Source organism: Amia ocellicauda, chromosome 19 (assembly GCF_036373705.1).
Source record: "Amia ocellicauda isolate fAmiCal2 chromosome 19, fAmiCal2.hap1, whole genome shotgun sequence".
NCBI lineage: Eukaryota > Metazoa > Chordata > Actinopteri > Amiiformes > Amiidae > Amia > Amia ocellicauda.
In genome coordinates, this window is record NC_089868.1 from 19,475,636 (window position 1) to 19,596,475 (window position 120,840).

At 38.3% G+C, this 120,840-nt stretch overlaps 8 protein-coding genes across 16 annotated transcripts; 4 read left to right on the forward strand and 4 right to left on the reverse strand.

Moving 5' to 3' along the window:
- Positions 1–3,032: 3,032 nt before the first annotated feature.
- On the forward strand, positions 3,033–11,136 carry scyl3 (SCY1-like, kinase-like 3). Of its 5 annotated transcripts, none has more exons than XM_066691944.1 (15): positions 3,033–3,276; positions 4,203–4,440; positions 4,939–4,962; positions 5,557–5,742; positions 6,232–6,345; positions 6,592–6,648; positions 6,830–6,932; positions 7,067–7,178; positions 7,478–7,555; positions 7,704–7,843; positions 7,993–8,180; positions 8,527–8,698; positions 8,836–8,997; positions 9,235–9,956; positions 10,263–11,136. In XM_066691944.1, the coding sequence occupies exons 2-15, from the start codon at positions 4,276–4,278 to the stop codon at positions 10,317–10,319; spliced, it is 2,280 nt and encodes a 759-aa protein (XP_066548041.1). In that variant the 5' UTR covers positions 3,033–3,276; positions 4,203–4,275; the 3' UTR covers positions 10,320–11,136. The 5 variants fall into 5 exon arrangements, with proteins under 5 accessions (XP_066548041.1, XP_066548040.1, XP_066548042.1 ...); XM_066691943.1 differs by having other exon boundaries at positions 4,239–4,440; XM_066691945.1 differs by having other exon boundaries at positions 4,239–4,440; positions 7,996–8,180.
- Positions 11,137–11,348: 212 nt separating this feature from the next.
- firrm (fignl1 interacting regulator of recombination and mitosis) lies at positions 11,349–19,702 on the reverse strand. The gene is made up of 25 exons (XM_066691942.1): positions 19,536–19,702; positions 19,262–19,361; positions 18,800–18,839; positions 18,503–18,591; positions 18,205–18,309; positions 17,931–18,071; positions 17,575–17,737; positions 17,218–17,302; positions 16,944–17,082; positions 16,633–16,722; positions 16,480–16,544; positions 16,121–16,269; positions 15,643–15,772; positions 15,336–15,522; positions 14,877–14,959; positions 14,464–14,515; positions 13,798–13,887; positions 13,517–13,702; positions 13,214–13,336; positions 12,935–13,030; positions 12,690–12,803; positions 12,322–12,426; positions 12,100–12,180; positions 11,888–12,010; positions 11,349–11,645 (listed from the first exon to the last, which is right to left on the reverse strand). Exons 2-25 carry the CDS (start codon positions 19,349–19,351, stop codon positions 11,448–11,450), a joined length of 2,724 nt encoding a protein of 907 aa, XP_066548039.1. The 5' UTR covers positions 19,352–19,361; positions 19,536–19,702; the 3' UTR covers positions 11,349–11,447.
- Positions 19,703–26,853: 7,151 nt separating this feature from the next.
- sele (selectin E) lies at positions 26,854–48,573 on the forward strand. Its single transcript, XM_066692705.1, has 21 exons — positions 26,854–27,004; positions 27,317–27,395; positions 27,597–27,983; positions 28,154–28,261; positions 28,366–28,551; positions 28,662–28,847; positions 28,974–29,159; positions 29,331–29,516; positions 29,856–30,079; positions 43,846–43,924; positions 44,126–44,512; positions 44,683–44,790; positions 44,895–45,080; positions 45,199–45,384; positions 45,511–45,696; positions 45,868–46,053; positions 46,491–46,670; positions 46,803–46,916; positions 47,314–47,335; positions 47,584–47,658; positions 47,750–48,573. The coding sequence occupies exons 1-20, from the start codon at positions 26,996–26,998 to the stop codon at positions 47,636–47,638; spliced, it is 3,240 nt and encodes a 1,079-aa protein (XP_066548802.1). The 5' UTR covers positions 26,854–26,995; the 3' UTR covers positions 47,639–47,658; positions 47,750–48,573.
- LOC136714443 (14 kDa phosphohistidine phosphatase) lies at positions 35,434–36,964 on the reverse strand. Its single transcript, XM_066691949.1, has 3 exons — positions 36,771–36,964; positions 36,311–36,435; positions 35,434–36,015 (listed from the first exon to the last, which is right to left on the reverse strand). The coding sequence occupies exons 1-3, from the start codon at positions 36,910–36,912 to the stop codon at positions 35,923–35,925; spliced, it is 360 nt and encodes a 119-aa protein (XP_066548046.1). The 5' UTR covers positions 36,913–36,964; the 3' UTR covers positions 35,434–35,922.
- Positions 48,574–51,741: 3,168 nt separating the features above from the next.
- On the forward strand, positions 51,742–57,805 carry LOC136714442 (E-selectin). Its single transcript, XM_066691948.1, has 10 exons — positions 51,742–51,842; positions 52,121–52,208; positions 52,311–52,694; positions 53,407–53,514; positions 53,864–54,055; positions 54,252–54,437; positions 55,271–55,456; positions 56,053–56,142; positions 56,491–56,512; positions 56,849–57,805. The coding sequence occupies exons 1-10, from the start codon at positions 51,819–51,821 to the stop codon at positions 56,895–56,897; spliced, it is 1,329 nt and encodes a 442-aa protein (XP_066548045.1). The 5' UTR covers positions 51,742–51,818; the 3' UTR covers positions 56,898–57,805.
- A 601-nt stretch (positions 57,806–58,406) lies between these two features.
- selp (selectin P) lies at positions 58,407–84,749 on the forward strand. The gene is made up of 23 exons (XM_066691941.1): positions 58,407–58,809; positions 59,129–59,198; positions 59,831–60,223; positions 60,950–61,057; positions 61,423–61,608; positions 63,235–63,420; positions 65,177–65,362; positions 65,842–66,027; positions 67,391–67,576; positions 67,762–67,947; positions 72,669–72,854; positions 73,040–73,225; positions 75,499–75,684; positions 75,870–76,055; positions 78,329–78,514; positions 78,700–78,885; positions 81,219–81,404; positions 81,590–81,775; positions 82,118–82,303; positions 82,490–82,612; positions 82,812–82,842; positions 82,979–83,032; positions 83,123–84,749. Exons 1-22 carry the CDS (start codon positions 58,807–58,809, stop codon positions 83,025–83,027), a joined length of 3,567 nt encoding a protein of 1,188 aa, XP_066548038.1. The 5' UTR covers positions 58,407–58,806; the 3' UTR covers positions 83,028–83,032; positions 83,123–84,749.
- A 1,558-nt stretch (positions 84,750–86,307) lies between these two features.
- On the reverse strand, positions 86,308–94,390 carry lmx1a (LIM homeobox transcription factor 1, alpha). Its single transcript, XM_066691938.1, has 8 exons — positions 94,312–94,390; positions 93,129–93,309; positions 88,084–88,316; positions 87,788–87,939; positions 87,571–87,648; positions 87,182–87,254; positions 86,889–87,029; positions 86,308–86,793 (listed from the first exon to the last, which is right to left on the reverse strand). The coding sequence occupies exons 1-8, from the start codon at positions 94,388–94,390 to the stop codon at positions 86,645–86,647; spliced, it is 1,086 nt and encodes a 361-aa protein (XP_066548035.1). The 3' UTR covers positions 86,308–86,644.
- Positions 94,391–98,151: 3,761 nt separating this feature from the next.
- rxrgb (retinoid X receptor, gamma b) lies at positions 98,152–119,536 on the reverse strand. 5 transcript variants are annotated; one of them, XM_066692257.1, is made up of 10 exons: positions 119,396–119,536; positions 105,619–105,864; positions 103,475–103,622; positions 102,958–103,137; positions 101,585–101,745; positions 101,211–101,340; positions 100,806–100,938; positions 100,464–100,555; positions 99,153–99,258; positions 98,152–98,562 (listed from the first exon to the last, which is right to left on the reverse strand). In XM_066692257.1, exons 1-10 carry the CDS (start codon positions 119,414–119,416, stop codon positions 98,415–98,417), a joined length of 1,365 nt encoding a protein of 454 aa, XP_066548354.1. In that variant the 5' UTR covers positions 119,417–119,536; the 3' UTR covers positions 98,152–98,414. The 5 variants fall into 5 exon arrangements, with proteins under 5 accessions (XP_066548354.1, XP_066548353.1, XP_066548351.1 ...); XM_066692256.1 differs by having other exon boundaries at positions 105,619–105,878; XM_066692254.1 differs by lacking the exon at positions 119,396–119,536 and adding an exon at positions 114,478–114,588 and having other exon boundaries at positions 105,619–105,878.
- Between the last annotated feature and the right edge of the window lie 1,304 nt (positions 119,537–120,840).

Genomic DNA, 120,840 nt, shown 5'->3' on the forward strand with positions numbered 1-120,840 from the left:
AAATGTAATATTCATGTGCATTTTGTTATAATTTTGTATCTCATTGGTTGTATATCTTCTTAACTTTGCTTTCATTAATTTAATTATAATGTTATTTATTATGTACATTTTTCTGATCCTTGTAAGTTTATAATACGAAATATACTACTACTACTACTACTACTACTACTACTACTACTACTACTACTACTAATAATAATAATAATAATAATAATAATAATAATAATTATTATTATTATAAATACTAATCGTTCTGTGTATGTATTATGTAGAACAATCCAAATATACATATATTAAATCATAATATCTGGAAATCATACTTTAAAGGCTGTGAGAACTTTATTAAACATTTTGTTTTTTTTGTTTTTTTGAGGAAGGCCACATTAATATACACAGTAAAGGAAATACAGTCTTACACAGTATAAAACAAACCAGAAAAGACAACAATAGAACCCACTTAATGCAAATACAGAAAAACATTCAATAATAAGCGTTAAATGCAGTTTAACGATACTTTGAGATCAGTAAGCCATGACTTTTTGTTTTTTTGGTATCTTCCTCTGCTCTTCATTCATCACTAATATGAAAAGCACCTGGCATCATAAGCTGCCCACCAGATGACATAATGGCATAAGTGACAAGGAACAGCTATTAATTATTTTATTGATAAAAACATGTAGACCAAAATATCGTAATACCCATTTCCCAGGGAGGAAATTAGTTGCTGAGTTTTGGTCAACGTTTTTGTACTGAGGTAATGTCTCTCAAGAACAACCAAGACCCCACCTAGTACATATGTTAACAGAGTTGATTTGAAACATCCTTAAATGGCTCTGGATATGACTCCTCAAAAAAACAAGAAACATACGTTTTTCCTTTTATAGTTTTTGACTCAATTTAAGTCAGATGGATAACTCAGGAGCAATGTGAACTCCTACAAAAGCTCCAATAAGTCAACCAACAGTGACACCCAATATATAAATAATACAGACAGTCATAACACCAACACCAATGCAATAGGGCTAGTGCTGATGTTATCTTAGAACATAATGTCACATATAAATTCTTCATGGTAAATGATCAAAATGGCAAAACGCCAACAATCCTGTTCAATTTGTGGTAAGGATAATCTCCGCTCTGTTCAATTTAAGAGTTTCATTTCCAGTGTTCTGTATTTTAGAATTTAAAATATACTCCCAAGAACAAATAACGTTCGAGAATAGTGAATTGTGTTATTGTTATATGAATTTCAGAACATTTAGGCTATACACTCACCTAAAGGATTATTAGGAACACCTGTTCAATTTCTCATTAATGCAATTATCTAACCAACCAATCACATGGCAGTTGCTTCAATGCATTTAGGGGTGTGGTCCTGGTCAAGACAATCTCCTGAACTCCAAACTGAATGTCTGAATGGGAAAGAAAGGTGATTTAAGCAATTTTGAGCGTGGCATGGTTGTTGGTGCCAGACGGGCCGGTCTGAGTATTTCACAATCTGCTCAGTTACTGGGAATTTCACGCACAACCATTTCTAGGGTTTACAAAGAATGGTGTGAAAAGGGAAAAACATCCAGTATGCGGCAGTCCTGTGGGCGAAAATGCCTTGTTGATGCTAGAGGTCAGAGGAGAATGGGCCGACTGATTCAAGCTGATAGAAGAGCAACTTTGACTGAAATAACCACTCGTTACAACCGAGGTATGCAGCAAAGCATTTGTGAAGCCACAACACGTACAACCTTGAGGCGGATGGGCTACAACAGCAGAAGACCCCACCGGGTACCACTCATCTCCACTACTAATAGGAAAAAGAGGCTACAATTTGCACAAGCTCACCAAAATTGGACAGTTGAAGACTGGAAAAATGTTGCCTGGTCTGATGAGTCTCGATTTCTGTTGAGACATTCAGATGGTAGAGTCAGAATTTGGCGTAAACAGAATGAGAACATGGATCCATCATGCCTTGATACCACTGTGCAGGCTGCTGGTGGTGGTGTAATGGTGTGGGGGATGTTTTCTTGGCACACTTTAGGCCCCTTAGTGCCAATTGGGCATCGTTTAAATGCCACGGCCTACCTGAGCATTGTTTCTGACCATGTCCATCCCTTTATGACCACCATGTACCCATCCTCTGATGGCTACTTCCAGCAGGAACCATGCACCATGTCACAAAGGTCGAATCATTTCAAAATGGTTTCTTGAACATGACAATGAGTTCACTGTACTAAACTGGCCCCCACAGTCACCAGATCTCAACCCAATAGAGCATCTTTGGGATGTGGTGGAACGGGAGCTTCGTGCCCTGGATGTGCATCCCATAAATCTCCATCAACAGCAAAATGCTATCCTCTCAATATGGGCCAACATTTCTAAAGAATGCTTTCAGCACCTTGTTGAATCAATGCCACGTAGAATTAAGGCAGTTCTGAAGGCGAAAGGGGGTCAAACACAGTATTAGTATGGTGTTCCTAATAATCCTTTAGGTGAGTGTAGACTAATACATACATACATACATAAATAAATAAATAAATAAATAAATAAATAAATAAATAACGCTTTAAAGAGTGTCCGCACTGAAACTTGCTCACACTTTCTTGTGTTCGTGTAGCGTTACTGGACATTAACGTCGCGTTCGTGTAGCGCAAATTTACGCAGGTCTGCACGGATCTGCGCTGCTCCACCAATGGGAGGGCTGAGATTCTGCAGTTGTTGCCCAAATCTGCGAACATCTGCGCTACAAGAACGCGACGCACAGTCTTACGCTAAATTACAGTAGATTCAAGTCTAGCACGAACCATTTGGGTAACGATAAAGGGGAATAAGGACCGTATGATACTAAGTACCATGTCGCTTTAATCTTCATTAAAAAATGTAAAAGTCATTACAATATATCAAATCGTATATGTGTACGACTAAATAAAATATGTATGTAATTTGGTAATTAAACGACGTTAGGCTTTTTGAAAACTATTTGAACTCCCCTCGTAGCGTTGGTTTATTCCTCTGGTCCCCTGACAGGAAGAACCGGTGTTTACAGTGGATAGACAGGAAGCTCTGGACTGAGAAAGTAGTGCGGCCAGGTTTCAATATCAAAATGGATCAAACTCACCTGTTATTAATTTGATACAGAGCAAAAACCCACGCACGGTGAAATGGCTGGACCATTTTTAATGCCAAGGAATCGCAATTGAAACAGCAAGGAAGACTATTTGTCGGAGTGGGAGCCGAGTGTCTACCGCACGGCTCAGTGAGAGAAGTGAATAATCACACATACAGGTAACTTTAGGTGTCGTGTCCAGTGGATAATGTAGCAGATCTAGCTGTGAATTATAAACCATGAATCCCCTGCTGTTTGATTGTGTATGCATTAGAGTCAGAGGGCTGGGTACTGGACACTGGTGTATCGCAATGTTTATCATTCATAATTTGATATTGATATGACAATCAATTCCCAAAGTCGCGGCCATTGCAAACTATATTTCGTGTTGAAGTGTGATGCCCAATGCCAGGCCAGTTTGTTTGCAGTTACCGTGTTTAACTTTAAAATGTGCTTTTATTTACTTACTATTGAAAGCAGAGTAACACTGAATAAATACAATAAATTAATCAAATATTTTCCATCTATACTGGGCACTATCTAACGTACGGTTGCAATGTAGTTGATTCAGCCATTCGTTCAGTTTGTTTGCCTCGGTTGACATTATGTTTTTGGTTGATTGCAGGGTTTCTCAAACTCAATGACATGTATGTTATTTTGTAATGTTATTCTGTAGCCTACTCTTGCTATGCCTAATTGTAATATCTGTATTGCAGATTTAGATGGTGCTCAGCAAGAGTACTAGCACTATCTTGAAAGTTAACTAGTTGATTAAAGAATAATTGATTTGTGAAATGATGCTTGTTTCCAGTGGCATGCCTGTTCAACATGTACTGTTTTTAGATTAAATGTCATTGAGCTACATGCATTTGATAAATAAATGCATGTCATATTGAGAGGTTTGCCAGTAATCTGTATGAAAGTCATTGGTGTGGTCTCTGCTTATGCGGGTACAGCATTTTTAGTTCACACAACACACAGTGCAGTTGTACTTAACACTGACACTTACTCAAGTTTTGCTTTAGGTGCCTTTTAAGTATTTACTGCAGTAGCTGTTTGATATATATATATATATTAACATCTATATGTATATATGTGTGTGTAGGTTTTTTCTTTAGTCATGGTGCTGTGTGATTGACAGGCACTGGGAGGAGGATTTCAGTGTCCCGAAGGTGACCATGGGTTCAGAGAGCAGCGCACTGAGGAGCTGCACCCTGGAGGAACGGCTCCTCAGCCTCCCGTCTGGCCTCAGTATGTACTCGGCCCTGCTCCAGGACGGAAAGCCAGCCTCTGTCTTCGTCTACAAGCAGGGCAATGAGGATAAAGTCAACAAAGCGGCTAAGGTATATGAAAAAGGGGGAGAATTAAAGCCATACAGTGATGACCAGCTCTGTTTTTTGAGATTCACAATCATGACACTTTTAAAGGCAATTAATGAAATAAGTAGCATCTTTACTGATCAAAGCTGCCCACCATTGGAGTGGCTGGAGCCCTTATAGATTAAGCAAAAGATCAAAGACAAATAATTAGGGCCCTGTTTTTTACCTGACTTGTTGTTTTCTATTTTAATCCAATTGCCATGTCCCAGGAGCCTCCACAGTTTTAATAATTTAATTCACAATTAGGAAATCACCTGGTATTCTGTGCACTGATGGGTAGAGATTATTTTGCACAACTTGTCATATATCTGTAGACCACACTCGAAAATCAACAGCAGACCGACATTTATCACACAGAGAATGGAAGGCTGAGATTGACAGCTGTTAACAGACTTCCTCCAGTAAAAGAACAAGGCAAAGAAAGTTATGAACGCTGACATGATGTTACTTTTGTTTTGACAGGCATTTTTTTGTGCCGAGATTCAGGTAATTACCCATAACTTTGCCACCTGGGCTGTGCGTAGTACTTGGTATTCGGCATCTGAATATCAATGACAAATTGTGTATTCCTACTAGTAAATTAAATTATTTCAATTATTTATGTACACATTCTAACAAATAATATTGAATAAGACATATTAGTAATAAAGGGATGTATGTCCCTTTAAATGTCCATAGCTGGTGCAACTTAATAGAAAGACTAATTGAGCTGATTAAAGGATTTACAGGAGTTTATAAATCAAGTGTTTTAATTAAGATGACTACATGGCCTCCTTGCCTAGGGAGCCTAGTGCAGCCTTAGAAAGCAGGTCGCATAAAACGCAGGGCCCTATTTATAATGACTTAATTTTAAGTTATATTTGTTTTTGTTGACAGTTCGAAGCTACACTCTTTAATGGCTCCAGACCCTGGCTTCTCCGCTCCCTTTTGAATTGACTTTTTTAGTTACACCTAAAATAGATAATAACAATTTACCAATAATAATTAACCAGGCTATTTTATTTTCACACATTTTATTTTACACTTCAGTGCATATGAGTTTCCCTCATACCAAGTTTTCGGCCCTGGCTTCCATTCCAGCACCTGAAGACCCTGCGGCACCCCAGCCTACTGCGCTTCCTGTCCTGCACAGTGCAAGCCGGCGAGATCCACCTGGTGACCGAGCGCGTGCGGCCGCTGGATCTCTTGCTGGACAGCCTGTCCCCGGAGGAGGTCTGCGCCGGCCTCTACGACGTCCTGCAGGCACTTGTCTTCCTGCACGAGAGAGTGAGAATCCTCTTCATCAGTACTGGCGTCCAGCTTGCAAACTGTCTGTATAGAGCAAGTTCTGTAAAATAATGCTGTTTTCATGTGGTCAAATCAGTATGCTGAAATGTAACTGAACACTGGCTCACAAATATCTTATCATCCCTTATAATTAATTATATACTTTTCAAATATGTTCAGAATGTTGAGGGACCATCCGATATATGAATCTCGAGCTTTTAATGTTGCCCAATTACAGTACTTGGTGATTAAATACCTTGGCACTGGTGTCGGAAAGATACTGAATATGTATCTCCAATTGGCAATGGCTAATGTACATCTGCTTCGATATCAGTCTGGCACAGGATCTAAAATACTCCCTAACCAGCTGCCATAGTCAAACCTCCTAGGCCAATAGGCCTGCCCCAACATTTTTGTGTGTGTTTTTGTTCTGAACAAAATGACCAACAACAAAAACAAAACCTTCTTAACCTTTTGTCTCAACTGCAGGGTAAATCCAGCCATAATAATGTGTGCATGTCATCAGTCTTTGTGAGTGAAGATGGTCACTGGAAACTTGGGGGAATGGAGACAGTGTGCAAATTCTCCGAGGCAACTCCTGAGGTGAGAAGTCTTTTAAAACCGATGGTGGACTGGTTAAATATATGTTTACCCCACCTTCTGTGACATCTGAACTAACTGGTCTCATACCATATTTACACTTAAACCTAGTTAAGTGCCCTATAACCCATCGAAATTCACTCATGGGATAGAATAAGATTTCAGATTGCCATTTTTACAGCCCAAAAAATAATTTATTTGTGTCTGAGACAGCATCTAAATCTCAGGAAATTGCATCTTTTTTTTCAGTTTTTGAGTAGCATACGGACTGTGAGAGAACAAAGTGCGGTACCGCCAGAGGAAAAGGTATGAACGGAGCTCTTTGTGGGTACCATTGCTTCCATCGCATTCTTGTGAATGTGTATCTGCACTAATGCATATTCTGGTTTGAGTAATATAAATGCATCATTGTCCCTTGCAACCCACATTCTTTAAAACAGTTCAATTGTGCTCTTCCAAACTATCAATAGTGATTCTTTAAATTTAGGTTGAAGGCTTTAAAACCCTGCCAGACAATTTTGGGCATTCCCGAGATGCTTTTTCTTTCGGCTTGATGGTGGAAACCTTTATTCCACTCCTGACTGACTATGGTGAGTTTAATAATGTACTCTAGTATAATGTACACTAAAAAAATATATAGATTAATACTATGCTTAAGAAATTAACACTACATTTATATCATGACATTTAGCTCCTAAACTATCATGTGTGATTGCTGTTTTAGTGTCTGAAGAGCTGTCAGACAGTTTCCGCAGCACCCTGCAGAGCAGTCTGCTGAACCCTGACCCCTTGGCGCGCCCATCTCTCAGCAGCCTCCTGACTCACAGTTTTTTCAGGTACACTGGTGTTGACTCTTTAAATGTGTAGCAGAACATGTATCAGAAGTCAGATTTGTGACTGTTATTATGTGATGCACACCATGATAATTAAATGGAAAATATCTGTACAACTTTGCATAAGTACAAGTCGTAATCAAATTTAACTTGATATACAGTATTAAAAGCTTATCACAATGTAATTTGAATAGCATAATTTTATCTCATGTTATGGATTCAGAACTTCGGCTGTTTGTAATCCTTGTGTTACTTTTGAAGAATAAAATCCCTGAATGAATTTTGCCATTTCATACTAACAGGAATGATTTCCTAGAGGTGGTGAATTTTCTGAGGAATCTGACTCTGAAAACGGAAGAGGAGAAGAATGAATTTTTCAAGTATGTGAATGACAAGACAGAGAGTGACACAAAGTGGTTAAACTTCAGTGTAACAGAATACAAAGTACAGTGTTTCAGTTGTGTGCTTTAAAAGACTCCTGCATTTGCTTTATTGCATCAGCAAAGCCATGGTGTGATATCTCCACAGGTTCCTCCTGGACAGGGTTCAGAGTCTGCCCGAGGAGCTGATCGCCACACGCCTTGTCCCCAAACTTCTGAACTCCCTGGTGTTTGCAGAACCTACAGCCATTAAAAGTTTCCTCCCCCATCTCCTCATGCCAAAGAAGGGTAATCGTTTTTGTACACTAAAATGAACCTGGCTAGAGACAATGATAACATTCTCTGAGGCTATTAATTAAGGGCTGTAATGTGCATTTGTTATGTGCGTCATGATGACTGTAAAGAATTCAGAAATCCAACACTCCCCTCTCCATTAGCAGACTCAGGCGACGGCAGCCAGGAGTGTCTCCTCTCCGTGTCTATCTACCGTAAATACATCATCCCCCAGCTGCTGAAGTTGTTCAAAGTGAACGAGGAGCACGTGAGGATGGTGCTGCTGTCCCATATCGACGTCTACGCGGAGCTGTTCTCCAACGAGGAGCTGAAGAATCAGATACTACCTCAGGTTCAAGAAGTGTATAAATAAATCCCCTAGATTCATGTGAATTGTGAACATGATATAATGAAGACTTTCAGTAATCAGTGCTTTTTGTAATAATCCTCTCCTGTATTTGTTTGGAAATCTCGAAGTCCAATCAGTGATATTTATGTGACAATAACTTGCAATTCTTTATAGCCCAGGTTTAAGTTGGTCACCAACAAGCAGCCTTTATCTTTTAAAACCTGCTTTTAAAAACAACAAACCATTCCAGCTGATACAGAAGTGAAAGTTATTGTTATATAATACCTGCTGTAGATGCACCCATGCGTGTGATTTCCTAGCTCTAATGTCCTGCCCTGGCTCCCTGCAGGTTTTACTTGGAATGAGAGACACTAGTGACAGTCTGGTTGCCATGACCCTGCAGAGCCTGGCAGTGTTGGTCCCTTTACTTGGCGCTCAGGTTGTGGTTGGAGGAGAAAGAACAAAGGTCTTCAAACGGACTACACCCAACTTTACCAAGTCAACGGAGGTCACTCCTGAAGGTAAGAACTATACATCGGGTATCTCTGGGGGGTATGAAGGCACTGTCTTTCGTATTATAAGTAACATGACTGAAGAGGTGGAACACCTGTTGTACTCTTTTACCCAGAACATCATTCCCTTTTTTCCTTCCCGAAAGGCTCTCCAGTTCACATTGTCAGTGCTTTAAAAACCCCACTGTCCAAGCCCTCAAAAATATTGAAGTTGTTCTCTAAGCCCTCTGAAACACGAGAGCTCGTCTTGGAGAACATGGACTCTCTCAGCGCAGCAGGACAACCTATGAAGCTACCAACAAAATCAGGTAAGGATACATGCCAGAAGGAGAGTTCTTATGCAATTATTTGTATATCAACAGAAAATAATATTAATCATGGAAATGTTTTATTGTAAGGTTTTCTGAACATGAAACATGGCATTTATTTAGTATCTGCAAACGTTTTAAGAATGTGATTGATTAAATGTAAGTAAAATAGGCCTTTTTAACATTGTCATGGATTTATTTCTACTTTAATGTGACCTTTCTTCCCCCCCACTACAGGTTCTGTAATCAATAAGGATGTAATGAAATTAACCTTAAATGGATTTACTGACACAAAGGCCAGTGCTGGAGATAATGGCTTGGATATGAGTGCCAGGCCTGTAGAGGAATGGCCGGATTGGGCTGATGCTGAGGACAGTGTGCAAAACCCAGACAGAACCAAAACAAACACTGAAACCAACATGGAAGAGGAGCCTTGGGAAGACTTTGAACCCTCTAATGAAGAATCTGAAGTGACTTCTAACCCATTGTCTTTTACATCAACGGCGAATTCACCTCAGAGTGATTCTGCAAAAAGTCCCGTGTCTGAACCGACAAAGAAATCCAAAGCTCTTAAGCTGGCGACTGCATCTAAACCCGCCTCTGAGAACCAGCACTCGGCCTGGGGCAGCGACTGGGACCAGAGCGAGGATCTGAGCACAAAGAAATCATCAATGGAAACGGCAAAGCAAAAACACTTAAAAAAAGGTGCTGGTTTAGGAGAGGAATTCACAATAGAGATTAAAAAGAAGGAAAAAGATCCTGAATTGGACTTCTTTGCCGACATGGTCCCAGACATTAAACTGTCCACAGCAGCTCTGTCATTAGCTTCTACAAGCACAGACACGGGACTGGGGACCTCAGGGGTCGAACCTGCAGGGCAAACTCAGCCCGTGGATCTGGATTCTTCAGTAAACAAGTTGACAATTACTGCAAGGTTTGCTGCGGCTGACGTGACCGAAGTAAGTTTCAGTAGCAATGCATCTACTCTAGATATTGAAAACCAAGCTGGGGCTTTGATTACTAGCTGCAATGATTATACTAATGTAATTACTATTGCTAATGCTTTAGATTGTGTGGCACATGGCCATTAGCACTGATTATATTTTTTTGCATTGGATTTCTGCAAATCTTTCACTGACATTTAATTTTTCTCCCCCCAAAGAGTAGAGCATTCCAATTTTAGTAAAAATATTTTTAAAAAGGTGCTGGGTACACTAAAAACAATATATTTTTAATACAATTGTTCCTATGGTTTAATTTTGCAGACTGAAGCTGCGGGCTGGGGAGACGACTTGAACTGGGAAGACGAGAGTAACTGGTGACAGAGGTGTCAGAGGCTCAACTATAGAGAAAGCCATACCCAGAGCACAGACCTGGGATCTCCACCCCTGATCCTCGAGGGCCACGGTGGCTTCAGGCTTTAATTCTAACTTTTGTCAGTTACTTCTTGGAACTGATTATTGTGATAATCAGTCAAATGAACATAAGCGTCAGCCTCAGATTGAAGACATCCTGACAATATGACGGATTCAGGTCTGGAGGACCAGGATTGGAGACCACGATCATAGACATTTTAGAGCCCATGTTCAGTGAAAAATTCTCATCAGGCCAACAAGAACATCATTTAGCTTCAGTTTTCATGTATAATGGAGTTCTTGTTTGAAACGTAGTTTATACAATTTTTGTTCCCAGATCATTTTTTGTTTCACTTTTGCCATAAACATTGAGATTCTTTTAAAACTTTATATTTTTCATTTTGCCACTGTTCCGACAACCACAGCTGAGCCAATGAATAATGGATTTTGTTTAATGGGAGGGGGACACAAATTCTTCATGTTTCAGGATAACGGGAAACCTTTGGCATTTTAAAGTGGCCAAATTTACCTTTCACAATAAATATTTAAATGTGGTGACGGAGATAAACTTGAAATGTAGGGGGAAGCATAGCTGTTGTTGTGATGCACTCAAGGTTGTTTGTGCCATAGAATTAAGTTTGCATTATCGTGAAAAAGGGCCTTACGATAGTTTCACTTTGATTTATCTAAAGTGAATGACTACATTTTAATTTGGGGGGGAAATTCACATATATAATTTATTTGTATGTACACACCTGCTGACAGAATAAATGATTCTACGCAATTTGTCTCCATTAGTGTCCTAGGATTCCAATTTTGCAGTATAGGATGTTTTGCCGATTTAAGGTCTTTTGAAGAAAATGTGGTGACCAATTAAAGTTGGGAAACGTGTAAATACTACATAATTATAAGGCAAAGTTTAATAAATAATAAAATGTCTTAACATACCTTATAATACACAGTGTAATGCAAAAAAACTCACAAAATAAGCAGATATAATTTACTGTAAAATTGTATTTTTCTTTGTATAGAACAATGGAGAACTTTATAAAAATGGAAAAGTATATACATGGTCTTGTGTTTGTTCCAGCTGGATCACGCTCCCGTCCGTTGAACCGCATTGATACGAGTTATCTGTGTCTCCAGCTCCTGTAGCCTGGCCACTACCCATTGTGGAGGTGGAGTTTGAGCCATTAAGGTCTGTAGCGTCTTCAGAGCACTTTCTGCCGCTTGCAGAGACGTCTCGTACTGTTCCTCCTCACTGGTCTGCTGTCGGGCACGCTTTGGACAGGGCTGAGGTGAAAATGAAGCAAGAGTAAGCACATCTGAAACTGAACAATCACTCCCCTTCACTTGAATGCATACAACATTAAGATAAAATTAAGATGTGATGGTGATGTTAGGAAAAAGAGTACATCACTGCACTATGGGTTTGAAAAGGGCACTTAATTTTTGTAATTTTTTCTAAGCAATAGGTTATTGACATTGAAACACTTCTGCATCCAGTCTGGTTAAAGTTATAATCTGTAACTCACCTGCAAATCACCAGCTGCTTCCACGGCACCACTTTCCAGTCTGTCTCTGGGTCGTTCAATAACAGAGCTTTGCAATTTTAATCTCTCAAGCCGAGCTTCCCGATTTTCCTCTAGAGGAACATTCTTTTGCAGAAGAAAACATATATTATTCTACAGTTTTATTTGAAATGCAACAGCCAATTCTATTATATAAACCAATATTAAAAAGTTACCTTGCTGAGAAAATTCACAACTTTAGTTTTAATTTCTTCTGATGGTAAACACTGGGGGATCACTTCTTCATGGTTAGTTGCCTAAATACAAGATCAATAAAAGTCTTAAACTGTGAGCAGTTGTTTGTTACATTTAAAATGGCTTATCAATTAGTTTCAGGAGAAGATCAAAATAAAAATATCCCAAAAAAAGCTATCACTGCTAAGGGTCAGTAGTCTTACCTCCACAAAGTGTGCAAAAGCCTCCAGTGTGTGGTGCTGGAGAAGCCAGGACCCGTCAGTCAGCAGAGCCGAGAAGAGGCTGGCAAGCTTCGGCAGAACCTGGCTCTGCACAACAACAGTCATTTACTGCCACTGATAAAGGTTTTGGAAGCATTTCTCGGAAGGGTTAGTAGACCAATTCCTGAGTTTCATGTTAAACGTGTGCTTTTAAAGTAGGGCTACTGTCTTTGTATAATGGTATGAAAAGGAAACATTTAGATCTGAAAAAACAACTGGTGAAATTAAATTAACTGATGAAAGAATTTAATGCATGTCTCAGATTCACACCCTAAATAATTAGCCACAACATGGTGATCATTTCCACACACCTGTATTTCTGGAGGTAGAAATATTTCCCCCAAAGATGCCAAGAAGTCCAGTGCAGCCAACACAATGTCATCAGGACATTTCAGAGGCAGAAGGGAGCTTAAACATGTCAGGGCCTGAAATTGTTATCAGTTAAAGTTATTCCAAATCAGATATTTTTGAAATGCACAAGGCACTTGTAGTTTGGATCAATAATGCACACATGATAATAGTATGTGAAAATATATTTATAAAACAAATCTGGTACCTGAGGAAGCACTTGAGGCTCCATACTCTGTACTAAGATGACTGAAAGCAAGAGGAGCAGTCGAAGAGTACACTGAACAGCGGGCTGCGACAGCACCTGCAAGAGACCGCACGAAAACATTGTACAGCTCAACACTGGCTTAAACTCAAATCAGCAACATCTCCATAAACCATAATATGAACAAATATAAATGATAAGATGCGTCTCTATATTGTGAAGAAAACGTAAATCATTGACATGTCGCTAGAGAGGTTTGTTCAGCTACTGATTTTGTCACACCTGGCTGACTGACATACGCATCCAAAGCTGTGCCAGCAGTCTGGAGACGGCCTGCAGCTGTGCTTCCTCCACGGCGTCTCCGGAGTCGCGAAACACGCTCAGCACGGCAGAGAGGGCCGTATTCTGAAACACAGCGACGGTTCAGGGAGACAGTTGCGCTCGAGTCTTTAAAATGCACAGTAACACACATACATCCCAATACACCACATTGCATTACACTACTGCTGTGTTTGGATTAGACCCACAAAACAAGCAGACCCTTGTAAAACTAATCCTTCTTAACCCTAACGGCAGTCTTCTCACCACTTTCTCCAGCTGGCCCAGCTTGCACCCTCCATCTAACCAGCTGGTGCACACAGGAATAGCCGACTTCACGATGTCGTCTTCAACTCGCTTCCTGACATCCAGGGCAAACTCTCTCAGAGGAACATGTTGCCAAATGCACAAATTCTGAGGCTCCCGGGAGGAGAACTTCTCCACAAACTCAATCTGAACAAAGAATAAGAAAACAAAAATAAAAGTGTTTCACTCATTGTGTACATTCTTATACCCACATGGCTGGATAATAACTGATTTTTTCTCACCTGATGATTTGGTGTCATCATTACAAACATTCGTCTCAGTAAGAAGGTCAACTGGGATAGCTGGTAACAGTCTCCAGGGCAAGACTTGATCTGCCATCAGGAATGACAACATATTAATTAAGCAGATCTCACAATCCTAGTTCTACCCTGCCTAAAACACAGAAGAAATACATAAAAGTCTAAACTGCCTGAGAAAATGCCAGTTCCATATGAGATGACAGGGTTAAAACTAATACTGAGGTCCTTTCTGAGTATCCTATGGACAGGTGTCCAATCCCAGATTAATGGACACTAATTGACACCTTTGCAGGGAGTCCTGGGCACAAATCTGTCACAAGGGACCATCCTGTTCTCAGGCAGAGTGCACTCGAGGGCACGGCCAACTCATCATGTCCGCTTGTATTGTGCAACAGTGTATAACCGACTATCTACCTGGCAAAGAGCTACCATTTCATAAGTGTGTTAGGCTAGTTTTCAAGATATCTGGAAAAAAAAAAAAAATCTATAAACTGTGAAGGACTTGACACTGATGCAAGTTGGGAAAAAATAGAAACATAATGTTCTTGACTGATTTATATGTGGATTTAAATGTTGCCAAAGGCTTTTAGACTGTTTCAATGGTACAGTGTGCACTTGATTATGGGGAGTTCATTTGTGTGGGCTTACCAGGTGAGATACGAGGGTCACGTGATGCTGACAGAGTTCTGCTGTCCCATAGCTGTGAACAGAATGTCTCTGTGAGTTTAAACAAATCAATTAAGCAAACCTGGAACATCTCATGAAATGTGAACTGTCCAATTCAGACTCAATAGTTCGTTAGTTACTGAATAGTACCACGGTAAGTCTTTTAAAGTATTCAGATACTAATTAACAATACAAAGCAACAGAAGGGAATGTTACTTTACATAATTTGAAATAAAAAAAACTACACATTTAATATAAAGATGTTCAATGATAATGCAATTATTTTATACTTTTAAGTTGATTTCAAATTAGAGTGAATTCTGTTATGACACTGGTTAATTAATTTGCTTTTGTTCTAAAGACCCATCCTACACCACTAAAACCACAAAACATACCGAACTAGAAAGCACCAGGCATCTGCAGCAAGTAGAGCCGTCTGAGCATCAGGACAGAGCAGAGCCGTCAGCAGGGTGTGCTCCTGCATCAAGAGAGAAGGACACTCACAGTCACAACTGGTTCAGCTGAGTACATGGTATATTACTTTTTCTGATACCTATAAATAGGTCAGAACTATCAATTTTACACTTCTCGATATATTTAAAGATTACAAAACAAGGATAAACCACAGATGTGATCCCAGTTTTATGTAATTTAATTTGCATTACATGTATTTACTGTTACTATTGTACTATTGTACAACCTCGTCTGTAGAATTTTAAAGACATTTTAAAAACAAGAAACAAGATAAGAGCCTTTCATAGTTTTAAAGATCTAAATATATCAAAATATATTTGCAGTTGAGCAGGAATGCATTAAGTTGCATGAACGCATTCAGCGAGAATGTGTAGAGTTACCAGCTGTGGGAAATAGGCAGGCGGAAGAGAAGCGATACAGGCTGAAAGGTGAACACAGGCGTGCTGGTGCAGAGTGACTTGGCTCTGTGCCTGTCCATTCATCATCACTCCGGGCACGAGAATGGGCACAGCACGCTCCGTGGAGCACTGCTGGAAACTCAGGAATAGGGCCTGAAACACCGGCAGCCTGGCAGAGACGGGAACACCAACAGCAGAGGAGTGACCATCACATCCAAATAGAGAGGACAAACAAACAAACACACACACTCTAGTTATCAGAAGCGTATCCATCCTTTTCAACGCTCACCTCGGTGTCTCCTCGTGAAACTGGCTTCCCTGAAACCAGAGATTAAGAACCTCCTCTGGCAGGGAAGGAAGCTTGTCCATGATGTTGACAAGCAGGAGACATTGAGGGAAAACGAGCTCGGGACCGAACTCTGGAAAAAAGTCAAGAATAAACAGGAGGAGAAAAGTAACCAAGAGATGCAAGAGAGTGTCTGAAGTGTAGCCGCACTCACTGTTCATGATCAGCGTCTGCAGAATGCAAATGTACATTGACCCCAAAAATGATTCCCTTGAATTATCGGTTCAATATTGAATATTGCGTCTTCAGTGGAAAACCACAGCCGGGAAACGGAGGGGAATTTCCTCAGTTAAGTCATCCATTCCCGTATTGCACTGAACCCCTTCCTATTTATTTTTAATCTCAATTCATTATGTGATATTTTAAAACATGTTCAAACTCAAAGGAAAGCTCATTAATCCTCAAAAGGAAATTAACTCACGTTGTGTCTCTGCCAAAACAACTTCAGCAAAGGGTCTGAAGGGAAGTAGATGTGTGATTAGAGGGTCCATAGCCACCAGAATAACACTGTTTATCTCATTGCAATGTGCATCAGAAATCACAGGAGCATAAACGCTGGGGGGAAACTTGCTGTAAAACAAATAAAATAAATCACAGATAGTATGAAAAAAAAGTCTTACTCACTCTGACTTACGTCAAAACAATTAAATAACATGACAACGCAGAGAAAAACAACTATCTGCATTAATTTTTAGTTGGTATAAAGTAAAAAACTAAAGTACTAAAGCCTACAATATACACAAAATGAGATTATATGAGATAATGAGATATGGTAATTACCTGTACATCTGAAGATACAGATGGTGGAGTCGACCGCAAGATTTGGACAGATAAGGTTTGAATTCCTGCATTACAGAAAAGAACAAAATATGAATCTTCTGTCTTAAACTCAGCATAGATCCAGAAACTTAACCAGTCCTCGCTTCGGCTTACCTTTATATAGTGCACTAACGTGTTTGCAAAAAAACGACACATCTTTGCCGTTTTCTGGAAGAATTTGCGTTCTACGCTCTGCGAAGATTCCTATAAAAATAATACTGAAAGCATATTAATTAATTCAACACACAGCACAGGTGTAAAGATGTTACTCGAACTAGAAAGGCCTTTGCAACAACCTATTTCTGCAGGCTAACTACATTCCAGTTCAGAGTTATCCAATCAAGACTGAAACCAACAGGAGGTGAAGTTTATGAAAACACGAATGACCACAAAGGAAGGCACACATGACTAGATGTTGCTTTTACCGGGGCTCCAGACTGCTTCATCTGCTCTGCAAGCTCCATGCAGGAATGAAAAGAGGCGAGGAGGTCGTCACACAACCTGCAGACAATGTCACTGTGCCGCAGTCGTTCCTCCAGCAGCCCCTGGTACTTGATACTTTGTCTAAAACATACGTAAAAAACACACAAATGCAAATAAACGGTGAAGATTTCAAAAAAAGCAAAGTGGACAGGTTATGAAATTCCTACAATTCAGTTTTTTGACAGAAGGGGGAAAAGAAAGAGCTTGAAAACTTACTTGATGATGAACTTCCATGTGTTCGCATGCAAAGTAATGTCCAAGTTAGATATTATGGAGCATATATCCAGGAGACTGTGAATCACTGGAATAGAGAAAGATATACAGTTGAGATCTCAGGACAGAAAATTCTCCAAAAGGTAATGATTTCATGACCTTGTTTCTACACACTTTGGTCTTCTGTCAGAAGAGAGAGGTAAGTGACAGAAGACGTTGCTATATAAACTACTTACCCATGGAACTCTAACTGCCATGACTGACAAGATCAATTTAAGAGAAAAGACAGAAAGGTGGACAGGATGAAGAAACAAAATGGGTAACCGACTTAAATGTGTACATGTTCATATCTGAACCCACCTATCACCATATCACACGCGTCTTCCTCGGTCGCTGAACTGTCCAGGGATATTCTATCCAAAAGCTCCATGAGTCCCTTCTGAAGTGAGTAGGCTTCTTTAAACAGGGCCTGGAGCAGGTCAACTACCAGCGATAACCGCCCATTATACACAGTCTCGCTCTCCTGAGGGAGACACAATACAACTGCTTTAAAACAAAAAGTGGAAACATTGACTATATATTGTAGAATACAGATGTAATGTGTTTTTTAGCAATTATGTGACAGTAATGCACTTGGGTCTTATGCTTTGCAGTCATAAATAATTTTCAGTCTCATCAGCCGTACTTTGGTTAATTTTAAAATGTGCTCTCCTCACCTTGCAGTACTGAAATGTGTTCTTCAAGACCTTAAGGATGCAGGAGGGTAAAGATCGAATGGTGTCCAGGGCAAGGGACTCTTCAAAAGAGCAGACATGACGCACACACCCAGACAGGGTCTCCAATACCTGGACCATCATCTGTGGATTTAAAACAGGATGGAAGGAACTTCAAAATGATCTGCCTTTCTGCTTTGAGTGACTAAATAAATTGCAATTTTGGTGTACTTAATGGGAACCATTCACAGAATCATTACTGAACCAAGCATCGTACCTGTAAAGCATTTCTCAGCAATGCACGCAGCTCTGTATTTTGACTTGTCAGTCCACCTATTTGACTGGCAATCTCTTCCATCAGGTCACTGAACACCTTGTCAACCTGGAATAACAAATATCCATCTGGAATAAATGTAAAATCCAAATTCCAAACTATATAGGCTACACAACATAATATGTACATGAGTGCTTTCCATTTTAGACACGTCTCTGCAGTAAATCCTGAAGACTTTACTGTAATCCAAGAGCAAACTATGGAACAGACCGTGTTCAACAAAGAGCTTTTAACAACATACCTTTGGTAATACCTTTGAGAAACACTCTTCCTCTAAATCAGCAAGGTTTAGGTGAGGTAAAAACATTTCTGTGAGAATTTTTAACACTCCTGCAACACACAAGGACAAGATGACAATATGACAATCCTTCATACAAAGACATTACATTATTTAGATTTTAGTATATAAATCATATTTCTCTCAGAAAAAGGGAAAATATCAAGTAACTATAGTGGGCACAGTTTGAGACCACAACTCTAGATTCCAAACTAAAAGTATAGAAATAAAATATGGTTATAAACAAGAAAAAATACTTACGGATACATTCATCCCAATCAGAGGTACGGTGGTACATGGAGTATACACTGTTAAAGTTTACACTGTTTTTTTGTTCCTTCCTTTGTATATTTTATGAAAACATGTATTACAACCACTTTTGGTTTACAGCTAAAGTGCAGAAAGTCCATTTTAACTGAGAGCTACATGCATGAATTCAGATTCACTCAACAGCACCAAGGAAATGCGGGATCAGGACTTAAAAGCCATGTCTTACATCATCTGGGTGCAAAATAACACACTTTTAAGGTTGAAGGCACAGGGATAGTTCAAACTGGTATAAATGTATTGATTATTTACTGGTTACAAGATTGTATGATTTGCTCAGACACAAACACCTCTTCCAATCGGATGTTACACTAAGTTTTGAACTAGACGATAAAGATCAGGTGCAACACTTCAAAGCAAATGGGTTGTTTTGATCAGTTTGACAATGAAGGATATGAGCAGCTTAGGCAGGACAGATCCGAGCTCCTGCCTGCAGGTCTCCACACTCCACTCGGTGACCTTCTCCAGCAGAGTGGCCTGAGACATCCCACAGTCCCTGCAATGCAAAACTGCATTCATGGTTTCAAGTCATGGACATATAAACCAAATATAAATCCGGGTCCTTCAAGGTGTCAGTATGATCGCAATGTGAACAGCCTTTGATCATTCTGAGGTGTTTGTGGAGACACATGTGTTCACACTACGATACAATGACAATCTCACAACTTACCTTCGTTTCGTTCAGTGAAATTCTATATACGATTTATTATAGTGGCTAAATTTGATATCGCTTACAGCATCACATAAAAACATAGATTAGCTCAACTATTATAGTATCAGTCCGGCGAGCAAACAACAACAACGCAACTTTCAAGTTTGCTTCCGTTTCTCCTTCCGTGTCCTGAAATGGCAGATCAAACCATCTCGACCGCAAATAGAAGGTAGAGTCATTTTTTCGATTGATTGTTTTTGTATTCAATTATATATTTGTAAGAGAAACACACCATCAGTATACGTGCATTTTAAACATTATTTGAGATGAAAAGTATCATTTTGGCTAATGTATTATTTTAGTTTTTATTATGTATTATCTGTTTAATATGTGTTTCCCCAAAATATAGCAATGGTTACATCCAGCGTGTTGGCGCTTTTGGTTGGCTCCACTTTATAAAGGTCAGGGGCAGAGACATCTGAATGATTAGTTTCTATGGTGGGATAATCTGTTATATTGCAAGGTTTATTTATTTATTCAGTGCTTGACATACGAGCTGCATTGTTGTAGCCTACTGCCAACAACGTATATTAATGTTTGTACAGCTTCACATTACCTGCTATGCATCAGTTATTTTGATTTGCACATGCTCCTTATTCATGCAGCCTACTATATTCCTGTAACTATTTTGCTATATTATAACAATATCCATTGTGTTGTATTTTACTTCCCTACACAGTTGTTTTCCAACTCAGTGAAGCAACACTCCTTAGTGTATTTGTCTTTGTGATATAAATGGACAGAATTCCTCTAGATGGCATGCTTTGGCTGAATGCATGCAATGACAAGCCTTTAAGATTACCTGTCATGCTTATCTCAAGCTGAAATATTCTGTATACATGATGACAATTGCTTTTGCCATTATTAGCTGTTTCCAGATTTTAATAGATATTATTTTCACATATTAACGAAGCTGTGTAACAAAAGAAAATACAGTCAAATATTAGTCATTTCTAATCAGTTTTAAAGGGGCCGCAGATTAATAATTTATTTTAAACCAGAGCTGATTATCAGGAGTAACACATTGACGTGTGCATATCATTTTTTATTATTATGCTAAACTTAATCGCACAGCATATAGGTGATAGAATTGCACAATAGAGTAAATTACACCAAATCAAATTAACATGTTATAAGACTGTGTTTTAGAGGCCTCTTTCTGTAGATACCTTTTTTAAAGAGTGTCAGATATTTAGGCCTGCTGAACCATATCATTTGGTGGGAATTAATTATTATACAAAAATATAGTCTTGAAGAACATGTTATGTAATCATATGTAAAGACATTGTTTGAAGTTGTATTTTATGTCTAGGTTTTCTATGTTGCATTGGCTGTTCATACAGTTTGTGACAATTCTGAGAATTTGACTTATCTTAAAACATGCATGGGATAGGAGTAGATAACCCCTGAAAAATTTAAAACTTTGTTTCCTACTTCTTTCATCACCTCTTAACCACAATCAACACGGACTCAACTGGTACCACTAACATACCCCATTTGCTATTCATGAGTACTGAGAAAAAATCCTACATAAACAGTACATAAAAGGTTTGCCCTTTTTACCTGGTCACATTCAGTGTAATTCATAATGTGAATAAAATTATGCTGTGAGTTCATTCAATTATATTGGAGGTTGCCAGTGTTGCTGATTATAACAGTCATTGTAACACTGAAATACACTGCCAGGTGTAATGGCGGAGACACTAGAATAACTTCAGCTAGCATTAGACTAATGGCATTTATTCTTTCTCGTTGTTTGTTAGTTTTTGTTAGTTAACCTAGCCAGCAGAGCTCCGCTTGCACTCGACTAACTTGCTAGCTATCAGGCTGAAAGAAAGCAAATACCACTATAGAACAGTTTTGAAACTTCATAACAAGGACTGGCTCTTATTTCAATAGAGCGCAATGTGCGAAGGTCTTTGGATCTGGAGGACATATTATTATTATTATTATTATTATTTTTATTTTTATTTTTTATTTTTTATTTTTTTTTATTTCTTGGCAGACACCCTTATCCAGGGCGACTTACAACATAAGAAGAAGAGAAGTACAAGGCATCAATCACTACAAATTCAACGTAGCTAAAACATAGCAATTCAAAATAATACATTTTACAGATTCCAATTACAATTTACACAAGTACAGTAAGAGACTTCCTACATCCTGGACGGTGAAAGCTAAGTGCTGTCAAGATGTAGGGTTACAGACAAGGGCTACGGGAAAGGGAGCAAGGAGGAAAACAATCAAGAACGCGACGAGCATAATAAGCTGAAGTGCTATCTAGCAGGGATAGAGGACTAATATTACAAGTGCTGTCGGAAGAGATGCATCTTGAGTAAGCGCCAGAATGAGGTCAAGGACTCTGCTGTTTTGACTTCGGTGGGCAGGTCGTTCCACCACTTAGGGGCCAGGGATGAGAAGGAGTGGCTCTGGAGGAAGGAGAGTGGAGAGGAGGCAGAGTTAGCCTTCTGGCACTGGAGGAGCACAGTGGTCTGGAGGGGATGTATGGAGAGACGAGTGACTGAAGGTAGCTTGGTGCAGTGTGGTCGAGACAGCGGTAGGTGAGGGTCAAAGTCTTGAACTGAATGCGTGCCGCTATCGGGAGCCAGTGGAGGGAGCGGAGCAGTGGAGTAGCGAGTGCGAATCGTGGCAGAGAGAATACCAGACGAGCTGCAGAGTTCTGGATGAGCTGGAGCGGCGGGTAGTGGATGCAGGCAGGCTGGCCAGGAGGGAGTTGCAGTAGCCCAGGCGGGAGAGGACCAGTGACTGGACGAGTAGCTGAGTTGAGTAGTCGGTGAGGAAGGGACGGATCCGGCGTATGTTGCTCAGGAAGAATCTGCAGGTCCGCGTCAGCGTGGTGATGTGCTGGGAGAAGGAGAGCGCATGATCCAGGGTGACTCCTAGATTTTTAGCAGAAGAAGAAGGAGAGAGTGTGGTGGATTCCAAGGGGATCGAGATGGGGAGGTCAGCAGAAGGTGAGGAAGAGTGGGGGAAAAAGAGGAGATCTGATTTGGAGAGGTTGAGCTTGAGGTGGTGCAAGTGCATCCAGGCAGAAATGGCAGACAAGCAGGAAGAGACATAGTGGCAGCATTTGCACTAGCCAAGGCCCATGAGCACCATTTATAGAATCAATGCTTTATGCTTTACCCGGCCTTATAATGTGGGTTATTTACAATGTGACAACATTTCAGTTATTTAAATATTTATTTAGATTTTTATTGTTCTTTATATTCATATTTTGAAAATTACAAGGTTTTTCATGTTCTCTATATTTATATTTAAAAAATTCTACTAATGTGAACAGTTGAAATTAAACAAATGTTTAGATTTTGTACATTTTTCGTTGGTGTCAGATTATTTATAATAAACGCTGGTTGGAGGGGCCCACTGGGCCCCCTGGGAATTTTTGTCTAGGGCCCCAACAGACTCTAGAATCACCACTGTGTATATGGAGCAATACAAATTATTGAATAATGTATATAGTGTCTATCTCATCGTAGTATCTGTTCCATATCGTGAAAGTCTTTGAATTAGTTCTACTTAAATAGTTCTACTTTTAATCCCCTGCCCCCCTTATGTAAAATACTGTCTCAGTGCTTCAAATCAAATATCAACACCCTCAACTCTACCTCCTTTGTCATCTGGTATCTCCATTAGCCCCTTAGGAGAACCTCAAAACATCCTGCTTTGTTCAAAGTTTTCCTTCTCAGAAATCAGGAGGAAATCTGACAGTGCCAAATCGCTTATCAAATTAACAGACCATCATATAAAAAACGTGTCTGTTTGGTACCCTTCAGTGTTAGGGGCAAGGGGCTGACACAACAGTGTATTTATAGATTTAAAGACATGTCCAACCTTTCTCATTTTTCAAGTAAGAGGTCAACAACCACACCAGCAAAAACACTCTGATAAAATGGAAGAGAAGTTATACTCATATTAAAGAAATCTGTCACACCATGTATAAATATTTACCATACAATCCAATCGATCACTGTCTGATTGAGCAGTCTGTAGATCCATCACTCTTTTTTTTCCATCTCCTACACAGGACTTTTAGGTATTTTTTCATTGAGGCAACAGGATATGCAATTGAATTCAATATCAATTAATGACTTACACATGTCAGGTTATTTTAATGCCAACATAGATCTAAGATGAGAAAAAATACTTACTTCTTTGTAATCAGCAGGAAACATTACTGGATGCAATTCTGTCGTGACCTCTACATCCGTTTAATCTAAATACTCACATTATTTTGATAACTCTTTTGATAACTACTGGTTTCTGAGTGTATCTAATAATTGCATTTGATGGATAAATACAATGGAAATCAATTTAGTATAGTACATATATTAGTATATATAAAAAAAACATGCCAATGTATTATTATTATTATTTTTGTCATTTAGCTGACGCTCTTACCCAGGGCGACTTACATTTGTACCCATTTATACAGTTGGGCATTGTACTGTAATGTATACACCGATCAGCCATAACATTAAGACCACTCGTTATCATGGCACCTGTCAGTGGGTGGGATATACACTCACCTAAAGGATTATTAGGAACACCATACTAATACTGTGTTTGACCCCCTTTCGCCTTCAGAACTGCCTTAATTCTACGTGGCATTGATTCAACAAGGTGCTGAAAGCATTCTTTAGAAATGTTGGCCCATATTGATAGGATAGCATCTTGCAGTTGATGGAGATTTGTGGGATGCACATCCAGGGCACGAAGCTCCCGTTCCACCACATCCCAAAAATGCTCTATTGGGTTGAGATATGGTGACTGTGGGGGCCAGTTTAGTACAGTGAACTCATTGTCATGTTCAAGAAACCAATCTGAAATGATTCGACCTTTGTGACATGGTGCATTATCCTGCTGGAAGTAGCCATCAGAGGATGGGTACATGGTGGTCATAAAGGGATGGACATGGTCAGAAACAATGCTCAGGTAGGCCGTGACATTTAAACGATGCCCAATTGGCACTAAGGGGCCTAAAGTGTGCCAAGAAAACATCCCCCACACCATTACACCACCACCACCAGCCTGCACAGTGGTAACAAGGCATGATGGATCCATGTTCTCATTCTGTTTACGCCAAATTCTGACTCTACCATCTGAATGTCTCAACAGAAATCGAGACTCATCAGACCAGGCAACATTTTTCCAGTCTTCAACTGTCCAATTTTGGTGAGCTTGTGCAAATTGTAGCCTCTTTTTCCTATTTGTAGTGGAGATGAGTGGTACCCGGTGGGGTCTTCTGCTGTTGTAGCCCATCCGCCTCAAGGTTGTACGTGTTGTGGCTTCACAAATGCCTTGCTGCATACCTCGGTTGTAACGAGTGGTTATTTCAGTCAAAGTTGCTCTTCTATCAGCTTGAATCAGTCGGCCCATTCTCCTCTGACCTCTAGCATCAACAAGGCATTTTCGCCCCCACAGGACTGCCGCATACTGGATGTTTTTCCCTTTTCACACCATTCTTTGTAAACCCTAGAAATGGTTGTGCGTGAAAATCCCAGTAACTGAGCAGATTGTGAAATACTCAGACCGGCCCGTCTGGCACCAACAACCATGCCACGCTCAAAATTGCTTAAATTGCTTCTTTCCCATTCAGACATTCAGTTTGGAGTTCAGGAGATTGTCTTGACCAGGACCACACCCCTAAATGCATTGAAGCAACTGCCATGTGATTGGTTGGTTAGATAATTGCATTAATGAGAAATTGAACAGGTGTTCCTAATAATCCTTTAGGTGAGTGTATTAGGCAGCAAGTAAACATTTTGTCCTTAAAGTTGATGTGTTAGAAGCAGGAAAAATGGGCAGCGTAAGGATCTGAGTGACTTTGACAAGGGCCAAATTGTGATGGCTAGACAACTGGGTCAGAGCATCTCCAAAACTGCAGCTCTTGTGGGGTGTTCCCGGTCTGCAGTGGTCAGTACCTATCAAAAGTGGTCCAAGGAAGGAAAAGAGGTGAACCGGCGACAGGGTCATGGGCAGCCAAGGCTCACTGATGCACGTGGGGAGCGAAGGCTGGCCTGTGTGGTCCAATCCAACAGACGAGCTACTGTAGCTCAAATTGCTGAAAAAGTGAATGCTGGTTCTGATAGAAAAGTGTCAGAACACACAGTGCATCGCAGTTTGTTGCGTATGGGGCTGCGTAGTTGCAGACCAGTCAGGGTGCCCATGCTGACCCTTGTCCACTGCCGAAAGTGCCTACAATGGGCACGTGAACATCAGAACTGGACCATGGAGCAATGGAAGAAGGTGGCCTGGTCTGATGAATCACGAGTTCAAGCTGTTGACTTGGCCTCCAAATTCCCCAGATCTCAATCCAATCGAGCATCTGTGGGATGTGCAAGACAAACAAGTCCGATCCAAGGAGGCCCCACCTCGCAACTTACAGGACTTAAAGGATCTGCTGCTAACGTCTTGGTGCCAGATACCACAGCACACCTTCACAGGTCTAGTGGAGTCCATGCCTCGACAGGTCAGGGCTGTTTTGGGACCTACACAATACTAGGCAGGTCTATATATATATATATATATATATATATATATATATATATATATATATATATATATATATATATATATAATGAAGCAAGCTTCCAAGACTTGCCTGGGCAATATTACATACTTCCAAACTGATTAAAGTTTTATTGGTAATAAGTCAGCAGTACTGAATAATTTCAATGCACTTATGTTGATTGAAGCACCAACTATTTTACAATAAAATGGAAGAGAATACAATAGTTCACACATTTCTAAGAAGAAAAGTCTCTGCTTTGTATTATAGGGGATTTAAACAGAATTCCACAAACCAGTTTTATAAATAAATACATATAAATGTTATCTATAACACATTCAGATGTAATTGCCTTTAAAACCCAATAACTCAAAAGTAATTTCAGCTTTAAATGGTTTAGAAGCTCTTATTTTAATTACTAGTGAGTGAAATTTCCTATTTATTTATTTTTAATCAATGGTTTACAGGTGGTGTGGAACATTCTCAAAATTACAGTAAAACATATAAGATGAATCAACATCAATAAAAAATTGAATATAAACAACTACCTCAGGGATAATTATGTCAAAAAGCTGCTAAACAGCAGTTCCTGAAGAAAACTTGGCTCTGAACGTCACTATTTAATTTTCCTGCACACTTACAGCTTAACTCAATGTGTAAGATGGTTCAGATAACAGCGCCTTGAAAAGGAATCACAGAGAAAGGAAAAACAATTTCCTGAGAGGGAAATTCCTGGCTGAAAAATCCTAATGTCACAGAAAATTCTGGGAATCAGGGGGAATGGCTGTCAAACCATCGTGTATATATACCTACAGAACAATAGTGAAGAAAAGTATAAATTGCAAGTAAGACACTGTGAGAAGGATTCTTCAATACTGATAGGCTAATGACCATGGTAAGTATCAGAAAACAACCATAATTTGAACAAAGACCTATTATGCATATTTTGTGACTATTATTATTATGATTATAATTATTATTTTCATGATAATTGCTACAACAAGGTATTTTATTACATGGTAATTTAAATAGTACAACCCTGTGCTGCTGAAAGAGTACAGTTGATTTTTACTGCAAGTTAAACTTACAATGTTTAAAAAGTTGATTGAAGCAAGTAGAACTCATTTAGAGAGGTTTAATGTATCATTTTGAACCATTTTAATATTTTGTAAGTAACTGAAATATTTGTATGTTTGTTCATGTGCAGGACTTCCTTATTGGAAAACAGCTGATTCAGTCCCCCAGGACTTCACGTAATCTGTTGCTTCTTAGCTTTCTTTTCTATGGTAAGAGAACATTAAATAAAATAAACATACAAATAAATACTAACATGCATGCATACATACACAAAACATATTGTCAGTAGATTACAAGCTACATTCCTTCAGCTTTACCTTGCTATCACAGGACATGATCACAAACTGAAAAGTAACCTTTTTCTGTTCTCCAAATATTCATATACATATATATGTATTTCTTTTTTTTAGAACTTACACACTATGCATGTGTTGATGGCTGGACATATAGCTACTCAAACACAACGATGAATTGGAATGAAGCTAGGAAATGGTGCCAAACCTACTACACAGATATGGTTGCAATTCAGAATCAGGATGAAATCGCATACTTAAATAACATTATGCCCAAGCAACCAAAGTATTACTGGATCGGGATTCGGAAACAAAATGAAGTCTGGACTTGGGTTGGAACCAACAAGACACTTACCAAAGAAGCAGAGAACTGGGCCACAGGTGAACCCAACAACGGAAAGTCGGCTGAGGACTGTGTGGAAATGTATATCAAAAGATCGAAAGATGCCGGGAAGTGGAATGATGAACCTTGCTTGAGGAAAAAATATCCATTGTGCTACACAGGTACAGTAAATCTTTTGGTGGACCTGGTATCATTCAAACAGAGGTCTCCTCACTGCTGAGGGGATTAAGGCAAAAATTGTAATAATAACATCACCATATTCTTACAACAAATGTGCTGAATGGGGGGACAAAAGAAAAGAAAGTAACAGCATAAAATTGTTCTTTTCCAGCCTCTTGTGATCCACTTTCATGCAGTGGCAATGGGGAATGCATTGAACAAATTAACAATCACACCTGCAAGTGCAATGAAGGATTCTATGGAGACAAGTGTGAGAATGGTACGTCTTAAACATTGATCTTCTTTACACGGTTATAATATCTATTCGATCAGTTGTTATTTATTTCCTTAAATTAATTGTTGTCTCTCATAATTTATTTTCAGTTGTAAGCTGTGACAGTGTGGAAGTGCCCAGTGAAGGGTTTGTCAGTTGCTCCCATCCATATGGGAATTTTTCCTATAGCTCTGCATGTGAATTTAGCTGCCAAGAGGGATATCATTTGACTGGTTCCAGAAATATCCAGTGCACAGCTTCCAAGCTGTGGTCATCAAAGCCACCAGTCTGTGAAGGTAACACTTATAAATTAACTTAATTTTTCAAAATACTTAACTTCTCAATATGTGTGTGTGTGTGTGTGAGTATATATATGTTTATATATTGTTTAATTTTGTTTTTACAGCTGTTCAATGTGACACACTAGAGACCCCTTCAAATGGTTCCTTGCATTGCGTGCACCCACTGGGCAATTTCAGCTTCAACAGTACTTGTGAATTTGCTTGTGACAAGGGATACAGGCTGGTTGGGTCAAGCAGTCTTGCCTGTGGAGCAGCTGGACAATGGAGTGACCTACAACCACAATGTGAAGGTATTTCTTGTTTACATCTAATTGTTAATTTGAAATAATTTAAAATATTTGACTAGTAATTTATTCTGAAGAAGGAAAGAAATGGATTTTGTTGAATTTAAATCTTACTTTGCCTGTGTTTTGCAGCTGTGAAGTGCAGCACCCTAGAAACCCCCCAGCATGGCAATGTGATCTGCTCTCACCCTAATGGGGAGTTCAGTTACAACTCCTCCTGCCAGTTCAGCTGTGCACAGGGGTTTGAGTTAAAAGGTGAGGCAAATCTGACGTGCACAGCATCAACACAATGGACAGGAGAGACGCCACACTGTGCAGGTAAGCATCATGAATGCATATGCATATATTAAGCTCTTAGAACTTAGTTTCAATGTATTAAATCCACATATAAGTAATCGACTATCGATTTACAATGGAAGGAAATTTAAACCGTGACGCATATCGCCATTGTGTGATGGAGTGTTTTCCCTCTCCTGATGTCTCCCTCAGCTATTACATGTCAAAGCCCAGAGGCAGTGTCTCACGGTGCCGTGCAGTGCAGCACTCCCATGGAGAGTCAGCACTACAATTCCTCCTGTCAGTTCAGCTGTGAGCCGGGCTTCGTGCTCGAGGGGGCCGAGCGCCTGCAGTGCACGGCCTCTGGACTGTGGAGCGCACACTCCCCTGCTTGTAAAGGTAAACCCCCCACATTGTTCTGTGGAATGATTTCATTTAAATAACAGTGGAACTGGAAGAATGTAAAGTTTCAAGCAGAGACCCTTATAGAATGTATATTTAAAAAATATTACACAGGTGTTTAAATTGAGGTTGATATGTTCTCAGGCAGTATACCAGCAGTAAAGGTTGTAAAAAAATACAAATGGTTGTTTTATGAATATTATGCAGTGTTATTATAAATATTGTGTGAGTTAACCATATTTTGTAATATCAATTTGATATTTTATGCTGCAGAAGTTGAACATAGGTACACAGTAGATGAGATTTTAATAAGTTTTGTCTCTGCATTCTTTCCAGCTGTACGGTGTGCAGTATTGTCAGAGGATATGGTAATGAACTGCTCGCATCCACTGGAACCGTTTGCTTACATGTCAGAATGTCACTTTCATTGTCCTGATGGGCTGCTTTTGAATGGATCTGACATTGTGAGATGCGATGCTTCTGGGAACTGGACGGGGCGGTTCTGTCATGTGAAGGTACCACTGCGTGAAAATGATGGTTTACAAATCAATGTTGGATTGTAAGCCAATTCAAAAACTTTAGTGTAGAAATGTATGCAAATGAAGTATGAGCTGTTTGTAAAAGTTAAGTTTACAACAATATAATGATGATTTATAGAATGTAAACCTATAGTTACCAAACATATGATTGAAAATTGTTAGCCAGTCCTACATAGTTTAGTAATAGTAGTGTATGTAGGCTACATGTATTAGTGTAAGTGGTCTATTACTGCCACTTAAGATTGTGTTGTGATATTTGAATTATACTTTAGGTTTAATAATTAAAGATCAGAATATTAACAAATAATAAAGATTTGAGGCTTTAACTACACATATCCTTGAACATGTGAGAGGTGGCAATCCAGGGGCCAGTTTTAATGAGATCAATGGCATTTGTTATTTTAATACTATTTATTTTCATATTTTGTATTTTAAACATATGCTACAGTAATATATTTTGATATTACAAAAATATCCTTTGAGGTCCATATCCATTGAGGTTTGGATCAAGAACGCTTGAAAAAATATCGCCACTTGAGGAACACAGGAAAAGCTGACTATCTGAACGAAGAATAGAGAACAAAAAAAGTGTTTCACTCATTGTGTACATTCGTATTTTCCAACCATGTGGATAGCATTGATTTGTCTCTCTCCTCTCACCTGATTATTTTGTGTCATCATTAAAATCATTAAAGTCCTTTCAGAGTATCCTATGGACAGGTGTCCAATCCCAGATTAATGGACTTAAAGAGGCCGGGCACAAATTTGGCATGAGGGAGCGTCCTGTTCTCATGCAGAGAGCACTTTAGGGCAAGACCGACTGTATAGTGTATAACTGACACAATAAAACTCTATAACAGTATAACTGACTTTAGCTACCTGGCAAAAAACTACCATTTCATAGAAGTGAAATAGTTTTCAATATTTTTTTTAAGTTTCTATAAACTGTGAAGGATTTGGCATGGATGCAAGATGGATTTAAACTTTTCTTAAAAAAAGTAATCTTTTTGACTGATTCATAGGTGGATTTAAATTAAGGCTTTTATACTCTTTCAATGATACAGTGTGCATTTGATTGAGGGGAACCAAATTCAGAGAGTTCATTTGTATGGGCTTACTGTAACATCTTATGACATTTGAACTGTCCAACTAGAACTTCTAACTCCTCCTAATTCAATATTTTTGAGTTATTGAATAGTACAATGGGAAGCTTACATACTACATATACATATGAATAACCAAACAAATAACCATTGAATCTTACAGTGATACCAAATGTCCATCCTTTACAATGCTCACCTCAGTGCTGGGAAACTGGCTTCCCTGAAACCAGAGATTAAGAACCTCCTCTGGCAGGGAAGGAAGCTTGTCCATGATGTTGACAAGCAGGAGACATTGAGGGGAAACAAGCTTGGGACCGAACTCTGGAAAAAAGTCAAGAATAAATAATGAGGAGAAAGGTAATCAAGAGATGCACTAAGTGTCTGAAGTGTAGCCGCACTCACTGTTCATGATCAGTGTCTGCAGAATGCAAAATTACATTGACCCCACAGATGATTCCCCCAAAGTCTATGTCAATATCCATAACAATTCTGAATATTGCGTCTTCAGTGGAAAACCACAGCTGGGAAACTGAGGGGAATTTCCTCAGTTAAGTCATCCATTCCCTTCCTTTTCATTAATTTGTATATTTGTATATGATATTTTAAATGTTCAAAGTCAATGGAAAGCTGATTAATCTTCAAAAGGAAATGAACTCACATTGTGTTTCTGCCAAAACAACTTCAGCAAACGGTTTGAAGGGAAGTGGATGTGTGATTAGAGGGTCCATAGCTACCAGAATAACACTGTTTATCTAATTGCAAAGTGCATCAGAAATCACAGGAGCATAAACATTGGGGGGAAACTTGCTGTAAAAATGCATAAATTTGTATTTGGTATAAATAAATAAAATAAAGCCTACAATATACACAAAATGATGCATAATACTCCACAAGATACAGATGGCGTTGGCAACAAGATTTGGACAGAAAAGGTTTGATTTCGGCATTACAGAAAATAACAACACTAACACTAACGTGTTTGCAAAAAATCTACACATTTTTATTTTTTTGGAAGAATTTGCGTCCTACGCTCTGCGAAGACTCCTATAAAGATAATGCATTATTGTAAATAGCCTACTGCCAACAATTTATGTTAATGTCTGTACAGTACTGCTTCACACTACCTGCTATGCATCAGTCCACAAAGACGTTTTAATTGTATTTATACATGCTCCTTATTCAAGCAGGCTACTATATCCCTGTAAATAGTTTGCTGTATTATAATAATACCCACTGTATTGTATTTTACTTCCCTACACAACTGTTTTCCAACTCAGAGAAGCAACACTGCTATTGTCTTTGTGATAGAAATTGACATAATTCCTCTAGATGGCATACTTTTGCTGAATACATCCCTTAACAAGCCCTTAAGATGATCTGTCATGCTTATGCCAAACTGAAATATTCTGATGATGATGACAATTGCTTTTGCCATTATTATCTGGTGTTTCCAGATTTTAATACATATTATTTTCACATGCTAATTAATCTGTGACAAAAGAAACTAGTCAAATACTGGTATTTTCTAATCAGTTTTAAAGGGCTGCAGATTATTCATTGATTTAATACCAGATGATTATCAGACGTGTGCATATCTTTTACTATGCTTATGCTAAACTTAATCACACAGCTTATAGGTGATAGAATTGCACAATAAAGTCTAAATTACACCAAATCAAAATGTTATGAACTTGTAAATAAGGGACTTGTGCTTATTTATTCTTGATTTTACCAATTATATATATATATATAGTTATTTTTATATCTATTTATTTTATAACACACAGCTCAGGAAATACGCCTACGCAGTTCCTAATAGTTATTGTTGCCGATAACTTTGTTGTTCAAAAGCTTCTTCCTGAAAAATATAATTTCTAGTATGAGAAAATAAGCATGTTATGAACAGCAATGATAAGTATCTTATCTAGGGTGGAGTACTAATTCAAAATATATAAATCTTTAATATAACCACAATGCTGCCGGAATCTGTGTTTTAGCTTTTTCCAAAGGCACTTCCAGCAGAACCATTAAAAGACTTTAAATGAATAAAGTGGCACCCATGGTAGAACCAATGAGCCATCCAAACAGGGATGAGTTCCAGAGATGAAAACATGACGAGAGTAAAGCCTGCAGGCCTAGTGTGGACGATTCCATATGTGTTGTTCATCATAGCCAGTAGGATTTTCCTTTATTTGCACCAAACAGAATACCACCCCTAAACACTTGCATTTCAAAGATTGCATAACTTGTAAATTTACATAGTAGGTAATTGGTAGGAACTTACTGTCTTGTTAATTACAGGCAAGCAAATTGGTACTGTACGTTGTACTGGACAGTCAAATGCCACAAGTTATTTACACTGTACAATTATGACACTGCTTCCATTCAAAAAGTCTGTGGATTAAAATAACTGAAAATATTAAATCATTCATTTCTGGATTTATATGTCATACAGGACACCCACTTAATTAACTTAAATTAACAATAGTACCTGTCATTCTCCTTCAAGGCCAAGTAAATAGCATATTTGTATGTACTGTTTTGGGGGTTATTGGAGGGAAAAAAAAAAATCTCCACAGAAGACATCTCTTATCCTTTCTCTATTGGTGTCATTGAAATTACACTACAGGTCCATCAATGTGTGGAGTTTTAGAGGCCTCTTTCTGTAGATACCTTTTTAAAAGAGTGGCAGAAATGTAGGCCTGCTGAAATGATTCAACCGGATCATTGGTGGGAACTCATGGAGTTTTGAAGTACAAAATCCTCTTATGTAAACACATTGTTTGATGTTGTATTTTTTTTCTAGGTTTTTTATGTAGCATTGGTGGTTCACACAGTTTGTGACAATTCTGAGAATTTGAGTGTTTATCTTAAAACATACACAGGATAGGAGGAGAAAACCAGTGAAAAACCATAATGCTTGGTTTCCTACCCTCTTTCATCACCTCTTAACCACAATCAACACTGACTCAACTGGCACCACTAAAATACCCCATTTGCTATTCATTCAACTTCTGTATCAATACATAAAAGGTTTGCCCTTTTTACCTGGACACATTGAGAGTAATTCATAATGTGAACAAAAGGAAGCTGAGTTAATTCAATTATATTTGGGTTTTCCTGTATTGCTGATTATAACACAGTCACTGAAACACTAAAATGCACTGCCAGTGTGATATTTATTTATGGCTTTTTCATAGTAAATTGATTATTTAGTTTAACCTACATATAATGGTTTAATGTGGTGCCTGTTACATTCTACAATAAATGTATGTGACAAAGAAAGGTTTCATGCAAACTTCACTAATTCAAAAAACCCATAACATGTAATCCAAAACTAATTAGATATGCTTGATTTTTTTAAATGTAAACTATCAGATTAATCCTGAAATCCAACTGCATACGTCATATCACTGTCACATACAAGTAGGAATTATCTATATATATGGTGGCTATGTCATTATAGTGCCTGGTTCTTATTGTGAAAGTCTTTGAGTTAGCTCTACTTAAACCGAAGAGGCCTTTAAATCCCCTGAAACCCCTTTATATTAAATATTGTTTCTACCTCCATTGCCATCTGGTATCTCCATTAGCCCCATAGGAGAACCTCAAAATGTCCTGCTTTGTTCAAAGTTTTTCTTTCTCAGAAATCAGCAGGAAATCTGACAGAGCCAAATAGGTTAACGGATAAAAAGAACTTCCTTTCTGTACCACCAAATTGTCTTCCACTGAAAATGATGCTTGCTATGTATTCAGAAAGGAAACTGGCATAGGGAAATGGAAGATGTCTTGATATAAAACGTGTCTGTTTGGTACCCTTTCGTGTAAGGGGCAAGGGGCTGGCATGAATAATTAAACTGGAAACAACAGTGTTATTTATAGATTTGAAGGCATGTCCAACCTTTTTCATTGTTCAGGTAAGAGGCATATATCAGCACCCACACCAGTAAAAACACTCTTTTAAAATGAAAGAAAAGTTATATTCTTATGAAATAAAGCTGGCACACCATGTGTACGTTTTCACCATACAATCCTATCGATCACTATCTGATTGAGCTGTCTGTGGATCTGTCACTGTTTCTTCTCGTCTCCTACATAGGACTTCTAGGTATCAACGCAGAGCAACTATTTTTCCATTAAGGCCACAGGATATGCTTTTCAATTGGCACGTCTCTCACCAGCTTCCTTAATGGACTCCTCTGTAGTTGATGGCTTCCTTCTGGTACAATCCACACTGTAGCTATGCGCAATAATCACACTCTTACACATGGCTTTTCGGATGCAGAGCACACAACGTTTGGGAAAATTCCAGCAGTGCAGTTTAATGACGTGAACATGTCAAGTTATTTTAATGCCAATATTGATTTAAGCTGAGAAAAAGGCACATCTTATTTAGCATACTGTATATAATGTTTTTCAAATACAGTAGAGTTACTGTTGATGGTGCCAACTCATTCTACAGTGTTTTGATGAGCTTTGTTCATTCTTTTTTGTTTAAATATATATGTCCCAAACACTCAATAGAGACAGTTATTTATTTTCCTTTTAACTCCATTCTGAGACCTGGTTCTTTCAGTATTCTTTTTAGCCCACTAGGATTAGGGGTACTTCCAAAACATAAGTAGAATTATCTATTAAATGATTATAGTATAGTTATAATTTCATCAAATCACTTTCATCTAACAATTTTCTGAATAATATTAACATTGGCATATTTACATTAGTGCAACATTGACCATTCCCAAGTGGTTTGTCTTTGCTTTATTTTTTGTCATCTGACCAGGAAATGTCATAGTCTTTAAAGATGGACTTCAGCTTCTCCACAGTGACAGAGTGATCGGCCTTGCCATAACCCTAGAAGAAAATGAAAGTCTGGTTAACAATAAAGACAGTAACAATGGTTACATAAAATGATCCAGACAGTGCTATTCCAGTAAAAAGCAGCACAGGAATATACAGTAGCTATATTTCATATAAAGTGTGTAATAATATAATGGAAAACATTATGGGCAATACCTGAAGGCCACATTTGTAGTTTTTAAGTAGAATACAGATTTCAATAATAAGCATCCCCACTCTGCAGTTAATTTGTGTGTAAGAAAAAAACTAAAAGTTGGGGCTTATTTTCATCATCTCAGCTGTAACTCACTGTCGATAGTCCAAACACTCTGATCTTCTTCTCCTTGCTGTTGTGTTCAATCTTGCCACCTCCCAGACATGAGGACTCCACTCCTAGTTTTTCCATCTCGGGGTTCACCTTTTCAAATATATGATCTATGCAAATAAAATGATAGAAGGTGATCAAGTGCTTTCATTATGTATGAGGACTCAACCGACACCACTGCTTTGGCTTTCACTTAATGTAACGTAATGTAATGTAATGCGAAACAAAGTGGCCTGTAGTGTTCTGCAGGTCTGCGCAGCTCCACCAATGGGATTGTTGGAATGCTGCAGAACTGCGGGGATCTGCGCTACAAGAACGCGACTATACATTCATACATTCTGTATAGAAAGCGTCGTCTGCTTTACTCTTAAGCCCCTGTTTAAAGGATTTGACAGTCTTGCAGGCTCTGGCCCGCAGTGCATGCTTTTCTGCACCGATCACTTACTGTGGAACTCCGCACTCTTCGTGCCTCTCACTATAGCTTTGCATTCCGTCCCACCTTTGACCTTCACCTTGACGAGGATGTATTTAAACACCCCATCTGCATCAATTTCTACATCGGAGATTTGGCTCAAAGTGTCTGCCATGGCCCTCCGTGTGAGTGCAGCTCAAGCAAACTGGCTTTCTGGGTGGAGCCTCGTCCAGCACTGTGAATACTTGAATCTTCAGAATTTAAAGTGACAGTACTAGGTTAATGAATTAATTAATGAATTAATGTATTATAATATCATACAACATAGTGCATATACACCTTAGGATCATCACATAAATAACAACAAGTCAGAAAATATACTTTGTTTGTGTGCTGCAGGTAATGTAATACAATTAAAACATAAAATGAGAATATGGGCATGATAAATCAACTAATAAATGACTGAATATACCTCCATATTGGTTATGTATGGGTTATTTAATATAACCTGGTCTTGGACTTGCAACCAGCCATGAAAGTGAATATTGGTAACTGGTATGACAGCTTGCATGATTCTATTGTTAGAGCTGTTGTATGAGATACCCATGCTTTCCTGTTGTTGTGTGTACCTTGTTTTCCGCTGTTGTGTCAGTTGTAGGGTCCCAAAGGAAGAATACGCCATGCTGTTTCTCTCTTTCCTCTCGTGCTTCCTCTTGTTTACTACAAACGAAGTAGAATTCAGACCATGTCAGGTCCCAAAAGGTCAATATAGGGAGATGTTTTACAATGTCAATGTGGCTGATCAACAATAGGATTTTATTAATATTGTTATCTAGGAATGTGTTGCATAAGATGGATTTTAATGTGTATTGCAATATACATGTGTGAAGACAGTGATATAGTTTTCTCCTGACATGATGGGTGTTCATTTGAAAGGATTGATTCACTGAGTTTAAGACTTCAGAAATGTGCTTGAATTTTACTTTGGCATTATTAGGCATTATGATGATATTATTTTAGCATGTATAAAGCAGAGTACTATAATAATAATATGAATAATAATAATAATTCAGTAATTCACTCTGGATTTACAGAATGCTTCCTTAATTATATAGACAGCTATACATATTGTCATGCCAAAATCTGATTCTGATAAATGCAGATTTATGTACCTTATCACCTCCTAAAATATATAATCTCTCTGTATATGCTCTATGCTCATCCCTTAAAGTTTTTTGGTGGATTCCTTAATGTTTCTTTACCTTGCTTACATTCTTTCTGAACTCAAATTAAACATTTTTTGCTTCATGTGTTGATCATGCACTTGTTTAATAATGACCCAAGGAAAAACACTTCTTAGTGCTGTTCACCATGAAAAGACATCATATTATGGATTTAAAGGCTCTGTTAATTAAGGGTCTGAATTTGAATGCATGCATAGCAATGTAAAATAAACAGTTGTAGCTTGCTGTGCCGAGAAACACTCGTCACTGCAGCCAAATCATTTAGTGGGAAAACCCTGAAGTGGATGACTAATCACTCCAGAGTTTATTTAGGTGGGACTCAAGTAAGCTGTAACAATAGATATGTCTTTACAAAAAGTGAAATTCTATTAGCTTTAGAAAGATAATAATAGTGAATATCAGGAAGCTCTCTGTTTAATTGCAGCAACAGTCAATCCTCCAATATTAACATTGAGATAATGACTAACACCCTCCGTTTTGAATAGTTTCTTTTTGGCGACAAGCACTTCAGATATGTCTGGGGCTATCCCATGGATCAACTTGTGCAATCAGCTCTAAAATTAGTTAAGAACATTCTGTAAATTTAACTGTTTCTTCTTCTGCTGTGATTTTTCTAAGAGTATGTTTTTTTATCCTTGTAAAAGCTGATATGTGCCAATGGAATATGGGATAACATCTGGGGAATAGACAGATAGATGTCTGCCAAGATCACTCAGGGGGCAAAACATTATACGTGCAGTACCACTGCTTGGCATTGTTACCCCCTGCCTCCATATATATTCACTGAAATTACACCTTTGACACTGACCAACAGCTGTGACCTACTTGAAACATCTTCCTAGGAGATTGAATGCCAGTTTGGGCGGTATGCCAATGATTCGTGAGACTGCCTCCCTAGTGGCAAGATTGTGCATTATATGTTGTGGTGATGGTATTTAGATTACCAGGTGTATGCAAAAAACATAATATTTAATATAATTAAAGTGATGGTATTGAAACAGGAAAACAAACAACTAAATAAAGCTTTACAGTTAGTGTGGAATTTATATATTTATATTATATTTATACAGGCAACAGTTTTTTGTAGTCTTCTGGGATGACATTCTGATGATAAATGTTTATACTGAAATGAAATACTACATTATGTATTGTTTAATCAACAATAACACATTTCACAGAGGCTCTGAATTGACTTATGATAATGTTTGTTTTGGGAAATATGTTCTTCTGCATTCATTTTCTTTGAGTGGGAAGAAAAACAACTGTTAGTTTTCACCATCAATCAGTGGTTAAAAATTAAGATAAGCTAAAACTGTGAAGTTTTTATGTGTAACTGGGCACATAGACAGAAGCACTTTGTTGTTGTTTTCCTTGTAAAGAAAACCAAAGCATTGCTCAGAAAATGCTCTTGCAAAAATGAAAATGCAAAATTACACAAACAAGAATTGATGTTGCATTTCCAGGTTTTTATCAGCAATGGAAGGCATAATAATGGTCTTTCATTACCATACCAATCAAGATTTACAAGAGCTAAATTAAAGTATTTGCTTATGTGAAATATTACATGCAGAGGTGTCTGGTGTTGTAGCTATCATGCCTCATATATGGCCTACATTTAAATCCCCATACATACATTTACCTCTACCCACAGTTCCTTTTCCAGTAAAAAAAAAGTTCAAAAAGCCAAGCCCACCACCCTTTATCCCCACCAAGAAGTCAACATCCTGGTGTTCATATTGTCTTAAAGAAGTCTTAGACTTCCTTTGTTAGTAAAAGGTTTCATCTGCATCTTGGCAGCACCAGTGCACTGGCCACACTACAAAACAATTGAAAGTTAATTTATGTTTAAAGGAAAAGCAACATCTCTTCAGTTCCAAGAATATTCAAATGTGCTCTTCTTTGATGGCTTTTTGGAAGACAAATGCAACTGCCTGTTAGTTATCAAATCACTCACCTTATCATGCCAGAAAATACAGCAAGGCTTGTGACTTGTCACATTTGCAGTTAGCACAGTGTGTATGGTAAATCAACAGACAAACTTAATAAAACCCCTAGAATAGTTAATGAAATGAAAGATTGATTGATTTAATCCAGTTTATATAAAAGTGAAACAAAAAGTAAATGTAACCTTTGCAAATTAAAATACTTTGAATCAATTATACATTACTACTGTACATCCTACAACTTTTAACTACATCACATTTTAATTATTTGAAATATACCTAGTATAATACTATGGACATAGAGGATGCATATACAGTTAGGTCCATAAATATTTTGACAGTAACACAATTGTCATCATTTTGGTTCTGTACACCACCACAATGGATTTGATGTGCTTTAAGTGTAGACATTCATCTTTAATTTGATGGTAGTTACATCCAAATTGGTTGAACCGTGTAGGAATTACACCCATTTGTATGTGTGGTCCCCCCAGTTTTAGGGGCTCAAAAGTAATTGGACAAACTAACATAATCATTAATTAAATTGTGAGTTTCAATACTTGGTTGCAAATAATTTGCAGTCAATGACTGCCTGAAGTCTAGAACCCATAGACATCACCAGATGCTGGGTTTCTTCTCTGGTGATGCTCTGCCAGGCCTGCACTGCAGCTGTCTTTAGTTCCTGCTTGTTCTTGGGGCGTTTTGCATTCAGGTTTGCCTTAGAAATCAAAACAAACCAATCAGAGAGATAGCAAAAACATTAGGTGTGGCCAAATCAACTGTTTGTTACATTCTGAAAAAGAAAGAACGCACTGGTGAGCTCAGGAACACCAAAGGCCTGGAAGACCACGGAAAACAACTGTGGTGGATGACAGAAGAATTCTTTCCCTGGTGAAGAAAAACCACTGCACAACAGTTGGCCAGATCAAGATCAGCCTCCAGGAGGTAGGCATATCTGTGTCAAAGTCAACAATCAGGAGAAGACTTCACCAGAGTAAATACACAGGGTTTACCTCAAGATGGAAACAGGAAACATGAAGACCAGATTAGAGTTTGCCAAAAAACATCTAAAGAACCTGTACAGTTCTGGATCAATATCCTATGGACAGGTGAGACAAAGATCAACTTGTACCAGAATGATGGGAAGAGAAGAGTATGGCGAAGGAAAGGACCTGCTCTTGATCCGAATCATACCATCTCATCTGTGAAGCATGTAATGGCATGGGCATGTATGGCTGCCAAGGGCACTGGTTCCCTTGTATTTATTGATGATGGGACTGCTGACAAAAGCAGCAGGATGAATTCTGAAGCGTTTAGGGCTATATCATCTGCTCAGATAATTACTTTTGAGGCCCTAAAATTGGGGGTACCACATATACAAATGGGTGTAATTCCTACACCGTTCACCCAATTTGGATGTAACTACCCTCAAATTAAAGATGAAAGTCTACACTTAAAGCACATCTTGATTCCTTTCAAATCTATTGTGTTGGTGTACAGAGCCAAAATGATGACAATTGTGTCACTTTCCAAATATTTATGTAACCAACTATATATATATATATATATATATATATATATATATGGTGGCACAGTGGTCAATCAGCTGTCTTTTTGTTTTTCCTCTCCATCTCTCTCTCTCCTATTTGCCCTGCACACGTTTCTGCTCAGGTTCTGAAGGCGCTTCCCTTTTATGCAGGTCTCGGGATGAGCTGCAGGTGATTGACATGGCATTTCCAAGTGCACTGGTTGTCTAAATTCAAGTGATAAACATTGTGGATGAGAGTTACCAGTTAGAATGTTTATAAGCAACTTAAATTTGTAAAAAAGTATTTCAAACCAATCAACTGAAATAAAATTCAGCAGCTATTCTCATGAAATAATTACTGTCATTCAAATAAAAATACATGCAAACAGACAGGCAGTGACAGGCAGATGGGTGGCAAGAGACACTATTGTTATGTCTAAAACGTCAATTATTATTCCTAAATCCAAACTGCAAAACCGTTTCACTATAGTTGCTTTGTTTACTTAATTGCTCAGTCATGCCAAATTGTACATCTACTCATATACATTGACCTACCTGCGCTTGTAAAATATGGATTTGTATTAGTCTAATCTAATATTCTGTAATTCAGTCAGCATTTTGAAGTACACTGGCATGGGTTTGGTGGGAGCTGAAATAAATGGTATCAATCAAGTGGTTATACAGTTAAAAAAAATGTCACTCTGGTACCACAGAGGGGGAATTTGTCTGCCACTGTCTGCAGACATGGTGTCTGCAGGAGATATTGCAGGAAAGGTGACAAACAATCTTGCAGTATAAACGGTGCCTGGAAATTTCCTTTCTTCCTTTTCTTGCAATCAGCAGAAACATTACTGGATGCAACTCCCTCGTGACCTCTATTTAATTTTAAACAAAAATAAAAATATACTCACATTATTTTGATAACTACTTGTTTCTGAGGGTATCAAATGATTGTATTTGATAGAAGATGTATGATGTATAATTACAATGGAATTGAAGCTGATTGTATAAAATTCCTTTGTTATATTAAAAGGAGATTAAAAAAAAATACGTATTTGAAGAAAGCTTCAAAGACTTGCCTGGGTGTACTTCCATACAGATGGTTTATTATTAACAAATCAGCAGTATGTAATCATTTCAAACAACTTTCATTGATTAAAGCACCATGTTCAACTTTTTTACCATGCAATGTATGAAAATACACAATCTTTCACATGAAAGTCTGCTTTGTTATAGTGGTTTTAATTTTTTTTCAAGATAATTCCACAAACTAGTTTGTTAAATGAATATAAATGTTATCTATAACACATTCATTTGTAATTTCCTCTTAAAACTTTAAGTAATTCCAACTTTAAAAGCTGTTGTTTTAATTGGTGAAAATACATTAACAAATATGTAGTAAGTGCATAAGTGCATTTTCCTTTATATATATATATATATATATATATATATGAATGTAACTTGAAATCATCCATGCACTACAGCATCTTCATTCCCATGAGGGCCAAAATAAGGCAAAAATATATAAAGGAAAAATAATGTTGTAGCCACACTCTCACTTATTCGTTTTTTAGATCAGACGTTTGTGTAATACAAAATAGTTTTATATATATATATATATATATATATATATATATATATATATATATATATATAAAATAATTGTTCAATAAAACTATATTTTATATATATATTTGAATAAGAAGAATCTACATTATTAAAATAGAATATAAACTACCCCTGGGATAATTATGTCAAAAAGCTGCTAAACAGCAGTTCCTGAAGAAAACTTGGCTCTGAACGTCACTATTTAATTTTCCTGCACACTTACAGCTTAACTCAATGTGTAAGATGGTTCAGATAACAACGCCTTGAAAAGGAATCACAGAGAAAGGAAAAACAATTTCCTGAGAGGGAAATTCCTGGCTGAAAAATCCTAACGTCACAGAAAATTCTGGGAATCAGGGGGAATGGCTGTCAAACCATCGTGTATATATACCTACAGAACAATGGTGAAGAAAAGTATAAATTGCAAGTAAGACACTGTGAGAAGGATTCTTCAATACTGATAGGCTAATGACCATGGTAAGTATCAGAAAACAACCATAATTTGAACAAAGACCTATTATGCATATTTTGTGACTATTATTATTATGATTATAATTATTATTTTCATGATAATTGCTACAACAAGGTATTTTATTACATGGTAATTTAAATAGTACAACCTTGTGCTGCTGAAAGAGTACAGTTGATTTTTACTGCAAGTTAAACTTACAATGTTTAAAAAGTTGATTGAAGCAAGTAGAACTCATTTAGAGAGGTTTAATGTATCATTTTGAACCATTTTAATATTTTGTAAGTAACTGAAATATTTGTATGTTCATGTGCAGGACTTCCTTATTGGAAAACAGCTGATTCAGTCCCCCAGGACTTCACGTAATCTGTTGCTTCTTAGCTTTCTTTTCTATGGTAAGAGAACATTAAATAAAATAAACATACAAATAAATACTAACATGCATGCATACATACACAAAACATATTGTCAGTAGATTACAAGCTACATTCCTTCAGCTTTACCTTGCTATCACAGGACATGATCACAAACTGAAAAGTAACCTTTTTCTGTTCTCCAAATATTCATATACATATATATGTATTTCTTTTTTTTAGAACTTACACACTATGCATGTGTTGATGGCTGGACATATAGCTACTCAAACACAACGATGAATTGGAATGAAGCTAGGAAATGGTGCCAAACCTACTACACAGATATGGTTGCAATTCAGAATCAGGATGAAATCGCATACTTAAATAACATTATGCCCAAGCAACCAAAGTATTACTGGATCGGGATTCGGAAACAAAATGAAGTCTGGACTTGGGTTGGAACCAACAAGACACTTACCAAAGAAGCAGAGAACTGGGCCACAGGTGAACCCAACAACGGAAAGTCGGCTGAGGACTGTGTGGAAATGTATATCAAAAGATCGAAAGATGCCGGGAAGTGGAATGATGAACCTTGCTTGAGGAAAAAATATCCATTGTGCTACACAGGTACAGTAAATCTTTTGGTGGACCTGGTATCATTCAAACAGAGGTCTCCTCACTGCTGAGGGGATTAAGGCAAAAATTGTAATAATAACATCACCATATTCTTACAACAAATGTGCTGAATGGGGGGACAAAAGAAAAGAAAGTAACAGCATAAAATTGTTCTTTTCCAGCCTCTTGTGATCCACTTTCATGCAGTGGCAATGGGGAATGCATTGAACAAATTAACAATCACACCTGCAAGTGCAATGAAGGATTCTATGGAGACAAGTGTGAGAATGGTACGTCTTAAACATTGATCTTCTTTACACGGTTATAATATCTATTCGATCAGTTGTTATTTATTTCCTTAAATTAATTGTTGTCTCTCATAATTTATTTTCAGTTGTAAGCTGTGACAGTGTGGAAGTGCCCAGTGAAGGGTTTGTCAGTTGCTCCCATCCATATGGGAATTTTTCCTATAGCTCTGCATGTGAATTTAGCTGCCAAGAGGGATATCATTTGACTGGTTCCAGAAATATCCAGTGCACAGCTTCCAAGCTGTGGTCATCAAAGCCACCAGTCTGTGAAGGTAACACTTATAAATTAACTTAATTTTTCAAAATACTTAACTTCTCAATATGTGTGTGTGTGTGTGTGTGTGTGTGAGTATATATATGTTTATATATTGTTTAATTTTGTTTTTACAGCTGTTCAATGTGACACACTAGAGACCCCTTCAAATGGTTCCTTGCATTGCGTGCACCCACTGGGCAATTTCAGCTTCAACAGTACTTGTGAATTTGCTTGTGACAAGGGATACAGGCTGGTTGGGTCAAGCAGTCTTGCCTGTGGAGCAGCTGGACAATGGAGTGACCTACAACCACAATGTGAAGGTATTTCTTGTTTACATCTAATTGTTAATTTGAAATAATTTAAAATATTTGACTAGTAATTTATTCTGAAGAAGGAAAGAAATGGATTTTGTTGAATTTAAATCTTACTTTGCCTGTGTTTTGCAGCTGTGAAGTGCAGCACCCTAGAAACCCCCCAGCATGGCAGTGTGATCTGCTCTCACCCTAATGGGGAGTTCAGTTACAACTCCTCCTGCCAGTTCAGCTGTGCACAGGGGTTTGAGTTAAAAGGTGAGGCAAATCTGACGTGCACAGCATCAACACAATGGACAGGAGAGACGCCACACTGTGCAGGTAAGCATCATGAATGCATATGCATATATTAAGCTCTTAGAACTTAGTTTCAATGTATTAAATCCACATATAAGTAATCGACTATCGATTTACAATGGAAGGAAATTTAAACCGTGACGCATATCGCCATTGTGTGATGGAGTGTTTTCCCTCTCCTGATGTCTCCCTCAGCTATTACATGTCAAAGCCCAGAGGCAGTGTCTCACGGTGCCGTGCAGTGCAGCACTCCCATGGAGAGTCAGCACTACAATTCCTCCTGTCAGTTCAGCTGTGAGCCGGGCTTCGTGCTCGAGGGGGCCGAGCGCCTGCAGTGCACGGCCTCTGGACTGTGGAGCGCACACTCCCCTGCTTGTAAAGGTAAACCACCACAGTGTACTTCACTTTTCTGGTGAAAGAAACCAACAGAATGTGAAGGTATTTATTTTTGGCAAAAACAAAACCAATTCAATTCCATATAAAGGGACAGGTTACACTTGACCCTATACTGGATGAACAAGTTATTGAAAATTGATGAATGGATGGGGAATATTAATGCCTCCTCTTGAAATGTTTCAAATTTGAATGATTTAATTAAAAATGACAGTTTAACTGGAAGAAAGTAAAGCTTCAAGCAGAAACCCTAATAGAATCCATGCATATAGAATGTAATTGTGGTTGATATGATCTCAGGCAGTATACAATCAGTAAAGGTTGGACAAATATACAAAAGGTAGTTTCATGAATATAGTGCAGTGTTAAACATTGGTACATAGTAGATGAGATTTTAATATATTTTGTCTCTGCATTCTTTCCAGCTGTACGGTGTGCAGTATTGTCAGAGGATATGGTAATGAACTGCTCGCATCCACTGGAACCGTTTGCTTACATGTCAGAATGTCACTTTCATTGTCCTGATGGGCTGCTTTTGAATGGATCTGACATTGTGAGATGCGATGCTTCTGGGAACTGGACTGGGGCAGCTCCGTCATGTCAAGGTAAACTAAAAGTGTATATAACTTATGCCTCTGCCTCTCCCTCTCTCTCTTTCTCTCTATCTCTCTCAAGAAAAAGTATACATTCAAAATGATTTATTGTAAATAAGGCCCCTTTCATTTGGCTATCCACAGAGCACCAAGATTCATTGGTGACATACACTTTGGTTGGGCTGGCTGCAGGAGGAAGTGGACTATTGAGTGGACTGTCACTGATAGCATGGATTTTGAAGCGATTACGTCAGAAAGGTACATAAATAAATAAATACATACATACATACATACATACATACATACATACATACATACATAAATAACCACGTCTAACCATAGTTTGAGAAAACATGTTAAACAATTACAAATACAGAACATCTTAATATTTAAAAGTTACAAATAGTTCCAGAGTATTTCCAGTAGTTCTAGAGTATTATCAAATAAACAATTGATCAATGTATGGATATTTGAATGATAGTTAACTGGAGAGATCAGTTACTTGTTTTATCTCCTAAAATATCACATTGAGGATGCTGAGCTCTTGACATGCTTTGCAGCATACCTCAGATTAATTCTTGATGATTTGAGATAATCAGATGATAATTACAAATATGTGTTTTTCTCACTGCTATTTCATCTTTTCTCTTTACAGCAAAAAACTTTGATTTAAATCGGTAAGTTCCATAAAATACAGAATCTTGTCTTATCTCGATCTCTTTCTTTGTAATATTCTAACTGTACAACAGTATCTGAACCTTATTTCAGATGTATTTATTATAAGCAAATAATTACATTTGTGCAGCATACAATATTTACATAATTATACATTGCACTTTCTCTGCTGTGTATATGCATTTCATATGGATTATCATTGTATAATAAGTTAAAGCTGATTTTGGTTAAATGTTTTGTCTTAAAACAGTACCCTTGATGACTCTCCTCAGACATACAAAAGCAGCAGTGACAGTCTGATTTAAGCCAAAGCATCTTAAATGAGGTAAATATTTACCTCTTTCTTCTTTTTCCACTTCTCATTCAATAAAAGTATGACTTGTAGAAATATAACATACAATTGTTTTATTTTCCAGGAATTTAAAAGATTGCATAAAGAAACTGGAGATCCGACAGCATGGAGATCTTGGTAAAAACAAAACCACACAAAATAAATCCTGACTTTCCTTGACATACACATAAAGGTTAAAATCAAAACTGTAAAATAATATACAGTACTTTGTACATGAGTATATTTGTAAGGTTGTGCAATATAATTCATAATGAATCTTCTGAAAGGGAGGTATAAAGTATAACAGAACAAATTGTTCTTGAGTTCACTGTATGGGTAGTAACCCAAAGATAAGATACATAACTATTATTCATGTTGTTCTTAAAATGTCTGCTATTTATTTGTTGTTATGAAATAATTTATTTGTGTTTCTTGTTACGTATTATGCCAATTGAATACCAAGTTGTAAATATGTATTTAAATAAACTAAGCATTTATAATATTGATTCATTTATTACATATTTATACTTTGAAAAATATTTGTGTGAATTGTTTTAACCCCCACTGTGAATATTGCCCCTCGGTATACCGCTGGATCGGATATATCATGGTTTGCGCGGTGGCTGAGTCAAGATTCGCACGCCTCAAACTAATTAACTTCATTATTTGTAGCCCCCTTTTTTTAATATACAGAACATAGACTACTGTTATTGAAGTGTAGGAGCCCTGTACAACTTGTTACTTATCCTGTTACTCTACTGTATATAGTGATTACATGTTCATGTAGCTTACAGTATTACAGTTACACTATGCACTGTATTAGCCTCCCATTTATTTATCTTGTTCCAGATGTATTGCTGCCCTGTTTGTAATTTCTGAAACCTGCAATAAAATGTTGGTTGTGCATTATGTGTGCCTTGTGTTGTTGTTGTTGTTGTATCTCGATATATGATTTTGCGATATAACGTGGGGGTGGTGTATTTAAAATGAAATAAAAACATTTGGAATTCACTATGACATTTAATGGTGTCTTTGTACCAATATAGAATTCATTCTTTTCATGTCATTCTTACAAACCTGCCTACTTTTAAACAAAGTATAAAATAATTGAATATTTGACTGCTTTTAAAAATATGAAAAATCTTACAGTTTTGCCTAATCATATACATTATGTACATATACAGTGGCTGTCAAAAGTATTCACCCCCTTGGACTTGTCCACATTTCATTGTGTGAAATCAGAATGGATTTAATCAGGAGTTGTTGCCACTGATCAACACAGATAATGACCATAATGTCAAAGTGAAAAGTATAATCTGCAAAATGAATTAGTTCTAAATTAATTGCAAATACAAAACAGAAAATAACTGAATGCATAAGTAATCACCTCCTTATTTGGTAGTGGCATTTTGGCAGCAATTACAGCCATGAGTCTATGTGGATAAGTCTCTACCAGCTATGCATGTCTGGACACAGCAATTTTTATCCATTCTTCTTTTCAATATTGCTCAGGCTCTATCAAGTTGGATGGGGACCTTTGGTGTACAGCAATTTTCAATTCTTTCCACATATTTGACTGCGCCACTCCAGGACATTGACCTTTTCGTTTTTAAGCCACTCCAGTGTGGCTTCGGCTGTATGTTTGGGGTCATTGTCCTGCTGGAAGATAAATCTTCTCCAAAGTCCCAGGTCTCTTGCAGACTTCAGCAGGTTTTCTTCCAGGATTTCTCTGTACTTTGCTGCATCCATTTTGCCCTCCATCTTTACAAGGTTTCCAGGCCCTGACACCGAGAAGCATCCCCATAGCATGATGCTGCAAACCGTTTGGTTTCAGAGTTTCCCACATGCCTTCTGGCAAACTCTAGCCAGATGTGATGTGAGTTTTTTTCAACAATGGGTTTTGTTTTACCACTCTCCCATAAAGGCCACTTTTGTGAAGCACCAGGGCTATTGTTGCAGTATGCACAGTGTCTCCCAGCTCAGCCATGGAAGACTAACTCCTTTATAGTTGAAATAGGTCCCTTGGTGGCCTCTCTAACTAGTGCCCTTCTCGCCAGGATACTCAATTTTTGAGGATGACCTGATCTAGGCAGATTCAGAGTTGTGCCATACTCTCTCCATGTCTTAATAATGGTCTTTACTGTGCTCTGGGGGATATTCAATGCCTTGGAAATGTTCTTATATCCTACCCGATTGGTGCTTTTGAGGAACCTTATTCCGGATTTGCTTTGAATGTTCCTTCGTCTTCATGATGTAGTTTTTGTTAGGAATTGTACTAACCAACAGTGGGACCTCCCAGAGACAGGTGTATTTAACCTGAAATCATGTGACACACCTTAATTGCACAGAGGTGGGCTCCACTCAACTAATTACATGACTTCTAAAGACAATCGGATGCACCACAGCTCAATCGGATTTGTGATAGTAAAGGGGGTGATTACTTATGCATTCAATTATTTACTGTATTTGTAATTAATTTAGAACAATTTGCAGATTATATTTTTCACTTTGACATTATGGACATGTTCTGTGTTGATCAGTGGCAACAACTCCTGATTAAATTCATTCTGATTTCATGTTGTAACACAATGAAATGTGGACAAGTCCAAGGTGTGTGAATACTTTTGAGAGCCACTGTATCTAGGAATGTGTTGCATAAGATGGATTTTAATGTGATAGTTTTCTCCTGACATGGGGGGTGTTAATTTGAAATGTTTGATTCACTGAGTTTAAAGAGTTCAGAAATGTATTTGTTGGTGACTTGTCAGTATAAAGGAACCCACCAGCTGAGAGTGAGAGCATATGTTATCTACAGACTCATCCAAGGCACTGTAAAGCATAAGGATTTTTCTAGAAGGTGATGCAGGTTTCCCTTGGATAAATGAGAATCCCAATGAGGAATTAAATACAAATTATTTTTTAGTCAAGTCATTTTTAGGAGGAATGTGGTAAAGTGTTGTCTCAGCAGTAGTATGACAGCAATGTTGGCATAATGTCCTTAAGGTACTATTTTAGTATTGTTAAAGATGTTGTATAATATCCTGAGGAAGGTTGTACCAAAAGAGGTATGACAGCCATCTGTGCTTTTTTCGCAATAGTTGAAAAGTTTTGAAAATATATCCCATTGTATGCCTCGTCTTTAGCTGATTTTGCACAATCAAATGTCAAAGATTCAAGATTCGGATTTCCTAGTAATACTGTCTTGTTGCATTTTTTGTGCGTGTGTTTGTTTCCAGGTTTCTTTTACTGGATTTGTTTATTTGTTAACATTAAAAAAACAATTACTAAGTAAGAGATCCTTTTGTAATGCCAGGTAAGGAGGTCTCATGAAGGTCAGCTGGAGAACTGATAAAATAAGTTTGCAAATAAACTGCAGACATGCAAACAGACTCTTAGAAAGCTCTGAAGACTCCAGTGAAAGTTGAAGACTCCAGTGAAAGGCACATAGAACACAAAATAAATGAAACAACCAGATGTTGACTGATGTGGGGAGGGGGTTGCTTAAACAAACATTCATAAACAATTTGAAAATAATGCTGTGCTAATATTACACCAAATATGTGGAACAAACTGCTGTTTAAGATAAAAAGAGGGAGTGGGCAGAGCGACCCTGATATCAGCATTTAGTAGTCTCTTTTTACAACATAAAGGCCACACTATAATAAATGTACCAGTAATGCAAAGACACAGAATATACACTGACATTAGATATGTATTTCATTTGTGATGAGTATTTCAGAATAAGTGGCAAAGAAAACTTTGAGGAAAGTTATTCCTGTAATCTAGGCTTGCAGTTGTTCTGATATTTATGTTTGTTTTGTTTTTGTGTATTGAAATTGAAAGGTATTGAAATTACAGTCCAACCACCCCCTTCCTATGTGTCGTATACAGACTGGTACGTGAAAAGAAAATACAGATAACATTCTCATTCTTGGAAAAGTAGTTTATTGGCCATCTTAGCAACATCCTGACATTTAATGGGAGTTAATATACAATGCAAAAAGGAAACAAGACAAAGCACATTTAGTGCACTATAAATACCAACAAGCAGTTATGTTATTCACTTGGGCATGGCAATTAGGTCTCACAGTTATAATGCTGTCAATATAGTAAAAAAAAACCACATATATATAAAATACTGACCCTGCAAGTTTATGAACACCTTTGGGGGGAAAATGGTAAGTGTATCTCATTAAATTATTTTACTTATATTGTTATAACATTAACAAAATGTTAAACTTAAACTATAAATCAATTTGATAAGAAAGTGCAGTTGAATAGTTGTGCAGTATTATTTAAAACTGTAGTATATTGACAAAGATCTATTACAAGAATCATAAGGTAACTAACCAGTGCTATGATGAAATAAAGTCAATTTTGTGAAATTATGTACTGAAGTCAAATTAATTCTAAAATTGAATTAAATTACATTTCTAATTTTTGTTTTTAATTAAAGAAAAAGAAGATCCACGGACAATGTTCATTCAAGCCTGTATTCCAGCTGATAAATGTCAATCTGAAGTGGATTCTCATCCTGAACTATGGTATAAGGAATCACTTAATTTTTTGTAAAACAAATACTGAACTTTTTGTTTTCATAAATTAATGAACTTGCTTCTTCTTATTATTTTTATTGTTCCTTTCAGAACTCTCCCTGTTTGGAAATGCGTTTGGATGGACCTACCACACATCTGATTCGACTATGAACTGGAACGAAGCTAGAGACTGGTGCCAGGAACATTACACAGACCTCGTGGCAATTCAGAACAAAAAGGAAATTGCCCACTTAAATCAAACATTAGAAAAAAAAGATAATTATTACTGGATTGGGATTCGTAGATACAATGATGTCTGGACCTGGGTTGGAACCAACAAAACGCTCACTAATGAATCTGCAAACTGGGCCACCAATGAACCAAATAACAAACTACAGGAGAACTGTGTGGAAATCTATATAAAAAGGCATTACGATGCTGGAAAATGGAATGATGACCCGTGTACTAATGTTAAACATGCATTATGCTATAAAGGTAAGAATTATATAGCAGGAATAAAGCAACATAATCAAACAATTTTGTTCTTTTAAAATACGTTTTTGCCACATATCTAAAGAATGGTCTAGGCTGCAAAATAATTTCAGTTTAGTATAGAGACAAACAAACTGATAGTAGTTGTACTCCAGGTATACAAACTTACAGTATACAGGACTTTGGATCTTGGAGAATTAAGCTTATAAGGAATGATGCTTATTTCTGTAGGTGCTCACTTTTAAACTTACTAAAATGTATAAACGTTAAGTTCTTTTCCCCTAGATAATCTGGTTCCAAGTATATAATCTGTTGTATAATCCAGAATAAATAACACATAATTTCAATTAAGTAAGAAAAGTTTTTTTTTTTTTATATTTACCTTCTCAATTATGAAGTTGGCAATTGTTGAACAGAGAGACAAAGACAACATACACACATCCTCCCAATTGTTCACTCTCCTGATATCAGCATGTCACAGTGCAATCAGCAAGGACAAAAGTCATCGGGGGAGTACTGTCCTAGCTCCCACTGTCAGATCTATAGGCTGGTATTATGACCACAGGCATCTGCCCAAGGAGGAACACACAGAGAAAATCCACCCAAACTGACTCACATCTGGCAATATTAATATAACGATGTGTCAGTTTGCATTGTATGAATAGAATATGTGTCGCTGAATATATATATGATACTATGTCATGTTCTTTCACAGCTCAGTGCAGCGAAACAGTATGCGGGCCTCATGGTGAATGTGAAGAAACAATTGAACACTATAACTGTAGTTGCGCCAGAGGATTTAAAGGAGCACAGTGTCAGTATGGTGAGAAACTATCTATAATAATGATATTGTACATTTATCAAATCTTTAAAACATTGAATACTACTAGTCCTTTCATTAAAAGCAACTTTTTTAAGCAGCTAGTAGTAGTACAGTAGAAGGTATACGCTACTAATTCCCGTTTAAGCTGTGAAATGTAAATGCCACATTCAAGGTCTTCGCACCAGCTTATCATTTAAACCACATGTTGTTCTCATGATACTAAAATGTTGGTAGGAAATATTCACATAGAACCTTTGCCAAAGTTTCACCAATCAGATTCATTTTAATTTCTCCAACAAAAGGTTGGCGTTGGTTTCCTAATATTTGATATATATGGTCTTTATTTCAGCTGTCAATTGCACAGCCCCTCCAAAGCCAGACTATGGATATATGAACTGCTCAGGGCCCTATGGTAATCACAACTTCAACTCTACATGCGAGTTGCATTGTGCTGAGGGCTTCTCTTTAGACGGCGCAAACAATGTGACGTTCACGTGTGACTCTTCGGGGGAATGGATAGGACCAGTGCCAGCATGTCAAGGTACGATTTTTAAAAAATGCAGCATTTCTACTTCAATTGGCATATTCCTATTAAAGGAATTAATGTAAGGTCACATCAGTAACTGCAGTTATACACCATTGTGTTGATTATGCTGTTGTAAAATTGTTCTTGAGTTAATTGGCAAGTTACCTTTTTCTACAAAAGTTTAACAGCTGTGGCATTATGTTTATTTCAGCTGTAACATGTGAAGCCATGTCCAAACCGGACTATGGAGGCATTGACTGTTCAAGCCCCTATGGAATTAACAGTTTCAACTCCACCTGCACATTTCAATGCTCTGACGGTTTTCTGTTATTGGGATCAAAAGAGGTGACATGCAATGCTTCAGGAAAATGGACAGGACAGAAGCCAAATTGTTCAGGTGAGATGATTAAATGTACATTTTCTGTTACATGCACAATTCATAGGACATCCTGGTAACTATGTAGCTAAAGCATAGCTTATTAATGTTTTTTTTTCCTTTAGGTTAATTTACTGTACAGCTACTGTTATTCTGAATGCTTCAAAACAGATAAAATACTGGTCAAGGAAGGTTTTCTTTAAAGAAGATATGCACTATTTGGTCAAGCTGACAGTCAAAACTTTTGAACAAAGTCTGGTGAATTGCACAAAGAAAAGAACACCATACTTCCTGATATGCTTGGAAGTGGTAATATCCATCTTTGGGTATAGGATATCACACAATATTTAGCCAATTGTTTAAAACACATTTTAACCCACAAATTGATGTTCCAGTGTGTCAGTGTGAAAATATACTTCAGAATGGAATAAAATCAAGGTTCTGGCATGGCCTTGTCAATGTCCCATTCTAAAACTGATTGACAGTCTTTGCTATGAGTTGGAGATGGCTGTGCACAAGAGAGGTTCTTGCAATTTGAATGAACTGAATAAAATGTGTTTCAAATGTCTTCTAATACTTATAATTGGTTACTTTTCCTAGAATAAGTAGGGAATACTAGGGCTGTCTTCGAATGTTCGAAGGTTTGAAGGTTCGTTCAGTCTCCAGACCTTCGAAGGTTCCTCATGTGACAATCACATCAATTTTTCTCTTGTTAATAGAAATTGACAATGTTTGATTACTGTAGCGTGCCACCGCACCAGATAAAGGGTTAATGGGGTACAGGTGGTGCGGTGGGGAGGAGCGTAGGGAGAGGTGATAAAAGTTGAACAGTTGTGGCAATATGTTTATTTCAGCTGTAACATGTGAATCCATGTCAAACCCAAACTATGGAAGTATTGAATGCTCAGTCCCTTTTGGAAATAACAGTTTCAACTCCACCTGCACATTTAATTGCTATGGCGGTTTTCTGATATTCGGATCAAAAGAGGTGACATGCAGTGCCTCGGGACAATGGACAGGAAAGAAGCCAATTTGCGCAGGTCAGAAAAACATTTTTCTGTTGCATGCACAATTATTAGTACATCATGGTAACTGCATGGCTAAAGCATAGATTATGAATATTTTGTTTCTTTAGGTTAATTTACTGCACATCTAATGTTATTCTGAATGATTCATAACAGATACATTAGTGGTCAAGGAAGGTATACAAGTATAAAGTATAAAATAATTGCTCTGGAATGGCCTTAAATCTGATTGACAATCATTGAGGGTAGTGCAAAGGAGAAGTCCTCAGAATGAGAATGAACTGGGCTTTTTCTTTATCTTTTATGGTTACTCGGTATCCTATAGTCATCTTTGGGAGTTATTCTTCTTTTCAGATACCTGGGGCTGCATATGGAGCCAATCGTAGTTAAAGGGTTGTTAATCTACATACAAATGTAATTAATGTACATTTAATGTTTGTGTTTTTTTGTTTTTTTTATTGAAGTTTTTGAGTTTTGTAAGAATACAAAAACTTTACCCTTTCCCACCCAATCCTTTCTAAAAAACTGTAGAAATGAAAAAATGCATTTTTTTAAACATTTGATGACATCTGATTTGATCTCTGTTTTGTTTTGTCTTTTAATTCCTCCAGACTATAAGAATTTTATTATGGCTGTTGTCGGTGCCCATGTTATTGCAGGTTCCTGCTTTGTAATGATGCTGTTGATAGGTCGTAAAAAAAGTAAGTGAAGATCTCTTTTAATATTCCTGCACTGAAGGCCGGACTATTTTAGTATTATTGATAAAAATAATAGTCTTGAGTTCACATAATTAAAGGCATAATTAATTAAGAGTTACAGGTATTTGATTGTGTTTGTGAACTGTTGTGTAATGAAATGAAATACAACATATATATATATATATATATATATATATATATATATATATATATATATATATATATATATATATATATATATATGTTGTATTTCATTTCATTACACAACAGTTCACAAACACAATATATATATATAATACAGTAAATCTATTTTTTAATATAACTAATATACAATTGTCTGTTATTTTAAAGGGAAAAAGCATGTTCCTATAAGGTATGTATGTTTCATTTTTCATATGCATGTTTTTAATGTTTTAATTTGGCAGCTTATAATTAAGGAATGTATATATTTAAACTGTTTCTAGTATGAGGTATCAGACAGTCATATAATGAGTGTTTGTCAGCTGTAGCAGGAAACAGGCCAAGTGCTTTTCATTGTGTGTGATGTTTCTATTCAGAAAATATAGTATGCAAAGCATTTCAGGGATCAGACTGATAAAATAAATGTTGTATTGAATTATCAAGTTCAAAAGGTTACTTTTTAGTATTGGAAAAACAGATCTTTAAATCATGCCTGTCACTTAAAACAAAAACATTTCTCTTTTTATAGGGCTGTTGATGATAATATTGAAGAAGTAGTAGAAGTCACCGAGGAATAAACACACCTAAAAGAAATCCCCAGCGGACCGGCAAAGTAACTCATAGCTTTTGGTGTAGAAAAGATTCATGGTATATGTCTGAGAATCTGACAAAAAACAACAAACTCCAGTGTAATCAGTAAAGGAAAGGGTGTGGTGATGATAACACCAAAACATCTGTCAACACAGGAAGTCCCTGCACTTAAACTATCAAATCAAGGTCACACTTTAAAGTGAGATGTTGTTTTCATTCTGTATCATAGTAAGATTTGGTTTTGGCCATTGCTCTCAAGTTAGATTGCTGCTTTAATCAGTATCGGCATCAATGTTTTGTTTGTTTGCAATTGCTTTTATCTAGTAAACTCTATTTTATTAAGGTGTGTGTTTTGTGTGTGTGATTAATTTAACAATTTGATACTCAGATCTTTATTTACCATAGCATATATACATGTTATTTGGAAGCAATACTGTAGTTTAAAATGATTTTAATTTAGTCTTATTCATCACCAAACCCAATGCCTGTTTCTTAATTGAAAATTAAATGACATTATAGTAGTACAAATAATATCAAAATCAAACTTTGACCCACTTATCTTGCAAATAATAAATCCAGTATTTAATTTTGGCTTTGTGTTTGATATAGGATACATGCTTGTATCTAATGCTAGCCAATTACTGTGTTTTTAATTTGGCATTGGTGGTTGGGCCAAAGATTTGATCTGGGCTGGGCCTTGGGACCATGCATTGGTTAGGATTACAGTACATATAGAAATTTAAGAACAATGAATTCCCTTTTCAAATGTGTTGTGTATTAATGACTCCCCTGGGTTGCTGTATTTACTGTAACTTTGCTGTAATTTGATTCACTGTTTAATTTATCGTAGTGTGCTTCATTCGGCATATTTCTGTCAAACCACTTAATAAACAACTTTTCAACTATGCACTTTTTGTAGTTTTTGTAGCTTTTTGATATTTCAACATGTTAGATAAATTGGAAAAACAATCATTATTTTTAGGTCTGAAGTTCCTCATTTCCCTATGGTCCATTGCTAAAGAAAGGAAATGGCTCTGCCCAAAACATACTTGCAATAAACTGAGCAATTGCACAGATCACAGGAGCAGTACAATGCATTCAAACCCAGTTGTATTCATTTCTTAATTTGTTCTAATTTGATGACTGATGTTAGTTGTAATGCCAGCTCTGGATCCATTCCTTGCTCAAATGAGTGAACATGAAAACAAGTTTTCAGTTTTTGTCATTTTGACCACAACACCCATGCTACAGGGTGTCTCACAGGGGAGACAAACAAATGTGAAGGTTGTGACCTTGACACCTAGTGCAGAAGGCCAGGTTCAGTCACAGTGCAGCTGTTATCAATTTAACAGGAAGTTAAGTCAAATAATAATGCATTTATGCATAAGTACATAGGTAAAAAGACTTTCTGTATTAGTATTCTAGTAAAACCCTAGGATGCCCAAGGGACTTTAACATTATCTTCTTTGAATTAAAAAAACACGTATTATTCTTACTTCAAACCCTTAGTGTAGCCATTCTGAATGCATATCCTGATCTCAGAGAATTGTGCCAGGGCATTTCCTAAACTAAGCTATAATACTGTGAAGCTTTCCAGTGAACCCTTTTTTCTTTTCTGGCTGGCTGAAGAAAAACTGAAACACAATTTTCAGCACAGAAACTTAACTTTAGTATTTTCGTAACTTATTTTATGGCTGTGGTGTGCACATACACAGATCAACAGTAGTATACATTACTTCATATTTTTACAAGGCTGCAGTTATGAAATACCTACAGTTTACTTCTTTCCATGTTATCAACAGTTTAGGAGGAAGTTCATGTGAGTATAAGATCATTCGGTGCAAAGCAGAGGAATAACAATTTATTGAAGATACAGTCTCCGCCTCAACGAACAAAATGGTAAGCCTACCTGCTTCTAATTACTTATAACACATTTTACCTCAATTTTCTGTCCTATGGAATTCAGACCTCTGTATATAAAATGTATCCAATGAAAAAATAAACACATCAAAATAAGTATTTCTTTAAAATGAATGAGTTGGAGTTGCCAGAGCTTTTTCAATAGAATCTTTTCATTCTATAGTTCTATAGTTGAGCTGCATCATTTATTTTCGAAAAGAAACAGAAAACAAAAGCTTTCACTTAATATGCTTCACATATTTTTATGAGATTAACAATTATTTTGTATGTGTGTGTTCAATATTTCTGTGTTCAACAGAAGCAGTTCTTGTCATGCCATCTCAGATGGAATTTCTTGAAAGTTGTTGCTGTGGCTACCATCAGTTATGGTAAGTCTTTAATCTTAATGAATTGCTAAAACATCTCACATTTTACTAATACAAAGACAACGGAAGAAGAAAAAATATGCCAACTCTGCAGGGTACTTATTGCTTTCCCAGAATGCTAAATAGAAAAAGAAAAAACCTTTTTAAAGTAAGATGTGTATAACAAAAATACAAATGTAATTGATTTAATTAATTAACTTTTCAGATGAAAATTTAACTTTTGCAAAAGAAAGTAGGTTAGATGTTAGTATTTTGTTTGCAGATGTTTTAATCCAAATATCATGCAATCTTTTTTTAAGTTAAGGTAAGGCAACAACTTTTCTCATCTGAGTAATGTCTTTTGGGCTGCAAAACGTTATCGCAACAGTACCATCTGCTGTTCCCTTTATTATCAAAAGCTTGCATGTAAAATATGATATCAGTCCCAAATTAAGTGTGGGTTCAGACTGGATTAACTTTTAACCCTCAAACAATCACTCTAGCTTCTGCTTTTGTTGTTTAACTCTTTCTAACTTAGCTATTTTTGTTTGCATGGCTACCAGGTATTCTGTATGTCACAAATGTATATGTACATACACTATAATATACAGGCTTGCAAAAATGTAGCTAATAGTCAATTTGTTTCTTTTCCATAGATCTCATGAGTGGTGGGACAGGGGTGATGGCATGGACTTACCATCACAATATCAAGCATAACATGAACTGGAACGCAGCCAGGCAGTGGTGCAGAGAACACTTCACAGATATGGTGGCAATACAGAACCAAAACGAAATTGTATATCTTAATACAACTTTACCAGCGAACAAAGGATATTACTGGATAGGTATTAGGAAAATCAATGGTGAGTGGACATGGGTTGGAACAAACAAAACATTGACAAAAGAAGCCGAAAACTGGGCTACGGGTGAACCAAACAACAAAGGAGATGGTCAAGACTGTGTGGAGATTTACATAAAAAGACCGAAGGATAGTGCAAAATGGAACGATGAACCATGCACCAAACAAAAGGGAGTTTTGTGTTATCAAGGTAATTGTTCACTTTGTAATTTGGTAAAAAAAAATGGGAAACCATATATTAAATATTAAATATTTTCAAGGCCGAATGCAGGTGTTTGACATGGAGTCTCAGTCTCAGTTCATTATCCTGGGGGTGTATGCATGATATGGCATTTTTAATCTGCACTTCAGTTTGGCTGGCTGCAGAGAAAGTGCTCAATAACATGTCGGCATGGCTGTAATACTGACATCCTGTTGATCAAACTGTGTGAAGAGAAAGGGCTTAAGGTTTAAATAATTTAATGGAATGATATAGATGGGGCTTCTGATGACTGGATCTAGTAAAGTCTCTACCCAGACCATAGGAGCTGTCCTCTGGCCCCCAGCTAGCTACTGTTGACTTGAGTTGGATTTCAGGCAGAGACATGCAACTGGACATGCCACATGGAGAAGTCAGTGGAAGTCATGGTGGTAATTCTCAGTTCCTTGCACACCAGCAATACTTTACAAATCCTAGGTACAAGTTGTTAGCAGTTGCAGCTGAATAATATATTCTGATTGGTGAAATAACTGAGCTGTGGGAATTGAAGAAATAGTGAGTGGCTTTGCCTCGTCCCTCCTGAAAAAGCATTTGGTTGGTAGTGGTTGGTCGTGTTAACTTATTGGTATTTGCAAAGTTGGGTTAAAAATATGGAACAATTGGAGATTCCCAATTTATTAAAAATAAATATATTTAAATGCATCTTTATTTTTTAAGCATCTTGCAACAAAACAACCTGCGGTCGCTGGGGTGAATGTGTGGAAACAATTGGGAGCTACCACTGTGTGTGTTTTGAGGGATTCAAGGGACCACACTGTGATGAAGGTCAGTAACTTTTACAGCATTTATAGCTTTGCTCTAAACAACTTAGATAAAAAAGCAACAAAGAGCAATTGATTGGCACTGCAAGTGGTACAAACTGCCACACCGGTGTCCCATAACCTAGGGTCTGACTTCAGGCAATGCCGCTTACCTTGCCAGGCTTTGGTTGTGTGCAGAGAGGGTATATTCAGCTGGATTCTGTGTGACTCGATGTCATTATTAAGGACAGAGTTTCACAAACATTATTCTGATTGCATTAGGAGATCGTAGACATTCTGTCCTTGTTTTTGCGTGACCTTTCAAAACTAATTTGAGGTTGAGACACTTTTTAAGCCTCAGACATTGTTCCTTTGTTCATGGCCTTACAGCTGTGGAATGTGAAACCTTGCAAGCTCCAGACCAAGGTGCCATGTCATGTGAGCACCCATTTGAGCCTTTTCGCTTCAACTCAACATGCACGTTCCAGTGTGACCCAGGCTTTGTAATCACTGGATCCCAGCACGTGCGCTGCCAGGCTGCAGGCCAGTGGACTTTACTTACACCATTGTGTCAAGGTATTGCTGTTTATATACATCTCACTCAGAGTTTGTGACCGCTTTACGCCTTGTGTTTCATATCGATGTTAAAAAATCATGGTGCACCAACAACAATAGGTTGTGAATGCAACCCCAGTTATCTGAAAAAGTAAGCACTGCCCAAGGGGGAGGGGTTTCTGTGCACTTCTGTAGCAACCCAATCAAAAACATCACTCTATCAAAGTTGCCATTGGCCCCTGCGCGCGTCACTCAGAACAGGTCCCTTGCCACTTCCTGTTCTATAAAACGTGACGTCTGCGCAAGTTCATCCTCTTTTTCAGATAACCAGGGTTGCATTTGCAACCTTTCGTTATCTTTCAAGTCGGAAGCACTGCCTAAGGAGGAGGGGTTACTGTATAACAAAACCGTCGCAAGGGAGGAGGCAGCGAGCTGATAAGGGAGCCTGCCCCGAGGTGCACTGCTAGGGGGCTGTGAGCTACACACGCGCGTGACCAGGAAAACATGCAGCCGGGCAGACCAGGAGGCACCCAATAACTGAAACACCACCACAACAAGTGGAGCACCTAGCGGGCTCGTCGCTGTAAGTGAATCTCCACCCGGCAACGTTTATGTACACGGGGGCACTGCAACACCAACCAGACTCAACCTTAATGTTGACAGACAGAACACTGTATATTCCAAGCACCAGGTGCCGGATACAAGTGCAGCGTAGGGCTGTATGCTTAACCACACCGTGTGTACCGGCGTTTCTGAGGACACCAGGTGACGCGGGGTCTGGGGTCCGAGGGGGCCAAGGGTAGTAGACCACCAGCCGTAGTGGGATCTAAAACCAAGGCCTGCACACACGGACAATTAAGCGTAGCAGAGCTCTTTCTCAGTCGCAGCTGTGGGCTGTAGTGCAGGCGCAAGCCGGCGGAGGAGCTCCACACGTGAGTGGTAATAATAATAATAATAAGGTCTAGTGCACAGACAAGACACAAAGAGCTCACGTTCTCGGTTCCAGAGAAATGGCAAAAGAGGATGAACCTGCGCAGACGTCACGTTTTATAGAACAGGAAGTGGGAAGGGACCTGTTCTGAGTGACGTGTGCAGGGGCCAATGGCAGCTTTGATAGAGTGACGTTTTCGATCGGGTTCCTACGGAAGAGCGCAGAAACCCCTCTCCCTTGGGCAGTGCTTCCGACTTGAACGATAACTGAATCTAGTTATATGATGGTAATAAATACAGAAAATATGTTGTTGTACGATGTGCAAAGTTTATCAATTTGTTTGTGGAGTGCTTTACTTGTCCCATACTGTTAACTAATTTCTGACAATGGATTTTTAATACTTATTATGAGAGGACATCGTTTTTCAGTCCCTACTGAAGAATCAAGCTATAGGAGATGAGGAATACATTTGAATACCTCCTGCCACCATCCCTGTTTCTTCACCCACTGGGCCACTTTTAGTATCATATCAATTCCTATCTACATTGTATTTAGATTTGATATGAAACCCAAAACAGCTTCCAACCCTGGCACTACTTTCACAGTTAAACCATATAAATAGAAGCTGGAAAAAAACAGACCATTACAACAAGAACATCAATAACTCTAATCCTCATTACCATTGCCTCTTGTATTTGGTTCTATCTGGAAAATAGCTGTGACATGTTCAGCACTAAACGTCCCTGGAAGAGTATTCCAGAACTGCACCCACCCCATCGAAGTAAACAGTTTTAATTCCACCTGTGAGTTCAGCTGTGAAGCAGGATTTCTATTGAAAGGATCAGACAGGGTTCGGTGTGACTCCAGTGGAACATGGACAAATCACACACCAACATGTGAAGGTACAGTAAACATATTGTTGGATTCCCCGCACTGTAAACCGTAGCTTGCATATGCTTTATATATATACAGTACTGTGCAAAAGTTTTAGGCAGGTGTGAAAAAATGCTGTAAAGTAAGAATGCTTTCAAAAATAGACATGTTAATAGATTATAGTTATCAATTAACTAAATGCAAAGTGAGTGAACAGAATAAAAATCTACATCAAATCCATATTTGGTGTGACCACCCTTTGCGTTTAAAACAGCATCAATTCTTCTAGGTACACTTGCACAAAGTCAGGGATTTTGTAGGCATATAGTCAGGTGTCTGATTAAACAAGTATACCAAACAGGTGCTAATGATCATCAATTCAATATGTAGGTTGAAACACAATCATTAACTGAAACAGAAACAGCTGTGTAGGAGGAATAAAACTGAGTAACAGCCAAACTCAGTTAACAAGGTGAGGTTGCTGACAGTTTACTGTCAAAAGTCAAACACCATGGCAAGACTGAGCACAGCAACAAGACACAAGGTAGTTCTACTGCATCAGCAAGGTCTCTCCCAGGCGGAAATTTCAAGGCAGACAGGGGTTTCCAGATGTGCTGTCCAAGCTCTTTTGAAGAAGCACAAAGAAACGGGCAATGTTGAGGACCATAGACACAGTGGTCAGCCAAGGAAACTTACTGCAGCAGATAAAAGAATGGTCCAGCAGTACCATTAGCTCAGAATTGGCAGAAAACAGTGGGACCCTGGTACACCCATCTACTGTCCGGAGAAGTCTGGTCAGAAGTGGCCTTCATGGAAACTTGTGGCCAAAAAGCCATACCTCCGACATGGCAACAAGGCCAAGCGACTCAACTATGCATGAAAACACAGGAACTGGGGTGCAGAAAAGGCAGCAGGTGCTCTGGATTGATGAGTGAAAATTAGAAATATCTGGCTGTAGCAGAAGGTTCCCTACAAGTTTGGGGCTGCATTTCTGCAAATGGAGTTGGGGATTTGGTCTGAATGAATGGTCTCCTCAATGCTGAGAAGTACAGGCAGATACTTATCCATCATGCAATACCATCAGGGAGGCATCTGATTGGCCCCAAATTTATTCTGCAGCACCCCACACATACAGCAAAAGTCATTAAGAACTATCTTCAACGTAAAGAACAAGGAGTCCTGGAAGTGATGGTATGGCCCCCACAGAGCCCTGATCTCAACATCATCGAGTCTGTCTGGGATTACATGAAGAGAGAGAAGCAACTGAGGCTGCCTAAATCCACAGAAGAACTGTGGTTAGTTCTCCAAGATGTTTGGGCCAACCTACCTGCCGAGTTCCTTCAAAAACTGTGTGCAAGCATACCTAGAAGAATTGATGCTGTTTTGAAGGCAAAGGGTGGTCACACAAAATATTGATTTGATGTAGATTTTTCTTCTGTTCACTCACTTTGCATTTAGTTAATTGATAAATGTAATCTATTAACATGTCTATTTTTTAAAGCATTCTTATTTTACAGCATTTTTTCACACCTGCCTAAAACTTTTGCACAGTACTGTATACTGTATAGTGTAGCACTGGAGGAGGCTGACAGAGTCTCCTGATATGGACTTTTAAAACTACATTTATGAGTAAACAGGTCATTGAGAACTCTAGCACAACATTTTACTCTCTACAAATGTAACACCTTTCCTGCTGCCAGAATCTTTACAATAGCTTTGAAATCATTATTGCACAAATATCATTTGGGACAGCCTGTATAACTGATTTTGGAAATGTAATTACAGTTATTACATGTGGTTCCCTTGCACCTCCATCCAAAGGAAGAGTATCCTGTAATCATCCTGTCAAAGACTTCAGCTACAACTCATCTTGTGAGTTTGTCTGTGATGAGGGCTATTCGCTGCTTGGAGAGAGCACTGTCCACTGTACAGTCACAGGAACATGGACAGCAGAGACACCACCGTGTAAAGGTATACTGTCCACTGTTCATTGATTCCACGATAGAACACGTGGTAGCCTTACGGACATGCACAGAAAAACTGTCTGCTTAATAGATGCTCTCATTTTGTCCATACAAGCCTTTACTTAATTAATTATCCTTAACAACATGGTTAAGCTCTGGTTAAAACAAATGTTTTCTTATTCTGGAAGGGGAATTCTGCACCTCGACCATTACCTAAAGATACCACTGGATTACTAAAACTCTCAATATCTGGTGGTCAGTCATATTTATATTTCTTCACTGAGTTTACTTCATTTTGTTGGACATTGCTACCCAGGTAGTTCTCTTGCCTATATTGTTCAGTCTGGAATACAATGTTACACCATAAAACATTTGTATGAATTGCATAATATAAATTGTCATATTTGAAAACATCCTTCATCTAAAAATTGAGAGATTTAAATATTGATATGGCCTTACTACTAATAATACATTTATATCTTCCAGCTGTGAAGTGTGAAGAGCTCCAGAGTCCTTCTCATGGCACCATTGAGTGTGAGCACCCCATAGAGCCCTTCAGCTACACCTCAGAGTGCAGGCTGACCTGTGAGGAAGGCTTTCTCCTGAACGGGACCAACATTACACTGTGTACCTCACAGGGGCTCTGGACTCACCCGACTCCACACTGTCAGGGTAAAATGATGTTTAATTATCAACATAATATGTCAATAGGTTTTCTCTATTACCGGAGTACAAACATAATGATCCAACTGTTCCTTAGTTTTGCCACAGATCCATGTCTTGGGATTCTCATTTCAAGAAAAAAAAAACAATTTACCGTATATGCATATATTTTCACAGGTTAAAACTGTCACAAAAATCACCACATGACCACAGTCCTCACAAAAATAAATACTTGCATAATAATTTATAGTGCCACTGAATATCATTGGTTATATTTGGTGTTGTGAAAGTAAACACCACCACGAACATTAACAAGTCCCTCTGTGTGAGATGGTTAATGAATGCATCCCAACACACACAAGACAATCTGGGTTAATGTATTTTATTGGGGGTTTCCAAAAGGCCACAATTCAGCAGCATTTGTGGCCAAAGGAAAACAATCTGGAGGCACTTGAGACCCAATAAACCTGAACTACAAACAGTAGCTACAAGTAAGTATCTACTATGTATAAAGTTATGGCATTTTCAAAGTTTTGAAGTTTGGACTTCTAAATGTTTAAACTGTTACATTGTTTGAGAAATCTTCAGTTAAAAAAATTAGAAACATTTTGTCGATATGAATTATTCTTCGCACACTCTGGACTAGACTACTACGGTGAATGCTACTTTACTTTTATTCTGTATGATTGTGTGCATAATCATTTGTATTGTGGTGTGCTAATTATTTGGTTTAATGTTATACTACAGAAAGTATTTTTTTAATCTGATACCTGATACAAATATCTGGACCGACCTTGGCAGCATACAATTAGGGTTAGATGGTGTGGAATTATTAATTGGCACTTAGCATCCACCAGCACTGGACATTTTAATTTAATTTTCCTGTGCATCATCCACAAACATTTCTCCTCGCAGACAAGTGAAAATTAGGAAGGTTCGTGAAAATGTATCATATATGAATATTTACGTATACGTAAATACAAATTATCCCCTAACATACTAAGTGACTTAAAGCATTTTAGTGAAGTAATAGCTCCCCCTCATGAAGAAATCTGGAACACCTGATGACTTATCCAATCTATAGTAAAGTTCTATTAGTTATGCTAACATATTGTAGGGATGGTGTAAGTCCATCTTCTTGTCACACTGATGGCAATAGATAAATGAAGACTTCAACAGGTCTGACAGTGCTGCTAGCACATGCATTTAATGTTACAAGGAACATTTCAGCGATGTGCATTGTGATGTTGGAAAAGCATCTGCAATGGATGATGCCTTTAACAAATAATTATCTTCTTTGACATTCACTTAGCTTTGTCAATCTTACCATTCAATTATTTAATACATCATAACTTTTCACATTGTGTTTCAGCTCGGCCGTGTGCCCCACTAAAGGCTCCAGATCGAGGGAAGATGACCTGCTTCAATCCGCAGGGAGAGTTCAGGTTTGGCTCGAGGTGTGACCTGGGCTGTGAGGAAGGGTTTGTCCTGAGAGGCTCAGACACACTGCAGTGCGCTGCCTCTGGGCTCTGGACACACGCATTGCCCTCCTGTCAGGGTGAGTTGCTGAGAACTACTCTTAATATACATTGCATGCATTGCAAATGTTCATTAACACATTGCACTTATGTTGTAAGTTTGCACTTATGGATAAGGGCGTCTGCCAAGAAAGAAACAATGTTGTAAATGTTCATTATCCCTTGAGTGACATGCAAACTCTACACAATGTCAATGTCTTTCCAGCTGTGAAGTGTGAAGAGCTCCAGAGTCCTTCTCATGGCACCATTGAGTGTGAGCACCCCATAGAGCCCTTCAGCTACACCTCAGAGTGCAGGCTGACCTGTGAGGAAGGCTTTCTCCTGAACGGGACCAACATTACACTGTGTACCTCACAGGGGCTCTGGACTCACCCGACTCCACACTGTCAGGGTAAAATGATGTTTATATACACTCACCTAAAGGATTATTAGGAACACCATACTAATACTGTGTTTGACCCCCTTTCGCCTTCAGAACTGCCTTAATTCTACGAGGCATTGATTCAACAAGGTGCTGAAAGCATTCTTTAGAAATGTTGGCCCATATTGATAGGATAACATCTTGCAGTTGATGGGGATTTGTGGGATGCACATCCAGGGCACGAAGCTCCCGTTCCACCACATCCCAAAGATGCTCTATTGGGTTGAGATCTGGTGACTGTGGGGGCCAGTTTAGTACAGTGAACTCATTGTCATGTTCAAGAAACCAATTTGAAATGATTCGACCTTTGTGACATGGTGCATTATCCTGCTTGAAGTAGTCATCAGAGGATGGGTACATGGTGGTCATAAAGGGATGGACATGGTCAGAAACAATGCTCAGGTAGGCCGTGGCATTTAAACGATGCCCAATTGGCACTAAGGGGCCTAAAGTGTGCCAAGAAAACATCCCCCACACTATTACACCACCACCACCACCAGCCTGCACAGTGGTAACAAGGCATGATGGATCCATGTTCTCATTCTGTTTACGCCAAATTCTGACTCTACCATCTGAATGTCTCAACAGAAATCGAGACTCATCAGACCAGGCAACATTTTTCCAGTCTTCAACTGTCCAATTTTGGTGAGCTTGTGCAAATTGTAGCCTCTTTTTCCTATTTGTAGTGGAGATGAGTGGTACCCGGTGGGGTCTTCTGCTGTTGAAGCCCATCCGCCTCAAAGTTGTACGTGTTGTGGCTTCACAAATGCTTTGCTGCATACCTCGGTTGTAACGAGTGCTTATTTCAGTCAAAGTTGCTCTTCCATCAGCTTGAATCAGTCGGCCCATTCTCCTCTGACCTTTAGCATCAACAAGGCATTTTCGCCCACAGGACTGCCGCATACTGGATGTTTTTCCCTTTTCACACCATTCTTTGTAAACCCTAGAAATGGTTGTGCGTGAAAATCCCAGTAACTGAGCAGATTGTGAAATACTCAGACCGGCCCGTCTGGCACCAACAACCATGCCACGCTCAAAATTGCTTAAATCACCTTTCTTTCCCATTCAGACATTCAGTTTGGAGTTCAGGAGATTGTCTTGACCAGGACCACACCCCTAAATGCATTGAAGCAACTGCCATGTGATTGGTTGGTTAGATAATTGCATTAATGAGAAATTGAACAGGTGTTCCTAATAATCCTTTAGGTGAGTGTATATACATACACCGATCAGCCATAACATTATGACCACCTGCCTAATATTGTGTAGGTCCCCCTTTTGCCACCAAAACAGCCCTGACCTGTTGAGGCATGGACTCCACTAGACCTCTGAAGGTGTGCTGTGGTATCTGGCGCCAAGACGTTAGCAGCAGATCCTTTAAGTCCTGTAAGTTGCGAGGTGGGGCTTCCATGGATCAGACTTGTTTGTCCAGCACATCCCACAGATGCTTGATTGGATTGAGATCTGAGGAATTTGGAGGCCAAGTCAATACCTTGAACTCGTAATTCATTAGACCAGGCCACCTTCTTCCATTGCTCCGTGGTCCAGTTCTGATGCTCACGTGCCCATTGTAGGCACTTTCGGCAGTGGACAGGGGTCAGCATGGGCACCCTGTCTGGTCTGCAGCTACGCAGCCCCATACGCAACAAACTGCGATGCACTGTGTGTTCTGACACCTTTCTATCAGAACCAGCATTCACTTTTTCAGCAATTTGAGCTACAGTAGCTTGTCTGTTGGATCGGACCACATTGGCCAGACTTCGCTCCCCACGTGCATCAATGAGCCTTGGCCGCCCATGACCCTGTCGCCGGTTCACCGCTTTTCCTTCCTCGGACCAATTTTGATAGGTACTGACCACTGCAGACCGGGAACACCCCACAAGAGCTGCAGTTCTGGAGATGCTCTGACCCAGTCGTCTAGCCATCACAATTTGGCCCTTGTCAAAGTCGCTCAGATCCTTACGATTGCCCATTTTTCCTGCTTCTAACACATCAACTTTAAGGACAAAATGTTCACTTTGCTGCCTAATATATCCCACCCACTGACAGGTGCCATGATAACGAGATTATCAGTGTTATTCACTTCACCTGTCAGTGGTCATAATGTTATGACTGATCGGTGTATATCAATAGGTTGTCCCTTTTACCAGAATATATAATTGATGATCCAATTGTTTTTTAGTTTTGCCATGAATCCATGTCTTGGGATTCTCATTTCAAGATAAAATCTATTTACCATATACGCAAATATTTTCATGGGTAATAATTGCCGCAGGAATCGCCAAATGACTAGAGTCCTCACAAAAATAAATACTTGTATAATAATTTATAGTGCCACTGAATATCATTGTTAATATTTGGCGCTGTGAAAGTAAACATCACCACAAGTTTTGTCAAGCCCCTCTGTGCGAGATGGTAAATGAACGATGCCCAACGATGATGGTTAATGATTCCAACACACAAAAGACAATTCTGACTATTGTTTATTTTTGTGGGTTTCTGAAAGCCCGCAATTCTGTAGCATCTGTGACCAAAGGAAAATAATCCGGAGGCACTTGAGACCCAATTAACCTGAACTACAAACAGTAGTTACAAGTAACAGTCTACGGTGTACAATGTTATGACATTTTCAAAGTTTAAACTCTTACATCATTTTAGAAAGCTGCAGTTAATAAAATTAGAGATATATTGATCGATTTTGATCATTCTTCACAAACAGTGGACTACCATACTATGGCAAATGCTACTTTACTTTGAATTTTAGTAATATGTATTTTATATGATTACATTTGTATTGATCTATGCTAATTATTTGGTTTAATGTTATTCTACAATTAATATGTTTAAATCCAATACCTGAAACAAATGTCTGGACTGACCTTGGCAGCATATAATTAGGGTTAGATGGTGTGGAATTAGGCATTCACACTTAGCTTCAATCAGCACTGAACATTTTTATTTTATTTTCCTGTGCATCTTCCACAAACATTTCTCCTCACAGACAAGTGAAAATTAGGAATGTTCGTGAGAATGTGTCACGTATAAATAGTTACATATATGGTACGTATATTTATTTTTGCCTAACATACTAAATGACTTGAAGTATTTTAGTGAAGTTATATCTCCCCCTCGTGGAGAAATCTGGAACACCTGATGTCTTATTCAATTTACAGTGTAGTGCAATTAGTTTTGCAAAAGTATTACAGGGATGGTGTAAGTCCATCCTTCTGTCACGCTCTGATGGCAATGGATAAATTAAGTTTTCAACAGGTCTGACAGTGCTGCTAGTGCATAACTGTAATATACACTCACCTAAAGGATTATTAGGAACACCATACTAATACTGTGTTTGACCCCCTTTCGCCTTCAGAACTGCCTTAATTCTATGTGGCATTGATTCAACAAGGTGCTGAAAGCATTCTTTAGAAATGTTGGCCCATATTGATAGGATAGCATCTTGCAGTTGATGGAGATTTGTGGGATGCACATCCAGGGCACGAAGCTCCCGTTCCACCACATCCCAAATATGCTCTATTGGGTTGAGATCTGGTGACTGTGGGGGCCAGTTTAGTACAAGTGAACTCATTGTCATGTTCAAGAAACCAATTTGAAATGATTCGACCTTTGTGACATGGTGCATTATCCTGCTGGAAGTAGCCATCAGAGGATGGGTACATGGTGGTCATAAAGGGATGGACATGGTCAGAAACAATGCTCAGGTAGGCCGTGGCATTTAAACGATGCCCAATTGGCACTAAGGGGCCTAAAGTGTGCCAACAAAACATCCCCCACACCATTACACCACCACCACCAGCCTGCACAGTGGTAACAAGGCATGATGGATCCATGTTCTCATTCTGTTTACGCCAAATTCTGACTCTACCATCTGAATGTCTCAACAGAAATCGAGACTCATCAGACCAGGCAACATTTTTCCAGTCTTCAACTGTCCAATTTTGGTGAGCTTGTGCAAATTGTAGCCTCTTTTTCCTATTTGTAGTGGAGATGAGTGGTACCCGGTGGGGTCTTCTGCTGTTGTAGCCCATCCGCCTCAAGGTTGTACGTGTTGTGGCTTCACAAATGCTTTGCTGCATACCTCGGTTGTAACGAGTGGTTATTTCAGTCAAAGTTACTCTTCTATCAGCTTGAATCAGTCGGCCCATTCTCCTCTGACCTCTAGCATCAACAAGGCATTTTCGCCCACAGGACTGCCGCATACTGGATGTTTTTCCCTTTTCACACCATTCTTTGTAAACCCTAGAAATGGTTGTGCGTGAAAATCCCAGTAACTGAGCAGATTGTGAAATACTCAGACCGGCCCGTCTGGCACCAACAACCATGCCACGCTCAAAATTGCTTAAATCACCTTTCTTTCCCATTCAGACATTCAGTTTGGAGTTCAGGAGATTGTCTTGACCAGGACCACACCCCTAAATGCATTGAAGCAACTGCCATGTCATTGGTTGGTTAGATAATTGCATTAATGAGAAATTGAACAGGTGTTCCTAATAATCCTTTAGGTGAGTGTATGTTTCAAAGAACATTTTAGAGAGGTGCTTTGTAATGTTGGAAAAGCATCTGCAATGGGTAATGCCTTTAACAAAGAATTCTCTACTGTATCATTCAATTAGATTTATCCTTTTCATCATTAAATCATTTAATACATCCTGACATTTCACATTGTGTTTCAGCTCGGCCGTGTGCCCCACTAAAGGCTCCAGATCGAGGGAAGATGACCTGCTTCAATCCGCAGGGAGAGTTCAGGTTTGGCTCGAGGTGTGACCTGGGCTGTGAGGAAGGGTTTGTCCTGAGAGGCTCAGACACACTGCAGTGCGCTGCCTCTGGGCTCTGGACACACGCATTGCCCTCCTGTCAGGGTGAGTTGCTGAGAACTACTCTTAATATACATTGCATGCATTGCAAATGTTCATTAACACATTGCACTTATGTTGTAAGTTTGCACTTATGGATAAGGGCGTCTGCCAAGAAAGAAACAATGTTGCAAATGTTCATTATCCCTTGAGTGACATGCAAACTCTACACAATGTCAATGTCTTTCCAGCTGTGAAGTGTGAAGAGCTCCAGAGTCCTTCTCATGGCACCATTGGGTGTGAGCACCCCATAGAGCCCTTCAGCTACACCTCAGAGTGCAGGCTGACCTGTGAGGAAGGCTTTCTCCTGAACGGGACCAACATTACACTGTGTACCTCACAGGGGCTCTGGACTCACCCGAATCCACACTGTCAGGGTAAAATGATGTTTATATATATATACATACACCGATCAGCCATAACATTATGACCACCTGCCTAATATTGTGTAGGTCCCCCTTTTGCCACCAAAACAGCCCTGACCTGTCGAGGCATGGACTCCACTAGACCTCTGAAGGTGTGCTGTGGTATCTGGCGCCAAGACGTTAGCAGCAGATCCTTTAAGTCCTGTAAGTTGCGAGGTGGGGCCTCCATGGATCAGACTTGTTTGTCCAGCACATCCCACAGATGCTTGATTGGATTGAGATCTGAGGAATTTGGAGGCCAAGTCAATACCTTGAACTCGTAATTCATTAGACCAGGCCACCTTCTTCCATTGCTCCGTGGTCCAGTTCTGATGCTCACGTGCCCATTGTAGGCACTTTCGGCAGTGGACAGGGGTCAGCATGGGCACCCTGTCTGGTCTGCAGCTACGCAGCCCCATACGCAACAAACTGCGATGCACTGTGTGTTCTGACACCTTTCTATCAGAACCAGCATTCACTTTTTCAGCAATTTGAGCTACAGTAGCTCGTCTGTTGGATCGGACCACATTGGCCAGACTTCACTCCCCACGTGCATCAATGAGCCTTGGCCGCCCATGACCCTGTCGCCGGTTCACCGCTTTTCCTTCCTTGGACCAATTTTGATAGGTACTGACCACTGCAGACCGGGAACACCCCACAAGAGCTGCAGTTCTGGAGATGCTCTGACCCAGTCGTCTAGCCATCACAATTTGGCCCTTGTCAAAGTCGCTCAGATCCTTACGATTGCCCATTTTTCCTGCTTCTAACACATCAACTTTAAGGACAAAATGTTCACTTTGCTGCCTAATATATCCCACCCACTGACAGGTGCCATGATAACGAGATTATCAGTGTTATTCACTTCACCTGTCAGTGGTCATAATGTTATGACTGATCGGTGTATATCAATAGGTTGTCCCTTTTACCAGAATATATAATTGATGATCCAATTGTTTTTTAGTTTTGCCATGAATCCATGTCTTGGGATTCTCATTTCAAGATAAAATCTATTTACCATATACGCAAATATTTTCATGGGTAATAATTGCCGCAGGAATCGCCAAATGACTAGAGTCCTCACAAAAATAAATACTTGTATAATAATTTATAGTGCCACTGAATATCATTGTTAATATTTGGCGCTGTGAAAGTAAACATCACCACAAGTTTTGTCAAGCCCCTCTGTGCGAGATGGTAAATGAACGATGCCCAACGATGATGGTTAATGATTCCAACACACAAAAGACAATTCTGACTATTGTTTATTTTTGTGGGTTTCTGAAAGCCCGCAATTCTGCAGCATCTGTGACCAAAGGAAAATAATCCGGAGGCACTTGAGACCCAATTAACCTGAACTACAAACAGTAGTTACAAGTAACAGTCTACGGTGTACAATGTTATGACATTTTCAAAGTTTAAACTCTTACATCATTTTAGAAAGCTGCAGTTAATAAAATTAGAGATATATTGATCGATTTTGATCATTCTTCACAAACAGTGGACTACCATACTATGGCAAATGCTACTTTACTTTGAATTTTAGTAATATGTATTTTATATGATTACATTTGTATTGATCTATGCTAATTATTTGGTTTAATGTTATTCTACAATTAATATGTTTAAATCCAATACCTGAAACAAATGTCTGGACTGACCTTGGCAGCATATAATTAGGGTTAGATGGTGTGGAATTAGGCATTCACACTTAGCTTCAATCAGCACTGAACATTTTTATTTTATTTTCCTGTGCATCTTCCACAAACATTTCTCCTCACAGACAAGTGAAAATTAGGAATGTTCGTGAGAATGTGTCACGTATAAATAGTTACATATATGGTACGTATATTTATTTTTGCCTAACATACTAAATGACTTGAAGTATTTTAGTGAAGTTATATCTCCCCCTCGTGGAGAAATCTGGAACACCTGATGTCTTATTCAATTTACAGTGTAGTGCAATTAGTTTTGCAAAAGTATTACAGGGATGGTGTAAGTCCATCCTTCTGTCACGCTCTGATGGCAATGGATAAATTAAGTTTTCAACAGGTCTGACAGTGCTGCTAGTGCATAACTGTAATATATGTTTCAAAGAACATTTTAGAGAGGTGCTTTGTAATGTTGGAAAAGCATCTGCAATGGGTAATGCCTTTAACAAAGAATTCTCTACTGTATCATTCAATTAGATTTATCCTTTTCATCATTAAATCATTTAATACATCCTGACATTTCACATTGTGTTTCAGCTCGGCCGTGTGCCCCACTAAAGGCTCCAGATCGAGGGAAGATGACCTGCTTCAATCCGCAGGGAGAGTTCAGGTTTGGCTCGAGGTGTGACCTGGGCTGTGAGGAAGGGTTTGTCCTGAGAGGCTCAGACACACTGCAGTGCGCTGCCTCTGGGCTCTGGACACACGCATTGCCCTCCTGTCAGGGTGAGTTGCTGAGAACTACTCTTAATATACATTGCATGCATTGCAAATGTTCATTAACACATTGCACTTATGTTGTAAGTTTGCACTTATGGATAAGGGCGTCTGCCAAGAAAGAAACAATGTTGCAAATGTTCATTATCCCTTGAGTGACATGCAAACTCTACACAATGTCAATGTCTTTCCAGCTGTGAAGTGTGAAGAGCTCCAGAGTCCTTCTCATGGCACCATTGGGTGTGAGCACCCCATAGAGCCCTTCAGCTACACCTCAGAGTGCAGGCTGACCTGTGAGGAAGGCTTTCTCCTGAACGGGACCAACATTACACTGTGTACCTCACAGGGGCTCTGGACTCACCCGAATCCACACTGTCAGGGTAAAATGATGTTTATATATATATACATACACCGATCAGCCATAACATTATGACCACCTGCCTAATATTGTGTAGGTCCCCCTTTTGCCACCAAAACAGCCCTGACCTGTCGAGGCATGGACTCCACTAGACCTCTGAAGGTGTGCTGTGGTATCTGGCGCCAAGACGTTAGCAGCAGATCCTTTAAGTCCTGTAAGTTGCGAGGTGGGGCCTCCATGGATCAGACTTGTTTGTCCAGCACATCCCACAGATGCTTGATTGGATTGAGATCTGAGGAATTTGGAGGCCAAGTCAATACCTTGAACTCGTAATTCATTAGACCAGGCCACCTTCTTCCATTGCTCCGTGGTCCAGTTCTGATGCTCACGTGCCCATTGTAGGCACTTTCGGCAGTGGACAGGGGTCAGCATGGGCACCCTGTCTGGTCTGCAGCTACGCAGCCCCATACGCAACAAACTGCGATGCACTGTGTGTTCTGACACCTTTCTATCAGAACCAGCATTCACTTTTTCAGCAATTTGAGCTACAGTAGCTCGTCTGTTGGATCGGACCACATTGGCCAGACTTCACTCCCCACGTGCATCAATGAGCCTTGGCCGCCCATGACCCTGTCGCCGGTTCACCGCTTTTCCTTCCTTGGACCAATTTTGATAGGTACTGACCACTGCAGACCGGGAACACCCCACAAGAGCTGCAGTTCTGGAGATGCTCTGACCCAGTCGTCTAGCCATCACAATTTGGCCCTTGTCAAAGTCGCTCAGATCCTTACGATTGCCCATTTTTCCTGCTTCTAACACATCAACTTTAAGGACAAAATGTTCACTTTGCTGCCTAATATATCCCACCCACTGACAGGTGCCATGATAACGAGATTATCAGTGTTATTCACTTCACCTGTCAGTGGTCATAATGTTATGACTGATCGGTGTATATCAATAGGTTGTCCCTTTTACCAGAATATATAATTGATGATCCAATTGTTTTTTAGTTTTGCCATGAATCCATGTCTTGGGATTCTCATTTCAAGATAAAATCTATTTACCATATACGCAAATATTTTCATGGGTAATAATTGCCGCAGGAATCGCCAAATGACTAGAGTCCTCACAAAAATAAATACTTGTATAATAATTTATAGTGCCACTGAATATCATTGTTAATATTTGGCGCTGTGAAAGTAAACATCACCACAAGTTTTGTCAAGCCCCTCTGTGCGAGATGGTAAATGAACGATGCCCAACGATGATGGTTAATGATTCCAACACACAAAAGACAATTCTGACTATTGTTTATTTTTGTGGGTTTCTGAAAGCCCGCAATTCTGCAGCATCTGTGACCAAAGGAAAATAATCCGGAGGCACTTGAGACCCAATTAACCTGAACTACAAACAGTAGTTACAAGTAACAGTCTACGGTGTACAATGTTATGACATTTTCAAAGTTTAAACTCTTACATCATTTTAGAAAGCTGCAGTTAATAAAATTAGAGATATATTGATCGATTTTGATCATTCTTCACAAACAGTGGACTACCATACTATGGCAAATGCTACTTTACTTTGAATTTTAGTAATATGTATTTTATATGATTACATTTGTATTGATCTATGCTAATTATTTGGTTTAATGTTATTCTACAATTAATATGTTTAAATCCAATACCTGAAACAAATGTCTGGACTGACCTTGGCAGCATATAATTAGGGTTAGATGGTGTGGAATTAGGCATTCACACTTAGCTTCAATCAGCACTGAACATTTTTATTTTATTTTCCTGTGCATCTTCCACAAACATTTCTCCTCACAGACAAGTGAAAATTAGGAATGTTCGTGAGAATGTGTCACGTATAAATAGTTACATATATGGTACGTATATTTATTTTTGCCTAACATACTAAATGACTTGAAGTATTTTAGTGAAGTTATATCTCCCCCTCGTGGAGAAATCTGGAACACCTGATGTCTTATTCAATTTACAGTGTAGTGCAATTAGTTTTGCAAAAGTATTACAGGGATGGTGTAAGTCCATCCTTCTGTCACGCTCTGATGGCAATGGATAAATTAAGTTTTCAACAGGTCTGACAGTGCTGCTAGTGCATAACTGTAATATATGTTTCAAAGAACATTTTAGAGAGGTGCTTTGTAATGTTGGAAAAGCATCTGCAATGGGTAATGCCTTTAACAAAGAATTCTCTACTGTATCATTCAATTAGATTTATCCTTTTCATCATTAAATCATTTAATACATCCTGACATTTCACATTGTGTTTCAGCTCGGCCGTGTGCCCCACTAAAGGCTCCAGATCGAGGGAAGATGACCTGCTTCAATCCGCAGGGAGAGTTCAGGTTTGGCTCGAGGTGTGACCTGGGCTGTGAGGAAGGGTTTGTCCTGAGAGGCTCAGACACACTGCAGTGCGCTGCCTCTGGGCTCTGGACACACGCATTGCCCTCCTGTCAGGGTGAGTTGCTGAGAACTACTCTTAATATACATTGCATGCATTGCAAATGTTCATTAACACATTGCACTTATGTTGTAAGTTTGCACTTATGGATAAGGGCGTCTGCCAAGAAAGAAACAATGTTGCAAATGTTCATTATCCCTTGAGTGACATGCAAACTCTACACAATGTCAATGTCTTTCCAGCTGTGAAGTGTGAAGAGCTCCAGAGTCCTTCTCATGGCACCATTGGGTGTGAGCACCCCATAGAGCCCTTCAGCTACACCTCAGAGTGCAGGCTGACCTGTGAGGAAGGCTTTCTCCTGAACGGGACCAACATTACACTGTGTACCTCACAGGGGCTCTGGACTCACCCGACTCCACACTGTCAGGGTAAAATGATGTTTATATATATATACATACACCGATCAGCCATAACATTATGACCACCTGCCTAATATTGTGTAGGTCCCCCTTTTGCCACCAAAACAGCCCTGACCTGTCGAGGCATGGACTCCACTAGACCTCTGAAGGTGTGCTGTGGTATCTGGCGCCAAGACGTTAGCAGCAGATCCTTTAAGTCCTGTAAGTTGCGAGGTGGGGCCTCCATGGATCAGACTTGTTTGTCCAGCACATCCCACAGATGCTTGATTGGATTGAGATCTGAGGAATTTGGAGGCCAAGTCAATACCTTGAACTCGTAATTCATCAGACCAGGCCACCGTCTTCCATTGCTCCGTGGTCCAGTTCTGATGCTCACGTGCCCATTGTAGGCACTTTCGGCAGTGGACAGGGGTCAGCATGGGCACCCTGTCTGGTCTGCAGCAACGCAGCCCCATACGCAAAAAACTGCGATGCACTGTGTGTTCTGACACCTTTCTATCAGAACCAGCATTCACTTTTTCAGCAATTTGAGCTACAGTAGCTCGTCTGTTGGATCGGACCACATTGGCCAGACTTCGCTCCCCACGTGCATCAATGAGCCTTGGCCGCCCATGACCCTGTCGCCGGTTCACCGCTTTTCCTTCCTTGGACCAATTTTGATAGGTACTGACCACTGCAGACCGGGAACACCCCACAAGAGCTGCAGTTCTGGAGATGCTCTGACCCAGTCGTCTAGCCATCACAATTTGGCCCTTGTCAAAGTCGCTCAGATCCTTACGATTGCCCATTTTTCCTGCTTCTAACACATCAACTTTAAGGACATAATGTTCACTTGCTGCCTAATATATCCCACCCACTGACAGGTGCCATGATAACGAGATTTTCAGTGTTATTCACTTCACCTGTCAGTGGTCATAATGTTATGGCTGATCGGTGTATTTATCCAGCTCAACACGACCCTGTTTCAGATATTGGATAGATGGAGTACAGTGATGTAACCACAGCTTGCATGACCCAATAATTTTCTCTATTACCGGAGTACAAACATAATGATCCAACTGTTCCTTAGTTTTGCCACAGATCCATGTCTTGGGATTCTCATTTCAAGAAAAAAACAATTTACCGTATATGCATATATTTTCACAGGTTAAAACTGTCACAAAAATAACCACATGACCACAGTCCTCACAAAAATAAATACTTGCATAATAATTTATAGTGCCACTGAATATCATTGGTTATATTTGGTGTTGTGAAAGTAAACACCACCACGAACATTAACAAGTCCCTCTGTGTGAGATGGTTAATGAATGCATCCCAACACACACAAGACAATCTGGGTTAATGTATTTTATTGGGGGTTTCCAAAAGGCCACAATTCAGCAGCATTTGTGGCCAAAGGAAAACAATCTGGAGGCACTTGAGACCCAATAAACCTGAACTACAAACAGTAGCTACAAGTAAGTATCTACTATGTATAAAGTTATGGCATTTTCAAAGTTTTGAAGTTTGGACTTCTAAATGTTTAAACTGTTACATTGTTTGAGAAATCTTCAGTTAAAAAAATTAGAAACATTTTGATCGATATGAATTATTCTTCGCACACTCTGGACTAGACTACTACGGTGAATGCTACTTTACTTTTATTCTGTATGATTGTGTGCATAATCATTTGTATTGTGGTGTGCTAATTATTTGGTTTAATGTTATACTACAGAAAGTATTTTTTTAATCTGATACCTGATACAAATATCTGGACCGACCTTGGCAGCATACAATTAGGGTTAGATGGTGTGGAATTATTAATTGGCACTTAGCATCCACCAGCACTGGACATTTTAATTTAATTTTCCTGTGCATCATCCACAAACATTTCTCCTCGCAGACAAGTGAAAATTAGGAAGGTTCGTGAAAATGTATCATATATGAATATTTACGTATACGTAAATACAAATTATCCCCTAACATACTAAGTGACTTAAAGCATTTTAGTGAAGTAATAGCTCCCCCTCATGAAGAAATCTGGAACACCTGATGACTTATCCAATCTATAGTAAAGTTCTATTAGTTATGCTAACATATTGTAGGGATGGTGTAAGTCCATCTTCTTGTCACACTGATGGCAATAGATAAATGAAGACTTCAACAGGTCTGACAGTGCTGCTAGCACATGCATTTAATGTTACAAGGAACATTTCAGCGATGTGCATTGTGATGTTGGAAAAGCATCTGCAATGGATGATGCCTTTAACAAATAATTATCTTCTTTGACATTCACTTAGCTTTGTCAATCTTACCATTCAATTATTTAATACATCATAACTTTTCACATTGTGTTTCAGCTCGGCCGTGTGCCCCACTAAAGGCTCCAGATCGAGGGAAGATGACCTGCTTCAATCCGCAGGGAGAGTTCAGGTTTGGCTCGAGGTGTGACCTGGGCTGTGAGGAAGGGTTTGTCCTGAGAGGCTCAGACACACTGCAGTGCGCTGCCTCTGGGCTCTGGACACACGCATTGCCCTCCTGTCAGGGTGAGTTGCTGAGAACTACTCTTAATATACATTGCATGCATTGCAAATGTTCATTAACACATTGCACTTATGTTGTAAGTTTGCACTTATGGATAAGGGCGTCTGCCAAGAAAGAAACAATGTTGCAAATGTTCATTATCCCTTGAGTGACATGCAAACTCTACACAATGTCAATGTCTTTCCAGCTGTGAAGTGTGAAGAGCTCCAGAGTCCTTCTCATGGCACCATTGAGTGTGAGCACCCCATAGAGCCCTTCAGCTACACCTCAGAGTGCAGGCTGACCTGTGAGGAAGGCTTTCTCCTGAACGGGACCAACATTACACTGTGTACCTCACAGGGGCTCTGGACTCACCCGACTCCACACTGTCAGGGTAAAACCAGACATCTTTGAAGTAGCATTGGAAGAAGGATTATTCAAGGGGACAATAACAGAATTATTTTATATTTTTACTATTTCCTGCTTTTGAACAATAATTGCAATATGCTGATGTCTACTGTATTGGTAGAATAGTTCCAGGGTTAAAAAAATCTCATCATAGTGTTATATCTCCCCCTTGTGGAGGTTAAAGATAAATCGGCTGACTGGGCTGAGTGACCTGCATGAGGATGCATTTTGGAATTATAGAAAAATCTTGCATTGGCTATGGTTCTGTATTTGTAAAATATTTTGTTATTTCGAATTTTGCAAATTCAGTTGGCTGTTTCTCTTCCAGTCATGCACTGTGACCCCCTGGAGGCATCGCCACCACTCTCGATGAACTGCTCTCACCCACTGGGGAACTTCAGTTTTAGCTCTCAATGTGACTTCACCTGTGTTAAGGGTTATAAGATCAATGCAACAAGAAGACTGGCCTGCAGCTCAGCTGGGATTTGGAGTGAAACTAAACCTTCCTGTAAAGGTTATGCATTTCTGCAGTTTAAAATCTGTTCTTGATTTCATTGTGTTATTTCCCTTTTCCCATTTATATTTGCTTTCCCAACTTTTCTCAGTTTCTTTACATAGTATATAAATAAAGGGGGAACACTGCCCTTTGCAGTCTTTTGCAAGTGTATGGTTTTAATGCAATGACCATTCTCTATTTCAGCCCAAGAAATGCCCGTTGGGATGTCAATGTTGCTCTACGCAGGTGTCAGCTCTGCAGCAGCAGTGTCTGCTCTTCTCCTGAGTGGCCTCACTTTCCTCATTGCAAAACGCCTTTTAAGGAGAAGTAAGGGAAACGCTTGTTTTCAGAAAAGTACACTCTCTTTAAACTAGTTCAATCTGTATGATGTTCATCACAACATTTACTTTAATCACTGTGTGGTTTACATGTAACAAAAATACTACAGTATATATTTAATTGGGGAAAATAATAGGGTACTCATATTTTGCAATTTATTGACACAGATCATTCTTTTTTTATTTAGATGACAAAAAAAATAAACTTGTTCCTGAAGGGTAAGATACCTTATTTTTTTTAAGAGATTTTGCATTAGTCATTCAAAATGTTTTATATTCATGGCAAAATAAATGGTTGCTGAATTGAGCTGGAGCGCCAAATTGAACATGCTTGGTATTTCTGTTTTTACAACAGTAATTCTATTTTGGAAGAAAGGGAAAATCCAATGTTTGAGGCATACTAAAAAAGGTAAATCTTCATGAAATTATTTAATTAATCATTGGTGTATCCTTAAAAAAAGTTCATATCTTTATTGTTTGTTTCTGTTTTGTTTTTAAGGAATCCCGAATGCTATGAAGATGGCTTTCACAGAACACAGGAATTTATAAAAATGTTGTTTATCACAGTTCTGATTTTTCTATTATCAGAGAAGCAAAAGAGATCACCCTGCCTTGTCATTAACACAGACATGAGGTACATTTGGTAAAATATTAATTAGATGAAAAACATTTTTTCAAAACAAATCACATGAAAATAAAGCATCCAATTGTAAAAACTGTATCATGTATTTAGGGTTACCAACAAATGAAGTTAATAATAATAATAATAATAATAATAATAATAATAGGAATTGCTCTCTTCTTATTTGGAAAGAAATTGAGTACAGCACAAGCTTGTGATAACTAAATGCTTGCTTACTGCTTTACAAGATTACCTATTAAATGCATTGTATGGGGTAAAAATATTCATAAGTATCTGGCTAATAATGTTTAATTACGAAAATATCCTGTTGGGAGTCTTTTACAAAATAGCCTCATCTGTCTGCGCTCTGAATCAGCGTGATGCCAATTATAACATTTATAAGGCAGAGGGTTTGTGGTCAATCGCTGGCACAGACAACCACAATAAATAACTGATCAACAGAGGGACTGCTGTTCAGTTATTTGCAGAAGAATAATTAGTTTATTGCTACCTGGGGTTTGAGTGTGCTGTCAGGAGTTTACTACAACTTTTATGTTCCATTCTGCTATGGTGTATCACTCATAAAATGCACTGAGTTGCCCCTCTTTAACCAGCTTGAAGGAACATCTTTTTATAAACTTTATAAATAGGTGTACTCCTTTACAATTACAGTAGATTTGGGATTTTCAGTCTCATGTAACCTTTAAAGTGTTTCAGTGATTCTCTTTATGACAGACATGGGACAACAAAGCATATTGTGAACCGTTTTTGGGTGTTTCTTTGTAATGAAGACATGTTTTCCCGAAAACTGAGCAGAACAGACTGATGTGTTTCAATGATTGTGCCAGTTTCTGTCCTCTTCATCTCTTTGACATTATTTTGCTGTCAAGTACATCTTGCTGTGAACATAATTTTATTTCTGCAAAGTTAAAAATTGCCACTCCCCCGACCATCATCCATGTGAACAACATCAGAACTCTAAGGAAGTGCATATCATAGTATATGTTTAATTTAATTATATGACAATGTTATGTCCTTCGCAAGGTGTTTTATTGAAATAACTGTGAATACATTATTTGGAAGTGTGAATATATATGTTTTTGTTAGATATATTTTCCTGCACAGATTTTCAATGTAGAAACCAATGGTTCATACCAATGTCACTTTGTTAGTACTATTATTGATTTTAATCAAATGCAAACTAAGGGCTTTATTAAATCAAAAGTTCACAATGGTTCTAATAGTTAGGATGGTGCAATACATCTGATTCATGGATTTTTGATGGCATTATAACATGTTTAAGAAAATATATTATAAATGCTCTTTGTATATACATATCATGTCTTGAATAAAATAAAATTAAAACTTGTTTAGGTAAACAAAATTATTTCCATCTGGATAACAAGATATACATTCCAGTATTTGATGTGTGTTTTTTTGATACTATCTGCATATGCTTTTGTTCAACTCAAATTGGAAACGTAACATTAAAATTCAAACTGGATTTTGTTTCCTGATGCATCTGCTCTAGAACTACTGTACTGTAACACTTGGGGAATGTGGACAATTGTGACAGACAGTTAAATTGTTCCTGACTAATGAATTGCGATCTGATTTTCAAGCTCTGATTTCATGGAAGGAAACTTGAGAGGAAACAGAAAGTTCATAGCCAGGGCAAAGAGGTAAAACTGATAAAGAGGGGAAAATGCTTCATATCTGTGTGTTATAGAGCCTTTATTCTGCCTTCTTATGTATGAACCCATGTATCAGTACATTACAACAATCTGGATCAGCATGGAACTTGGGTGGTCTTGGTAAAAAATAAAACAAATTAATACATAAAAATAAGGTGTTTTTTCCATCAGATAGACTGCATCTTTGCAACAGCTGTGTATCAATGTTGTTTCCCTATCGCACGTTAACAAGAATATACATCTCTTTACATTAATCCTCCTTTCTAAAAACGTAAATATCATCCAAATGAAAATATATTGATTTGTAATTTCTCCACATTTCCAACAGTGTCTTAGCATTTCAGAATATTGTGACACTGCAGGGTGTGTCAGCTGCTGGGAATCAAGCCCTCATCTCCCCCCGACCCAGCGACGCACACTACAGCCACACCACGCCCACTGGCAAGGCAGTAGTGGTATATATGAATCTTTATTAGAACACATATGGGAGGTTCTGCTTTTAGAGGTGTCTGTCAATTTATTTAAATATAGACATAGCTCAAACACAAGTACTTGCAAGAACAACTACAGTGTTTTTACATTTGTTATTTCAGGGACTTTTTACAGTTCTTAGTGGTCAGGTAAAATTAAAAATTAAAAACAATAGCAGTACAACTTGGTTAAACTTGGGCGTTAAGACTATTAAAGGAGCTTCCCATGTAAAATGGCCTTTGAGGGGGAATCTAGCAGATCACAGCACTTCCCTGCCCTCCTTGCCTTGGCCTCTCCTATTGTCGGCATCTAGACATCGTCCTCTATGGTCTCTTGTCATACACGGCTGCACAGCGCAGTACCGTGCTGGCGTCAGATTACGCAGTGTGCCGGGGCCTGATCCAGCCGCGCTCCTCCAACTGTGACTTTTTTCTTTTTTTTTCCTCGAGTGTCAAATGTCACTGTAGTGGCTACACGCTTCGTGTGTCCCTGCCCTCCTGCACAACCAGTGTTAGCAGGTCCTCTCGCTTATTGCACTGGTCACAGAAACTTAGTCAAGGTTTAGCCATCGCATCTGTGTCTATAGCAGCTCTTTGAACACACTATGAACTTTGCAGTAGATCTTAATGAGAGGCAGTATAAAACAATCTGATGTGTGGTTTCTCTCTATGAATTTCATACAGAAAGCAAAGTTGATTAGAAACAAAGGGGGGAAGGTAACCATAAAAAATAATGTATAGATTATGGCCACTAAGGACACAGAATTTACATGCAACATTCACAAGAGAAAAAATATTAATTGTACCACAGCATTGATCTACTTTTTAATGTATTCCTATGAAGGTTTAAAACAAAATAAATAATAATTATAAAGTTAAATTACATTACAAGGGCGTAGAACATTTATGTTGAACATAATAGAACATGCTAGCAGTGTTTGTGCTATTCAGCATTTGCTGCACATTAAAAAAAGGCTTGTGTTTTATTACCATTTAAGCTCTTTGTTTTTGAACGCTCAGACATGTAAAAGATTATCATGATCAATTCATACCATTTTTGTTTGCTACACATCCTACAATATGGCATGTTTTCTTGAGGATACATCTGAATACTGCACAATCACATTCCCGGATATTTAGGTTTAACACGCTCCCATAGCAGGCCTATATATTTTGGATAAGGTATTGAAACTGGAGATACCTCTGGCCTCCTTGCTTTGAGTCGGACTTGAAGCTCATGAAGTAAAATAAGAGTCTTGCATTGAGTACAGACGGTCAATGGGATTGAGGACTCCAGCGCCGGCATCAGAGAAAGACAGGAGACAGTCCCCAAGATTACTGATGGAAGAATCACTGTACATCTCATTGAAGAGGCCTTCACTGCCTGGTAATGCAGAAAGACATCCAATAGGTAAGGTGACACAGTACAAAGGACAACATTAACCATATTAGACTAGACTAGAGTAACGAGCTTGTTACCGTATGGGTGCATGTGATCTCCAGGCATCTGTGGAGGTGTTAATCCCTGTCGGAAAGGATCCACTTTGTAAGACTCTTGCTCCATCGCTATAATCTGCTGCTGCTGCTGTAGACCCGAGTATGGGTTTATGTTGTCTATATCTGGATTGACTCCTCTGTTTGTGGGTGCTGTGTGAAAGAAAAGACAGTTTAGACGGTCTTGTAAACTCAGAAATATAAATAAAAGACCTGTGAATGCACACAGTTTCCATCAGTCGTGTCTTTTCGCAATGCGGATTGTCAATGTTCGGTACCTGAATGTAACCTCTGAGGGTTGTGTTGATCTTGCTGTTGCTGCTGCTGTTGTCGTCTGGCAAGCTTCTTCATCTTTAAGAGCAAGATGGCGGTTAGAAAACAGTTCTCTTAAAAATTGGTATCTGGTCTGTTCAGTCTTCTGCTTTGACTCAACAATAAATCCTATTGGTTTTTTTTTCTTTTGCTGTTGTGGTGTTTATTACACTCTGTTTATTACACAAAATTACCTCATTTAATGAATGCCCTGTATAATTTTTAACATTAAATAAACAAAGTCAATAAAGTACATTATAAACACTTCTCCTATGACCTAGTAAAAGCTGCAGTAATTTTGATCAATGAAGTGACAATTACACCAATGAAATCAAGCTCATATGCAATGCTTTACCTTAGCTCTCTGATTCTGAAACCACACCTGTACGACACGCACACTTAAGCCCGTCTCGGCCGCCAATGTCTCTCTTACCTATAAACCAGAAAGGACCCAAGAGCTTAGTGTTGAACATGAGTAAGTAGGATATTAACCTGTCGTATGAGATAGGAAAAAGCCTATGCACATTATAATTGTACAGTTATCTCACGCAGTTAAGGTAAATGAAACCGACCTTGCGACAAGGTTTCGAGGAGACTTCAAAAGAGGCTTTGAAGGCCCGTCTCTGCTGGGTTGTGAGAATGGTTCTGGGGCGTTTAGGCCTCTTGTGTTCAGCGTCTTCCCCGGCCTTTCCTCTAGTCACGGATTTCTCCTCGTCGCTTTTGCCTGAGTGGTGAAAAGCAGTATTTCATCAGCAAAGGAGCCAGCATTCATTTGAAAATAATGACTCTTCTTCATGGAGCTGTGTGTGTGACATGTTTGAGATGTGTATATGTGCCCTCCGCTGCCACAGAGCCGGCGTCTCCGTACCCGAGTCAGAGGAGGCCGGACTGATGAGACTCAGAAGCTCGCGCTCTTTCTCGTAGTCGCTCTTGCACAGCAGCTGGCCCTCCTTCAGGACGAACTCGTCTCCCTTCTGTAGGCGCCGCTCGCACACGCAGCAGCAGAAGCACTGCAGATGGTACACTGACTTGCGGGCGCGCATCACGAACTCCGCTGGAGCAATCACCTCCAAACAACCGCTGCACTTCACTCCAAACAATCTAATTAGAGCCAGAAAGGGAGAAAGAAAGAGAGAAAGAGGGGAAGAATGAAACATGTAGATAGGGAGACATTCTTCGTAGAGGACTTCAGAGTGGCTTCAAAGTTGTCTAAGTCTTTATATTTATGAAATGTGTGGAATTCCTAAAGATATAGCTCTCTGCAATACAACCCAGAGGAAGACCAAACCTCACTGAGTCTTGAAGTATAAGTATATAAATGATTTAACAATGGTGTAGTGAAAGAAAGGTTTCAATTTCCTGGTTGCCTTCTTTCTTTCTAACATTGCCACATATTTAACACTCTCATATAGTTCTGAAATGCTCCAGTGTACGATGACTAAGTCTGTAAGGTTGGATGCTAGTGGGATTTCCTTTCTCACCGCTTCCACAACTGTTGCTTGTGCCATTTTATTCTTCTCCAAGAGATTATCGGTGACCTCTGCTTCTACCTCCCCTCCCCGGTGCTTGTAGAAATATGTCAGGGGTATCGGGAATGTTGCTGAGTCGGGTCTTTCATTGGGGAAGCTGACATGGCCCCCCACGGCAGAGTTCCCTCCCCATGTGAGAGTAGCAAGTGTACGTTTTAGCACCTGGCAACCGAACTTGGACTAAGCTTGTAAAACTATGAGTGATTTTTGGCTGCCGGATCGGGGGCTTCAGTCCTATGGAGACAGGAGAATACAACTCCCCATGCAATGGCTCCAGTCAGGGGAAGAATTAGGTTTCCCATGGGGTAGTCTGATCCGTGGTATTATTTTAACTCTACTTAACTAAACAAAAACAAAAGAAGCGAACGCAGCCTCATGTTCATTGTCTTCTTCTCAATGAATTCATATTTGTTTGTCTCCTGCTTATTTTCCACTACTGCTCCATTATTTAGACTGATGCTTCTATCGCCTTCATAAAAATAGGTGGCAGAGTGTTTTTAATAATTTATGGTAATGTTTAGGATTTTATTATGTATTATTTTTATTATGGGATTGTTGTAAAGCACATTCAGCTATTTAAATCAATTCAGAGTATAAGAAAACAAAAACACAGAAGTGTGTGAAAGTAGCACACAAAATAAAAATGCTTATAACACCAGCTGAATCAGGAAAAAACATTCCCCTGCTACTTTAAATGGAATTAGTGGACCAAACTAATATAATTCAACAAATACAAGTCTCAGATATGCTTTAAAGTATTTTCTGCAGAACTGTTGATATGTAGATAATAGTATAATATTTATTTTGTTTTTAGGTGTGTAGACACATTCTTATATAATAACTAAATCATACAATTTTGCTCTTGGGGTAAAGGTCACAAATTTATGATTATTTATATTTTTTGGAGTCCAAACAAGGAATACTCAGTTTGTATTTACATCGGTTGTAGAAGTAATTTATAGGAAATTTGAAAAATCTGTATTCAGTTTGAGAGTCTACGATATTAAAATTATCTATCAAAGAAGTGACAGAGACAGCGGTGGAGAGGAGGGTGGTTTTGCAGTGTAGTGTCCCAACGCACACAATGTTGTTCTTTATTAGTGTCACAAAGGAATCACCAAGGAAACCCGTGAAAAATGTCAGGAGGGCTCCGATGCACTCAAGTTATCTGCATGAGAACATGATTGATATGCTCGATCATTTTTAAGAATAAATTATCAGTACAGATTAAAAGTTCAGTGTGCAGGGTACTAGCAAAACATCGAGTTATATTTCTATGCTTATAAATACTCACATATGCTGTAATATTTTAATTGGATGAGTCTCGTGTAAGCTTTGTCTTTTAAGTATTTCTGCTGTTCGCTCCCATTAAGGTGGGTAAACAATTTCCAAGCAGCCTTTCATGGCTTCCCAACTTCCATCCAGTGTGCAATTTATAGCTCCCCTTTCACGGTGCAGATATCAGATTTGAACTTTAGCAGTATAAAAGTATTTCACTGGTGTAAGGAAGCCGGCTGTTTAATAATTTAAACTTTTCACTGCTGTTATTGACAGGTAGGAAGTTGAAGCTCAGCTGAAAACACTCAAATGGAGAAAAGGGACACGGTGAATTTAACGGAAAGCCATTAGTGGCCGGGTAGTCACCAAAATATCTGTAAAAATTAATTTCACACTGCTTCACTAAGCACTAATAGCGAGCCTTAAAAGAATCACGCTACATGCACATACAATTTTAATGATCTCGGGAGTTTATCAGTTGAAACTCTTGGGGAAGGTCAATCAAAATTCAAGGTTGAAATGCGCAGAACAGAATGCATTGCACCTGCTTTTCAAACCCTTTACTGTTCTTTCATACTTTGCAGAGGCATCAAAGGACATTCAGCAGCAAAACAGGTTCTTTGGTGATATATTTATTCCTTATTTATATCCCTTAAAATATTAAACTATGAGGGGAAATATTCTGCATTTTAGGTGTCAGTTAGCTAGCAGGCACTATAGCTGCCCGATATATCTTGTATCAGTACCAAGATTTGCTAAAGGAAATGGTAACTTTTATAACACAGTCATGTTAATAAATACATACTAGCTAGGCATATTTTCTACTTAGGTAAACTGGAGTACAAAGTATTTAGCAGGTGAAGGCTGAGAAACAAATATAACAGGCTGTATTTATTGCAGGTGTAAAACCCGTGTGGAGGCTTCATTATTCACACAAATTTGTTCAGTGAGACTTGAAATTGAATGGGAAGTGAATGGCAGAGTTTGTTACCCTATTAAGTAGCACCAGCCCAGCAAAAAGATTGACTGTAGCGCAGGAGCACCAGACGGGGCTGTGGATAGTGTGCAGGGAGGCTTGGCGCAACGCACATGGCTAATTGGTCAGGTCAGATAACTCATGGTCGGGTAAGCAGTGTCCCACTGCAGTATGAAGGCCCCCGGGGCAGGGTTATCCAGATGCCTCAACACACCTCGTGTATTCACATCTCCGCACATTCTCCGCTTGTAGGTTTACCAGTACCAGGAACATATGGTGCTTCTACTGTTCCTATCCGGTTTCCCCACATTTGGGCCTGTGGGATGCACATTTTCTACACATTTGCTGTTGACCATGTGGGCAGTCTATTTAGATTGATTAAAAAACACAGTGGTCAGTTTGAGATCATAATTGCTCTGGCCCGCAGACCGTTGCTGCTGAAGCATGACCATAAAACAGCTTGGACATCAAGCAGGGATTTTTTCCTGATGCAATGTAAGCTGGCACTTTTTCCATAGTGTGTGCCTGGCATTCTAACCCTGTGTGTAACTCTCCCTAAGCTGTACTTTCCGGTGTAACTAAGTTATCTTCAAAAGTGCAACTCTGCTGATTGCATGTTTAAACCATTGAAGAACGTGCTGAAGAGTTGTTCACTGTGTTTTCTTCCCCCATATTTTCACTGTTTCCAAGAAAGAAGCCATGCTGACATGGCCATATGCTGTCCCCAGCTTGCAGTTATCAAGCCAATGGATTTCACTAATTTAACACATCTTGACAATGTGTCACTTTAGCTCTCCCCAGAACTCTGCTGTCTGTAGTAGTGTTCTCACATTCCTCAGCCCAATGTGTCTTCTATTGTGCAGTCACCTTGGCTTTCTGCTAGTTTGTATGAGTCACTGTCCAACTTCTCGGGGCTACACTTCCCCACTTCCACTATTCTGAGCATTGCAACATTAACCCACCCCTGGACTGTGGGGCGAAATACACAGCCATACAGTTGTTTAGGTTGCAATATAACAACTGTACAGAAAATGAAGATGTTTAAAATAAAAGGTTCACATTTTATAAATCTCCCTCTATAAATACACTTGAACTCATACAAGGTTACTGACATTAAACAAGGTGTAACACAGAATGTAATTAAATGTAATTTGCAAATCCAAAACAAGGCAACAATAATTACTTAATTTGAAATTAATTATTAAGTAACTTGAACTTGAACATTACCTATAACCAGCTGTATCGAAATTAAATCATAAAGCAAGTGTGCCTGGCTAAATTTAATTGAAATGTAATGTGCAGAGTGTAATAAGAGTGTAATAAATTAGCTTGGTTGCTCTTTTGGCTAAAATAATGAATAGCCTGTAACTTCCCTAGCACACCTTCTACATCTGAATTCTGTCTGTCAATTGCACACTGCAAAATGTTTTTAAAAGGTTGCATTGCCCTAATTGGAATCTAAACAGACAGGGAGTTGCCACATTATGTTAATGATCTCATCATTGTGGTGTTTCTAATCATCCATTTAATAAATCCACATTGGAGGGGGAAATATTTAGACATCAGTGCAAGAGAAAAGAGCATATTTTCTGTTAAGAATGTGCCTTCTCATTTCTACGAGGAGCACAGGTTACCAATCCTGCAGCGCTAACTCCCACAGAGAACAATGGGGATTACTGATATGTCAGTTTCATGGGGCCAGCGATCCCCTCTCCACCCTGTAGCCTGGAATAGCTCTGAAGTAACACTGAAAGTCAACATGCTATCATGGTGCTACACTTGTTTTAATGGAATTAAAAGTGATAGAGGTTTCAAAACAGTTTATATCAATAACATTACATTTGCAATAGCTGTATGGTTTGATTTTATTTTTATTTTTGATGATAGAGTAAAATGTACAATAACTTGGCCATTAGGAATAAATTATAACACATATCAATACTCTGTGGAATGGATCAAAGATATTGAGTTAATATAACTGATACAGAATTGATTCAGTACAGAAGTTTCTTGTAGGAACCTGCAACCTAATCTCAAGTATTTGGAGGGTCTCTGTGACAACTGTAGCTTCGTGATTATTCATGAGCTTAATACACAAATAAACACATCATTCAAATAACAGAAACTTACTTGTCATAGTCCTGTTTGCAGTACAGTCTCTTCTCCCTTAAAAAGCAAGTGTCTTCTAGGGGTTTTCTGCAGGCTGCACAATGCACACAGTGTTCGTGCCACAAGCGCTCATTGACTCTGAGGAGGTACTTGTCACTGATCAGCCGGTGGCAGCCCTGGCACACAGCTTTCTGGTTCAAATCTGAATATTGGAGAAGAAATTCATAAAGCCTCAAACCCTTTCAATTCATCAATTTGTCAAAAACCAAAGAAAGCGGATAGCCTTGGCTTTGGTCATTTTCGTTTATTGTAATTTGCAACGTGGATAATTATGTCTTACGAATATTTAAATCAACACTAAGATTTGACGATAACAACTTCGAGTGTCTAAAATTTAATTACATGTTACCATATATGTTCCCCTAACCGACTACTTTAAGTATTGCCAACTAAATGATCTATCATACAGAACATAGCCATAATAAATAGCACTTTGTTTATAGGCTACCAATATTTTGTTCAAAATGGCTTACTAGAATTAACAGAAATCTTAAATATGTCATTTCAACCTGACTTGAACACATACAAAAATAACAACAAAATTAATATTTCACAGATTACCAACGTTATTTGTAACCGTTAAAAAGATTAAATACGTGGGAAAAACTGATATTGAAGAACAGGAGAAAATAAATTGTGACTACTGTGAGATGTTAAAAAGATCTAGGCTATATTATTATTATTATTATTATTATTATTATTATTATTATTATTATAAAATGTACAAGTTTAAAATCTATGTAATTTTACATCAATCATAGCATAATAATAATAATAATAATAATAATAATAATAATAATAATAATAATGGATATATTATTGCATTAATTCGTGTGGTTTACAAATTAATATGGTATTTTTCCCCAAATACGTTTGTAATATATATATAATAAACAAAACAACAACAAAACAAAAAAAAAACCTTGAACTAAAAAGCAAACTCAAACTAATCTCTCTGTAAGTGACACGTTTATGATTAATTAATCAGCAGAACAATCGTATTATGTATGGTGGCAGGATACAGTTCACAGGCAAACTAACGAAATACTTTAGATATAGTATATTTACCCTCATATTAGACACGTAAATGTAATGTATGTTTAGAACAACTCATTTTAAATCACTTGGGTTGAATAAACTGTACCTGGATACTCACCAAGCACTGAGGATAGAGAGGATGGACTTGTCATCTTGTCTTCTTCCATTTTAAAATCTTCCAGCATCTTCTGCTTGAAACGAAAACCCGTCAAAAAGAAAGAGATTTGCAAAGTTTCTGAAGAGGACAGGAGTTGAATTTCTGTGACTGTCCAGCAAAATATCTTTCAGCGCGTCTAGTTTGAAAAGCATTTGTATTATCTGATTTTAAAATATTTGATGTAGGTAATTACAGTTTGATAATCATTTGATAATAGTCAACGAAATAACCCATAAAGGTTAAAAAAAATATTAATAAGCCAAAAAGGGGGAAATTAATGAGAATATTTTGAGGCGCATAAATGTTATTCATTCAAAGAAACACACGTTAAATTTGTAGGAATTCAGTAAGACTTGTTAATGTCTTTTCCATATTTGTTTGTTGTTGTTTTTTGTTTGTTTGTTTTCTATTCACCTGCAAATAACTCTTCAGTCCAGGGTGTCTTCATTAAAGTTGACTATGGGCTCTTCGGAGGACGAAAATATTCCCAAGTAAGAGCTTAATATTCCTGAAATATACTAATATAGGTGAACTTGACATTTCTCGGTGTTTTCCCTGCTCCACCTCGGGCTGTTTTAATATTGCTGATCAACCAATTAACCCATTAGAGCAGGGCGGCGTGTCTGCGCGGCTCTCCATCCAGAGGCAGATTGAGGTCCTTTCATTGAGTCCTCTGTCTTCCTGCTGAACCCTCCTCCTCCTCCTCCTCCTCCTCCCATAGATCTGCTACTTTATTTGCACACATCTTATTTTCTGCTTGGACACCCAGGCTAAATTTAGAATAATGATTCAATGTATGCATATGTATCATACCTGGTGCAATCTGTAGAAATACATTAAATATAATTATAACAATGTCCTGATAGTCGATTCGTTTATTTACCCTTTTATTGGCTAACTTGCTTGCATGCTTACTTACAATTACTGAGTAAAGGGTAACTAAAGTGATTTCAAAGATGTTTAGAAGCAGCTTTCTGAATGATCAATTAAATGAAATTACAATGGAAATAATGAAAAACGTATACTTGCATGGACAATAACAAACTACTTGAAACAGTCAAATCAGATTCAGAAGGGATCATTTTACAGTGGATTTGGTAATTAAAAACCGAACAATTTAAACCTAACTATACTGAAAAGGATAATGTACCTATACTGACAGTGACAACATAATATAAAACAACTAGTTTAATGCAAAATGAATGCATTTACAAGAGTGTTTCCATTTTATAATATGTTTTTCTTATTTGGTTATTTATTGTATTCAGTTTTTTCTTTTCTTTCTTATCCAATATGTCGGCAATGTTTTGGGTGGAGAAGAGAAAATCAATGCAAACTATAAAAGAATTCGTCTACTGCCAGTACGATTAAAACGTTAATTTAGTTTGTGCACTTTTTAAACAAATAAATAAAAGATTTAAAATGAAGCCAACACTTACTATCCATTTAGTACACATGTACAATAACTTCAATCTGTTAATTAAATTCAAATTACATCAACTTGATAGATCAGCGCTATCAGGAAAGTGGCAAATCCATGTTCACTCATTAGACATGCAGATACAAATAAATAATCCTATTTATTTATTATTAATGTTGTTTACCGCTATTAAAAACGTAACAGTAGCATGTGACAACTATAAATATCATACACACAAAAAAGTCAACATTTAGTAACTTAATTGATCTATTTCGCCTATGGATGTTAATGCTTAGAATTAGAATGATTCTATAGAATTAGAATCCAAATGTATCAAGTGCAATGGATGTTCTTAATCAGCGTTAAAAGGCAAAACAATAATAAAAAAAGGCCAAAACCATTGGGTGTATATGTTGCATTTACGAATAAATGACATGGAAATATATCATCCACCACGGCAGCCGATACTAGACTTACTAGACTGAGAAATCCCCGTAAAGCGAAAGATGTCAGCCAGTTCCAGCACAGTAATACATGACCCAAAAGACAAGGGTGCTGTCCGGTAGAGCAGAAGCTTGTCCAGCAGTTAAAGAAATGTATCGGACAGGAACTAAGCGATAGCGTTAGATTGCAGGGTTTTGCTGATGCGTGATTCAGGTGTTGCCATTGTATCCGAAGGCCCCTAAAGTGCACTTACGTTCTTACCCGTATGCCCGCACCTTTGCGCAGTCATCCATTATAGCGCACATTAGACAAACACACCATGAAACTGTGGTCTGAATTTAAACAGAGGAAATGTGTTTTAAACTGTCCACCTCAACATTAATGTGCATTGAGTTACACATTATATAATCGGGCATTTCAAAAAGTCTCTGTGCCAATAAAAGATTCTCCTCGCTAGGGCTTCCCAACCTTCCCCTTTTAAAACACTAGCCTTTATTTATTTGACCCCAAAATGCTTTGCAGACAAGATTGACATGCTTTTTGTAATAAATATTGCCTTGCAATGCACGTTCGTTCTGTTTAGACTTTTAATGTGAAGTGATCCAAAACATTTTAACGTATTTGTTTTACAAATATATATATATATATATATATATATATATATATATATATATATATATAAAAGATAAACACAAATCACCCTGAATTTGTAACCCAATTCCTTTATGTCACAACCCCCAGGATTGGGAAGCACTGCTCCACACATTATTTACCCATCATAGCTGCACTGTTTGTGAAATGCATTTTCTGTTTTTCCCCTCTCTCTTGGACACACCATTCATTACAACAGTATTACAAATTTGACACTGAGATGTCATTGCTAATCAGACTGTATATCATTGGGAACTCAATTCATATCATATGAGTTATTATATGTATGTAAACTATAAATTAATATCTGATGTGTGTTAATTGTACTGGAATGTTTTGAATAAATGAGATGCGAGTGAGATCCAGATCTCAGCAGTTGGCGGTGGACTGACTGGCTCACTGACAGATGTCACATACACTCACACAACCAGTTTGCTATTGTTCTGTGCTGGTGACACTTCTATATTTTCCATTGTTGTGCATTGACTCATATAATGAGTATATTCTTAAATGCTTTCTTATTTTAAAGCCATCCTTTTAAATGCTAGTCATACCATCTTGTTTACAGTGGCATTATCATTAATAGTGTCATACATCCACTGGTGAATACCTGCCACATAACCAAAACTACATGCATTTTATAACATATCTGCCAAATATTGAAAACATTTTGGCCTCAGATGCTCAGACCCATCATCCGCACACATTTATACATTGTCTTCTAAGTGTCACATGTTAATTAGATCCATTGTGTCTGTAATGTTGATTACAGACATTGCCTAAGTCAAACATAGGTGAGAAAAGTGCTATATTATAAATAATTTCAGATGTCCTGAGGAACTGAGGTAGTAAGTAGTAAGAATTGAATTACAGAAGTGTTTTTTGTTTGTATTTTAGATTGTTAACAGCCCCGGGGGTTAAAATAGTCTTAAATTCATGGTGGTAAAAGAACACAGTGACCAAAATATTATAAGCTACATACATTGCAACTGATGATTAAAGTTTTTCATACACATAGTGCTTAATGCTCCACTTATCTGGCATTTAAAAACATTTTTGAATACAGCACCGAATGCAATTTAGGCTTTTCCTAGCCTGCCACCTAGTGGTTAATCTTTGAAGTGCTAACAAAAAACATAAATCATAAAAATCTTTCACATTTATGACTGTACAAAATCTCCTCAGAATGCAAAAAAAGAGAAGAAAATAGTATTTTTTTCAGATGTTTACTAAATTCTAATGTGTATTTTAGAAATTCACAGCTGGTGACTTGGTTTCTGTTTATAGTTTATTATTTAATAAAATTAGATTTTATATTGGATTAGGCAACTATTGAACTGGTAAGTGTAACAGGAATTGTCTATTTACAATTTTTTTTACATTTCTATATATTTTTGTACTTCAAACCCCATTACAAATTCCACACTAATAATTGTGCTTGGACATGATACAAAATATGTAGTTTACATCGTAATCAAGTTTTTCTTTATATCAATTACATAGGCTTCACAATATTTACAAATACAACATGTTGATGTCATGTAATTTGGTGCGGTGCTTCAAGCATTTCCATGAGAAAGGTGTCTATGGGGGTGTCTCCAATCAGTTTGAAGAAGAACAGGTGCTCCAAGCATTTCAGCCCGATGGAGCGCAGCGCTGGCAGTCGAAGCAACAGTTTGGCAAACCTAAAAAACAGAAACAAACCAAACCTGAAAAACTGAATTTTTCAATAGTTTTGTGATAATTATCAGCTCTGCAAACCAGTAAGGAGTTAACCTAGACATCTGGTTCTCAAACCTGGTCCTGAAGGACCCCTACCCTGCTGCTTTTTGATCCAACCAAGCTCTCAATTGCTTAATTGAACCCTTACTTAAAGTAATAATTTGCTTACATTTGACTTTTTAAATTGCGTAACTGTTAAGTTAATAAGTGTAACTGTTAAATAAGATAATAAGTTCCTTATACAATTTGATACTTAACTTAAATCACCTACTGTTTAAAATAACTAAAAGGCTCTGATTTAGGAAATTATTGTTCCAGCAGGTTGAGAACCAATGATCTTGTCCAGTAAAGAGTTTTTAAATGTAGTTTACAATGTACAAAGGCATACTAATAATAAAGGAGCTTGCCAAATTAAACCTTATAATAATATCAGTGTGAAATACAGTATTTTTGATATTTGATATTTAATATTTGAAGCATGGGTATGGGTAAAGACTGAGGATATCAGTATGGTTCAGTTCAATGGTATTTGGTGTGAGGAATTGATGTGTACCTGCCAGGCTGTTCAGGGTACTTCTGTTTGGTATATGCCTCAAGTGACGCGTAAACCTTTTCTCTTAGGCCTTCTACATCGGGTGGGTTTGACAACCCCTTTGCATCTACAAGAAAATGGATTCAAACATATCATATTAATACACCTGACATTTACAGTTGATCTGCAGACTGGCAGAGTGATTCTGAAATATTTTTGCATGCCCTTCTGAAAGATATTGTAAAAATGTTAGGGTGCAGATTGATCATGATAAAAGAAAGACTGGTCAAAGCAAAATAATTAATATCTACAGTGCCTATAGAAAGTCTACGCCCCGTTTAAAAATGTTCATTTTGTTGCCTTATAGCCTGGAATTATGCATTACTATATATATATATATATATAAAAACTGAAATAGCTTGGTTAGATAAGTGTCCACCCCCTTGTAATAGCAATCCTAAATTAGCTCAGGTGTAAACAATCACTTTCAAAATCACACACCAAGTTAAGTGGCCTCCACCTCTGTTAAACTGTAGTGATTCACATGATTTCAGGATAAATTCTGTAGTTCCTGTAGAACTGGGTAGTGCATTTCAAAGCAAAGACACAAGCATGAACACCAAGCAGCTTTCAAAATAACTCTGGGACAAAGTTGAAAGGCATATCAGGGGATGGGTGTAAAAAAAAAATCAAAGGCCTTGAATGATTATTAAGGAATGGAAGGTGTATGGCACTACAAAGACCCTGGCTAAATCTAAGGTTGATGTCCTCGAGTGGCACACAAATATGTGTGGCATGATTTGAAGATTACTGTCCATCAACGCTCCCAAGTAACTTGACAGAGCTTGAACACTTGTGTAAAGAAGAATGGTCTAATATTGCCAAATCTGGGTGTACAAAGTTGGTAGAGACCTATCCCAACAGACTCACAGCTGTAATTGCTGCCAAAAGTGTTTCCACCAAATATAGAGTAGAGTCTTATTCATCCATCCATCCATCCATCCATTTTCAAAACCGCTTATCCTGGTGAGGGTTGCGGTGAAGCCGGAGCCGATCCCGGCAGGCATAGGGAATGCCAACGCAGGAATACACCCAGGACGGGATGCCAGTCCATTGCTGGGCATCGCTGGGAGTGTGGTGTATGGTGTGTAGATAAGTGGACAAGGATCCTAATTTAAATGTACAAGACTCGGAGGATCTGACAGAGAAAAATGTGAAAAAGCTCAGGGGGGTGTAGACTTTTTATAGGCACTGTAATAAAAACAACTGAAATAATTGTCTTTTTTGTTGAAATTACATACACATGTATACATTGAATCAAATGTGTATTACCTGGATTGAAAAGCACAATGGCTCGAAGACAGCCCAGCTCTGTTTTGTCCATTTGCATGTCTTTCATTTTTGACACTAACTCGGTTAGGACTCTGTGGAAATAATAATGAAGTCATTTATTTTTTACATTAAATTGTGGGCTGCACTCAATATAAATCAGGATGATATCCTCAGTGAATGAAGGACCCTGCTAGTTGATTTCAGACAGGATGTGGTGTATTTTGTATCAACAGTGTGAACTTCCCAGCAGTCTCCATGATGCCCTTAGTTTGTTTAATTTGCATCCTGGAGTTGTATTTTGGGTAAAATAAGGTCAAATAAATAGTCCAGAGGGGAGCATACCTATCAAAAATGGATCCCACCCCCGCACTGTGAGCACTGCTGCGATGGACATGTAATCCTGTTGCAAGGAGGATGCCGTCTTTCACAGTCACTGAGCGATGTGAAAAGGAGGCAATAAGCAATTCATTCCAGCCTAAAACAAACCCAGGGAACACAGGAGTCAAACTATGTACTCTCCGCTCATACGAAGTGTACTGTTGGTTCCTTAAAAAGAAGACATTACACATGACATTAACATCAGGTTCATGAAAGGCGTCCGCTATCCAAAACAGCACTGCGAGGGGGGTGTGAGAGGTCTGAAGACAAAACCAGCCTCTCTGTGTGAGACTGTCAGTAATGAGTGGGTTTAACAAAGGAACACTCAAAGCAAGGGTTAATCGAGAGCATGTGCGGAGGGTGTTTTACCTGCTCGCAACAGAATGACCTGATCGTCGAGCGGTAGTTCAGAGAAGTGCGGGATTCTCTTTGCCCACTCCACTAGCGTGAACAGCTGCTTGTCCGCTGCTTGGCAGATGTTGGTAACCGGATCGTTAGACTGCCAGAGAGGGTAAAAAAGTAATATGAGAACCACACACAAAGTCCTAGCATAACTTTCACCAAAGTTGCCTAGAAATACATTTGCTTCTAGAACTAACCGTAACTATAAACATCACAACTGGTTTAAGGGCATCTCGTCTGGGAGGAGGCTCTGTATCTGAATCTTACTGATCTTCCTCTGGTCGTTCTATCCTCATAACATCCAGGAGAATTGGATTGTCATAACCCCGAGAGGTACACACCGAGTTTCCCGGACTGGCGTCCATGTAGGTCTCTGTCTTTGGCTCGACGGCGAGCTCGGCATCCAGGATCTTGTCAACCGGCATGTCTTCGTTGAAGCTGCTCGTGCACTCAACTTCATTGTCGCTCTTCTCTCTGCCCCGCTGCCTCTCCTCTTGGACGGCTGAAAGATGAGTCAAGATAGCATGGACATCATTCTCTTGCCTGCATTGTTTTATACACCGATCAGCCTTAACATATTGACCACCTGCCTAGTTTGGTTAGGTTTTGCCACCAAAACAGCACTAGACCTCTGAAGGTGTGCTGTGGTATCTGGCGCCAAGACGTTAGCAGCAGATCCTTTAAGTCCTGTAAGTTGCGAGGTGGGGCCTCCATGGATCGGACTTGTTTGTCCAGCACATCCCACAGATGGTCGATTGGATTGAGAGGCCAAGTCAATACCTTGAACTCGTGATTCATCAGACCAGGCCACCTTCTTCCATTTCTCCGTGGTCCAGTTCTGATGCTCACGTGCCCATTGTAGGCGCTTTCGGCAGTGGACAGGGGTCAGCATGGGCACCCTGACTGGTCTGCAGCAACGCAGCCCCATACGCAACAAACTGCTCTGCACTGTGTGTCCTGACACCTTTCTATCAGAACCAGCATTCACTTTTTCAGCAATTTGAGCTACAGTAGCTCGTCTGTTGGATCAGACCACACAGGCCAGCCTTCGCTCCCCATGTGCATCAATGAGTCTTGGCCGCCCATGACCCTGTCGCCGGTTCACCGCTTTTCCTTCCTTGGACCACTTTTGATAGGTAATGACCACTGCAGACCGGGAACACCCCACAAGAGCTGCAGTTCTGGAGATGCTCTGACCCAGTCGTCTAGTCATCACAATTTGGCCCTTGTCAAAGTCGCTCAGATCCTTACGCTTGCCCATTTTTCCTGCTTCTAACACATCATCTTTTAGGAAAAAAATTTCACTTGCTGCCTAATATATCCCACCCACTGACAGGTGCCATGATAACGAGATTATCAGTGTTATTCCCAATCACCTGTCAGTGGCCATAATGTTACGGCTGATCGGTGTATTTCACTTTAGGTTAGGCAAGGCAAGAAAGAAAACAAGGAAATTACATTTACAAATGGTTTGATGGGATTAGAATCCTGAGTTAAACCTTCCCTTAAAACATATTAAAAACAGAAGACTCCAAGCATAAATGACCCTAATACGCTGTGGTCTTCAGTTTATTATAGCTGCTCGGATGTGGACAGACAGAAAGTGGAGGAAGGATCGGGGAGACTTTCATATGATGATCATGCTGATTCAAACACATATAAGCCATTTTACTGTATGATCTGAGTTTTACTGTATGTATTTAGCACCACTCACCTTCTCTTTTCATTCCCATTGCCAAACATTTTTGATAGCGGCAGTATTGGCACCGATTACGCTGCCGTTTGTCGATGAGACATTCCTTGTTGTCCCGACATGTGTAGGTGAGGTCTTTTCGGATGGTCCGTTTGAAGAAACCCTTGCACCCTTCGCAGCTGTACACACCATAGTGCTTGCCTGAGAAGAGGTGAAGATATTGAATATGTTACGCTGGTCAGAGCGAAGTCGAAACCCCTCCTTTCCTGTATAGTTGCTCTCTGTACGCCTGTATGTGTAAGTATTTTGTCTTCAGTGTTTCCTTGTGATCTCTGGCATAGTTCTGCTACCAGTTCATCACCCTTTCTCATTCTGCAGAGGTGTTTTGTTTTGTGGAAACAGGCAGTAAATAGTTATGAGGTGCAACTATTGACAATTTGTTTTTATGAGAAATCCAATCAATTTGTACTCCCTATATCCATTGGGTAAGTACAGTTAACATTGTATATGTCAGGTATTAGTGAGGCAAGACAATTACCTGAAGATCGATCCCCACAAATCGCACATATATGTTTGGATAAAGATCCTGGACTGGTCGACTGGTAGCTGTTTATATTTCCCATTCCAGCGAGGCCAGGAGGCGGCTTGATATCCTCGGTGCTGCTCACATTGTTCATCGAGCTCATCTGAAGGAAAAAGGCAGTCTTTTAATTTGGCCAATTTAACACATTTTCTGGTTTATTAGTGTTCACCTTGAGGCCATGAGCAAAACATTTTTAAACATGTCACATAACCACTATAGTTCATATCGTCGTAAGCAATATTATAATAAGAAAATAACTGATAGTATTGCACCTTCATTTCAATTTTTGCATCAGCAAAAATGCCCCAAATATGAGAGCAGGGAAATGTGCTGTTCATGTATGCGGTACGTGTGTGAAAATACAATGGTCTCATAAAGGACATGCAGTACTACTCTTCCCCAGTAGATGTCAGTGTATTTTCAGTTTAACCTGAAGTTCGATTTGCGAAATGACTGCTCGACCCAAACAGCTTTAGTGTAAATGCATGAATTGAGATATATGAGGGTCAATCGCTCAATGCATTGCCAATATACTTCACATCTATGTTTGGTAACTTTCAAAGATAATTTACAGCCAGTAGGGCATTCCACAGATTTCAATGCTATTTAGGGGGCTTCACAATAACAGCTGTGGCCCATTTTGTAAGCCTCTGTGAGCCATTTTAGGCTGTATTGAAATCAAAGTGGGACTGCAGGTCATTTAATTGTGAACACTCTGTTAAAAAACAAACAATTAAATTTGTGTATACAAAGCAGTATATAAGCACCAAATAAATATTACATATTTGGTGGCAGAAATGCATAATTCGAGTGTTCACAGAAGGGTGTTGCTATTGAGCGTTCATCCCCCACGGTACCCTGGACTGAGAGAGAACACCATGAACAAGACAGCGGCCCAGCCTTGGCTGCCTTCCTCTGCGGGAGCAGCACAATCTTGTAATCTTGGATGAACATAGTTGACCTACATATTCTTAGTCTGTGTATTTAATGCTAAGCATATCAGAAGTACATTATGGATGCTCTACTGAATACTTTATATCGTTTATTTATAATTTAAAGTATGTCCAAGCTCCTTGTAAAGTCTCAGGCAGAAACAGAAGGCAAAATGGTTACAAATGAAACTTCAGAACCTGCTTTTGAAAGAAGACATGCATGCTTATATCTGTCTCCAGATAATGATCTAATGTCTTGGATGAGCATTCAGTGATATTTGAATTGATTCAATACCAGCTGTGTGCTCGATCAGACAGTCATGCCTTTCCCATCTAGTCTTTTTACTGAAGTAAGAATTAATACAAGGAAGTGAAATCCTTCAGGCAAGAACTGGGGGACAAACGCTGTCACCATTAAATGAACATCACCCAATTCACAAGCAGTGAGTCAATGAGGTTTACACAAATCAACCCCGCTCAAATGAGGAATCAGACTATGGTACATTTTATATTTAGTAAATAATCCAATAATAATAATAATAATAAATGGACTGTATTTATGTGACAGCCGCATATAAAATATCTGGAGTGGATATAGAGTTCACTTAGAAATGTGTTATTAACAGAAAAAAGAAAGATATATATATTTGAGTAAGAAACTTAGATCTGGTTCCATTAACCGGAGAGCTGTGGTCCCACAGGTCCGGCCTGTCACTCCTTATTACTGGAAACACAAATGAAGGGTTCTGCTCCCAGCTGAAGGCACAAAATGTCAATTCCCCTTAACCAGAGCAAGGATTCCACCATTTTAGAAATGAGAAGTGACATCTTCTAAATATATCAATTAAAAGGGTGAATTTTTACACTGTGTGGAATAAACTCCCATAATAGTACCTCTTCCTCTTCAAATGTTTTTGGAGAACTATGAGTACATTTTTAGATTTGTGTATCTAAAAAACACAAAAACCCAGGCACAACAGTACAATTCCCACTATCTGGATAGCAGAATATTTACAAGATGGATATATCAGAAATGTTGTGCTTGTGATCGTTGCAAATCATAAACAGGAATTGTGTAAATGACTATTAATCAGGAACAGCGAAGAGGAGGACCTGAAGCTGGCGAAAACCTGCAGTCGCAAGCTTTAGTTAATTGAGGACACCCACCTGTGGACTATTTAACGTGCCAAAGTTGATTCCAGGTGTTGATGGCAGTGAGACCGATGGCGACCCTAACGATGACGTTATGACTGAATAAGGGGAAGCTAATCCATTGATAGGGGAGCCCAGCGTGCTCATCGGTGAGGGCAGGGACCTGGAGGGGTTGATGGAAGCGCTGATCACTGACGGGTGTCCTACCATGGAGTTCATCGCAGGCTGTGATGGAGGAGAGTTCATGGAGGTGTGGTTTACCTGCACAGAAGAGTCTGCAATCAGAACAAAACATTTTCGTTTCAGAAGAAGAAAAAAATAAGGAGCTACATTTCCCTGCTGGTTCACACTTCATATTTCCCATACGTTTTGATTCTGTTAAAAAAAAAATGATTTGGCCCAAATTTAATCATTTTAATAACTCAATTAGTTTACCATATACCTGTAGTGTAAAATGCCATGGTTGGCTAACTTGTAAAATGGTATCAGTTATTTCCAGTATACAGATATTCCTCAGTGTTTGTTAGGCAAGGTCTGCTCATCTCTCTAGATTTTTTTTTTCTGAGAACATAAATGACAGTGTGACATTTAAATGGGCAAACATATTTAGAGAATCTGTCAGTCACTGAGGTAATGTGACATGGCATTTGCATCCTGTGATGTTCAGTCATCAGTACTGTTCAAACCTCTCTCACATTACAAAAAAAAGGTCTAGATTTGGAAAGGGTTGACTCTTGTTGACCAATTTCTGCTTGTTAAACTAAGGAAAAAAACGTATAAAAAATAGGCAAGAGAGTCAAAATAATATATCAATGTTTGCACCTGAAAACAACCATGCCAACTTTCAACTGCTGAAAATGTACAATAGGCAATGTTCAAAACTGAAAGATCTCTCTAATATGAAACTATCAACCAGGAGGCTGTCTTTAATTTGATCTGGTTTTGTAGATATGTATATGAGCTCAAGGTGTAATAGATCAACTAAGCCATTGTTATCTAATGTGTCAGAAAGATAAATACATCAACTAATTCAATTACTATGATGTTTTAAGCAGCATGTTCTATCAAAACCAATCACATCATAAATGACCGAAAATTGTGTTTTGAACAGTTTAATATTTGAATATAATGGATGGATAGTATATTAATAACTACATACTTGAAATATAAATATAAACAGACAAACTCATGCATGCACCCTCAAACATTCAGCAGTGTGTTCTTGACAAAAACATGAACATAAGCTTAAGTTAATTAGGCTTAAGTTCTATCAAGCTTTAAGTAATTAGGCTTATTTCAGTCTTATGCTCTCTTAGTTATATTATGTTTTTCTGTTATGCCCTTAGATAATACAATTTAAAATATGTATATATTTTAAAAGCAGCAGTAATCTGGTTGTACTTACTATCAAAGCACTTTGGAAGCATCATTACGTGGTGGTAATTCCCGTACATGTTTAGCCCTGGTCACGTTTTCTAGCACTCTTTGCCTCTCATTTCTTATTGATACAGATCCTGAGTTTTACATTTCTACAGGGAAGAGACCCAGATTTTCTTGAAAGATTTTCCTCGCCCGAAACACAAGCAGACAGACAGTCTTCCTGTACGAGCAGATCTTCCTGTCTGTTGCGCGTGGCAGCTGTTTTGAGGGTTTAGCAATATTGTGCTGTGACAGAGCTTGCAGATAGACTCGCTGCTGCCATGTGTAACCGCTTCTGGCCAAACACCGCACACACACACCCCACACGGGTGACACAGCAGCCCGGGAGCCCACAGCAAGGTCTAGTCATCGTGCTGTTGCTGCCTACCACCAAATGTCATGTTCAAATGCCTCTTCTTCACTTGAGCCGAAAATTATTGCACATTTTCTGAAAGGTTGTCTACTTTAATTACAAGTTTTATTATATATATATTTAACTAAGCAGTTTGCCTTCAAGCTGAAATCAAGGTGTGATGATATCTTAATGGCTCTTGATTTCTTGTAGGCAGCCAAAAGCTGTTTTTTGTTTTTTTTGTCAACCAGATTGACACAACCTAGGTGTTTAGCTATGTGACTTTTCCCAATTCAAATGTGTTGTAATTGAACCCCAGTGAAAATATAATTTATCTTTAGAAAACACAGTATTGCCACGTTATGACTGAAAAGGGGAAGATAATCCATTGATAAGGGAGCCCAGCGTGCTCATCGGTGAGGGCAGGGACCTGGAGGGGTTGATGGAAGTGCTGTGATGGAGGAGAGTTCATGGAGGTGTCAAAACAAATTTAGGGCCAGATTAAATCAAAACTTTGACTCACTCGCTAACAGAGAACTACAAAACTGTACTCAGTTGCGGCATCATTTTTAGTAAGATGCCTCTTTCTTCTAATCAGAAATGTAACCGCTATGATGTACAGCTTTGTAGTTTGCTATTAGCGGGTGGGTCAATGTTTTGAGTTAATCCAGCCCTTAATCTCAAAAAATAGATATAATATCTTTGTTGCAATTAATATATTTTTAAATTAAACTATTTTGAGATTAATTTGATGTATTATTGGCATTGCTATCTTTATAAATGTTCAAATTGTATTGTAAAATATCTATCCAGATGTTATCACTGGGATAAAGCAGCCCCTATAATAAGGATCCAACAATGGTAACACACAACAGTTTTTTAACACTGCTGTCATAAACCATGCATACTGAATCCTGCCAAGCATCGCTGGTTATGAAAGGTCAACTACATTTCTCACAGATAGAGGCCAGACCATGAACTATCATCCAATACCGGTATCCTGCTATTGTCTGAGGCCTGGGATTTGACCCCATCCCTTGTATGTGAAAGTTCAGAAGAATCTACAACCTGGAAATATAGGACTCACAGCCTAAGTGGACTGCAATGAAGTGACATTTGTGATGGAGACTGGGATCAATTGTATTATGCATTGGAATATGTGCTAGATCCAACAAAATCAAATGATGTGGATTCAGACCCAAATCTTAGGTAGTAATTTTAAATTTCAGAAAAATGTTAAAATATAGTATGAAGTCAGTTTGAGACCATAGAGGGTAGGCTGCATAAATACAATTCTTTCTAGAAACAAATGTTAATATAAATCAGAAAATATTACGTATTAATATAATTGCATGCAAAACAAATAGTCCTCTGATCAGAGGACTGATTTGTAAAAGTCAAATACATTTGTTTTAAGCACAATCAAAATTATATTTGACATCTTCCCAGAAATTGACAAAATTCAGTGCAGTTAAAAAATGAAATGGCACACTGAGCCATCTTCAGACACTCTTATCCTTGGAGCAGTCTGATTTCACACAAAATGTAGAAATTTTCCATAAACACTTCAAAACATTGAAATCATAAGCTTTACTTTTTCTGAGCCAATTATTAAACTGTTTCACTTGTATCATGGAACAGCATAAGAATGAGGCTATTCTTCCAGTTGGCAAGGTGGCAGCTTAAGTTATTATTAACTTAATGCCTTGGAAGCAAGACAATGTTTCGAGTACTGCAAAATAGTCTGTCTGACTATTAGTTGTGTCTGAGAGACAACCTTGATTTCCAAACACTACCAATGTGCAAAGACCTTTGACCACTTCAGGCCTGACTCAAAGGTCAGAAACATGCTTATTCTATCAAGTCCTAAGGCAATCATATCAACATTAATGAGAAAATACAACCAAAAGCAAGCATTTGCAATAGAAGTCAGACTAATAATGGAAATTTGGAGCTTGTGTATTACAGAGCAGCCAGCATTACATAACAGCCAGCACCTAAACAAAGGCCCTTCTGTAATAAGGGCAAAGACCGCAAGACAGGAGGGGATCATTACAGAGAGCATCTGCATTTGTATGCTTCATTTTAATCAGTTTCTTACATAATCTTTCTGACTTTTAAAAAATGTATCAAAGCATCTCCCCTAATAGCCATTTGTTGTTCTTCATTATTATACAATCCCGTCTCTTAAAATATCATCATGATTATGACAATTAAATGAATATGGCAGTCTTGCTGTGCATATGAAAAAATGCTAAACATCATCAAATGCAATTAATTCACTGAAAATACAGGATACATTAGATAGATTAAACACTTTAATACACCCCCCTCCCCAACACTAAATATCCTCCCTCCCCCCTTCCAATCTCCCCTAAGAATACATTCATTTATTTCTAAATGAGGTTGATGTGTGATCAATTGTGGCACTAAATCCTCTTATCCCTTCGTAAGTATCTCCAACCAGTTTATCTAGCAGAAGCCCAGCTGTCCAGAATGGGGCAGACATTTTCCTAGTCAAACACAGCCTCCCTCCTTAAGTCCCCCTGACTGAAGACATTAAAAGGAACCTGATTAAACACAGTCCTTTAATCTCTTGGACAAACTGCTAACATTACATCACCACATTTTTTTCAGTAACTCTACACTAATTATTAGAAACACAAAAATGAATACCACTCACATACTAATCAAAAAAATTGCAAACCTACACACTATGTCTTGTTATTTTGTTAAGTGGACTAATTCAGATTATACATCAATAAAACCAAATTGTGCACCTCCACTACAGTAACACTTTAGATCCCAGAATTAACTGACTTCCCTCCAGACTATAAAGTAACAGAAAACTCAAAATATCACTGGACAAAATTCAGTTTTCGAATACCTCTTCACCTTTAACATGAAAAGGAAGATAGGGCATTCCTTCAACACAATCCATCAAGTCATACACAAATTAGCTCTAGATTGCATTGCTGTTGTGTGTTGTTACAGTATTACAGTAAATGTGCCGTGACAGATTCCTTTCGATTATAATTATCATTTCAATTATAACTCTGAAAAGGACCCTCAGTTTAATTTAATTTCCCTGAAAGCAAGCTTTATTCCATGGCCTGCTGCAGTGAAACTGAATAATAGGATGCCTTCATTTCAATATCATTGTACAAACACTGCTGTCTTAGAACTGTCTTATTTCCAGCAACATGTACACTAAGACTGACACAACATGTAACAATGTCACCTGGCATGTGTGTCTGGAAACTCAGGTCCCGACTCCTAAAAATACCAAACCAAGCTCTTTTCTCCACATCATGTTTCCTGTTGCTGGGCAGATTTTTGTTGTGTATTTCTTTACATTAAGAGCATGTGTTTTATCTTTCCGTCAAATAAAATGTTTCTTCAACAATTAAAAATATAAATATCTTTGAAGTTCAAATGAGAGTGTTCAGCAAAGGTTGCTTTCTAATAAATAATAATACATTATTGTAGCTCTACAAAATAATAGTATGTTAAAACCTTGCACTCCAAACTTTCTGGATGCTGCTGTCAAAAAGCCTTCATCCCATTCTTTGAAATGCAATCTGTTACAAAAGGTCAATATTGCCGATCGATGAGAGAATGGCTGTGTGTTTCTGCCTGAGCGAGCCGTCCTACAGGTAGAGAAGCAGCCCGCTGGTGGACAGCCATGAAGGAGATCATATTGGCAGAAATGACATTCCCATTAGATCAGTGACGTGAAACACTGCTTTTTGCTGCTCCGGCCAAATATTTCATACTGAACATTATATCAAAAACGACAAACAAAAAAAATGCTCTTTACATTTTTATATAACAGCATCGAATTTCAGGGCAGTTGTGCAAACAGAACCCTCTTTCTTTCAACCAAAAAAGCACTTTGTACCAAAGGACAACATTTAAACACTGACAAAATATGAATGTAATGTGCTACAAATTCCAGTTTTGAGGTTTGATAATTCGGTATGCCTTTTATGTTATAGGCAATGTTTAGAAATACACAGTTCTTTTAAGATCTAAAAACCTCAACTATATTAATTTCAAACGTGATGATGCTCTTTTTTCCCAGGTACCCTGCCTCAGGTTTGAACGGTTGCTGTAGCATGGGAGCGACTGTGCTCTGCCAATCCAATTAGCTTTGCAGGCTGTATACGCAACACAGACACTACATTCAGCCATGCAGAATTTTACATATTGGGCAGTCACACATGTTTAATGTAAAAAAAAAAAAGTTAAGACATTTCATAGCAACATAAAGGCTTTCAACTAGAACTGTTATTTAAAAGGACTTGAAACCCGTAACACAAATCAGGCAGAAAATGAACAACAGCTGACAGCAGCTATTATCAATGAGGAAACATAATATTCCATTCTGAAGCAGCACTATGCTGCAACTGCATAACATAAGATGCCCCAGTGACTAAGTGATGTCACTTTATAGCATCCACTGGCATCCACTGCTGTGCCAATGAGTGAGAATACTTGACCACTAACCCAATGACAGGACACCTTTGTCCCTGGTAATGCTTGGTCACATGACAGATTATGATTATGATTATTATTCTGTATAATATGTCTGCTTTTTGTTTGTTTATCTATTGAATATTATATTTCAACCTCTCTGACAACACCATGTCTGGAGACCACAGCATGCCAGTGACAGGATTCCACCAGACAATGTACCAGACAATGTTTCATCATTTTTGTTAAAGGTGTGACTGCAGCTTTTTGTTTATATTCAAATCAATAGCAGTTGAAGTTGAAAAAACACAAAACTGTAGTAACATAGTGTATAGTAGTAATATATAAGTATAGTGATATAGTAATACAGACTCCTTTGTGATGAATGTTGGCGAACAGCAACACACTTGTTGATATACAGTCGCATCAAACACTCACCACATCAATATTATAAAGAAAGAATGTATGCAAGAATACATTTGTTTCACAGTGCCTTAAAAGTATGTTATTTATTTATTTTATGCAATTATTTAAACAAGATGATGGAAATTAGGAGGCAAAGACTAAGACAACCAGTCGTGAGCTGCCCCCCCACCCCGCCAACAATTTGGTAACGGACCACCCTGTCTATGCAAATTTCTTGGGGAAACACTGATATTGTTTGTTTAAAAGATCGTTGACAGTTCATATATCATTTTAGACACCAAACAGCTTATTAGAGCACAGTTTGCTGTATTATAATATAAGAGAATCAATTATGTTAGGCCTTGCTTTAATTAGGCATGGAAAAATATGTCGTGGGGGTTCTACATATTACACTACAAAAAGTGCCTTAGTTAGTATCAAACTGCCTTAGTATCTTACTGGCATGGTGAACTTAGAGGAGATTAGGAGAGGAAAGAAGGTACATGGATATTTTACATGAGTTAAGTGTGCCGAAGACAAAGTTTATCTCAACAGCACAACTGTACAAATGTGAACAGACTTCTGTGTGAGTAAATACAAATAAACCTATTTCTCAGAAAAGGGCCTTTTCCAGACCCACAAAGCAGCATTATATAAAAAAAAAAAAGGACAAGGACGATGTTTTATCTTAGATACAGTAGACCTAGTTATGGAGCACCGAGGGGGGACTGATGCAATAGGAAGAGATTAACCCAACAGTTAGGTTTCACCTGAGCCCTCTGTCACTGATATCTATAATTACATTCACTGCCAGCATTTATCAGAACGAAGCCCAATGGGGAGTTCTTTGTTTTGGGATCCTGCCAGAACAGCGCCGTTTCATTGTAAGCAGTATATTACTTTAAAAAAGGAACCCATTCATTTACTTTTTAATTACTGGGAGGAAGAAACAATTCACATTAATTGGCTATCAGGGGCCAGACACATCACACTGAAAGCGTTTCTTTGGCAGTAATTGATAATTCAGTTCAGAGCGTATGCTTTATGCAGGCATTGTTCCATTACAAATGTATACATTGTGCAATTGCCTCACCCTTGCAAAACTGGACAGAGATTGAAACCTACATATCAAACATATCAAACAGACCCTCAGACTACAAAATAATTCTTACATAAAATGTTACATGGGCTGAATGAGTATACTACACAAGGGCATCAATTAAATGTAAAGAGATAGTAGAATGTTTCCTTTGAACTGATTAATCATTCTGTAATGATTTACACAAAATCAACAACAGAACATTTCTTCTGCGCTGGCTTCTGAAAGAGAACCTCAGCATTCCACTTCCATCAAACATTTTACTCTAACGTGACATTTCTCCACAAAAAAAACAAATAGCATGTTAATAAGCAAAAACAGATTTAGACGGATGTATTCAGAGAGATGTTTTAAATCTGTATTAATACAAATCTCCAAATATATATTTCTTCTTTTATTGCAGTACAGCTTTCAACCACTCCCGCGGACAGTATATAAATAACATATTTTTCCAATATTTAGAAAAGGACTGATTTCCGAAATAAAATTAATTCTGAATGCATACACGCAAACCAATGATGTGATTTTGTGAGACCTGGGGCTTTCAAGATACTGTGGACACCAGAGATGCCTTTCTGTTAAAAAATATGTTTATATCCAGAGAAAGATAGCAGAAAGGTGGGAGAAAGTACAGCATTTCTCTATTCCAAAAAATGTATTCTAAATAAATGTAATGACCGTCAATGACTTCCATGAATCTATGTTTCAAATAATAAATAATAAATTAAAATATATTAGAGATATATAGTAAAGATAATCAAAGTAAATTATGCCTTAATGTTCTGTTCGGGATCAGAAGTTTTCATCTTCAGGGAATGTAACATTTAAATGGACACATATGATTTAGAGATATCTGTAAGCAAACTCATTGTTTTAGGAAAAAGTACACAATTGCACTAGTGATACATTCCAAAGCTGTAAAGGCTGTTTTGTTGCATCTTCCTGAATCAGCATAAAACGATACAACGAAGAAATCAAAAACTGTTGCGACAATAAAGAGCCAAGCATTAATAAAGTAAATAAGAAGCTCTGGTCGATACACAACTAGGTGCCTCAAATATGACTGTTTATTTGTTTTTCTAGTTACCCTGCAGTTAACTGATCACTAACTCTGGGTACTTACAGTGCACATAAGCAGCAGCTCCAGTGTGTTTGTCACCAGGAGGTGAGCAGAGCGGGTGCCACATGGTGGGGTGCCCCAGCACATGCAGTGGACAGAGCTGTCAAACCAGACACTGGACACAGAAGTGCTTGAACACGGATGGACGGAGAAAAGACTGTGCTGTTGCTGGATTACAGAGATTATCTGCAGATCAGTCCAAGAGGAACCGTTTATTACCGCGGATCAGATTATTTTTTATCAGGCTCATGGTGTCAGTAAAACTATCTGGTCAGGAGCACCTGTTGTTTTAACAGCATATGTTTCAGAAGCTAAATCAGTCTACCGTTCTCTTCCAATGATTTAACGCTGGCAAAACACAGATTATTAGCGGACTTGGCCACCAAAATGAAATATGAAGGTATCATATTAAGACTGGGAGCAAATCACAAAATGTGCAGCTACAATTATGATTTTGAGGTGATGCCAAATCTCATTCTTATCTCTCTATTTCTGTATAAAGTGTCTATTACTCAAGTGTTAAAGTATGATACTTTTGCTTTCTCCACTTTTTGAGAGGAAAAATTTGACTGACACACGAAAAACAAAACAAGACAAGATGACGGCTTTGCTTGTTTCTGAATATTCCCAGTAGGTCTGTAGCTGTGTCTGCTGTAACTGGGGCAGATAAAGTGCTCATTAGAGGACCGAGTTGTTGCACATTTTTCAGCTGGCACAGTTGCTCTGAACTTCAGTGCATGTTGTCTGCTGAATGCTATCTAATGATTGCGCACACACAGTTCTAGCCATTTCTCTACTGAAAAATATGACACAAAATAGAAAGAACTGAAAGGACAAAATACAATGTGATTTTATTTTAAGAAAGTGTAGTGGGAATTTTGTATCGCCACAATGCTATACAAACCACAATAACTAAAGACCCAATATATATTATTACTTCAGTGGTTTGATTCCACAGACTATTATACAAAGATTTGAACTCAATTACATCTTATGTTACTGTCTCTTCTACTTGCTATAGAAAACACATGTCAGGATTTCCTTAAAAAATCGCTTCAAAGCTACTAATGGCTTTCCACCGTGTAAGAGCATGCATGAGGACTCTAGCAAACAAGGTTAACATATTTAATTTACATAAATGTATTTAGTCTGACATTTATATATTTTGTCTCCCTCAGGTTAGCTTGTTGACTGCCTGTCTGAAACAAGCCTGACTGAAAAACACTAAGATGTTCATTCCTTCTTCCTGCAAAGGGGTCCGTCTGAATCAGTCCAGCTGATAACGCACAAGGTGTAATGTCTGTGTTCGCACAAGAAAAGGCAAATCACATTAAGCTACAAAAGTGCATTAAAAGTGCAATGTGAGCTCCTTAAGTCCCTTTACACACTCTGGATACAAAGAGAAATTTGCATACCCAAAGAGACAACGCAGGCTTTGTATATCCTATTAAAGCACATCATTAAACAATTGTCAGTGATACACAAGATCAGGTTTCAAAGACAGTAGTATTATCTGTGTTTTTCATGATTACATCTCAAAGCAGTGAGAGCCCTGTTGATCACTTTACCCTTTTAAGTACTCACTACAGGACTAATGTAACAGGACTAACTTGGACTACATTCAAAAGACTTTCAATCTGATATAAGGTTTAAAGCATGTTTTCCTTGTAGATTTTTTATTTAAATTAATTAAATCAGTGTTTCTAACAAAGGGATTCCACTTAAATTAAATCTTCTCTGGCAGTGTGCTTTACCATCTTACCTAGTGTATCCAAACTTTGACCCACCCTCGACATCAAAATTTACTATTGTGTTTCAGTTAATTGTAAGAATATGAACATCTGTAGTTTTGTTTCTTAAAATAAGAAAGATTTTGTTACCATATATCACCTGACATTTAATTTATTTTCATTTTCACTTTCAATCCTAAGGACAGAAAATTATACATTTATATTTTCAATAATGTAATACCAATAAATATAAAACCGCAAACTGCATGACAGTAGATGCCCATGTTCAGTGCATAATTAAATTAATATAATACAATTAATTTAGTGATATCAGTCAGCCTCAAGGCTATTCCTGACATTAGAAAACTTCACGGACTGCGTGATGGCACAAGCATGCCAAGAAGGCTTTTGGAAACCTTAAAATAGACATCAAAGTGATATAATTTATTATGAATTGGGGGAGGGGAGAGGTATATTAAGATGGTGTCCATTTCCACAACGAATATAACTGGGTATTAGGCCTCTACATTTTCTAAACTTGCCCCTCTATATAGACGATATCTGAACTCTACAATTTAGATTTACAATTTTGTTAGAACACAAAAAGTATGGAAAGTAATGAGGATTTAGTCGTATTTTCTTAGTGTTTTGGGTTCTTTTGTATGTTTTGCAGATTTCTGAATTGTAATGCTGACTGTTTTGTAATTTACACAAGACCAAAGCTGGCAGTGGTACAATGATTAATTTAAGAGAAAACTGGGCGGTTAAATTCTTTGAAATGTGATAACACACATTCAGTGTAAAACAATAATTTACTGAATACACTAGAGCAAATTCTCTTTAATCTCTTAACATAGACTGGACTTTTTATTTATTTTGTTTTTTAAGGAAGGGCGTCTGGTTGACTGGTATGAGTAAGTTATTTTCATGTATTACGAAACTTGTTACACGGAATTAGAAGGAAAATGTTTCTTTATACAGATGTGATTGTTACATCATTGTGAAAGAATACCAAGAAATATTCACATTAGTGTAGTCAGTTTTACAAAAACAATGTAACATTCTGTATATTTAACCAGAAAAACAGTCAATACTTTGAAATCAGTCAAATAAATTTGCAATCATGTTATTAGTAAGTAACGTTTAGTAAGGCAGGTTTTCATCATTAGCAATTAAAACATTAAGCAAGCAACATATAGTCCTAATTGTACTGTGAACAAAGTTTACTAATGTTTCTCAAAATCCCATTAATTCCTTTTAATTCTCAAAACTGCCTTCTCAAATTCCTGTGACTCTTAAACTGCAGCTCTACTCAACTGTTATAAACCTGCAATTTCTTCACAAAAAACAATTATATTAGTGCACTACAGAACACTAAAATAACAGAACTGTCCAACCAGATGCAATGCGTTTGGATAATATCAGCTACTATTATCAGAGACCAAGGTTTAAAACAACAAATCCACTGTACTCTGCTGTACTGCGGCATAGCAAGAACTCTTGGATCTTCAAACAAGGAAATTATTGACACTAGATGCCAAAGTCCACAGCATCAAACAAATTTCAGGTCAGCACAACAAATGAATCCCACAAAAACAGTTCTGTCTAGTTTATGCAGCACTGTAAAAATAAATAAATGCAGATTTAGCCTGAAGGTCAAATATATGATGACCTTTGGGAATGAGATCAAGAGGCAGAATTTAGAATTAAACATAATTAGAAATAAAAATAAATGTTAGAGGGCTGAACCTCTATCTATTTAAATGTTTGTTTATAGATTTGATGTGTGCCAATTGGATTGTCATTTTGTGTTACAAACCTTAAAATACATTTAAAAGTAAAACTAGGATTTATTTTGTATTTTACTGGTCGCAATAGAGCACAATAAATACATTTACCTATGATAAATACACAACCTATATTTTTTATTATGTAAAAGTCCATTACACTCGGCTGCTCTTAGTTGACCACATTAATTTAAAAATACAAGATTTTCTGAATAAATCCCTATTTATTCAACCACAATAAATATGATAAATAAATATAGTTTCTCTAATGCACTTTGGAAATACACAATGTTTGGGATGAGTTGTCAGATTTTTGTCTAAGCTTGATGGGAGTCAGACAAAGTTATTGACTGGGCCATGTACCTAGAGGGTTTATGTTTCCATCTTGTTTTGAAACACTTAACTAAAATCAACCTGCATGGTGTGCAACAATGTTGAAATATCTGGAGGGCAACAATGCAGTATCTATGGAAACACCACATTCAGACACCATAGCCTGTTCTATTGCATAGATGGGATCAGACACATTTCTTTTTCCATTCAGATTCATTTTGAAATCATGTGTATGGTTCAAGGCTGGAATCTGCAATATATATTGTAAGTCTCTGACCAATAAAATATCATCTCTATGCCATTTTTGACTTGCCTAAAAAGGTAGAAGGACAGCTAGATATATAGATAGATAGATTAATTTAAGTTATGCAAGTTTTAACCCCATCATGACTCAATTAATGCATCCCAAGTAATGTGGCATTCAATTCCACAAGTACGCTGCTGATGAACACATGCGCTTTACTCATGTACATTAAATGCATATACTAACTATACTATATTACACTAACATGAAGCAAATATCTAGTATGAACCATAAACCTGTTAACATGTACAGAAGTTGTTCACATATACGCAAAGCCTTGAAGTAGGTCCTGTTCAGAGACACTTCCAGAGGATGTCCCATGAGCTATAGCCAGAAGTCCCAGTTCCTCTTACAAGTACTTGATGTCTTCTGCACCATCCCAGACTAATAAATAGCGGTTCAGCTGCAAAGAGTTTAGTAAGAGACGGGCTAGAAAGGCCATAAATTACATAAGAGCAATTAAAGTGCCAACCCCTGACCCTGTCTGAGAGGGAGAATTGCCATCACCTGACTTTTTACACTGGCACAGCCTTCTTGTCAATAAACCTTACTGCAAGACAAGTGCAAACTAAACAGATAACCCGGGCCCTGGATTGATATCACGTCTAAAGTCCGCTGCAGGAATTCATTTTGCTTAACGTTACTAAGCGCAAAATAAAAAGAAAATGCGCCATGCAGCCCGGGCATGGGACACAGCGACACACTCAACTAGTGCAACAGTCCGCGCAAGAAATCGCGCTGCTGTTTAAACTGGAGGAAACACTTACTGAGGTGCAGAAAGGCGTCATTATTATCCATAGTGTGTGAGTTATTGGTGTGTTTTGCTCGGGGTTGTTGCAGCCGCAGACAGCAGCATCTCCCTCTGAATTCCTCTCCCGGCCCGACTGAGCTCGCACTGCTGCTGCGGCACACTGGCACCCACTGGGGCCCCGCCAAGGGGGTGGCGAGAGAGGCGCTTCTCCCAATGACACACTCACTCTGCGTTCTTGTGGTGGTTTGCACATTTCATAAGAGGGTGAAAACAACAAATTGTGCATTATTATTTTTGGTTTGATTTGTCCTCTGTGGAAGAACGCCTGATTTGTTGCTACCTTGCCTTTTTTTTCCCCTTTAACAGGTCACTTATCTGTGATTACATTTGGTCTAGATCAGTGCTTCCCAACCCTGGTCCTGGGGGTCCAACTGAGCTCTCAATTACTTAATTTAATCTTTAATGTAACTAATAATTCCCTAAATCAGAGCCTGAAGGGGGTTTAAGTATCAAATTGTAGGAACTTATGATCTTATTAAGGAGCCAACTCAGATCAGATACTCACATTAAAAAGTCAATTAAGTAATTGGATCAAAAACCAGCAGGGTAGGGGGTTCTCCGGGTCCAGGGCTGAGAACTACTGGTCTCGTTAGCTTATGCACAATTTTGATTCATATGATTTCAGTCCCTTGAAATACAACCTTTAGTGATATCTGCTCAAATTATCCCCAATTCCCTACCCACACTGTCGCAAACCATTGTTTTGTTTTCTTACCAAAAAAATAACCTATGCACGCAATTGTATTATTATTTCTATGGGAATACAAAACATAGAATACGGCCCATTGAGTTATAACAATTGCTCATTTGAATTTAGAAAATTTGGCAGTCATATATAATGGAAATTGTGTAATGATCAAATAAAAACAAAACGTCTCAGCATTTCTGTACAAATGCAGTGATGCACCAATATATTGATGGCCTGCCTCAAAAGTCAGTGTATGAACTGTATGAGTAGATATATATATATATATATATATATATATATATATATATATATATATATATAGGTGTTTACAGACTTTGACATTAAAAGTGTGTTTTAAAAATCTAAATGTCTATGTCATATTCTTTAAAATAACAGTTTGGGTTTCATCTAGGAATTTGAGTTGATAACCCCCCAAAAATACAAACATAAAATAAAGGGTACTTTTGTTTACTAAAAGAATAGTATAACCATTCTCAAAGTGTGGAAAATATTGCCCAACTCTGTTTAAAAATAACACTATATAGGTGTCTATGGGAAAGATTTTCAAACCAATTACCCCAATTCTTTGTGTTTACGTGTTACATTCCCATTGTAGGTCTGGAGACCCCCTGGAATCCCCCCAGATCTTTCCTCGGAGTGAGGGGTCATTTAAGGGTGAGCTCTCAGTACCTCAGAAGGTTAAACAGGAGTCA

Excerpts from the sequence above, each read along its gene's own strand:
- firrm (XM_066691942.1), bottom strand. The coding sequence starts at position 19,351 with ATGTCTCAGGCCACTCTGCTGGAGAAGGTCACCGAGTGGAGTGTGGAG. Across the intron at positions 15,773-16,120 it reads TGTTTTGGCAGAGACACAAC|AGTTCGGTCCCGAGCTCGTT; the intron begins GTGAGTTAATTT and ends ACTTTTTTCCAG. Across the intron at positions 14,960-15,335 it reads CTGCCTATTTCCCACAGCTG|GAGCACACCCTGCTGACGGC; the intron begins GTAACTCTACAC and ends CTCTTGATGCAG.
- LOC136714442 (XM_066691948.1), top strand. The coding sequence starts at position 51,819 with ATGAACACCTTTGGGGGGAAAATG. Across the intron at positions 51,843-52,120 it reads ACACCTTTGGGGGGAAAATG|AAAAAGAAGATCCACGGACA; the intron begins GTAAGTGTATCT and ends TTTTAATTAAAG. Across the intron at positions 56,143-56,490 it reads GTTGATAGGTCGTAAAAAAA|GGAAAAAGCATGTTCCTATA; the intron begins GTAAGTGAAGAT and ends GTTATTTTAAAG.
- selp (XM_066691941.1), top strand. Across the intron at positions 59,199-59,830 it reads TGTGGCTACCATCAGTTATG|ATCTCATGAGTGGTGGGACA; the intron begins GTAAGTCTTTAA and ends TCTTTTCCATAG. Across the intron at positions 82,304-82,489 it reads AACTAAACCTTCCTGTAAAG|CCCAAGAAATGCCCGTTGGG; the intron begins GTTATGCATTTC and ends TCTCTATTTCAG.
- LOC136714443 (XM_066691949.1), bottom strand. The coding sequence starts at position 36,912 with ATGGCAGACACTTTGAGCCAAATCTCCGATGTAGAAATTGATGCAGAT. Across the intron at positions 36,436-36,770 it reads GAAGAGTGCGGAGTTCCACA|ATCATATATTTGAAAAGGTG; the intron begins GTAAGTGATCGG and ends TTATTTGCATAG. Across the intron at positions 36,016-36,310 it reads GAGTGTTTGGACTATCGACA|GGTTATGGCAAGGCCGATCA; the intron begins GTGAGTTACAGC and ends ATTTTCTTCTAG.
- scyl3 (XM_066691944.1), top strand. The coding sequence starts at position 4,276 with ATGGGTTCAGAGAGCAGCGCACTGAGGAGCTGCACCCTGGAGGAACGG. Across the intron at positions 6,933-7,066 it reads TCCACTCCTGACTGACTATG|TGTCTGAAGAGCTGTCAGAC; the intron begins GTGAGTTTAATA and ends TTGCTGTTTTAG. Across the intron at positions 8,181-8,526 it reads AGAATCAGATACTACCTCAG|GTTTTACTTGGAATGAGAGA; the intron begins GTTCAAGAAGTG and ends GGCTCCCTGCAG.
- lmx1a (XM_066691938.1), bottom strand. The coding sequence starts at position 94,390 with ATGCTGGAAGATTTTAAAATGGAAGAAGACAAGATGACAAGTCCATCC. Across the intron at positions 87,255-87,570 it reads TTCAGAATCAGAGAGCTAAG|ATGAAGAAGCTTGCCAGACG; the intron begins GTAAAGCATTGC and ends TTGCTCTTAAAG. Across the intron at positions 87,030-87,181 it reads CCCTCAGAGGTTACATTCAG|ATATAGACAACATAAACCCA; the intron begins GTACCGAACATT and ends GAGTCAATCCAG.
- sele (XM_066692705.1), top strand. Across the intron at positions 28,262-28,365 it reads TGGAGACAAGTGTGAGAATG|TTGTAAGCTGTGACAGTGTG; the intron begins GTACGTCTTAAA and ends ATTTATTTTCAG. Across the intron at positions 46,054-46,490 it reads ACACTCCCCTGCTTGTAAAG|CTGTACGGTGTGCAGTATTG; the intron begins GTAAACCACCAC and ends CATTCTTTCCAG.
- rxrgb (XM_066692254.1), bottom strand. The coding sequence starts at position 114,541 with ATGTGGCACCCGCTCTGCTCACCTCCTGGTGACAAACACACTGGAGCT. Across the intron at positions 105,879-114,477 it reads AGCTGCTGCTTATGTGCACT|ACTCTTCTGTGCAGGTAAAC; the intron begins GTAAGTACCCAG and ends TTCTGATTGCAG. Across the intron at positions 103,138-103,474 it reads TTGTGGGGATCGATCTTCAG|GCAAGCACTATGGTGTGTAC; the intron begins GTAATTGTCTTG and ends ACCTCTTCTCAG.